General features: G+C 39.1%; 2 protein-coding genes and 1 long non-coding RNA gene across 4 annotated transcripts; 1 reads left to right on the top strand and 2 right to left on the bottom strand.

Annotated features, from left to right (window-relative positions):
• Positions 1 to 2,217: 2,217 nt before the first annotated feature.
• Positions 2,218 to 63,959, bottom strand: sema3bl (sema domain, immunoglobulin domain (Ig), short basic domain, secreted, (semaphorin) 3bl). Of its 2 annotated transcripts, XR_003463818.1 has the most exons (17): positions 63,564 to 63,959; positions 45,163 to 45,323; positions 38,914 to 38,976; positions 30,219 to 30,338; positions 22,536 to 22,626; positions 20,274 to 20,396; positions 19,436 to 19,578; positions 17,531 to 17,645; positions 17,321 to 17,390; positions 17,074 to 17,218; positions 12,204 to 12,435; positions 11,927 to 12,018; positions 11,576 to 11,617; positions 11,241 to 11,466; positions 8,985 to 9,115; positions 4,594 to 6,800; positions 2,218 to 4,563 (listed from the first exon to the last, which is right to left on the bottom strand). XR_003463818.1 is itself a non-coding variant. In XM_010740897.3 (16 exons), the coding sequence occupies exons 1-16, from the start codon at positions 63,667 to 63,669 to the stop codon at positions 6,288 to 6,290; spliced, it is 2,373 nt and encodes a 790-aa protein (XP_010739199.3). In that variant the 5' UTR covers positions 63,670 to 63,959; the 3' UTR covers positions 2,218 to 6,287. The 2 variants fall into 2 exon arrangements, 1 of the variants encoding a protein (XP_010739199.3); XM_010740897.3 differs by having other exon boundaries at positions 2,218 to 6,800.
• Positions 63,960 to 100,563: 36,604 nt separating this feature from the next.
• Positions 100,564 to 107,329, bottom strand: LOC104926941 (NACHT, LRR and PYD domains-containing protein 3). The gene is made up of 7 exons (XM_027288570.1): positions 106,829 to 107,329; positions 105,724 to 106,398; positions 103,062 to 104,862; positions 102,452 to 102,625; positions 101,842 to 102,018; positions 101,323 to 101,369; positions 100,564 to 101,135 (listed from the first exon to the last, which is right to left on the bottom strand). Exons 1-7 carry the CDS (start codon positions 107,283 to 107,285, stop codon positions 100,564 to 100,566), a joined length of 3,903 nt encoding a protein of 1,300 aa, XP_027144371.1. The 5' UTR covers positions 107,286 to 107,329.
• Positions 107,330 to 113,560: 6,231 nt separating this feature from the next.
• Positions 113,561 to 113,898, top strand: LOC113747704 (uncharacterized). The gene is made up of 3 exons (XR_003463820.1): positions 113,561 to 113,586; positions 113,679 to 113,737; positions 113,870 to 113,898. It is a non-coding gene; the product is annotated as an uncharacterized LOC113747704 (long non-coding RNA).
• Positions 113,899 to 121,896: the final 7,998 nt, after the last annotated feature.

Below are 121,896 nucleotides of genomic sequence, written 5' to 3'. Positions count from 1 at the left end.
CAAAATTATGAGCATGAATCTTCTGGATGAATTATTAGACAATCATTGATATTTAGAAAAAAAAAATCATTTTGACAAAGAAAATCTGTGCAGCATGCCTCCGAACACCTGCATAAACCAAGTCCTGCAGCTGCCTAATGAAGTGCGACTAACACACAGAGCACCAATTATTAGAATTAAAGCCACAGGTCGTTCTGCATTAGCACACTTCACTGAGGTGGCTGAGATAAAAGTCTGAACCAGGCTTTGTTTGTCCAGTTCACTTCACTTTGCTTGGAAAGTCATGTTGAGTCTGTTCCGAGTCCAGCTGCTGTTTGTAAAAAGAAAATGATACAGGCACCCTTTTGTGTAAGCTATATTTCAAGATCATGTCCAGCGACAGATCAAAGGAGCGAATAACATACTGAGATAATTGAGGAATTAAAGAAACACAATGTTATAATGTTAAGGTTAGGAGAGCAAGAAGGGAAGGAAGAAAGAATTAATAAATTCTTAAAAAACTACCCTGTTCCACATGATTACACATTTGGTCACACCAGCATTCAAGACAAATGAATTACTGCAGTCAGTAGATTAGTTTGCAGTAAATCCATGACATTTTTTTTTGTGAGCTTCAACTTTGGTGAACTTAGTCATGCAAATCTGTGCCATTGATTAACAACAAGCAGTCTTGTGCTGACTTTTGAGGGAACACAGAATCCAAAATGGAGAAAGATATAAAGAAATTAGTTATGTTTGCTCCTCTTGAGTGTGGACAAATATATGCCAATTATGAGTCTATGGTACAATCAAGTCTTTTGAATAGTGTGAGAAGATAAAAACAGAGAAAATACAAATAACCTTGGTGAGCCTTTCAGTGAGCTTGTTAGTAGCTTGTTAGTAGCTCATGGTACTAGTTTACCAACTAGTACCATGAGCAGTCTGTTATGTAGGTGAAAACTATTTTTGGTCATAATTGTTCCTCATCAAAACCTGCTTTCATTATTTTGTACAAAATGTGTGAATGAGTTCAATCTGAGCTAAGGCGGCTTCAACAATTCCTCTTGTAAAAATGTGTAAAAATCCTCTGACTTTGGAAGACACCACCAGCAGCTTGCATGCAGTGACAATGTAGTGGAAAAATGTAGGCTTTTACCCATAAATTCCTATTTTATATGAGACTAATAATAATAATAGAGACTTGAATAAGGAATATGGCTCCAGTATTATGTCATGCAAGGTAGCTCACAGGTGTATTAATGATAGCTTCATTTTATCTAGGGGAGATCCTGTGATTGAATTATATGAGACACTCAGTGGAGCCTTCATTACTGTGTCTTTTGTGTGTGTCCGTTTTTTCAGCTTTGAGTCAAAATCTCTGCTGTGCAATCAGTACATTAGCATACTAAAGTTTTATACAGGTGTGTTTTCTGGGTCTTTGTGCATGCACATCTTTACATCTGTGTGTGCAAAGCATGTGCACAGATTCATCCTGCCTTTGTGTGCACTTACGTGGTTGCAGTAATTGTCAGGGTGTGAAGTCGTTTAGTGGGTTCAGTTGCAGGTTTATGAGATGGTCTGTTTGCTAAACCTACAAGAAGCCATTGTTACTGCAGTTTTCCACAAGTGTAACAGCCCAATTACCCTCCAATCACATGCATGGTCAGACCCAGTAACCCAGGGTAACATAATGGGCTAACACTAGGTCTGTAAATCTGCACATTCATGCATATAAAAGCCAGTAGTTTTGCACTGAGACACATTTGTGTTGTTATACTTAGAATACAGGGACATTCAGTGTCAGCATTATTTTCTAACACCATGGTTATTACCTGAAACCTAACCTAATCCTAGGTGTAACATTAAAACAGCTCACAAAAGCCAATGAAGGTAAAATGTCTTGATTTTGTAACCTTTAGCCAAAAACATTTGGGATAGTAGGTTTAACAGGAAACAAAAACAGACATAGGACATACAGCCAGTCATTTCCAGCCTGACATTAAAAGCCTTGTTGCAGGTGTGCATTCTTCATGTTGTTGATTCAGTATTAAATAGAGCATGTCTTCGTTCAGTGCCGTAAAAGCTATGGTTTATGAAAGTGGCTCATTTCAGGGCACCACTGTTTATGTCACTGGCGCCATTAGCCTTGTCCTGCCAAAATACTACATAGACTGTCTTCCAAAAAAATCTGAAATTAATCTAAAATTCTTTTAAAACATACAGTCAGGGGTCGCCTCCTTTAAGTTAGAAAATCAACTTTTAATGCTGTTAAATAGCATACAAGTACATAGCATGCATGGTAAAGAGACACTTAAATAAAACATAAATACACATTTAAATTAGGCTCTGTCAGAGATCCCACAGCACAGTAAGGGACAGTTCAACAAGTTAATATTTTTGAATTCAAGGACCCTTACACCGTATAGCCTGAAATCTACACTGAGTGTTGTTGCCTGTATGTTCAGTAAAAAGTGTTTTTTGAATGAAAGTCTTGTTGAGCCCTCAAAGTGCCAAATGTGATGACCATGATGTGTTTGTTGGACTGACCTTCCAAGTCAATGGATGCCCTAGGTAGAGCATTAAAAAATGCTTTCACTGCAGTTACGTTTCTCACTGACTGATCCTGCTTGAGTAGCTGTGGTGATGTGGAGGAGCAGCTAATCAGTGAAACCAACTGGTGTAGTCTGACTCAAGTGCCCTAGTTGTACAAAAGTTATCACAATACATCAACCACATTGATGAATGTCTGAGTCTTTGTTCTCATATAAATACTGTAAAATACAACACAATTGAACATTAAGGCAGGATAAGGGCTGTAAATTCAACATGTGTTTTAGAAAAAGATTAAAAACTACTGTCAAACGCATTAAACTAGCTATAGAGAGTGGACAGCTTATGAGTTAGATTAAAAGATGTAACAAGCAACACTACAGCACAACTTATGTGTATTTGGATGCTTTACAGTGTGTGTTTTGAACATGCACAGATAACTAATATTTAATCAGTGATGCACATATTAAATTAAACAAATTACTGATATCATACTGATTTTTGTAAGCTTCAACACACTGTCTCGTACAAAAAAATTGTCAGGGCATACATCTAATGTAAAATGGAAACTTCTTACATAAGTTTACACACTGTAAGTTTACAATCAATCACAAAAGTCAAACCTCAAACACCTTTTATGTTCTGATGACACAAATTCACTTTTTTCATCTTCATAGACCAGAGAACAGACCAAGTAGATGTGTAGCTGTTTCCACAAAAATATGACAATATTAAAATCTTAAATTGTTACAGACAAAATGAGCTTTTGAGGAAGGTTTATTTCAAGAAAAATCAAGTTTTAAACTCTGTTTTACCTTTCTGACGATCTGTCTCTTCGTTTCATGCATACTGTTCTCTCGTCATTCAATCATTTTCTCTCAGTTTAGATACACATCAGGAGCAATATTTTTAGACAAAACAGCATAAGTGGAGTCTAATGGCCGGTCTCACAATCCTCAAACTAAGAAAATAAACTTTGCTGTGCTTAAGTGTGCTGTGCAAACTGGGGAAAAATGTGTCACCTTTTTAAAATACTTCATGCTGATGAATTGTGGGAAAATGGGTTTTAATAGGGATTAGGATTTTTTTCAACAAATTGCAACTACAACCTTCACAAGATGCTTATAGTACCTTATTGTTTTAAGCTCTCACTCTTCTTCACTCCTCTTCTTTTCATTCATTTCAGCCATTCACACGCCACAAAGGTTACAAAAAGGTCACCAAGTTCACTGGTGTTAGTGTTGCTTCCTGGCTAATTTTAAACAATGAACATAAACCATCTTCCATATGTACAAGTATTACATGGATTTCATCCCCTGGCAACCATACTGGAGATCTTCACTTCTTTGGCAACAACAGGCTATGTATGAATAGCTGTGTCCAAAACAATCCAAAAAGCAGGGTTAACTTTTGTACAGTTTATGATTAGAAACTGTTTTTGTTTTTTTTACAACTTGACTGTTAAAGTGATTGCAGAAAAATGCAGATAATATCATCTTGGATTTCTTACAAATACAAACTTGTACAGGGATGAAGATTAAAGATGTATGATTAAATAAATATCAAATGTTTAATCTGAACATTTTTAACTATAGAGACATTATCGGCACATCTTTTCTGTTGTCTATTAGGTGTACTATGTGTAGTCATGATTTGCACAGTTGGAACCAGAGGATGTAAGTAGATTAGTGATGCAACTTCAAAGCATCTATTAATGTATTCTAATTGTTACACAAGTGATACAGTTGAAAACAACTTTCAAAACTAATTTCAGTAAAAAATAAAAATAAAAATCAGTTTACATATAATTTTTCCTCTTCAGGTTGTGATTTTTAAAATGTGTTATATTATATTACTGAAGGTCCAAAAGATCTCACTCCAATCCACTCACAGCCCATCAAAACTGAAAGTGAAACTTGGCATCCACTCTTGCTTTTCTGTCTCTGCTGACCTCCACTCCACTTTTTCTACATCTGAAGCCAAATTTCATCTTATTAATGAACTCAACCCTCCGTTCTCTTGTTCACCTGTTACCTATAAAAGGAAAACCTTTACTTTTTTCACTAAGTGGCAAAGAGTTATATTTTAACAACAAAACTGAAGACAATAACAATGTGGATTATCATGTGTTTAAACCATGAACCGTCTTAAAACCAGTGTTTACAAAGCAGAAAGCACAAGAGGACTCCATTACATGCTATAAGGTTACAGCTGACCCCTTCTATTGTTCCTTTTATTGTCACTAGAGAGCTACAGCACACACAAAGGAACTGTGGGAAAATGAGTGTAGTTGATGATTTAAGTGTGAGGTGAAGTTACTGCAGAGAGGTCAGGTTATGTAACATGTATGTTTTTGACCAGTTGGAAATAAAAAATCTATTTGAAGATGTCACTTTGGGCTGTGGCAAATTCTGATATTTTACACTAAACAATTAAGTAAATAAAAACAAACGAATGAACAAATTATTTGAAAATGTCATTCTTTGTATGCCTGGATATAGTTTTTCTCAATTTGTGGTACATGAGATCCCCAAGGAAGCAAATATCAGAGCTTGACTGCGGCCATTAGGTACATTCTCAGAGGTGTTACGGTATGTACCCAAAAGCATGGAAATAAGCCTCTGTGAAAAATCCCTTTAAGGGTCGGTGGGGAGTTTGATCTGTAACTGGTGTTTAATGGAACGTTCAACCCACAGCAGTAAAAACAAAGCAATGTGCCTTTAATCTGTTGAACCATCAACAGTCGTCTCACGGTAGCTTCCAGTTTGAGCTAGTTGAACTTTCAGTGTGGTATGTGAGTGAGATTTCAGTTCATGTAAAAGTGTGTGTGTGTGTGTGTCTATGTACACTGATCAGATACAGTGAGTGTTTAAGCTTGTGTGTATGAGCTACATATACCTCTTATAAATATACTGCAAGGTCAGTATCGTCTTAAACTGAAGTCACACATGAATATTTAATTTAAACAAAGTCAAATGCAGAGCGAGGCAAAAGACCATTAAATACCAAGTGATGAATCCAGTGATTGCATTGTGTGAAATATGACATTGCCCAGCTTGGTGAAAAAAAAAGGTAGTGAGAAAAACAAGTGGAAAGTAAGTGTGTTTAAGTGTTTGTCAGAGCGACATTTGGCTAACATACTATTTTGTAGTCCAGAGATGCAAAGCATGTAAAAGTAGCGTTCCTCTCTTTTTAAGCTCCAGTTTGACGGGAGCCGATGCAAACTGTTCATCAAAGAATCCATGATGCAGTCGGTAAAGTTAGTCCACAAGCATGCACATATTTAATAAATCTCAGATTTGTGAAGTTTTGAAGGTTTTCTTTGACTTGATGAAATGGAAGCAGTGTCTCTCGTTTCAATAACAGTGAAAGTATACAAGGGTTAAAGTGTGAGAGGGGGAGGAGTCCTTGATAAGCATCCTTTAGAGTGTATTTGAAAGATTGCCTCTCATATCCTCTTTATCAAACATCATTACCTCAGCAACAACCTGTTCAGTTCAGTAGCAGTCTCCTTTTGTGCTTCCAGACAACCAAACACATTTTGGGCCATATTCAGAACCAACCCCTCGCACCTCACCTACACATACACTGATTCTGCTTGGTTCAACTCTGATCTACCTCATTTTAGGAAGTCCCAAAGTTCAAACTTTTAGGAGATGATGCTTGTCTTGACTAATTCATATTGTCCTATACTGTAGTCTTAATCCCTTTTTCTTCTTTCATTTTCTTCTTCTTTACCTCCTCTCGCCTTCTCTCCATTATTTCTCCCATGCGCTGAGATCCCTCGGCGTCCGGTTACGTTCACCAGAGCTCTTGCTGCGAGCCTTCCTGGCACTCTCCTGAGCTTGCCGGTATTTCTCCAGCATGCTCTTGTGTTTCCTCCTCAGCTTGTCGTTGCACCACATCCTCTCGCAGTACTCCTCCACATGCGGCAGGTTCGACGGCCCAATCAGCTGCATGATATCCTTAAACCACGTACGTGTCTGGCCGATTTGGCTTGATGAGCCTCCCCTGCTGTATGCGCTACAAGGCATCCAAGCCCTGTATCCTCCTGTAGACCGGTCTTTGAACGAGTCAGAGATGCCGGCGCTGTCACGTGCCATGAGCTCGTCCACAGTCTCACCCTGGAGGACTTCGAGGGTGAGGCGAGCCAGGGTCTGTGTGAAGCCGTGCTCTCTGGAGTGGCAGATGTACACGCCTTCATCCTGGCGGAAGAGGCGACGAAACAGAAGGCCTTGCTCTGTAGACATTACACGATCGTCCAGCTTCACCTGAGTGAGGCAGAGAGAGAATATGTGTCTATTCTTAACTTTAATGTATAATAGAGCAAAATTAAGATGCTATGACATGATTCAGAGAAAAAAAGAATTAGTAAAATAATTGCTGACAAAGCCATTGTATGAGATTATGGCATTTTTCCCTGTGAACATTGTGCTGTTTTTTTTCAGCCCATTCATCACACTGATGACACAAAGTATATAAAAGAAACCAGTATTATTTGGGGTCGTCCCTCAGGAGACACCAATAACTAGGCACCAGGCTGAGGCTATAGCATTCTCCACTCTATTGGCTCGACGTCTGATACTCCTTAGTTGGCGTTGGCGCTCTAATAGGCGTTGGGTGGAGGAGGTGATGTGCCATCTCAAACTTGAACAACTTAAATACACTGCACCATAGATATTATAAAGTTTGGCAACCATTTCTTCTATAATATTTCGAGGATGAACTCCCTTCCTCAATATATTGTACCCCCCCTTGTGTTTATATGTAACTATGCAGTTATGTGTGTATGCATATATGTGTTTGTATGTATGTATAGCTACTTTGTGTATACTGAGTAATTTCTCTGTTTTATTCTCTTGATTTTTTTAATTATTTAGTTTTTATTACTATTATTTTCTTTCCCCCTTGTCTGGGGTATTAAGTACTACTGTGAGTGTATAAAAATCAATAAAAATATTTGAATAATAATAAAAGAAATGGAAAATGTGGTCAAAGAACATGTAATCCAAGAGAAAAGAACAAGCAAGAACTGGGGTCTTTGTACTGTTTTCTCAGCTTGGATTGCAACAGCAAGAATGTACTATGAAATCCAGTCACTGTTAGTTTTTACTCTTTCTCTAATTTTTTTTCTTTCCTCTCATTCTCATTTTCTTTCCTTACCTACCTCCACCCCAAGCTTCTCCTTTATTCAATTATACCTCTCTTTTCTCAGTCTACCTTCTGCACCTTCCCCCTCTGCAGATTCTCCCTCTGTTGCCAACACAAACATGGCAGCCTTGTCAGCTGGAGTGGCAGGCAAATGTTTATTTGCAAGGAAATGGAGAGGGTTGGTAATGCTTTAATACTTGCGTAGCTGACCGAGGCACACGGTAAAGCTTGGAGAAAAATACCTTCAAACAAATGAATGATTACCGTGGGTGTGGGCATAATTTTCTAAGTAGCGCTTTAAAAGGACTTTTTCAGCACCGTGTTTCAGTCACAGTTACCAGTAGACATTGAGTGACACTTTAGCTTTCAGAGGCATGCGGTCAAGGTTTACAAAGAATTCAGTGTTTATTCAAGAGAATGAGCAGTTGTACATTTTCCTTTGAAATATAACTGTTTAATTTCAACCATATGTCAAATGGCTGTCAAATGTGTCAACCACGTGCCAAATTCACACGCAAGTCTCACTTTTAAAAGTAGTTACTCAGGCGACTTTTGGCCACGAGTTTCTTTCCTCCCCTCATCTGTCTCCAAAAGCTTACCCACGTTACTACCATCTTAAGCTGCTTTTACACAACCTTATTCTGCCTCGCTGATATTAGTAGAGCCGAGCTGTACCATGTAGAGTTGTCACGATACTAAAATGAGTAACCACGATACTATACCAGACAAAGTATCGCGGTTCCAGGTATTATCGTGATACAGCCTTTTTTTATTCTTATTATTTTTATAAACTGTAATGTATTTGTACAAGTTAGTGTTGCCACTGACGAAGACGCCACGGCAGACTCGCTGCTCGGGCCCGGTGCTTCTGCCATGGTGAGTGTGTTGTCCCGTGTCTGGGCGAGACAGAACTTTAGCTTGTTGTTTGTTTTGAAGCGAGTTTCTATCGAAGCGGAGCTGTCTTCGCGGAGTTCGTTCTTGCCGGCAGAAACACACGAACAGCCGGTTGCGGTTCCATGTTGGTTTGTTTACAAAGGAGTAGCATGCAGTGAGAAGCCGGGAGGAGAGTAGAGGCGGCCACTATGTATCGGAGACTGGCACCAGTAGTATAGTAATCCACGGTAGTAATTTCTAGTATAGTAGCGACGGTTATGATTTGGCACCGCGGGGTACCGTGTATACCGTGGGTATCATGCAACTCTAGTACCATGCAGTGAAAATATGCTGATGCTGCTGTATACAGGTTACACTCATATCATCTTGATGTTGATTTTGATATGATGGCTATTTACTGATCATCTTACCTCTTCCTTGCGGTCGTCACGTTGGACGAGCCAGGTAACGGTAGCTTGCGGAGAGCGAGGAACACACTCCAGGAAGGTGCTGTTGTTCTCAGTCGCATACACCACCTTGTCCTCTGTCACATCAAGCTCTTCTGTTTGAGAGAAATATATTTTGAAAGATTGTGAATTAATGAAAATGAAGACTGTCAGTCTTCATGCAAGACTGCAAAAGTATAGGATGTAACAAGTCTTGAGTTATGAGTAAGATTCTCTTTACACTTTACAGTATCTTTACCAATCTGTAAACAATAAATCCCCCAGCTGAGGGCTAGATGAGAAGATTCCAGTCTTGGTTCACTTTTCAATATGAAGCTGAAGCCAGCAACAAATTAGCTATTCTCGCTGGGAACAGCTAGCCAGGCTGTGTCCGATGGTAAGAAAATACACCTACCAGGAAGTCACTGCTCAGACCAGGGATTAGTTTTAACCACAACTTGCCTTTTTTACAATCCAGTTTTTCTTGACATCTAACTTTCAGCAGGAAAGTTTCAAATAGCAAAACGATTTCTTTAAGGAGGTCAATCTAAAATGCTATCTACTATACACAAGGAAAAGCTGCAATCTGAACTGCAAACCTCAGAAAACAAACAGAGATGATGTCAGGCTGATTATAATGGGGATTTTAGTTTCAAGTAAACCAGGCAGCATCTTTGCCAGTTACTATAGATGAATTGTACTTGACACTTTGGCACAAAGAAACCTCGTAAAGAAAAAAGGCCCTTAGCACCATACCTACATTCAGGTGAGCAAACACACATCTAACACACGGACACACACCCTTTTCTCTGCCTCTCCACGGTCTCATTTTGTTTCTTTGTCTGTCTTCACACTTTTTACTTACTCTCGCCTCGACATCCCCTTTATCCATTTTCTCTTGTTCTCTTGCCATTCTACTTTGTTTGTTCTTGCTTTTCATATGATAGCTGATGACTGATAGTTGAAGCTTATGTGTCAATCTCTCTGTCCCACACACATACGTATATCATCATCTTTCATTCAGTCTTCCTATCCTCTTAGTCAAGATTGGTAAGGGGCAGTGATAGCAAAAATATGGAGCTCTACAGTATTTATAAAAATGGACATGTCTCATCTTCCATTATTACAAATCTCTCTCAAAACCTAACAAGGTGTAAGATTTGATTGGTTGGTTGTGCTCTATGTGCACTGAATGTGTAATCAGACATGTGGTGTTGAGGAGTTAATCTGTCTAATATACTGTACAACATCTGTTTCACACAGCTGTGATGAACCGACAGACTTTGTACAAATTGGACTTGGCTCACATAAACACTCTTAGGCTTCCATCCTGAGAAAGAGGCACAAAGACATACACTGACCCTTACAAACACAAACAGACACATACAGTCTTCATCCGAACACAGGCTGGCACATGTCCAATAGCATCTTCCCCTGGAAGACTCACGTTTAGTATACACAAGAGAAGAGCCTGCTGGTCTTCTTCCTATCTGCAGCTAAATAGTTTAGTGTGTTAGGAGAGCACCACCCTTGTCTAGACCATTGAAGAAGTAATGCTTATCCACAGTATCCTGGGAAGAAGGTGCCAATCTTTGCTAACAGATAGAAGAAAGTTTCAAACATGACCTTGAAACCAGGACAACTCATTGAACAGTTCTAAAAAGTGTTCAATGATTCAATGATTCAGTCAGTCATCTGTTTAACAGTTTTAGTAAAATGTTTATTGTTTGATAACTTGAAAATGGAGCATCATAACCTGAACCTTCCCAGCATAATACAACTACAATGTTTGGTCACTTTCTTGGCTAACCTGGCTTGGTAACAAAATCAGCCTGTCAACACCTCTAAAGCTTAGGGACCAAAGGGACTGATTACACAGCAGACATTTTGACATGTCATAGCAGGAAGCTCAAGGGTGTATTAATGATAGCTGCATACCACTAAGGAGAGGTCTTGCTATTGTATGTGACGGTTCACTGTCCCTGTTACTGGGACACTTATTGGAACTGAACCGTTGTTTCTGTTAAGTCCACCTGTGTTTTGCTTGCTGTGACAAGTTAAAAATGCCTGCTGTGCTATCAGTCCATTAAAAGATTAATTCTTGTTTGTTTAATCTGTACAAAAACTAATATGTAAAATCTAAAAGTTGCAGTTTCAGGAGTCATGTCCCTGTATCTGGCCAAGAAATCTTCTTACATCATGAACAAATAGGGCACAAAAGAAGTAAGAGGTCATGCTTACCACTTAGATTCTGATCCATACACTGCAGCACAGGGTTTCCATGCCTGATGTCTTGTCTGCGGTAGCGGCGTTTGCTATTGGGCACATATCGTGCGCACAGTGATCCATCCCAGGCGCAGTAAGGGTCTCTAGCCAGGCAGCACTCAGCACAGGCTTTCCCATAAGTCTCACAGCGATGCAGTTTCACCTGTGCCACACCTGCTGGAGACCCCACATACAGGGCTTGCTGTTTGAAATGATGAGATAAGAAGAAAGGGAACAAGTCATTATGAGGGGGTTGGTTTAGGTTAATAGAAGTGAGGTTTAAAGTTAGCAATTAAGTCATACCAACTTACCCTTTTTACAGATATGTCCATTGATGTAATTGGAGTGGGAACCTACAATGATGAAAATAATTGATCTCAGATGTTTTACAATGTGCCAAAAAGCTTACAATAAGAAAAGTTGAAGCAAATGTGATAGAGAGGACATTAAAGAAGAAAATGAGTCTTTGAAATGAGGGGGAAAACATTTATTAGGTTTTGAAACAAGTTTCCTTCTTCTTTGTAAGTATTATCTGACAACTGCATCTGACACTGTGAAAGAAATAATATCTGGATAATGGGTAATGGCAGTTTCTTTGTTATGACCTTAAAAAACAGACACACTGAGAGAATTATTGAGACGTTTGATGGAGTAAAACTTACTTTAAAGACTTGTAGCTCCTCCAGTGTGACCTCCTCTGTCTCCAGACTGTTTCCACTGTGCAGAGCAATGACCTTCAACACTGTACCAACATCTGAAAGACAAGTAATCACATACTGTAAGTCAAACGGTTACAGAACAGGAACAGGAAGTCTACATTATTTCATCCTCAGAACCTCAGTTCATAACAGCTAAGTGAACAGATGAAGTCCAACTTGAAAATAGGTGTAGATGATACAGTACTGTACATACAGTATGCCTGATTTTGAAAAGGCTTACCTGTGCCAATGAACATCACATCATACTGCCCGTCCTCTGCCTCGACCCGGTCGACCACGATTTGTTTCAGCTTGTAAGGAATGTTGGCCTTTACAAGCACAGGTTGGCGCAGCGCAGGATACACTGGGCGCCACATCAACGGGTGGTTGCGGGCAAACTGCAACACTGAATCAGGATAGTCTTTTGTGCTTCCAAACTCTCTGCCTGGCTGGTTGGTGATTTTACTAGGGCACTGGAGAGATGGAAGGGAAGGAGGAGAAAGTTGTGAAGAAACAAAGGAAAGAAAGATGGGTCATTAAAAACAGAGCTATTTTGGCATAATCCTTGTCTGACTAACTGATGATGGTGATGATGAACACGGTAATGGCAGAGACAAACAGAGGTAAGCCAGAAGGAAGAGTTTAATGCAAAGTTCTGGCCATTTTCCACTTTGACTCTGCATTCCCACCATTTCCCATGACTGGAGGTGTGCCTTTGGCCTAATTATGGTCTTAAAGTCGTCTTAAAGAACCCTCATTAGAAGTTTTATTGTGCCTGAAAACTTTGGATGAAAGTTCACAACCACTGTTGTAAAGTTCTGTTTGGAAACAGCTCTATAGAAGCAGAATTTGCTGTTAGTTAAAAATCCTCCCATTTGTGTCACTGTAGTAATGAATAAATGAATGTGCTGGTACTTGGCCAAGATACTGTATAACTCAAATAATTAAGAGAGCTGAATATTATCCTATTATATGCAAACCATATGACCTCTGGGTTTGCTCATGATTCAGATAAGCAATGCTTTGCAAAGAATGCAAAGTTTGTGACACACAGCCCTTTTTTGTTAGTTTTCACTGCAACTGTTTTACACATTTTGAACACAAAGAAAATGTTGTTTGTCTGTTCCTCCATTAAAAGCAGATTTAGCCTCAGAAACCTGCCACTTCATCCATCCCCTTCCTGTTACAATTAAAGGATGATGTAAGCCTCAGTTCTGTACAATTAAAATCAATGACTACAGCAATGAAAGAGAGAAGGGCTGACTTTTTCTTTACAGAGCTCCTTCCGGGGTTCACAAGACTCCAATCTCGTCTTATTTGGCCAGAGCACACAAAAAGAACAATATAAAGGGTTCTTCTGAGGTTGAGTGTCTCAGTGGTGAATGATAGTTTTACTCAAAAGACAAGTAAGGAGAGTGCAGAGAAAGGATTTTACTTTAAAATAACCTGTGAAACTAAGAAGCAAGCAAGCTGATCATTTCATGAAGGGGAATCTTGGCAGGCAGAGAGATTTGGAGAAGCTCCATCAGTAAAGTCAAGAAAAGTAAAATTGCAGAAACAAATGATTAAACTGAAAGCATACTTCAAAGTCATGAGGCTGACAACTTCACCAAGTATTATAACTTAAGGCTCAGAAACATTTCAATGAGATCAGGTCTCTTACACATATGAGATTCTTGAGAGAGCATTTGGTCGTTTGACCATTTTGTATTTGTGTAAATCTCATTGCCTGATATTGTTATTCTAGACTCTACGCCCATATGGTAGAAATATTGTTACTCCTGCTTATCACAACAGTAACTGATCCACACACTGGCCCTGTAATGGTCTGGATTCAATTTCAGAGAAGGAATCTGAACAGTGTAGGAACGTTCGACTCAAACTATTGATGTATAATAGAGCATTCCTCTGAGTATGGTTTGCTACATGTTAATGGCATCAATTATAATTTATTCCAGAAGGTGTGGAATGTGTTCGCAAATCCAAGCTCAACTCAGTAACTTCCCAAAAATGTACACTTGTTTACATTTGTTTTGAATTGTGATGTTTTTACACACAAAAACAAAACAACATATTTCCTTTCCTTTTGGAACTATAGGGACTTTTTTTTCAACATGTCTTTAGTTAAGTTCTTCTTCCACATTCATACATGTGCAGCTTCCAATGCACATCCTTGATATGTCAGTTCACTATACTATTCCTCATCTCTTTGTCCAGCCCATAAAACCTAAATTGGAACAGCTTCAAAATCTATTGTCAAGTCATCCAAACTTTGCTGCAGCTTGATGCTTTTAATCTTTAACTAAGAGCCAAGTCAGAATAAATGAGATAGAGAAGAGCTGAGCATATTTGGCACACACCTATTCACGTCAATTATTTGAGAAAAAAAAAATTACTTTCCCTAGTTCTGTATCAGCCTCTCTGGTTTAACTCACAATCTGACAAAAGATACTGAACATCCCCAAATATATGTCAAACATAACATAATGCCTTTTTGGCAACATTTTATAATATGGCCCACGATCCACAGTGTAAGAAAGCATAGAACAGCACAGGAGCTGTTGTTTGAGCATTTAAAGCAGACCTACAGTGTAAAGGTATTATAATGTCAATGTAACAACTTTTTGAAAGAGAAGAAAACATTGTTGCTGAAAAGACACAGGAATGTTACTATAAGTGAGAACAAAAACTCCAACAAACTCAAATGAGATGAGTTAAGTCTTGGGCAACTGGACTTGATTGTAGATTCAAGAGGCTTCTTCAGTTAAGAATTGTTCTTGGATGAGAGGTGATATGTCTTCACTGATCTACAACCAAGTCCAGTTGTCCCAGATTTAACTCTTTTCCCGAAAGATTACCTTGATGACTGAGAACCTTCACAGACATCAAACTTGACAAAGTTATGAAGCTACAAAAACTGGTATTTCGTCAAGTCATTCAGGTGATCTGACACCAGTGACCTGCTGCTGCTGATGTCAAACTATCAAGCCTTAAAACCTTTATGACAAAAGATAAAAAGTCTACTGTATAATCTTATCTGAATTCAAGTTAGCAGAAACCTAAAAACACTAATTATTATTTACTAATTAATCCTGTAATATCCTGTTTCAAACTAAAGTAAACAGTTGACAATCACTAAACAGATGTGGTCTGGAGAAGACTCAAAACCTGACTCAGTCGGGTAAACAAAGGATATTCAAGTACCGTCTTTATGATAAAAGCTGACCTTTCAAATAAATGAACTATCACGTTGAAAACAATCTAGACCGTCCACAAATATGATTTTTATGCTGTATTCTGCATGGATTATCAAGGATAAAATCTGTAGTAGCAACTCAAAAGCTCAATATTTAAGTATCAAACACAAGGCTTTTATTATGACCATGCATGTCAGTGGGGATGGCAGAGACAGGCAAACAAATTTATCACAAAGTAAATGAAATGAAATGCCAAAGTCCAGGTAGGATTACCTCCAAAGCTCTGGTAAATCAGCAATAAAGAGACTGTACCATCCTCCCCTCTATTACAGAATGAGGTCTGACAGGAATTTAAACAATGTACAATAATATTACAATCCAAGATAAATCTCTAGGGAGGGTAAATCCACCAAATCTCTCTCAAATGAACTCTTACACAAGGTGAAACTGAACTTTTATTTTCCATTCCTGTGTGAGTTTTGACAAGCAAGAAAGGAGACACGATGGATACAGAAAAGCTTACATCTTGTTGAAAATGAAATGAAAAACACAAAAAAATGAAATAGAAAATGAAATAGACTTTAATATTCTGATCGGTGCAAGTAAGAAAATCTGGGTCATTTTAAGAAGAGAATATTTTTACTCCTTAAACAGCAGATAGGATAACACCCCCCTCTATTTTCTCACTCCTGTCTCCTTCCCCTCTCCTTCACTTCTTTCCATCTGTGCTCTTTCATCCTGAGTCATCACATTTGTCCCTGTTTCCTCTCTCCCAACATTTCTTTCTTCTCTCTCTCTCTTACACTCTCAGTTACGGGCCAAACATTCCTGTTAATCAGCGAGTCAGTAGAGTGAAACCACAAAGGTGTCCGCTCTGTTCTCACATTATTCATATTCATTTTGCCTCCATACGCTCTCCTGCACTCTGGTAATGAGGTGAAATTACACGTGAGACGGGATCGTGTGTATGTGTGTTGTCTACACGCGTCTCTTTGTGTGTATAACAAGTCTGAATTACAGTGATGTGGTTGAGAGCACATGACAGGGCTCCACTGAGAGTCAGGATGGAAAACAGAAGAAGGGTCTGTACTGTATACAGTAACCACAGCTGAACTACCACATACAGTAGTTTGAGAAAAGTGCTTCCCCTAAGAATTACATTTGTACACAACTGTATTACGTTAGCTAAAGGTGTTTTTGGGGGAGAAATCCAGCTAAGCTCTGAGTAAAATAGTATAGCTAGTTTTCTCTGTGGTCTCCACAACCACCAATCCATCTACAGTACTGTTAAATTCTAATACAATAGCTCCACAATAATGGTTATAGTTATATTGTTCAGTTTTTGTTTAAAATGTTTTAAAGGTCTTCATGAGCATTTTGGAGGCTGGCGTTATGCTGCCACTGCTGTGTTCTAAAACAAGCTCAAGCCTTCCCATTGGTAATAGAACAAATGTAAAATTTTAAACGAATGTATTAATCAATTTCACAGGGTCAGTTTGAGATATGAATTAATATAACTTCATGTTCTTCAAGTAAAAGTAGCCTTTTGGCTAAACCTGACACAAGTAAGTGATTACCAATAAAAACAACTCTGAAGTTCCTGACCTGCTGACTGTGTTTTGGATTTGGTGTCTTTGTTTAATTCCATGTCTCCAGTTTTTAGAACCTTTGGCTTAAGTATCTTAACTTGTTAACTTGTCTTCAATTAATTGCAAAAATAGAAAAATAATTTTAATAAGTCAGTTTACGAGATTGAGATTAGCAGAGGATAGAGGAATATAAAACAGCGTGTCATCTGTATATAAATGATAGGACATCTGTGTTTCTTTATATATTTCCTTATGTTTTATGTTCTAAAAGATTTGAGTAAATTTTGAAATTTAGAGGTAAATTACTTGATGAACAATCACTCACCACGCCTGGTCTTGGATAAGGAACCCTGCCTTCATAGGCCCCCCATTGGTAGTCGGGTCCCTCTTTATGAGCAAATGGTCCGTTGAAGGCTTCTCTGATGTCAGCCATACGGTAAACACACACAGCAAAACCCTGGAACACATTACTGTGGAGGAGAGAGGGGGGATGTATGTTTGAACATGTTTACAAATAATTTCATTAGATTAAATATTTGACGAGAAACAGATCAGGCTTCATGGTTTTTCACCTGATGGTGCTGAAGATCGCATAAACATCAGGGTTCCTCTCATCCTTGGTCCTCAGCAGGAACACATCCTCTGTTTTACGTAAAAGACAATATCATTTAGTACATGTGAATTGATTCTCCTATGAAGTTCGTGTGTTGGAGAATTTATGATTTATGTTAAAGAGGACAACAGTGAGCAGGTGCATAAGCAAAACCTTGTAAAAATCTCACCCAGTTGGTTGAAGTGTGTGTCGATGCCATGAGGTCCTGGTACAGAGCAGACCAGTCTAGCTTTGATGAAGGTACTCCATTTGTTCACAAGCACTCTCTGGCCTCCAACATCATTCTGGCAGGAAAGGCGGAAATACAGTACACACAATCTATAAAACACAGCTGCATATTCATTTCCAAATACTCAGTTTCATTGTGTTGGCTCTGTACCCCAGCACACTGGACTTGGATTCAAACAATCTGAAGTTAAAGCAGTTTGAAGTGGGTGAAACTAAAGAATTTATTTCAAGCTTTACTTAACTTAAACAGAGGTGAAGATGGCTCTTAAATTTAACACACTATGTATAAAAAGTCTGTCTGATATAGACCTTCAAATTAAAGGTCAGCACTTGAACATCATTTCAAATCCAGCATGTTGGAGTACAGACAAAAACTGTATTAAATGACTTTAAACTACTACTACTACTACTATGGTAAATACAGTACATACTCGTAGATATTGAGGGAGTGTGTGCATCTGTGTGTATGTTTGTCCCTTTTACATCAAATTTGAAGAAATGGTCTATGTGTGTCAGTCTATACATAACAGCATGCATGGACATTTCTGTGTGTATGTGTGTGTGGATCAGCAGTGATAATTGGCTTCTTGGCAAGAAGCACCACAGGGGAAGTGATGACAACTATTGAGATTTGCCTGAGGGAGAAAAAGATGGCTGAAGTGAAGATACTCTAATATGTGACAGATGGGGAGAGAGAGGAGTAGGAGATTTGAAGACAAAGAAGACAGCAAATTTAAATTTTAAGGTTTAGGTGGGATTTTGTCTGAGAAGTCTGCAGAAACTTTTCTGGCACAGTTCAACAGTGTCAAAGGAAATTCTGCAGCGGTGTATGTGTGTGTGTATTTGTGTGTATTCTTCTACGCATACCTTTATATTTGTGTGTTGCGCACACAGGCAACATATGGTTTTTAAGACAAATCAATGCGTGAAAGAATGTAAGACAGCGTGCAGAGCACATGGGGATCACAGTTGGGCAATTTGACAGCTGTGTGTGTTTTGGAAGGAGAAAGGATTCATATGATTCTGCATATCATGATGCCTTCACAGTCCTTTGGGGAAATGTAAATATTCGTTTGCCCCAAAAGACATTTGTCTTTTCCACAAGAGGGTTTTTTAACTGCCACAACAGGAGAATAAAACCATAAAACCTCTACCTTCCATCCCGGGAAATTTATCCTGCAGACATTTGTATGTGGCCATGCAGAAAAGGACCTTTAAATCAAATTACTGTCACTTTATATCTCACTTTTTCTCTGTATTCATCTTCTCATATAACCTTTTTCCATGGGGGGGTGAATCTATACATCAGACTGGAAGGCCTGGCGTAGACTCAGAATTTGAGACCCATAACAGATCCTCCAGAAAACAAGAGAGCCCAAATGGACTCCCAGCTCACAACTCCACCACCTCCTGCTCAAATGAAACACCCCTGCAGATGTCTTATTCCTGGGACTGGATATTTATATGGCCATAAGGACGTGCTTTGTGTAGCTCACCTGACCATCTGGCTTCACTCATTCTTCACACTACCTGCCAACAGAAAATCTCTCAAACTTTCTGTGTATATCCGTATCTGACTTATGTTTTGGGATTATCCAGAGTAAGTGGGACATTGTGTCTGGAGCTATTTTCATGCAATTTTTCAATTCTTTGTGCACCATTAACATTCACTTCCACAAAAATTTGGTGACAGCACAAAACTCAATGATAGATATCTCAAAACCTCGGTCAGTAACACAAAGTTGTCCAGTTCCCTAGTGTACTGTAGCCTAAATAGAAATATAATCTTTTACAGTATCCAAAATAAATGTCAAACAACAAACAAATAATTCATAAAGCATCTCACCGCACACACTCGTCCGACACGTGTATGTATGGCCCCCTCCCTGTCACCGGCCTCTGTGGCCTTCTCAGTGAAGAAGAAGTACACTTTATCATTGTCTCTGTCATCATTGTCTGGGATGAGATGGGCAGCGATGAACTTAGGGTCTGCAAAAAAGGATGTAAAGATGCGGATGTAAACATACCATACAACTTACCATCGAAATGCTTAGTAGTCTTTCTCTAGTTGCAGAGCTCTTTTTACTGATAGTGTTTTTAAAATCTAACATAATTCCAACAGATCTGCTTTCTGAAACTAAAACAATATGGCATCTTTCTCTCTTCCTTGCATGACACAGCTTAATGTGCACTTATGATGATAAATATGTTATTATTGCCACCATTTTTTACTCCTTTCAGCAAAGATATAAAAAAAAATCCAAAAAATTCCCTGCCAAATTTTGATCTTGTGACAGATGATGTCAAAATGGTATGTTTGTTTTTCATGATCATACTAATGTCCATTACTTTTTGATATGGCTATCTTGCACTATAACATTCCTATAGCACTTTTAATTTCAGTCTTATCTTATCTTATGTTTAAAGTAAAGATGTATAGAAGTATTATACCATGGCATGGGAAAAACACCATTTTTTTTGTTTTGTTTTCAAAGTCTCATTCATAAAATAGGCCTGACCTGGTCTGAATGCAGCCTTTCTTTTTGCCTGTGATAAGAGACCAGTATAATAATGATAACACACACATCAGGTGTCCTAATATGAAAATAATATTTACTTTATCTCTTATTACCTGTTGCATTCTGTATTGAATGCAACAGGTTAATAAAAGAGTGAAACATTACCATGGAGCAGTTTTTGGTCAGTCTCTGTCCTCATGGTGGAGCGTCCTCCCATACTTCGGAAGATTACGGAGTCTCTACCCAGGAAATCTGCCGTCAGTCCCGTATACAGCTCTCCACCTATAGCTAGCGGGGAGAGAGGTGGCAGGGGGAAGGAGAAAATGTTTAACCGGAAAATGTACAACAGGAAATACTGTGGATAGAAAGGAAGGGGAATGGGAAAAACGTGGAAGGGAAGTTAAGGAACAGCAGTGATAAAGGCAAGGCAAAGAGATTAGGTATAGTAAAAATGTCTGGAATAGGAGAACAATAAGGAAATCATGGATAACAAAGAAAAAAAAAACAGTTCATGCAAATGAGGTGGAGGAAGAGGAAGGAAAGAAGAAATCAAACAAATCCAATAAAGAACACTGGGAGGGTTATCCAAACCCCAAACTCAATTCATACTGTACACCCTCCGCTGAGACTGTAGGTATGGACTCACTTCACATTTCAACAACTCATAAAACTGATTTTCCTGCAAATAGAAATAAAATATTTCCTGTTGCACATTTAGTGCATGAACCTCGAAAAAACCTTTAGCAACCAGGGTTATCTGTCATTTGTCATAACAGAAACCTCAGCAAGCTTGGAATCAGCTCATGACAGAAATCACTACAACAACTTTAAGATAATGAAGAACTATGAGAGGTAGTTTTTCAGAATAATCCTATTTGCTTTTATTAAAGACACAACTGTTTTGAATTTTTCCCAGCGTCCTGACCAATGTAGAAATGGCGTCTAGTCAAAGATTGTTTCAGTGATGTCATGGGTTTAAGTGAATTCTTCTTATCCTATTTTGCTGTAGGAATGGTTAAAAAAACACACACATACACACACACACACACATCATTCTTTACCTGACAAGCAGACGCAAACACACACAGTCAACTCAAATGTCCACATAAGCAAATATTAACGGACACTTGTAGATACAGTAACTGGTGATGACAGAATCTGCTGAGATTTATTTATTTTGGGAAAAGTTGAGATAGGAGATGGGAGAACATTACTGGGTTGATAGCTGATGATTAGAACATTCATCATCTTCTACTGCTTCCTTCTTGGCCTCACTTTTTCTCTCTTTTTATTTTCTCATCATGTTGGTCAAGGTCTATTTATATGCTTGTTACTGAATGTCACTGGGAACGTAGATACAGTATACAACATAGTATAATAGGAACCATTTTGCTTTTTGCACAACACTGATTCCTGATGGGGGAAATCCATGGAGCGGTCAGTGGTCATAATCATAGACAGATCTTGAATATGGCAGTCAGTCAGACTCAGGTACAGTCTTGAAACAGGAGAGTAAACTCCAGCTGTCTGGCCATCTTATGCAACACTGTTGACTTTGAGGAGGTTGACGGATCTGCTGAGTTTTCCACTTTTTCGATGTTGAAACTGCTGCAGGTGTACAAACCGTCAATAAATCACCATCCTCCCCCTATAATGCATTTCTCCAGGCATTCCTCAACAGCTTTGTATTGTACTGTATCTGTGTGTCCACTAATCTCTTCTGAGGTCCTGTCTGGCACTAATTTAATGTTTTCTTGCCAGATACGATGCAATATGGGATAAATTCTGGTGCTGAAAGCACCCAGCTGCAGGGAGAGGAAGGTGGGATAGAGGGATGCAAACACTCACTCACACACACACACCTCTCCACCCTTAGTGGCTCCCAGGATTGTCTGTCACTGGTATAAATCAGCGCTATTCCACAAAGTAAATACCTCATGACATTCAGACAAAAACACCCAGAACTATTTCACCTTGTCAGCACAGAGTGTGTACATGTGTTTATGTGTCAGAGCCAAATAGATTTCCCGGGTTGCTGTTCTTAGAGTTATTATCATTTCAAAACAGAGATCTGTGTTTGGTTTTTTAAGTAGTTAGATTTGGTGGATAATGAATACCGAGCTACAAGGAGGACAATGTTAATTTGACAGATTTGTAACAGCAAGTCAACTTGAAATTGATATTTTGTTTTGAAAGACTTTGTGCAAATTGGACTGGGATAGCACACCCATCTCTTTGGATCGTATATCCTCTGTTTTCTTTTGCTTTTATTTTCAGAGTGATAGTGATAGAGATTTATTTTGACAACGAAAAGTAAGACAGGAAACAAGAGGAGTTACCTGGTGAAACCAGTTCCCTAGTCATATTAGCCCCATAAACCACCTGGGATATTGTTTAGAAATATAGACAAAACAACATGGGACTTACCACTGAAGGTGCTAGCAAAGGGGAGGCTGGGGTCATGTGGAACCTTCCCTCGCCCATTCTCCACATTTGTAGGGTCCATCGTGAAGACATGCTGGGGAAGAAAAAGACACATGGGGGGTTATAAGTCGTTCATTCCAGAAGCATCAACTTGCTTCAGACTATGGACTTGAAATGAAGAACTGAAGTATATTTTCTTCATTAATCCTTCCATGTGGAAAGTCTTCTATGTTAGGAACAGGTCTACTCAGTCTACTGGAGCACCTGACATTAATTATCTTAGCTCAAGAAAAGTCTAGCTCATATAGCCACACAGTGGACCAACCTTTTATGAGGACTTAACCTCAATAACTGAAAGGTACTCATCTGCATTTTTGTCCTATTGTTCACAAAAAAGTCCTGTTAGTAAGTAAAAGAGATGTTTTCAGTTTCAGCCTGTGTTATAGTTTTGTTTGTCCTTCTACTGAACTCTACTGTACATCTGTCTGAGAACTTAGACATTGTCTGAGAAACAAGGAAATGCAGGATCAGTGTAGTTGCCAGAGTTGAGACAAGTTTCCCACACAGGTCAGGTCAACCTTTAGTGCTGACTATTCTGGATGCAGCAAGGCAACGAAGGAAAAGAAAATATAAAACACTGTTATGAAATGAAAGATACAGTTAAAATCCAATACTCATCAACAGAAAAATATATTTGATGGTTTATATGAACAGATTCTTTGGGTCATAACCTCATTCACATGGTGTGCAGTAACTGACCAAGTAAATATAAAAGTAAATATTAGTCCTGGTTGACAGAACCAGTACCCTATTCATTATGACTCATAAAGTTCTCTTTTTTTTGGTACGCAGTGAAATGCCTCCAAACCTAAAAAGGAAAACAAATTACATATTTTATGGATCACAATTCTACATCAAAGTGCACCAAATCCTCTTTCGTGACTCCAGCAGTGAGGAAGCAAGGAATCAATTAAAGTTAAATAGATTGGCTCTTTCTTCGTCATTCACCAGTTAGTCAAGTTCACCTGACAAACACTAACCACATCCTTGGATTGCGTGATTTGTTAGGTCAAAACAGGGTCACCGTGGACAAAAGCCCTTTTGTTTTTAGCCTTCCTACTCCCACATCAGCGACATTGGTGTGCCAGTCTGTCTCTGCCAGAGCAGCCTGGGTGTGATCAATGCGAATTTCCAGGATAAAAAAAGGAATGAAAGTCGACAGGACCTACAGTAAGACCTCATGTTTGATTCAAGTCCATATTACTGATTTAATTGTCCTTACAGTGAACTCAGTGTGCATGAGTGTCTGTTCCTCTCATAGACAATGGGGTATTGTTACTGGGAGGGTGAGTCCTCGACTGAACAGAGATCACAGGGGAGATGATGACATTGAAGTCAGCGGGATAAAAATACCGTAAGAAAGACAGTGGACAATACGCACACCCACGCACATGAAGTTCTGTTTGTGCAGACAAACTCGTGGAAAAGTACGTGCTGAGTAACATGGACACAGCAAATTGGTACTGTCAGAAACACACAGAAAGATTAAATATACATTGACATATCCAACAGGTCTGAGGAAATGAGGAGAGACGGTTCATTTGTTATTTGATCCACATGTAGATTTTTGACTTTTCACAAAAAGGTTTAAATGAGATTTACAGGTGAGGTGAACATATGCACCCCACCAGCACGCTTATACTCACACACTCATGCTACTTTAAATTTGAGATTATGAGGGATATTCAAAAAGTAGCCTATATCTTGTCTTTATTTTTTCCAGTCTTGTATATCAAAAGTATGAGGACTATTTATTTATATACAATTTAAACAGAAGATGATGTTCTCTGTGCAGACAAAAAATTCTATCATAGATATACTGAACTGAATATCATTTTGTAAATATGTTCTTTGGCCCTTTTTTCACCAAGTGAACCCTTTCCCTCTTTTCTCCCATCTAAGTAATCACTTTCATTTTCTCTCTATCTTGAATTTCTGCTTTGTTTCCTACACTCCATCTCTTTTTCTGCCGACCACTTTAGGTTCACTCATTAGTCATCCTTATTCTTTCAGCACCTCTTTGCTCTCTTGTTAACGTCACTGCATCTCTGCATTCTCCAGCAGTGAGTGTGTCTCTGGATTGACACACTCTGACTATCTGTATGCGTGTGTTTATGCACTGCTGTGCCCAGATTTTCACTGCACACTCGTGCGTCTTATATATGAAAGAACCTGTGCAGTTTGGGGGTTATTTGTGTGTGTGTGTGTGTGTGTGTGTGTGTGTGCATGTGTGTGTCTGTGTTATCTCATTATGATCCGGAGGAATGGTACAGCTGCCTGTGCGGCTGATTAGACTGTCAGAGTCACTTTGGCCAAACTCTGCCAAGACAAATACACACAAGTGCTGCGATACAGAGAGCGAGAGACATCCAGGCCACTTTGTACTACGCTGTGCCAAGCAAAATACTTTAGGACCCCCACTACAAAACCATGGAGACAACTGACTACTGACACACATACATGCACCTTTGTATCATTTAACAATGTTGACCCTAAATTAGTCTGTGTACATTCTAAAAGACAAAATATCATTGATTCCTCTCACAAATAAAAAGTTGGACTTCATTAACAATTAAATGCATTTAATACACTCAGCCTTATTTGGCCTGGTAAAACACTACCACTATGGTGGCTAATGTTTTGTAGTTAAGGTTAGCATTTTTGTCCATAGTCGTCACTGCTCTGCAAAGTTAAGTTTAGTTCAAATAAACTCCTAGATTACACTTCACATACCAGATTATAACATTAAAGTGATGCAACTACCCTGATACATGTCAGCTGAGCTACATGTTAAGCTAAGATGCAAGTACATCTTTCATCTCTTCTTTGTCTTTTGATCTTTGTGAGAACATTTGGCCATCATCAGTACAAGAAACAAAGAACACAGTGAGTGTGGCAGGAGAAACAAAGTGAGACTTTCAGTTTTAATGACATCATAACCCAGTTGCAAAACAGCTTCTTGACTTCTGTCACTGTCCCATTGTTCTTCTTCTCTCCTACTGAGTTGAACAAAACAGGCATCCACCTTTTGTACTCCCAGCTCCTTCCAGCCTCTCATCTTCTTTCTTCATCTTCCTCCCCTCTTGTCCTCCACCACTGTTAATGTTTGCATGAAGTAGTACAATTGTACAACTTTGTGCAAAAATTAACCAGGGCAGCCCTTTTAAAGTTGAAGTTTCTGTCAAGGGCCCCACGTTTAAATCCTATCTCTTTATTTTATTATCCAGGCTTTAACATTTGCAGTTCAATACTGCATAAAAGTAAGTTGCACATTTAGTGTAGTAATCTGGTTTTAAAGCATCTTAAATATCTAAAAGTCTACAGTTTGGCCTCACTTCAAGCATCTTAGAGGCAACTTGGCCAACAGACAAACCTCATTTGAAATGATGTTGTACTTGGCTTTTTCCTCAGTGTCCAGTCAAAGGATGGCTGCGCTCCCTCTCTCACCACTCGACTCTCACTGTAGTGAAAGCATGGGAATCTCGCCCTCTCATTTAATCTTTCTTTGCTTTTCATTCTCTTCCGTTAAAAGAAAGTGAAAGACAGTAAAAAGGTATCAACAGAGATGCAGTAGGGAACAAGGGTTGAGACAGAGTGAGGCTGCACAAGAGTTGATTAAGAGTTATGATAATAATTAGATATATAAATTGCAAAGTAAAAGGACGAGAAATTGATCAAAAATGACAGAAAAGCAGAAGCAGTAAAATAAGAGGCTTCATTCATCTCCAGTTTGTAGGGATTTGATCCAAAGGCAACATGCATGGGAATAAATGAGTGATTTATTAGCAATTAATTTTTTATTATGCTTTCAATCTTTTTAGTCCAGTTTTTATCCACATTAATGCTGTTGGCTCTGCTAAAGTGCTTTTTTCCCCACTGGACTTGAAAAGTGTCCCATGTGTAGCACTTACAAAGGTTGTCATGGAAGTCTGCCATCACGGTGAGAGGAAGTGTATTACTCAGCAAGTTACTTTCTAAGAGCCAGAAAGCAGAACTGTGAGGCAAATGTTTTTTTTTTTTTTATTATTGAATAATGGAGCATCTAAACCACTTCAGTCTACAATATAGCTCTGCTGAGGAGGCCCGTTGGCTATTTGTGTCTTCTAATGTGTTCAATCTGTCAGTTGTTGTTGTCAGTTGTTGTGTCGCTGTGCGTATGTCGATCTCTGCCTTTCTACACATTTGTTTCTATATATTTCTATTTATGTTTGAAAGCGCATGTCTTTCATCATGTTTGTGTGTGTTTCTGTCTAAATCGCTGCATATTTATATGTTCAACGTTGTGTCATTTGTTTTGTTTGATTACATGTGTTTGCATGAGTGTGAGTGTGTGTGTGTGTGTGTGTGTGTGGTCCTCTGTATGTCGTCTGTGTGTGTGTGTGTGTGTGTGTGGTCCTCTGTATGTCGTCAGTGTAGTATGGTGGTTTATTTTCACGTGTATGACGCTGCTCAGGCAGCTGTGTCACTCACCATGAGGACTACAGTTTGCCCGTGTGGGTGAGAAAGATGCAGTGAAGCAGAAACACAAAGACACAGATTTTATATTTTAGTAACTGATCTGAGCGTCATGTGGTGAAACATTGTTTTCGCACTCAAAGCAAGAAACTGTTTTTGACAAGAAATAGCGTCATTTTTATTCGAAAAACTATTACAAATTAAATTAAATATCATTGCTCAACAATTTCATAATAGTTTTGGTGATTCAGAAAGCTTTTAATGACCTCCCAGAAATATGAAAACTACTGACTCTTTGTTCCATCCAAAGTGCACGTCATTTGATTGGTGTACTAGAATATTGTTGAAGGCATTTCTTTGTTCTCATCTTTGGATGAAATCATGAAATACAGTTGGGATTAGATGACACTACAGAACAATAGCAGCTTGTCCAGTACTTATAAAATTTCAAAACATTGTTTGGCAGTAAGAGAGCCTATTTTTTCACTTTGACACAGCTGATGTAAGATGGGCCTAAGATGACATTTATTTGCTGCATTTAGATATTTTGGGTAAAATCTGTGTGGCAATACAAGACAGAAAGGTGGCAGGAAAGGTGGCCCCTGACTGAGATGAAACACCTAGAGGGTCAAAGGTCATCCCACCCAGAGACCAGTCCGAAGGCTCGCAGACTTGGTCCCTTCGAGAGGTCAGACAAACAGAAAGGTGTGTGTTCTCTGCCTGGTAACGATTGGTTAAATAAATGGACAGGCTCCCTGTGGTGTCGTACATTCAGACAGACACTCCGACGAGCTGAAAGGACGCGGTTGTGGTGTGAGTGATGGTGGGACACACACACACACACACACACACACACACACACAGTGTGGGAGGACAACTAGTATCTTAACATCAGTCAGGACACTGACACTGACACAACCTGGGAGTCATTTCATACACACCTGCACATCTATCTATCATAAGCACATACACGCATTCTGGGGTAGGTAAAACAAATGCTGCAGTGTTTGTGAGGACAGCTGCGCTATTTTCACCATCATAAAATAGCCAGCAACAGAAGATTTTACACACTTAAGCTCATGGCAGAAATTCCTTAATGTATAAAGATTATGTGTTGCTTCAAACTGTGCATGTTAATCTAGTTTTTCCCTCCTGTACCTGCAGACATCTGCAAGTGTAATGCAACACAGACCTACACTTAAGGCACTGAACCATCACTCTGAAAATCAGCCTTGTTTTGTGGTTGGTTATGGCTGAATAATTGCACCACAATACAGATACACATACGGTTTGACTGGTTGCCAGCAATAGATTAGTTCAAGTGCTTTGCTAAAAAGCAGATCTGAGGATTCAGATTCAGAACAGGTGACCTACTTTTCATACCATGGCTGCTCAGTATCACCCATCAAGGATTTAGCTGACTTGTTTTTGTATCTCCAGTTTTTTGTTTTCCTAGCTCTCATCCATGCAGACCACTGCATATTGTTGTTTATCACTAGCAGAGGAAGACATTTGCTGCTTTTCATGATGTGCCAAACCTGGAATCCAAAAACCACACTGAGACAGATTGAGCGAGAGGCAGCATCACCTAAATCCACAAGACGCAGAAAAATGCTGCAGTGCACCTTCTGTACTCATGCACACATAATCCAGCAAACACACACACTCTTCTGACTAAAAAGCTGGTACTCTCCCACCCCTCTGTCTCCTTTCCTTTCCTTAGCTCTACCAACATCCAGCTTCCCTCTCTCTTCATGCCCAGTTTGACCCCCCCTCCTGCTGGGAAAGGCAAAGCGGCACAGTGGGCTGCGATCTGGAGGACCGCCGTGAAATAGCGAACTACGAGTCTGTCTTAATGGCTCCATTCATTGATTCTTGTCTTTCAAATGGCTCCAAGTGCGAGACTCTGCAGAGGGTCCCACTGAGCTGAGTGGCTGTGTAGAGAGCCAGCCTGTGCAGTTGAAAAGATGTATAGAGGGCCCAACTCTGCGGCTGAGTAGCTCTACAGAAAGACTCATGGCAGAGCTGCCTGCTGAGGCTTAACCTTGAACCCCAGGGATGTGAGCACAGAGCAGGGCCAGTGTGATCTGTGTTTTTCTAAGAAGAAACATCTTGGCACCAACCATATCTGTTCCACTGGCTGGGTTTCCTCCACCGGATTGCTTAGAGGCCACCCATTCATTCCTTATTGTTTCACACTACAATCATTCCTTGTAACTTTACAGAGACTTTTATCGCCTTTGTACTGGTCTGTACTGTTGCAGTAACTTTAAACACCACTGAGCCATATATTTGGCTTAAACAACTAAATCAGAATCATAAAAAGCCTTCTTGTAATGCCAAACCACAGAAAATGATCACCAAACCTTTTAAACTCTTTCAGGCTTTTGTTTGTGCTTTCTGGTCTGCACGTCACTCACAGTCCAGTCTGCCAGCTTTTACCAATTCCCCAATACACCATAAATCTATGTAGACAGCTTTTTCCAACAAACACAAGTTAACTGTGTGCTTTATTTACCCAACACCAACAAGCAGGTCCACAAAGTTAGTGACAGACTGGGGAACATAGTGGAGCATGTAGCTAAACACTGAATATTTCTTTCCTTCTGTCATCTGGTGGATGGAAATGCAATTCTAAATAAATGCTAATGTTGCTCTGGGTGTCTGGGTAAACAGATGTTTAATAACATTAGCCAAAAGTATGCCAGATGCAACTTATTCAGTTCTCTGAATAAATCAGTCTCAAGTTCTTCTCATCTCACTGTCATTTGAGATTTACAGATATTTATTGTTGCCAAAGTTAGTTTGTGACTGATAATGTAAAAGGATAACACTGTTCAGAGTTCAGAGTAATGCAGTAGTAAACCTCAATATCAGTCTTTCTAAAGGCTACACAGTGCATAAAAAGTGAATATAATTTACAGTGCAGCAATACAGTAAAATATGAGTCGGCCTCCAAACACCAACTAATTGTTATTTTTCACATATACTTGCCAACACATAGGAGTTATGTGTTTATATGTCTTCATGGGTGTGTATGTGCATTTGTCTGTGAGTGTTTTTTTGTATGACAGATGTGCTGAGATATTCCTCCTCCCAAGATACTTTGTAGGGCCCCACAGTTTTCATCAACAGGTGCCCCTCCCCTCCAAACTCTTCACCCTGGCTTACCTCTCCTCTGTGCCCCACGTTAATGAAGGCACACATGGGCTGGAAGGCACCGGTGCCACAGGCAAGAAGGTGGGTGCGGTTGTAGGGCTGCAGGAGGCGAACAAAGTTGGCACACTCCGTCTGCAAAACATATACATTACATTAAAACCTTGTATCTTAAAGAAATATGTGAAAAGGTATGATATATTTTTTATGAAATGTTCCGTGATTTAAACAGAAAGTTCACTCAAAGAGTAGCTTCGTAGCTAAGTCCTTGCACCACTTTGTGAATAGACTGCATCATGTTCTCAATTTGGGTACTGACCCTATAGATAAAGAACCGTGTATAACTTCCCATTTCACAGGTGCAGGATGTGAACATTTACTCTTGCACGCATGTTTTATACATATATAATACTGTACAAATGCACACACACACACCAGACAAGGCCTCATAAATAAATCAAATCACACACTGCAACCATAACTGTCATCCAAATGCAGATAAGTTGACTTTCAGGGTATTGAAGAAAACCAAAACGATTTCTTAACAAGGCTTATTGATCCCACATGTTTTTAATGAGGGCCAAGAAAACAGCTTTATTAGATGAAACGTGATAGCCTCAGTGTCCCATATAGGACTTGTATCTCCAACTTTTGGATTTCAGCCAAAGTGACATGTTGATATTGTAGAACAAGTTTCATCAAGTTCGGGTCAAAGGAACTTCAGAACATCAGAAATGCCTGGGTGCCAAAATGAAAATGTGATGATGTGTGAGTTTTATGACGACACCAACGATAATTCTGAGTTTAACTTTGAGCATTAAAAAAGAGGTAATAAAATACTCTTCACTAGGTATTTGTTAAAGCTGAATGTAAACAACAAAGGAGTTCAAGTGGACATTGTTAAAAGGCCAGACACACACACTGATGACATACACATATGAGTGAGAACAAAAGACGTGGTGACTGCGGAAATAAGTATCAAGACATTTCTGTACTACACAGAGGTCCAGAGGAAGCAGAGGGCATGAATAGTTCCTTTTTCCTGTCTGTAACAACAGCAGATGACAAAAAGGGTGTCAGCTGAGAAGGAAGGGGTCGGCTGGGTGTCATTTACTCGAGTTAACAAGGTCAAACTCATATGTGCACAATGAGCATCTGGTGTGTGACTGCACAATGTGTACAGTACTAATGTGTCCAAAATATCAAACACAATGATTTCAGCGTGATCCATACGTATCTGCGCTGTGTCGTGTGTGAAGGTCTTTTTCTGATCACTACACATGAGCGCATGCACGTGCAAATATTTTTGTGTTTTTACAAGTGCGTGTGAGTCTCATGAATGAGTCTAGTAAATCTGTCATTTTGCGTTTGTGTGTGGCCCAGGTCCCTCTCGCAGAAGTCGCAGTGAGACGCTCAAATGTTGTTGATCATTTCCTCGAGTGCTTTGAGGCGCTGTAGACCTGATGTAAACCATGTCACTGCAGTATGAGACATAGTTTACATCATCGTGTTGACCTTCCCCCGTGGCTCATGGCTCTGCGCAAACAAAACCAGACCAGTAAAAAACTAAACGGAAACACATTTGTATTAAGAATGTTTTCAATAAATCCAAATTTGCTGCTAATTATTCAGTCTACACAAAAATGGAGCATCTGGATTTCGCACTTGCTGATATATTTCTGTTGCTTTACTTGTGACAAACCAGTATAAAATTTATCTCCAGCATACTGGAATCATCTTCTGGAGTGAAAGGCTGGGCTTTATTTTATGTCTTTATTCATTACAGAGGATATAGGAGGTCTAGGAAATCTACCAAGTGGACTGAGAATGCATTGAAATCTGTCTCTACAATGTTTCCGCTCTATTACTCAGGGAGTTGTCTTAGAGATCTGTGTGGCCGAGAAAGGCAAAGAGTGGAATGAAATGTTGATAGGAGGAAATATGTCTGTGCGCTCCCACCCTGGGATTTGGGGTTTTACATGTCTGTGTGGTCTTACTGAGATTAAGTGGCAATAAAAGGAGTGGTGTTAAACACAAAATGAAGTGGTTTGATTACTAGACCTGGTTCCTCACGTTGGGAGATTTCAGGGAGTTGTCTTAACATCTCGCCAGAATTGAAAATGGAGATATTTTATCGCTGCGTAAATAGCCAAGGTCAGGGCTTTATTGGTGGAAACAAAAGCTCACAATGTTCATCTATTAACCTTTTGAATATCAAGGGGAGGATGGCTGACCACTAATACGCTTTCCCAGCAATAGCAAGCTGCTCATTCAGTTCAAACCTTAAAACTGCCCACACAAACCACAGTTTTTTTCCTTGGGGGTTAAAATTGGTATGCACAGCATTTTAAACATCCAATTATTACTACATTGGCTCTGGGACATATGTATCATTAACATAAACAAATAAGGACAATGCCAAGACCTCTGGCAGCCTATCCCGGCCTTTAAGATTTGAAATACTAAAACTGATTTCCCATGGAGTATGGTGATTTTATAGCATAAAACAGCAGGATACTGTGCTTCCAAACAAAGATTTCAAAGTTAAACAGCAAAATCACATCCATCATGTCCAACAGCATTCAATAAATTGTACTACTGGATGAAGAACCATATCCAGTCCAATGGATTAATTAAACGTTTATTTGATACGACAACTTGGATAAAGAATGTATAGACTCTTCCAATGTGTTTTTCAGTCCACTGAAAGAGAAAAACTTGGGCTGAACAAGAAGAGAACTAGAGGTAACTCCAGAGAGCGGGAATGGAGACAAATGTCTTTTTTGTCACAGAAAGAAATAGTTTGTGGCTAAATGTGGTCTTTATTTTGAGAAATATGAGCAGTACAAGTACCACAGGCTGCAAATCATTTTAATCACAGTCTGATTTGTTTACGGTTCGTCTAACACAGCATCACAATTTGGCGGTGATACATTAATGTTTAAATATACATACAGTAGATGCATTCAAGAAATTTGTTCAAGGACCAGGAAAATGTTTTTCATAATATTTCTTCTCCAAGTTTGCTCATAGATCCAGCCTTTTTGGCACATTGTGGAATGCATGTTGCTGATATTTTAGAGAATTTAAAGTTTCTTTAATAGTGCATTGATAAATTGCTGTGAGCCAGACCATGTTTACTAGCCAAAAAAAAGACATACGGTAAATAATGCCATTATTATTGACGTGCCAGGTCGGAATTGGACTTTAATTCTGACAGATCAGCATGCCAAGGGTGTGCTATCAGCAAGCTTGTATTAGATTAATTCTAATTATCACTTTGTTTTGAGAGAACACTAGAGATGAATGGTAGACGTTTGGGCCAACAATGACCAGCTGCTTTGTTGATTTTACTTTATAGAAATTCACTTTCGTCATCCTAGACAGTTTATTAGCAATGTCAATGGAGCACAGTGCTAGAGGTATCATTAAGCTAACAATAGAGAAGGCTCCAGCAGCCGAACTTGTTCTATGATGGCTGAGCCGGGCAGGGAGAGGCAAGTTTGGACACGGAGAGCAATTTCCAGTGTAAACAGCCAATGTTCAGTGGAGAGAAGTCAGATTCCGTAATACTAACAGGATATAAGGGCCAGCATATTCATGTACACACACACAAATATGCCCATGCACAAGACTACAGTGAATCGGACATCATAGACAAACATCATAAAGCAGTTCAAAGCTGGACCAACTGGCCTCTCTCAGTCTTTGGTCGCTCGGCAGCTGTTTGATCTCCAAGAAGAAACCAGCTTTCTCTGATTGATTTCCACATAGAACTCAAAACATTCAGTCATGGCAAGAAAGCCTCGCCCAAAGTCCATGAGATGATTTTTCCAAAATATCTACCAAATATCTCCTCCCATCAAGTAACCAATCAAATATTAACTTTAGGACAGAAAACCACAGTCACCTACTTGGCTGCCGGGCAGGCGTGACAGCTGTAACCAACATTTACCAACACTTTGGCAACAAAAAGAGTCCCAGACGGGCAGAGACAGACCGCACTGTGTCTCTGTGTCTCCAGCCTCTGCGGCATCTTTTTCTCATTAATATTAAACAAAAAACATTAGGGACCCATAAAGAGGAGCTGCTGTATTCTCCCAAATCTGGAGCCCACATGTTTTACTGTTTAGCTCTGTACAGTCTAAAAAGTAAAGTTTACTTTCAAACTTAGGAGATTAACAGCCCTTTAGCTTGAAACAAAACATTTACTAATGCGCAAGTTAATGTAGAGAATTAGATTGTATACAGAGTACTTTAGTCCCAAATAATTGGAGGGATTATATTAAGGTAGCATTCTTAAATGGAAAGAGGAAGTTTTCAAATTGTAGTGCTACTGTGTTGTTTAATGATGTTGGAGAGATGTACTGATCTCCAGTATAGACAGTTTAGCCACATTATATTTTCACTCCTGTATTCTTTCCATGAATTCCATCCATCCATTTTCCATAAGTGCTTATCCTTATCAGGGCTGTAGGGGGCTCCCAGCTGACATTGGACAAGAGGTGGGTACACCCTAGGCAAGTTGCCACTTCATCTTAGGGCTGACACATAGAGACAAACAACCATCCAAGCTCACATTAACTCCTAATTTAGAGTCATCAATTAACCTGCATGTCTTTGGACTGTGGGAGGAAGCATTTAGAGAGAAGCCACACAGACACAGGGAGAACACGCAAACTCTACAAACAGAAAGGCTCCAGCCGACTGGATGGTTTTAACCAGGAACATCCACTTTCATAAACTGGGGGTTTAAATTACATCAAAATCACTTTATTTTCAGTTTATTCACCTGTGGTATTAAGAAGTAGTTTGTCAGTGCTTTGTTTCAAATGACTCCAGAAATCCAGACTAAATCTACCTTGTTAAGAATAGGGATAAATCACCTTCATGGTTAAAAGAACCCAACAACAGAGGACACCAACCGCAACCTTCTTAAGACTCTGAGCTTAGCATAAGCTCAGATCATTTTTCTAGACAGGACAGTCTATTACTTTCTTACACTTAGATAGAAAATGTCAAGATTCAAAGTGGAACAGATCACAGCTCTGATAAAGCCATTAGAGAGGCCAGATTACAGAAAGAACAAAGCAGAGAACTGTGCCCACAGGTTTACAGTACAAGTACACATTTTTTGGAGTTCACAGAGATGTAAAAAACAATGCCTCACTTGTTTTCTCAAAGCAAAATTATGCACACATTAAAATGCCCAACTTGCCTACTCTTTCAAAATGTTTGTGCTCAACATGTGTAGCATTATAATGTATAAATGTATGTAATGCACCATTTTTGCATACTAGAGATAGAAGAAGTGACTAGCTGATCAGGCATTCAATCCAACTGTGAGCAGAAGATGCAGATACATAAATCAGAAAAATGTGTTAACAGCCAGAGCAAGACACTGCATGCTTGGCAGAAGTCACAGAGTTCCTCCCCTCAGCCTGTTATTTATTTGTCGAGCTGTAATTAATGATGTTGAAGGTCATGAGGTTGTGACTCTGGGAGGAAACGCTATCAGTAAAAACATGTTTAAGGTGGTATAGACACTTGTCAGAAGAAAGCTGTCTAGGCAGAGGCTTTCATTGTAGAGATAAAAAAGACATGCCCCTGCTTTAGTTATTTTTCACACATTTAATGTCAATGCATGTTTGAGGGCAGCCGTGCAGCAACAGAATAAACTATACATTTTTTTGTCTTTCCATAATTTGCCCAGAACCCTCCATCACTTCACCAAACACACGTGTGTGCTCACACACACACACAAGTCAAAAAACAATGTGAAGACCTCTCACCTTTCAACCTCTACCACTTTTTGTCAAACTCAGTTATGTTTAACAGGCGCAGACAGCAAACATATGAGACAGAACGTGTGTGTGCGTGTGTGTCTTTTGCTTTGTAGCTGGGATGCAGCAGTAATCCATCTAGTTTGACACCAAAAAACGGAGAAACGTCGAGAAACGTGAAGGAATGTGGAAATATTTCTGTGTAGTTTAACATGAGCAGACAAACATCTCTATCTGTTACTCACAGTATTTCACACATAGACACACACACACACATACACACACACACTCTTTATGACTCCTTTGGCACAAGTAAGGTAGACTTACACACATCCTGTTTTAAGACCTATCTAATAATGGATTAAGAGTCCTCCTCTCCACTGTGGACAGTAGCACACACACCCACACACACACACACACACGTAGTGACGTGTGAGCCGTGTGAGCAGCACGCAGAGGAAACACCTAATAAAACTGATATAAGACACCCAAGACACACCTGCCACTTCAAACACAGAAACATACATACACACACATACACCTTCTAAACAGTTCCAGATGGCTGTCCGGCTGTTAGACTTCTTGCAATGAGCACAAGAAGGCACAAAATTTATAGTAGTTTTATGACTTTTGCAGCAGTGTGATCCTTTTGAGTGTGTGTGCTTCTAAATCAGTAATTAGTGTGTATGCTGAGCACCACGTAAACCACTGGGAGCTTCTTCTCCAACTGGGATCAAACTTAATGATGTCTCAGTACTTCAAGGAAAAGAAACTTAATTACTGAATCTCTTCTAATCACAAAGTGCAGCTGAGGTTGATGGATATCAGCAGTTTTGCAGGTATTTGGTGATGAACCGAGTAAAACTTTGACCTGATGATGGCGCTCGCAGAAAAGTTCGGGGATCACAAAACTAATTACAAGTCCCGAGGGGAACATGAATGTCAAAAAACATGACAATCAGTCCAACAGTTGTTGAGACATTTGACGCAAAACCACAAATGTGAACCTGCTGGGGGCAAATTCAAGTCAATGGGTTTCATCTGGTGGGGACAATGAATGTCTGCACAAAAATTTATGGCAATCCATCCAGAAATTGTTTGGGTATCTCAGTTTGGAGCAAAGTGGTGGACTGACCAACAGACTGCCACTGCCATTCCATGACAGCCTCATGGCTAAAGACATTAACTGATTTACTTCTCTTTGCCCCATCCACATCTGTCTCTTTCCTTTTTAGTGCTGTGAAGTTGGCTTTCTAACCTCCTTCAGGCATACAAACTGAGTCAGCTTTCGAGGAGGTAAACAACTTACAGAGCTGGTTCTGTCCAATATAGTAGTATTTTCTGAAACTGGAAATTTATTCTGAAATGGTTTGTTTCTTGACATTCTTGATGTGGTTTCTTCAGAAATTCCCTTACCACATTTCTGTTGTTGTAAACATGGTCATAATTAGATCAACACTGTCTTCCAGTTGTGTTTTTTCGCTGTCTCTCCTCCTGTACATTTGCGTCCCTGTCACCTTCTTTTTTTCCATTATACATTGCATCTTCTCCTTCCCCCCACTGTATTTTGAGCGGCCATTAAGAGATGCAGTCCTGCCTCCCTGTCCTCCTTCACAGAACCAATAAAAGTCTTCATTTACAACTACAATCTTCTAAAAGCCTTCTCTTTCTCTGCACCTCACCTTCTCTTGAGTAAAAAAAAAAATATTTATGCCAACTTTAAAAGTAGTTTTTAAAGTTTTAAATCATCTTGATAGATATTTAAGTCATTTATGGTCTCTAGTTTATAGTTTACTGTAGCTTTTTGATGATATGAGGAAGCAGAGACTAGAGTACCAGTTGCTGCAGGGTAGGAAACTGAAGTGTACTAAACTGTGTAAGTCATTTACAGTATACTTACTTACACTTACTGCTTATACTGCTAGAGGCATATTCTGCACTTCCCAGCACTTGGGGACTGCTGTTAAAAAAAAAGGGCCTTGTAGTGCCACGAGTGCATAAATATTTTGTACCGTGGTTCTCAAGCATCTTTCAATGAATTAGAACTGGAAAAAGTCAAGCAGAGAGTGGGAGATAAAAAGGAAAACCACAGAGAGAAGCCAAAAGTCTCTGAAAGCCCGTACACCAACATGACAAGCCAGGATTTGGAGGACACAAGTGCCATGCTGAGAGCTGCTTCTCTGCTCTTAACAGGAGCCATTTTGGCAAAGAAAAGTGTGGAGCTGCTCAACAGCATAGGTCAAAGCAGTCACCATATTTATGGAAAAAGCAGGGTCTATTGGGTTTATTTTTGACCACGTTCTACTGTCAGAGTAACTGGAAACAGGATTGAGTATTAAACTGCAGGGCTCAGCTGGTAGAATGAAAGGCTTACAAAAAAGACAGGCGGTGAAGCCAGGCAAACAAATTAAAAAATCAGCAAACAGACAGGACATTGGCAACAGAGCTGGTAATAAAACAGGTATTCAGGAAACAGGTTTTGAAGGCTAAAGCAGCAAAGCAACAGAGAAAATCATCCAAAGACAGGCTGGCTAAAAAGTGGCCTATACTGTACATGCTGCTTAAGCTGGGGATCTCTAGAGAATGGAAACTCGAGGACAACTAGAGGGCAGGTGAAGCAGGACAGGATATGGAAACTCCCAGAACAGACAGACTGGGAATGGAAAAAGAAAAAGTGTCTATGTGTGTGTTCAGACTGAATATGAAGCAAACTTTACAAACAGAGTAAAAACATAGTCAATAGAAAGGCACATGTGGATGTATGAGTTGAGTATAGAACAGATTTGAGAGAGTTTCAAATGTTTCGACTTGCTATGAAGAAGTGAAAAAGAATTTTCCATAAGATGAACTAACACCATCTAACAATAACACATTCAGTATTTTAATAAAAGGTGTTAAAAAGGCTGGACTGGAGCTGGCAGTCTTACCTGTGGTTCCTTCCCAGTTTGAATGCATTCCTCTCTTGTGCCGGGTAATGGAGGCCAATAGATCTACGAAGAAAGAGAAAGAGAGAAAGCAGAAAACAAATGAGATGATAAATGACCTCATAACTGTGAAGAAATGCCAACAACTACCTTTTCAGCCATATTACAAAATGCAATCTGGGTTCTATGTACCCACACAGGCTTTGTGTTACTCTGTTAATGCAATCAAAACATGATAATCAGCCTCTGTGTCGTTAAATTAGAATTATTTTTCCTGCAATTACAGGCTAATTGAGCAGAGCAGATCCTCTGCATGTGATGAAACAATAAAGGACAAAGAGCCAAAGTTAACTTTTGACTTGGAAAGCTGAAACCTTGATTGAGACATGACAGACACATTTATCATTCCACTTTTATATTTTAAAACCTTCAGTTGACCCAAATTATGAATAAACATATTGGCAATAATGGCCAATGTCTCGGCCATTCTGGATAATTCATTGTCTTGACCAGTTTTCTTTGGAACTCATTCTGAATAATAAAAAGTTCCCATGAAAGATGTTCTGTGAGTAATCCGGAGTAGTGGGACATTAAGTTTTTGGGAAATCGATGTTGCTGTGGACACCAGAAACAAGATTTCTTTCACTTCTATAGTGTTGGTGTGAAGTTGGATATCTCAGAGACAGATATGTATCTCACAATTTTGGCATATTGAGGTTGACATCTAAAACAAACTTTAAATATGTGAAATAATTTTTTTTTGTTATTTTTACACAGAAGAATAGGCTACATGATTTTGCTGCTCAAATATGTGATTATCAACACCTTTACATTTACAGTAGCCAAGTACATGTAGCCCATAGTAAACAAAGAAAGTCCCTTTCAGTATAGATCTTCTGTTTAGTCTGAAGAAATGAAGTTAGACTTTTTGCTTTAAACAAACGGTAAAGTTGTGTTCAGCTCAACCCTCAGAGTATCCTAACAAGACCATCTGGAGCTTTAAAAAAGAAAAATGTAAATAAATAAATATAAATCTCTTCAATTTTCAGCTCAAGTTCTCACAGTATAAATCCACGAATGCCTGATTAGGAAAGTCCCAAAGTCTTCCTCTCATTCTGGCAATTCATTGAGGAGAAGACCTGAAGCTCTGATAAGCATGAAATAAAATTTGGACCTGAAACAATGGGATTTGTTTTCACTGCTTTCAGCAAATGACAAATGAAATGATATTGCTACTGAAGGGGAAAGTCTGGCTCAGTATTTGGTTAATGACGTATGTAATACTGTAGTTTTCATGCAGTAGTCCGGAGGGTTTCTCTGAGACAATAAGTCTTTGTCTGCTCCAGTAGGAAACTGGCTTTGTTTTGGCTAACAGGGAGAATAGAGACCAGAGAAGAAAACAAGCGGCTCTGACTTGCATTACTACGCCTGATTACGTTTGGTTTATATGGTGAGCATGTGTGTGTGTGTCAAGGGGCAACGGCTATTTAGTGGGTATGAATGGGAAGTGATAAAGTGATATAAACACAGAGATGATGTAAATTGAGTTTAAAGAATGAGTGAATGTTTCTGCCTTTTTGGCTCAAAACTGAACCACGTTCTGCTGTTTCACATCTTAAATCTCATATCAGCAGTAAAAGTTTGAGACAGATTTTATCTCCACTGTCATAAATCCCAGTTCATCACAGCTTGAAATTCTCTGACAAGTCCTGTTTGGATGAAGGATGTGATACTGAAGAGCCTGGAAATACTTAACCTTTCTAATATACTAAAATATGGTGTATTGTGTAATAGTATAAGCAGTGTACATTTGCAAAGAAGAGTGCAAAATATTAATATCTTCATGGTTAGCAAAATGTATTTCATATCAACTCTGTTTTGTTATGTAGGATTCAAACTTCTGTATGTTTTCAAAGAGTTTTTAATATATGTTGAGGTTTTCACATAATTTGCAAATGTCCGTTTTCTATGTATTTCCTTACTTACACTTTAGGTTATTTATTACTACTTTTATTGCATAGTCATCCAAACAACATATGCCCCCTTTAATTTATGTGATTTTTAAAAAAAACATAATTTCAGAAAAAACAACCTGGAAGAGCCACAAAATTGACCAGGTTTCTCAGCATATTATGGACACATTTGATACATAGCTCCACCTTCACACCATCTGATTCGGACCTACTTTTGTCTAAAAGCTGGCTTGCATTTGTGGGAACCCATTAGAAATTATCACTTGTTTCATGCCTGACTAAAATGTATAATACATGGTCTAGATATTTGGCATGATGCTGGACTGATGAATTTGTTTGTCCCTGTCTAAAGGTCGAGCTCATACACAAAGTCTGTGATAAAGCAGCTTGGCTGATACTGATATACTGTGAAATCAGGCCCTTCCTAAAACCTGGCTGGCAGTGTTTTGAGTCAGTGTGCTGCAATATTCCATCCACAGTCCAGGAGTCTCATTACGCATGTTTTAGGAAGTATGGTCGAACAGCCATCAGTGTTCCGCCCTCTGTTTAACTGTTTCTTGACACTTCATCAGTGTCATTCTGCTTCTTCAAAGTCCTCTTTAATTTTTAATCCACCCTCAGACATAATTAATGTTTCTTATGTCTTTGATCTCTGAACTTGGAACAGTGTTTATTTTAACTGTGAAAAAAAATCTATCTAGAGCTGGAAACAAGTGTGACAAGCAGGATGGTCCTTTCCTTTAAGTTTGAAGCTGAAATTGATCATATCTTTTAAATCTAAAGTTAAACAGGAACCTTCAGCAGCGTCAGTACAGTAGCTACAGACACAATACTTTCGAAGTCAGCCAAGATCGTGGAAAGACAGACATCATCAAACAACGTCTTTGTTCACGAGCCAGCTGCCAAGCAACCAGCAATAAATACAAAACCCTGCAGTACCCTGGACACAAATAAATTCACATTATACCAAGTGAGGAAAGAGGCTAAAGAACTGCCTGATGTGATCAATTCAACTATTTTTTTTACAATCTATGCACGTAAAATATATTTCTAATTCCCTGTAAATATTGTACTTTTGTTCATATTATTCATAAGCATTCTACTATAACTCGACTACTTAAAGGCGGTAAAATAGCTGTGACACAAGTTACCATATGAAGCAAACTTTACGCTGCATGCTAATGTAATCAAGTGAGTTTTTTTCTATTTTGGTCAACAAAGATAAGAGATAGAATTTCTGCAAATAATCATCTGTCTTTTTGACAGTTCAATGTTGCTAAGTCAAAGCCAAAATTTGACAGAAGCAGACAGATGGAATCATGGGGAGCTTTGAGTTCATTTTTCACTGAATCACGATACAACAAGTCAAGAATTGTCTGATTTACTGGTCTGAGACATTGTAAGAACCTTTGAACTGTTAAATCTTAAAACTAACTCGGAAAAAAATGTAGTCCCTGAGGAAAAGGTTTAGATTTCAACACAACCTCTGCTTTTATCAACACGACACTTTATACGTTGTATTCTTTTGAGGCCAAAGAGATTAGTCTAGAATTAAATGAACTGGGCTAGAAGCCATTTCCAAAATCACCAAGGGAGCACAGCAACACAACATGCACTGCATATAACAAAGACTGAGTAAAATACACCCTTTGTCTGAACATGTTGAAGCATATGACAAAGCCATGTTTCCAGGCCAAAAAAAACAATAAGAACCTAAATACCAATCATTCCTGTTTACGTTTTAGCCAGGATGAAGTGGAATATTTACTCTATCATATGAAACATTTATATGACCTAAATGCATATTTGTTTTAGTTTTTTCTTGATAGTTATCATTAAACGAACTGTTCCACTTTCCAGATTTGATTCAGAATTCTGGATCCAGTTTGGGCAGAAACATGCTGGGTACACTGATTCACTGCCATCTGACTGGTTTTCAACCAAAGCCTTGTGTTTTTCACCTTACTCCTATTTCAAATTTTACTACACTGTAGGTAAGAGCTTTAGTGGAAAGGGTGGCAAGCTGAGTTTATATGCCAAAGAAATGTTGTAAACTCTGATGGGCAGAGTTTGAACTGGAAAGTTTGATGTGTGTGTTTGATTTCACAGTGGTTTGAATCTTCATTGTACTTTGTTCAAAGCATCAACCCAATCTTTAAATTTAAACCAACCCTCCATTTAAAGGAAAAGTTAAACATTTTGGCATTTGAATGTATTCATTTACTTTCCAAAAGAGATTTGAGAGTATCGATAAACCAAATCTCTGAAGAAGTAAAACATGGTTAGCCGACCTTAACAAAAAGAGTTGAAGAGTTTAATCCATGCCAAAATAAAAATATAAAATATCATCTGTGTTTTTCAAGGAGTTTTGTGCTGTTGGAGGGCGTATGAGAGAGCCAGGCTAGCTGTTTGCTCCTGCTTTCAGTAATTGCTCCTGGCCCTTGAGTTTTTTTAAATCACTAATTGATTCAACAATGTTTTCTTGGAGTGATAATTTCTCTTGTGAAGACAAGCACTTTTATTTTCTTCTTCTGTTTGCACTGGTTTATGGAGTATTTGGCAGATGTGTGACATCTTGTAAACCTTTTTTTAATTGAACTGGCATCTCTGATAGATTTCACAACGGCTGGCTCTGATAGAAGCATGGGGCAAATGGCTTGCAGCTCACTTGAATATCAGCAAGCTTCACGTGTGATCGTCAGCCAAGACAGAGAACAGTGAGAGGAGGCTGTGAGGGGGATGAAGAAGAATTAAAGGGGAGATAAGGTGGACGACATCTGGCTCTCTGTGTACGTAAATTCCCTGTTCACCCATTCACTTTGTGTCCTTGCGGTCTCTTTGACCGTGGCATGAACACATGCACACACACACACACACCGCTGCACTTAACTAAAATGCTGAATCACATCAAGGTTTTCTGTTTTAGAGTTATTTTTGTTCTGCTGACTGGGAACCAGTTTAATGGAACACAGATTCTACTGGGCACCCTACTGAAAGGTATAAATGAAAAAATGCATAAATGTGCTTTTTTCCCCAGAACTATCCGTCTACAGATACACATGGAGATGAAATGAAATCCTGTTTTAATTTAAATCGGCTCATTTCCCTGGTGTCAAAGTGTTCCAAAAAAAACCTCATAAAATCTAACTCAAATAACTCCCTAATTCCAAAAATCTGTATCTTCTGCTCCACCGAATAAATTACAATAATATGAATTCCATTCAAATATGAGATACATTTTTCCATAATATTTAACATACTGTGTCGTGTCTTCTTGACCTAAACAAGACGTTCATTACACTGATGAAGCACTGCATCACAGTGACATAAACCCTGCCATTCTTCCCAAAATTAATAAACCTTATTTAAACAGTGATGTTTCAAAATCAAAAATATTTATGGATGAAAGAAAACATGGCTTTGAATCTGATATGATGATAATTGCACGAGAGCGTTATATCTCTCTCTGTTAGTCAGTGTTTGCTGACAGAGAAAATCTGCAGCACAGTTAACATATCTGACTTCTGGGTCGTAATTCATCTCTCATGTCTCTCTGATGAGCCAAAGAAACTGTAACTCTCATAGCACAACCGTTTGACAAGCCTTAATGACAAATTAATGTACAGATGGTGCAGATGGAAAAACAACGCTTGATTTACGACAAGCTGCACTTTTACTGGTGTTCCTGCTCTGCAGTGGGCATGAGATTGTAGAAAGGTTTTGGCAGAGGAAGCATGTGAATGTTTAGGTGGAAGTAACAAGAGCATGAGGTGCAAACAAACCACACACAAAAAAACACACAGTTGAAATTTATCCCAGAAAACAGGTGTTTTTTCTGACAACTGACCTTTCTTGAAGCTTCATTTCATATTTTCATCACTGTTTTCTGTTACCAAAATGATGATGCAACAGCATTCGTATAAAATAAAATGGCTGCTCAGGTCTGAGTCACCACGTTTATAGCTGATTTATGACAAAAAGTGCTCTAACAGATGTTCTCCAAAGGGGGAATTCTGGAACTACACACAGTCCTACGCCTATCTCTTCAAGTCATATATCACCTTCAACAGATTGAAACCCCTTGCAGAGTCGCTGCAACCTAAATCAAAATGGAATGATGGATGTAGGCTGTACAGTTAACTGACCTTTTACAAAACATATCCATCCACAGAGCGGAGCAGAATACATAGCAGTTCTTTAATAACTCTATAACTTTACCTGGTATTATTTAATGTCTCCAAAAAAAGCAAAACAAAACAGAAAAAAACTAAAAACTCACCTCTTTGGACTCACTGCTGGCAGGTCCCAGCAGGAGAGAATACAAGACATCTTTACCTCCCAGGAAGAGGCGGTCACGGTACTCATCGAGGAAGACAGCAGTAAGAGAGAGCTGGCCATGATGACCGCTGAAGATAGACGACCTGTTGGTGGACAGCAGGTCTGCAGAAAGAGGAGAGAAAGCAGTATGAAATCAGGGTGGAGATGAAGCAAGGAACCAAAGGGATGAATGAGTTTTATGTCTGCAGTATTTTTCAAAGAACTTCCCCCAACAAAGCCTAAAATCAGGTAGAAACAGGAGAAAACACAAATCAAACACATGAAAAAAGAAGAAAAAAGGACACGGATGAAAGAGACAAAACAACAAATATCAGTAAAAGCCATATCATTATGGAAAATTACCCTGAAATGCCTCAGTTTGTCTTAACAAAGAGGTTTATGATCAAAGCTTTCAGCAGTTTACAGTTTCTTAGAAGTTCAGGGAGGTTTGTGAGAGTTCTCCACAAACCAACTAATGATGTTTTCAGATTATAACCGGCCAGGTAAAACTTTCTGGCTTCATCTATCTGTTAAACATCTGGAAGGGGCTTTCGTTGCTTGTTGTGCTGAAAAACAGGCAAGCTGAACGTACACCTTTTGAACCCTTTTACACTTTATTTGTCTTTAGCCTCCATCCCTACACTCACAGCATGTAGCATCCTTCTATTGTGCGTGCTGGATCAATGAGCATGTACCCTGAGTGTCCTACTTTTCCTCTAAATAATTCCTGAATGAGATGTCAGCAGCTTCATTTCCCTTAATATGGTTTACTTTTTATTGAATAAAGTGGGGTCTGTTTGCAAAAATAATTCATAATGTCTGTTTTATTCACCTAATTGGTATTGACATTCTGTGGTAACACCAGGATTACAGCTGATGTTGTAACTTCACGGCCACATGGCAGAGAAACTTGAATATAGTCTGTGATACTGTTAAATTATGTATGTACTCTGTGTCTATGTGTTAAAACAGGAGCACATGTACAACTTCATGATTCCAGTGCAACATAGGCTGCATCACACTTTTGAGATGAATAGGTCCCTAATGATCTCATATACTCATGAGACGATTTTCCAGTACTGCAAAAATTCCATGTCTCCTGTGGGAATCCACATGTAACATCACCTTTTGTTCCACTACATTTGTCTCCAAACCCGCTCCTGTTGCTGCTGTCGACACATCATGTCTGCACATTAAAGGATGTACCGACCCGAACAGGAAATGTCAAGACTGTGATAGACTGCAGCAAAAACAGTCATTCATGCTACTCAAATCAATACGTCTGATCGCAGTAACTACTGAATTTGAATCCAGTGACGCTAAACAAAATGAAAACCACTGCTGTTAAGTTTCTGAAGTGCATGACTTTATGCGGACACACACCCACGCAATACACACTCCCATACAAGTAAACATGTATCAGTGGGAGGTCAGGGGTTTGTCCCTACACACAGCCTGCACCTGGCTGTCCTCCCTGATCTGGCAGCAGCTTCAAAGTCAAAAGGTTGATGCAACGACTCTGCGGGAGTAGTAGAGACTGGGTTGAACTCAAGTTCAGATAGATGCAACTGTTAAAGATGTGTCTTACACAGACACACACACACACACATACACACACACACACACACATACACATAATTCACCAGTACAGAAACAACAACAAACTTGCTGCTTCTCAGCCTCTTAGCTTCCCACAGGTTCAAAATCTTTCACTTTCTCACATAAACACCTCTTACATCTGCTTTACCTACCTTTCCTTTTTTGTCCTGACTCCTCTTCTCTCTCCCTCTCTCTCTCCCTCTCTCTCTTCCTCTATACGGTAACAACACAGTGATGGAAATATGTGTGTGAGAAAACGTCTCCGGTATGCCAAACTCTCGGTGGAGGAGTCTCTCTTGCCTGAATCGGCTTTCCGTCTACCTCTCATCACTCGTCTGTCACACTCATTATTCCTCACTCTCTCTTTTTCACCCGGTCACACACAGACACACACACACAGACACACTAACCTGCACACATACAAACACACACAGTGAGAAAGTGGGCTCAGTCACTCACCACTCAGCAAGGGTATTAACTGAATGAAGCACAGGGGCCCCATGTACCAGTGACACCTTGTCCATCACTGGGCATGCACGCACACACACACACACACACACACACACACACGCATGCATACTGTTTTTATTAGAAAACTCAATTTTTCAAACTCCACACACATCTGCATACAGTAGGTCTCCGTGTAAGAATGCAAACCAGATTTGAAAAGCTGAAAGCGTCATTTTTACTCGATAAATTATTTCAGTGATTAATCAATAATTCATTTTCTCTCCATTGATTCCAATTTCTGTGGCTCATTATTTCAGCACACACACACATAGACATGAATAGATGTAATTCTTCACTCTTTGTTCAGCCTTGCTTTGGCTGCAGGGATACACACACTGAATCACCCTAGATTACCCTCATTACCAGTGCAGAAGAAACTTTTACAGTGAGGGCAGAACACTTTCAACAGTTTAACGCTTTATCATGTTTTCTCTGTATACTGCCTAATAGGGTCTTTGCAGCAGCCAAATCAAAACCAGCATTAAATTGGCAACTCTACTGAAACACTCTCCTCCAGTGAGGCCAACCAACATCGGAGCCTGTTAAATGTTGTTTCACCGAAGACAGTGATGAGGAGAATAGTTTAATAAGGGCTGGATGTAAAACGTTAAGTGCTGCTGGCAAGAGAATAACGAGGAGACACACACATGAGAAGACAACGGAGATATACTGTTGGGAGAGAGGGAGTTTGAAGAAGTCAGAGAAAGAAAGATAAAGTTGGAGATGGAAGAGAGGAGGGGGGCTGAGGGGGTTGTGGCTTTTAGCAGCTGGCAAAAGTCAAAAAATAATGAGTAGGAAGAGAGACAGGCAGAGAAAGCCACAAGACAGACAGAGAGTGTGGTGATGTATGATGGATATACTGGGACTGACAGAGTAAGCCGAAAAAATATGACAAGGAGACAGAAGAAGATAAGCTTTAGAACTGTTTTACATTAGGTACTGGAGATCTGTGCATCATATGATATGCATTTCCAATCCAAATGTTTTATTTTCTCGGTGTTTGAACTGATTCTTTATTGCAACTTCTGTTCAGCACCTCAAACAAATCAAACTTTAACGTTCATACACTAAAACATATATATTTGAGCTGCAGGGAGGAATCTGTGTTATCATGACAGTTTGTCAGCAGAACATGCACACAGGTCTACACATCGTCAGCTGATGACCGCCTGTCTCCACAAGTTCAACTCTTTCCACGTAGCTCTGAGCCCTGAGATGACCTCCGGCTGGAGATCAAGTGATGACTGAAGACTGATAAAGAATGACATGTGGTCTGTGCTGAGAACAGATACTGTAGGTATTAGGGTGAGATTTAATGTTCATGGCACACCTCTTTGTTTTGACAGGAAGAGATTACAGAGGATGGATACTGTCAGGTTACACTGGCATGTTATCAAATTTTATATAATCAAATATGAGGATGCACAATGATTATCTGGCCCCTGTGTCAGCTATATATTTATTTATTTAAATTATTTCCAGAGTAAGGGAAATGTCGAATCAGGTCCTTTTGAATTTTAAAAACTTTGGAGTGTCTGGTGGTGTCAAGGTGCAAACAGCACTGTGGTTAAATTTGATGGTAATACATCCAAGAATTGTCAAGACATTTAGAAGACACTTAGAAGAAAACTCACCAAAGTCAGCAGGTTTCATCATCTGGGGATTATACATATATGTGCCAAGTTTCATTGCAATTGATCAAATATACTGACCGACCGATAGATCAACGCGGCCAACTCGGTAGCATGGCTAAATAGGTCCAGGTCCTCCACATGTACAGTCAGTGTTGGTGTTCATTCTTGCCCTCGAGTCAGAACAGAGGGGTGTTTCTGATTCTGTTTTAAAAGAAGAAACTTTGGCACAAGGATGTGCCCGACTACAATGTAAAATATAGTTCTGAGTCTCTAGACAATGACTGGCTGCTTAACACACAGAATTAGATCACAACTCTGTCAGTATTTGTTTGACAACTCTCAGTCATTTTGATAGATTGTTTGATGCTTGATCTATGTTGCAGGCTTCAACTTGGATCCAACTTTGATCGAGTAATTATCAGTCTCACTGTAAAGCTCAACATTTTTTGTCTTTTATTTAGTTTCCAACTTTATGCTGTATACACCCTCGGGCCTGGAAGCAGATTCCTGTTTGATGTCTCTTTCTCTTCTTTCTTTCTACCTTTATAACTCGTAAATCACTCAGAAGTACACACAAATCTAACTCGAATGACAACAAGAATGTAAGCACATAAATACCACAGCCACACACACACACACACACACACACACATACATACACACACACACACACACACACACACACACACACACACACACACACAGGGGGAAAGGTGAGCTAACAGCTTCCATCTGCAGCTTGTTATCACTCCAGCAGCTCATCGGCTCACTGTGGAAACCACACCACTGTCTCACCTCTCACCAACCTCTCTCCTGTTCTCTATCCATCTTCACATCTCTTCCATCCATCCGTTTAACCTCTCTCCACTCTCCATCATGCTCTGTCTCCTCTGTCTATCAATCTTTAACTCCTTCTGTGGTGCTGTTTTTCCTTTCTCGAAGCCACTTCTAAATATGTCTTCAATTTCATCTCTCATGACTGTCCATCTGTATTCCTGTCTCTTTCTCCTTTTTTGCTCGATCTTTCTCTCTTGTCTCTCATTTTATCCATCGTGTGTCTCGAGACCCTATACATCTACAGACTTCCTCACAGCATCCATAGGGAAAACCTCTACATCTGTCTCCAATGTGTCCTGTTTCCCTGGGGGCAGCCAGCCGACGCTGCATTGACAAACAGCAGCCGTGCCAAACCAAAGCGACACGCAAGAGAGCATCTGGTTTTGCTGCATCGTGTCAAACCTCAGCTATCGCATCTCACGCAGCCTCAACCACATCAAAGATATGTATGCAATAATCTACTGTGAGATTTGTGTACATTGTCAATGGTCCGCTTAGTCAGGATTCCCTGGTGTCAGTCAAATCTGAGACATTCAGACTCTGCAATCCATAGCTGTTATTTCAGTATTTGCATATTTCTGTTTGATTTAGGTTTGATTTTTTTTTCATCACCCAAGGACCGATGAAACATAATCAAAGTTCTGATTAAAGATGAAAAGGAAGATGATGAAGCAGAGGGCAGCATTTTTGTATTTGGTGATAAAATGTACACCAAAGTGGTTAAAAATAAGATTTGCACTGACAGGTCTGGAAATGAGTGAAAGTGGGTTCAAGAGGAGAAAAGGATTTACAAAGAATGAGGCGGAGAATTGAAAAAGTTCGCCTCCAAATCTCATGCTGACATCTCTAATGTACAAATTGGGCAAAGGCAGAGTGTAAGCTATGTTAAGCTGGCTGCAGACACACACATATTTGTGCGCACACGCACACACACACACAATAGTATCAGTGTTACTGTTGGCTCAGTGGGAGAGGGGGACACATCTGAAGCCTATTAGACCCCCTGTGCTATGAAATGCATGCCAGAAACAACACACACACATACACACACACACACACACATCATCGTAAATTCATAAGCCCCTGGTTCAGTCACACCTATTCCCATCTCAGCTGACAAAACTCACTGTCTCCGTCTCTAAATATTTCTCCTTGACATTTTGTTTTTATGAGCTCCGACACACAAACACACACACTCACGCACAAATAAAGACCCATTAGACTCATTACACCTCTGACAGGCTTGCCAGGGTATCATTAGATCTCGGCTGTATATTGTTGCAGTGTGCCAAGTATTTCTGGAATCTGCCGCATGCACAAAAAGTCATCTCACAGTGCGTCTCCTCCTCTCACCATTCCCACCCCTCCTCCTCCTCTCACAGGTCTCTTATTCCCTCTCATCCTCTTCATTTGCCTCCTCGTGTGGTTCTATGGGAGATTTCTATTATGGTTTGACAAATTACCTACAGTATTTTTTCTTTATGACCTTAATTGACTAATTTTTAATGACCAATGGTTCTTACATAATGTAAAAGAAGAAAATTTAAAGAAAAAACATTGTATGTAGTTGCATTCAGTGTTATCAAGGTTAATGTGACAATTTGTCCTTATCTAGGGTTGAGGTCATATCATTCATATCAGAGTAGTAGCAATGTTTTTCTGGATACCAGCAGTACAGAAGTCAGTTGGTCTTCCAGTTGTCAATCAACACTTGGTCTACAAATTGTCAACACTGTTAGATGGATTGCCATAAAATTAGTTACAGATATTCATGCAGCATAAGGTATGAATTTTAATGATTGTGATGTTCACTTGACTGTTTCCTCTAGTGCCTCCAGCAGACCCAATCATCACATATTCATAGAAATATCCCAATATTTGTTGGACGCATTGCCACAGTATTTTCAGACAATGAATCCAAATAACTTGGTCATTCCCTGTAATAGCTTTAGCAATCTCCTGACTTTTCCTCTTGAGCCATCATTAAACCTGTCTCATATTATTGCAATATTTAGATATACAGTAACTATGGCAACAAAAGATACCAAATAAATTGGGACAATTCTGTTTAACAAGCAGCTTCACAGGCATCTCACTGAAAAGGGGTTTTCCCATCCATTTTCTGTAACCGCTTGTTCTTAACAGGGTTGTGGAGGGCTGGAGTCTATCCCAGCTGACTTTGGGCAAGAGACAGAGTACACCCTGGATGAGTCACCAGTTCATCACAGAGCCAACAACCCTTCACACTCACATTCACACCTATAGGCAATTTAGAGTCACCAATTAACCTGCATGTCTTCGTATACCCATGATAACCCACGCGGACACGGAGAGAACATGCAAACTCCACACAAACCAAGAAAGCAGGGACCTTCTTGCTGTGAATGCTACAGTATAGTGCTAATCGTTGCACCGCTGTGCTGCCCTGAAAAGGGGATTTTAACTTTGGAAAATATTTGACAAAAAAAACATTTTTTTTAAATGACCATTAGGAAATATGTCACCAGGGGTGGATTAAATAAACCAGGACAATAAACATCTTGGATTACTTTCAAACTAAAAGCCTTCATTCTCTATCTCTTGTGTAAGAAACAAAACAGCGTCAGATGAAGGAAGGCACAGCTGCAGCCTGTCAGAACAGAGTAACGGTGACAAAATGGCAAAGTTCACAAAGTTCAGGCTTTCACATAAAATTTCAGAATGAATTGGTTATTGTTGTCTTTTCTGCACTGATAATTTGGTGTTTCTTTCTGATGATGTGGTTTTTTTCTTACCATGTTTCTGTATTCAGGTTGCTATATTTGAAAACCTTTTGTAACAGAGAAAAGTCTTGACCACCATCACCATAGTTGTGCATAGGCCTCTATTGTTAGTGTTATTATGCTATCATTATAGACCAAAGTATTCATTCACTGCTATTAGACCTCCAGATATCTGTGATTTCATTGTTTAAACTCACAAGGATTTGTCCTGGCAGAGACAACACAGGCCTTATAACTCACGATAGAGTAAATCCTGGGATTTCCTGTCAACCTGTTACTGCTCCTCACTGAACATGTCATCTTGCCCACGCTGCTCACATTTTTAACACACTTGATCATATGATAAAACCATGCAAAGTGAGTTGAGTGCCAAAGAAAAGCACACACAAAAACTGCTCTCTCTCTCTCTCTCTCTCTCTCTCACACACACACACACACACACTGAGGATGTCTCAGGATGCCTATCAGAGTTTGTGTTACCCGATCTTCCCTGTTGGGCCAATCAAAACACAGCGCAGGGTGTTACCTCATCACCCTCAATTCTCATCAACCCTCACCCTCCATTGCCTCCCCTTTCTCCCTCATTTCATCATCCCTCCCTCCCCTCTTTCTCTCCTTATCTTCCTCCCTCCCTGACGGCCAGTTGCTTTCTCTCTATCCATCTTTCTCCTTCAACCGCTTTCATCTTTTTTTTCCTCCCATTTTTTAATCGACTCTTGCTCCATTACTCACCCATACCACACACCTCTCTCATTTTATCTCTCTCTTCCAAAATGATCCATGACGAACCCAACTTCTCCTAACACAAGCTTTCCTCTGTCCTTTTCCTCATCCCTGCTTCTTTCCTTTCTTAATCTCACCCTTCCTCCCCTTTGACTGAGAAATTTGTCATCCTCCATCCTCGCATCTTCTTCATCCTTCATCCTCTTTCACCACATCAGTCCTTCCCATACTGTATGTTTCATTTTAAAGAAAGACCAATAGACCAATGATTAAACTTTTTTTTTAATCATTTTACTTTCATCCCTCACTCCATCCATGCTTCATCCAGGACCCCCAGCTCTCTATAAAGTTATGTGACTTATGTGGCTGTTGTATGTTTCAGCACAAACGGTTCTCTCTCTGCTTGAGTCACACACACTTTGTGAATACAGCAAAGTACAGACACACAAATCTGTGCAGGACGTTCCAGTTCTTTTTTGTGTTAGTTATAAAGTGTTAGTTCTAAACCAAGAACTACAATAATGAAGATTCTCTATCACAGAGATGAGGACAAGTGGCTAAATTAACATTAAACAAATGCAGTGCCAAAAATCTGTCTCTTCTTTTTTTTTGGTATGTTATTGAAGGGGGGGGTGGGGACAGACTGAACAGACTGAAATGAGTTCAAGATTTCTGGTTAGCTGTATGAAACTGATGTTCTGTGTTCTGCAGCAAATTAAGTGAATGCATCAGAGGCCAATAAGACAAATGGTTACAGAGACAGCAGCACTCTTTTTCAGTTAACATACAAAAACACAGATGCGCCCAAGTATGCACACACTGAACTGAGCTTTTTCTTCTGGTATCAGTTCACTGTGATGTTTGTGTGTCTTTGTGTTTGTCAGCTGCTGTCTAATAGATACATCAGTCCACACTAGAGACCCTTGTGCTCAGCTCTCCTTGTCAGTAGCTCCAGTGGAACTAATTGATTGCTGCAAGAGCGGATGTGTTTGTTTCGGTGGCAAGGGGTGCAGCACCTCAGTGTGTGTGACATGGTATGTCTCCCATCCTGCACTGAAGAGAGTTCCCATCACCTCTGGCCTGTTTCTCTATCACTTTGCATTGGTTCGGAGCCAAAGCGCCAAATGGTAGGACATTGAACTGACATGAAAAGACAAGAGGAACTTCCTTTGTATTTGCACGGTTTGTGTGTGTGTTTAATCATCCTAGTTTTCTTTTTTCTTTCTGTTTTGCTTTCTTTGTGGGCTTGCTGCTCTCTGCAGGAAGGTCCAGCTGGGCTACATGTAATGCTTCATAATCCTTTAATGTGCCCAGTGAAAAAAAAAAAACGAGCAGAGCTGAGGATGTTTATCTATCTCATAGAATGAGGGTGGCGGAGACAGTTTTTTTTTTTTCTCATGTTGGAACAATAAGACTTACTATAAAACACTGGCAAGGCATCTGTCCTTTCAGCACCACGACCCAGCACGCTCTTTGGCCCATGGTGACTTAGAGGAAGACGCCAAGTTCAACATTAGTCCAAGTGAGTACAGAGTTTTCACAAGGTGTTATTATGAAACTGTGATTTGTTGAAAGTATTAAAAGCTTTGGGTGGACATGTACAGCAGACGGCCATGAAAGTTTCATTTTAATACTACATTACGTTTTTAATATCAGCATTTTTTCCTCGTCTAAATGTTTTTTTGGCCCGTTATTTTTCAAATCAGGGGTTCATTTCTCTAAATCAGTTTTCTAGCACTGTTTAAACATGCATGTGTGCTGAGAAGATCATTTGTTCTGATGAATAAAATACATAAAAATGACTCGCAATTCACATGTTTTGGGTGAAACAAATCTCAGTCTCTCATCATTTTGGTGCTGGGATTTCAATTTGGGGAACTGTAATGGTTCAGTGCCAACGTGGTAAGTAGTGCTATGTTCATGTGGAGCAGCAGTGATCGCAGATGGGCCTGTTGCCTGTTTCATGGGCTTTTGTTTCAACATTTGTGGCTCAGTTTGCATCACAGTTTGCAGCATCGGTCTAACAATGGCAATGTCGGTCTATCAGTCTGTCGATCAATCGATTCACCATGTTGGTCCAGAATGAAATACCTTGGCAATTTATCTTCTTCAATGGATTTTCATCAAATTTTGGTTTGGTTTGACTACATTACATAGTTGACAGGGACCCAGGAAACATGGGGAAATGGACGATAAAACAGACACAACAGGTACGTGTTCTGGACTGCAGGTACACCAAGACACCCCAACTAAACTGAAAAGAGTTGACAGCATTCTACATTGTGATGTATATGGCATTAACTTTCCCCAAAACATGACTGCTTAGAATATATAGTTACTTGCAGGCACCTTAGCTAAAACATAGATATACTTTATTTATCCCAAGCTGGGAAATTACAGAACAGGAATAGGAACAGAACAGACCAGAGAGATAACAATATCTCAGATCAGTAAAAGCAGACCCCACGAGGATGTCGGGGACAGCAGGGAGGGAGGCTGCTGTGTATGTTCAGTCTTCAGGGTGTGGCGGAGTGAAGAAAGTTTAGACAAATAGTTTTTCAGGACTTGAACCCCCTTTGGTGAACGTCCACTGCTGTGATTTGTAACACTCATGTTAAAACAACGGCCATTGCTGTGGGCACTGCTGGTTTTGGATTGCCTCTCAACACATACACAGACATACGGTACACGCACATGAATGCATACACACATACACACACATCTATTCTGAATAGACGTAAAGACACAAAGGAAAGAGATACGGGATACTCCTGCTATGTGAGGCACAGAGACACACAACTCCTGTGTGTAATCTACATGACAGACGGTCAAAGCCACATTGTTGGGACTTGAACCCTCAACCTTTGCTTCTCAAAGGGACCAGTGTCTTTGAGCCTTCAGGTTCGCCTCTTTCTTCCTTTAATCAATCTATCTGTCATTCTTCTATCTCCCTCATCTTTCTCTCCACTCTTTCAACCTCCTGTCTTTTTATTTTCATTTTCTTGGCCCCTGTCTGTGTGTTTTTTTTTTCATCCATTTATCTCTCTCCACCATGGTACATGACCTGTCATCTATTATCAGCCTTTCTCTGGTATTTCCATCGCTGTCTAAAGCTCGCCTTTTCCTCTCTTCATTCACTCTCTTCCTCTCTTTCTTTTCCATTTGTGGATCCATCATTTGTTTTCTCTCCACATTCACAGATCTTTCCTTCATTACTTCTCTCTCTTTAACCTCCGTCCTCTCTTTAACGGATATTCCCCTTTTTTCCATTCATCTTTCAGCCAGTTAATTCATGCCAGCGTTAGGGGTACATGTTTTAATTCACAGTGCAGTCCTGGTTCAGGCAGTTGAACCTAGTAAAGGCCTGTGTGCTTTGACCTTTAAGGGGTATCAATGCAGTGTTTATCTTGACATGTTTTGCAGCAAAGTTAAGCCGTTTGAATCCAGCAGGGGTTTATCAGCCTATCCTTGGACCTGGTGGGGTGTTGGTTCCCAATGTTACTGTAGGTCTCCCAGTGGAAGTGAGGTGTTCACTCTTAAAACCTACAATTGACAACTTATACTATTGCAGGGGCTATTTTCTGCTCTGTGTAAAGCAACAATTCAAAAGTATAAGTAGCCATCTCAAGAGTCTAAAATCTAAACTCATACTTTGTTATAATACAAGATAAAATGTTCTGATATATGAAATTAATTAATGATCTGAACAGTTATATCAAGACTGTCTGATATGTACTGACTGTCTGAGGCTTGTTGTAATCACATCATGAGCAAGTTTTAAAAGTTTTTTTTTTACAATGTTTTACCATGATTAGATTAATTTCACTATTGACACTTGACTGTTAATGTACACATTAAAGTAGCATAATTATTGTTGCTATGGTTGCATGTTTAATATATCTTTCCACTAGTATTAGTACTACTACTACTAGTATTACTACTACTAGTAGTAGTAAAGTATTTTCTATGGCAATGGTATAAAATAATTTGTTAACTCAAAAATAACTTTTTGTTACACATTTTCTTTCATATATTAAATAATTGGTCAGGTGTAATGTCCCCACCATCTCCTTGATAATAATAATGATACATTATCCATCAATATTTGTGTTGATGGAGATAAAACACCTGAACTATCAAACTGCTCCAGGTTCATTTCAAATCTGCTCTGCCAACAAATGAGCCTCAACCTCATCTTTAATCCAGTTTCCTTCATAAATGGCTGCATTAAACAGGAGAAACAATAGGCACAGTCAACTGTGGGGTTACTCTTTATTGGCATGACAAGCTGTGGTTCAGTCCCAGCCAACAGAAACAATTTTCATCCACTGTGTTTGGAAAGGATTTATTACGCAAAAATGTTCTTATCTTGGGCCTCCTCATTATTTTCTCTTGCTTTGTTTCTTTATATTTCACACTGTCCTTTCTTTTCCCTCAAACATCCCCATCACCTTTTTTATTCTCACCCTTGCTTCCTCTCCATCTGTGCTCCCTGATCTGATCCCTGTGTTCATCCCAATCCCTTTTCCAGGTTCCCGTCATTCACACTCTGACTGTCAATCCCTCCACCCCTTGTCACTAGTTCTTCCATCTGTGTTGTATGTGATAGCCGGGCTGCCATCTGAGGGTTGTCACATGAGAGATGCTGTTGACACGGTACCAAAGTGACACCTTAAGACACAGATGTCTACATTATATGCCACTGCTCTCTCTCTTTATCAAAAACACATACACATAGCAATGGGTCAGTACTCACAGATGTTAGATCAGAAGCAATACATCTCTTTTTCTTCCACCCACATGCACATTTTTCACGCCTACAGAGACACACACAAAAAAAGCTTTACAGATCAAAACCGCCTACAAGCCAACATTTAAGCACACACAGATATCTACTGTATATCCAACATACTCACTGTGCTCTTTTCTTTCTCACACACAGACTTGTTCTTCACCCCTCACATCATGGTGTCAAAAACATGTAGTGTGTTTCCTCTGTCAGCAGGTCTACATACCAGGCTGGAACCCTCTCTATGGTGTCTCTGTAGCCTCCAAACTAAATATGGGTGATTTTCATGGACTGAACAAAGCACTTTTGTGCCACTTTTGTCTGCTATTATTTATAAAAACACAAATGTTTTAACAAAACATATTCTTTATATATGACCAGTCTTACAATTGTTTTTTAAAGAAATAAATCATCTTTATTTCTTTTATTCCAATCACTGAATTAAGTAAACAAAAGCAAAGGTTTTGGTTGTGTCAATACTGAATTACAGTGACATACACAGCCAGTATGTTTTGTATGTATAGTTGAACTTTGGACACATGTTTAATATACGTTTGATATAAGTATAAATTGAAGTATTTAAGTAGTAATGAGTATCACTGCAATTACCAAATAAAGGCATATTTCTCTCTATATATGAAGTGTTTTTTCTAATAACCACATGGGTTAGAGTGGGTTATCCCTCTTATACCATGCACAATCCACAGCAATCAAAACACAAATATTGTTTTAGAATATTCAAGAAATTCAAAAACAAGACTTATTTAAGGACCAGTGTGTAGGATTTAGTGGCATCTAGCTGTGTAGTTGCTGATTGTAACCGAGTCACCCAGGAGGAGCTAGAATGCACTGAGGGATGTCTGGAACGCCTTGGAAGGAAATGGATTTATGGATGGATGGATAGATTTTCAGGTGATTATACACTAATAAAAACATAGTTATGCATATTTTACTCAATTTCTTCACAGCAAAGAGCACCCTGTGGCCTTCCTGTGTGGAGTTTGAATGTCCTTGCTGTGCCTGTGCAGCATTTCCCACCTCCCGCCTACTGTCAATTGGGATCCTGTCCCCCTTGACCCCCTACAGGTAAAGAAGGTACAATGTATGTATGGATGGTTGGATCAATATATGAGTGACTAAAAAGCAGATATTTTTAATTTGATTACATATTACACATTACGTATAGTGGTTCTTAGCCCGCATGCCATTCATTACAATATGGGAACCTAGAACTTGTCAGTTCTTATCCCTCACATATTACACTCCACCTAGACATGCATATTAAATGTACTGCAAAATGGACACAAACTTGCATGCAAAATAATTCACTCACATTACAGAAAATTACATTATCAACATTAACAAAAATGTCTTTCCATCTTCAGTTGAAATCTTAAATCTTATCAACCTGTTACAACATCTATAAAGTGGATTTTACAGCTGAATTCAATAAAGGATTACAACTTTCACCTGGAGCAGGACGTTATTTTCAGAGTGTTTCTTATGATTTCTACTTTCTTTCTCTTATTGTACTATTTGGACTATTGCTCATGTACTGTAAACTTTAAATATCAGCTATTGAGCCTGCGGGCTAAAGACCCCCTTGACTATATGTTAAGAACTTACATAAACATTTGAAATTTAAACACATGTCAACCATTACTAAAACACTGAAAACCCTAAAACCATCTCTTCTTTCCAATATTTCTTAGACCCAAAGTTATATCCTAGTAAAAAAACATGTGTTTGGCTTGAATGCTAAACCTTCAAGTTTCTCTTTTGTTTCTTTGCTGCCCTTTGCTGGGTTTTAGATTGTTCCCGAGGCCTGGGAGCACTTAAACTGAACTCTGAACAAGCAGGAAAGAGGAAGATTGCAATGTTAGAACTATTACATGGAGCAGGGAGCGAGTGATGGATGCAAAATGGAAAGAAAGATGAAAAAGAATGGACAAAGAAAGGAAAAGAGCTGAAAGATGAAAGGATGGGAGACGCCCTAGATTCGAGTGGCTCCGGAGTCTCCAATAGCCTCCCGGTGACAGATTACTCCGCACCGCCTAAGAACAACTAATGCCGACTGAGAAAACAAACTCATTAATTCACAGGCTGTAAGCGAAAACAAACAGGCCCCTTCACTCCGAGAACTAATGCAATCAGATCAAAATGGGACGCTGATGTGTGCACTGGTGTTTTCAAGTACCCCCCTGCCTTTAGAGAGACAAAGTGAATATTGTATCATGACATTGTGTGAGTGTCTTAAGTCAGTGTGTGTTGCACACAAGCAGGCACAAGGAATTCAAATGAATAAATGAAGCGGGCAGACTCAAAATAGAAAGACAAATGAAAGACATACAGAGACAGAAAGAGAAAGGCTGAGAGAGATGCATGATGGGAGGTTGGTATAGATGCTTGGCAGAGGGCTGGGAGTCCAGCCAACCACACACACACACACACACACAAACGCACATCACATACCTCAACGCCTCAATGTCACCTCGTAAAACGGGCACGCAGACATTCTCACTTTGTTGTTGAGAGTTTGAATAACAAATTAGGTATTTAAAAAATGAAAATGAAAGTACAATCCCAGAAAGGACTGATTTGTAAAAGTGGTCTAAATTTGATGGAAAAGACATTTACGCTATATATAACAATTTCAACAGCATTAAACAAGAACAGATAGCTAGGACTTACTTTAGGACCTGCAAATCTCTAAATCATTTCTGGCTAGTACACAGAGGACAGAAGAGCAGAGAAGTACACATGCTTTAATAGTTAAGAGGTAGAAGTGGCCTTCTTCCTGTTTGAACTTCTACCCACTAATTGATTGAAATGAGATAATGACAGCTTTTCCTGTCACTAAATTACCTCTACATCCTCCCGGGAATACAAACACCCTCTGGGCTTCTCCGGGTTATAATGAGAAAGAGGGTGATAGAGGAAGAGACACACAAACAGAGGGAAACGAAAGAACACTGAGGTGAGACAGCTAAGTGAGAAATGAGACTGAAGAGTAAGAAGATGAAACATATGGAGACGTATGGAACGATTTACTGTTGGAAGTCAAAGAAGAAAAAGAGACTTGAGTCAAGGAGGGAAATTATGTAAAAGAGGGCAAAATGTGGGGTCAAATGTGAGGTCACCTAGACAGGAAGCGAGAAACTGCTTGGTCACTAATGAGAATCTTATAGGCAGAGTTTCTTCCCACACTGTGGATAATGCTCGCAAAATCAGAGTTGAGTGTTTTTGGCAAGGGGCAACATGGCAAATAATGAAAAGAAACGGTTTTATGTGGTGCTGTTTATTGCTCGACCAAAGTGAAAATGGATCTATGTAATACTGAAAAGGGGGCAAACAGTGACTCACTATTTTGGGCACTGTTTTTTCCACTTCTAGTGTTTGCCCAGGGCATGACTGTATGTGCTCAATGAGTTTCCCTGCACTCTGCATCTACTACTCAATAGTGTTGCGGATATTATCTCGTGAAGGCGATGTTCCTACAGTCATAGTTTCACTTCCACCTTTCTGAAATAAAGTGGAACAATGAACATTGTCTCTGAAGATATTACACGTTTATATGTAAATAAAAAGTTTGTCACACCCAACTAACTGTGTTGGAAATGCATTAATGTAACTGATGTGCACCTCACGACAGGCCACCATGTTTATTAAATTGCATCCCACATAGCAAAAGTGTTACAAATTAATGAATTAAATGTTACAAACAAATATGAAAACAATTTTGCTATTCAGCCACAAAGGTGGGGCTTAAAATGACCCAAGAAGGTCAGTCATATTAAAAGGGTTAATCACATGGCAGCATAAACACGCTCAGGAAATTTCATGGTAATCTACTAATTATGAGGTATATACTGTGCAAAGTTTACATTTCAGCTGGAAGGAGAAAAGCTTTGAGTGTTAAACAAAAGGAACATGGCTATCCTCTGGGGAGCATGAATGTGCTCATATTTCATTGTGATTTATGGTTTAGATTTACATATTCTTGTACTCAAGTGGAAATTTTGGCCTGATGGTATCAATAGAGAAAAGGTCAGGGGTTACCTAAAGCACTAGGGTTCATCCTCTGCAGGACCATGAATATAATAAGCAACTTTCAAGATATCATGTTGTAGGCAGACCAACAGACAAATCACCAAGCAACATTTCCATTCACAGGCCTTAAGCAAAACACAAGGGCACAAACATATATCAATATAAAATGAATAATCTAGTTGTTAAATTACCAAATGACCAGAAACAAGTATGTAAAAGTTCAGATTCCTCTGTTGCCACATACGCATTCAAAAATCCCTTCAGTTATTCTCTCTCATTTCATTATCAGTCTCTCTCTATCCCCTAATGAACAGAGTATTTCCAGTCCAGCCAACAGGAAGAGCCGTAAACTCAGATGGTGACTTTTCTCCTGAAAACATGGAGCTGAACAGGAGGAAATCCTGTGCGATATCAATCGCTGATGATGATTGCAGACCCACTTCGGCCTGAGTGAAACGAAACAATGAGCCGGGTCTGGCAACAGCACTTAAACACACACACACACACATACACACACTGGGTCTTTTACTGCCTTATTATCATTAAACCTGAATGAGTCATTGCCAACAACAGTGCTCAGATTAGAGAGGGTGTGTGCATTGTTGGGAAGGTGAGGTTATAGTGTGTCAACTGGTCAAAGAGATACTGTGTATGGAAATGTTTCTACACTGACAATGTGAGCAGGCTATTGTGTAAATGCAAAAACTACTGAGAGGTCATTTTTAAGGTCTGTACAATCTGAACCTTGTGTAACTGACAAAATTTCAGTTAATACATGCAATAAAATATGACCTTTGTTGTACTTTAAAATAACCTGTGCTGTTTTTTTAAGTCTTTTAGACCCAATGACATAATGCTAATAACTATGCTTCAGTATAAAAGATAATTATGTAACATCCTTCCTGTTTATTTCATTGCTGGTGCCGTTTCTAATAAACTAATAATGAGACCATCGCACCCCGGTGTATCCCACCACAAAACCATGAACCTCAGCCAAAACCTCCTCTGGCTGGACACCCCGCCTGCACTGCGGTGCGGTTCCAACCTGGAAGCCAGCAACTGAAACGTCTGTGTGCCCTCTAAAACACATAAACCCTAAAAAACAGTAGCCAAAAACATCGGTCCGGATTTAACGCTTCCAGCTCAGACCACCGCGAAGAAAATACGTGGTTTGAGATAAATGTACAAATAAAAAAAAAAGACTTTGAGCTGCGTTAACAGGAGTGAAAAGAACAGAATTATTAATATTGTAGTCATACAGAAAACATATATCTGTCGAAAAGAGGAGGGAAGAGTCCAAACACTAAGCACGAGGCGGTCAAGATCACCAAATGCCACCTGTGGGGCACGCGCGCGCATGAAAAGGGGTAATAGAGCATTTGCGTGAAGATAGATAGATAGATAGATAGATAGATAGATAGATAGATAGATAGATAGATAGATAGATAGACTTGATTACCTTTGTATGGCAGTTTCAGTCGCGGTACATTTAACTTGGTCGCTGAAACGGTGGCGACAAGTAGCGCAACAAGAATCATGTTGAAGAAAGGTTTAAATCCCTTCATTCTGCTCAGGAGCTCTGCTCCGGCTTTGAACTGATAATTTCAGAATTTGTCACTAACAATCAACCAGAATATTCCAGGTGAATTTAGGGGAATTAAACTGCTGGGTCCTTCTTGTTTTTTAAGATGCCAACATGTATGTTTTCAAGAAGATTCCCCCCAATGCGTAAAATTGTCTCTGTCCGAGCAGCTGGGTGTCCTCTCTGCAGAGTGACTGCCGCTCTGCCCGGGCTGATGAGGTGATTCACTGACTCCGCTGTAAAGGCTGAGACGCTCCTTCGGTTCAGCTCCAACAGCTGCCAACAGAAGTCTGAGAGAGAGAGAGAGAGAGAGAGAGAGAGAGAGAGAGAGAGAGAGAGAGAGAGCAGTAGCGCTCCAAGTGGCCTGACCCTCCTTTACGCACAACAGATTCTCTCCAAATAGGCGCACTTGGAGGTACGCTCCTACAGTCGATTCATAACACAAACACAGCGTCAAGCAAAGTGCATTTAGGAAGTGTTAGGGACTTTTATAGAGGCAGTACAGTGTTCTGATAAGCAGATATAAGGACATTGTAAATGTTTGTTTATCAGCTCCTCTCATCACAAAATACATTAAAACAATTACATGTTGAAGGCTGAATTTTAAAGGGGTTTAAGACAAACTAAAAGACTCCTTGGTCAAAAAGAAATTTAAGGTTTTATAATGTAGCACAATGCACAGTTTACCTAAATTATATTGTATTTCTGGGTGAACTGACCCTTTAAGCAATCCTGTAAGAGTAAGACTTCCCTCCAGCTGACTTCTTTTAAAATAATGGAAACACAATAATCTCTATGGCTTATGCACTCTAAATGAATACAGACTAAAAAAACCCCAAACTACATTCCCATCTCCACATTTCTCTCTGCTGCTGAGCTATGTGCATACTTGGCCTTGCTTAGCCCCTTCACTGCCAATGGGACATTCAGTAGTTTAATTAAGTTGTGGGTTATCCTCTAAAACACCCCCTCCTGTGTGTATATACTCAAAAGCAAGCCTACACATGAACACAGGGACCACAGCAGGGTCATGGAGAGCCATTCAAGGTGTCAGTGTTACTGCAACCCCTAGACTTTGGGGAACACTTCTTTGTTCCAGGGAAGAGGTTGTGCTGAAGGGACTCCTGTGTGCAAGTCCCGGTTTCATTGAAGAATTTCATGTCATGTCCAGATCAGTCCATCATTTGATTCCTCTTAGCTTTAGTCACATCATGGTGATAAGATTTTATTGTGATTTAATCTTTTGGTACATAGTTTCTAGTATCTTGGAGACATCCAACCTAGTAAACAAAGACATACTTTTTAAACAGCAAGATATCAAATGTCTTATTCATGGACATATACTAAAAGTGCATATTTTGGCTATATACGGCATATACTAACAAAACCTCAAATATGCAGTTGGAAATGCATGTTTTCACTCTAGAATAACAGAGATATCTAATGCCTACCATGACTGAAATGTTTTTGAGCTCTTATCAGCCTCCACTATTTAATAGAGAGTGACTTCAAAATGCTACATGAAGTATTTAAAACATTAATATGTAAAAAATACCCATGTATAATTACTGTAGACAAACAAGACCACAGCGCTGACAATGGGTAGCCTCCATCTCATTTCAGTGGTATTGTACTTCTTGAAATGGAGATTGTGTTTCAAGTAAACACTGATGCTGACTGATGAAATAAAGATGTTGCTACTTGTCCCTGTCTTCGGGCACATGTTTTTTTGTATCCTTTAGACGACAAACATGTTTAAAAAGGATTTTTCCATCTGCTATTCTCTGGTTTCATGATATGCCATTGCCAGAAACTCTGAAATACAATCTGTGTTTACTCTTGCCCTTTTTCTTGCCATAGACCAGTACAGCAGATTTCTAACAAAATCAGATACAGTGATACATAATGTAAAACATTGTGCAGAGACCGGTAGAGGCTGTCAGTGATGGTGTTGTGACTGTTTGTTTTTTCTTGTCATTTGTCACAGTTCATTTGTCATAATTTGTCAGATAACTGGTTAGAAATGCAGCCTTCAAGTTTAATTGCATGACATCGCATAACAAATGTTGTCTGTGTTTACATGTTGATTATACATTCATAAACCACACCACATGTGGCTTTTTGCTGTCTCTCTGTTATAAAAAGCATTGATCAAAACTATGTGGTTACAATAAAACCACAATTGGCCATTTTTCTCATTAATTTGAACCATGGGATCAATTTAAAAAAAACATTGCACGTGCAACACCAAGAAAACATTGCAAATCAAGTGTGCAACTGCATTTATTACAAATAACAGCATTTGTTATACTAATAAATTCAAAAGACAAAATGTATTAAATTTCCTTTATCAAAAGCAAACAACATACCAACTGATTTTACAAGTTCGTGACCAGTACCACCCTGGTTGGTGTTTTTGTTGGAGTGAAGTGCTCTCAGCTTTCAGTGGCTTACAATTGGACAACACTTGTCCAATGGCAGAATCTTTTTGAAGGACAAACAGACGTGGGAAAGCAGGAGAAAAGGCCACAGGCAGTATTCAAGAGCGGAGTTAATTAATCTGTACCATCCTTGTGAATGAGTGTTCCCTGTATTGTACTGGTAATTGGAAATGGCCAGGGAGAAGAAAGATTGTAAGAGGAACATGAGGAGCTGGGCTGATTAAACAAAATGAATTTCCTCTGTTTCACTTGTCCTTCCTCTAACTAAATTCCTCAATGTCATTGCCAATCACAGACAACTCATATGGGTTTCAAATATGGTGGTTGCTCTTAAAATCCCACAAAGGATTTTTATTCAGCCTCGCCATCCAAACTCTTAAACAATGTAATTCACTCTGTGAGGAACACAATACTTCTCAGAATTTCCTATGTTTAAGAATTACGGTCAATTGTCTGATTGAATTGTTCTGTGTGAGTGAAGGACCATCTTTGCGCCTCACAAGATCCTCCAGGGACCGAGTTATGCTCTTCAAACTGTCAGTGGAGATGAAATGTAAGACCACTTACCGGCATCTTGACATTGCGTCACTTTGACAAATCAGACTGGCGCTCTTTGAGTGGTGATTGGGAATGGCAGGGCAGAAGTTCATGAATTCACAATGTGGGAGGTATGGCAGAAATAGCGTCTGGAGAACAATTTTGCGGCACAAGGCAAGGAGGCAGCTGGTGTTTGTGTATGTGCCTGTGGGTTCATGAATGTTTCATCCTTCCTGGCAATAAGAGTAGAAACTCAGATAATGGAGTTGACATCAGTAGAGACACAAGGACAAAGCGAAGAAAGGAAATTCAGAATGAGTTGAGAGAGCAAGGAAGGAATACTGAGCATGTACGGGAAGCTGCATTTTGTTTTGAAAATTGTATAATGGGATTGTAACACAGTAAAGGTTTCATTGTGTTACAGCTGTGTCCCTGATACCTTTATCCTAATTGTTCCTTTTGACTGAAGATCCAGTATGTAACAAGCTTAAAGAGAATGGACGGTACAAATTATCATCATTATTTTGGGAGGTCACTACATCAGATGCTGAACTATGAGATTCTATAGGCAACAGTTTTCAGTGGTCATTATTCTAACCATTTTCTAACCGCAACCCATAACTTTCCCAAGATTCTCCTGAGCTCACTGTTACATAGACCTTTTGGCTCTGTTCTATTCAAGTGTTCCAGTACATCATGACAATGTGACAGTGAGCCAACATGCATAGTACCAAGAGACTGAAATTTAAGCAGCTAAATAGAATTAAGCCATCATTCCCTTTATTTACAACTGCAATGTGGCAAAATGTCTGGTTAGCTGATTAACCTGTTTTCTAGCATCGTACAGCAAAGTTTAGTTCTTGCACAAAGAAATGATTGAAATATTTATCTAAAATGTGGCAAAGCAGTAGCACAAGAGTTAACATTAGCCAACTTTCACACTACCAAGTAAAAGTGTACACCAACATTTTTAAATAAACTTGTATAAATCCAAACCAAGGTCATATCACATTGGTTTGGTCCTTTTTCAGGTTCCAGTCAGATGTTTTGTAAAGCTGACTTAGAAGAAGTTGCATACAAGCTTTGCTTAAGAGGCATTTTAGCAAGAAGGAACAGCAATCTGAAAAAAATAAATCAATCAGTTGAGATACTTTTGCAACAGCTGCTGCCTCTGTGAGCGGGACTGACCCAGTTTCCACACAGCCGAACATGTTTGGCTATATACTCAGCAATCTATCTTTGACTGTGTTAGAGTGCTTGTTGTTATTTTTATGGTTTTCATTTGTTTGTTTCTGATTTTTTTCAAACTTGTTTTAAAGATTCAGTGGTATCATTTCCACTCTAATACCAAATGCATGCAGATAACTTTTCTCACACCATTTCACTAAAGGTCTTGGGCCAAGCCTCTGTGATGATAATGATAATTTTAAGCATAATTCACTTTGTGTTCTGGTTTATTATTTTCCTAATTTCATTTGGCCCAAAGGGCTGGAAAACGTAATCTGGAAATTATGCTTTCCTTTAGCAAGCCAGCCAGCTGAGTGGACAGCTATTTGGAAGTGATGGAATAGACAAGCTAACAAGCCAACAATGATTCCTTTTTTAAATATTTCGCCAGAGTTTATGTTAACAGTGCACATACGTAAAGTTACACACCAGCAGGACCAACAACCTCCTGGATTATTTGGCTTTTCAGAAACTTTATATGCTGTTAGGGATAGGTCATAAAATTTAAGAAATCCCACCACAAACACAGCTGTAATAATTCTCTCCTCCATCTTCCAAGTTGAGGAAATACAACAAAAATTCATAACACGACTGTAAACTTAAACTCTGCAGTGGGGCTATAGGCTGTCAGCTGCCTCAGCTGATTGGTCCACCATTTTGTTCCAGAGTTAAACATCTCCAGTGGGTTGAAATTCAATTTGAAATCCATGGTCCATACAAGATCAATCCTAAACATTGAAGTGATCCCCTGACTTTAGCTCTAGTGTTATCATATGGTAAAACATTTTGAGGTTGTTCAGTGTTTATGACCAAATACCTGCCAAACTAATGACATTTCCATCTGTCATGTCATCCCATCCCTAGCTCTGCTTTCTGTAAACTATTTATACTATTTCACCAGACGTTATAACAAAACAGCTTGAAACGACACTAGAGGGGTACCTACAGTGTCGTAGTTTGTCGTAGTTAGCATGTAGTAGTCATGACCTACGCTTCAAACTACAAAGCTGCTAGTAAGGGGAATGGAAAGTACTCAGAAAGGAGTACACACACAGACATTTGGTTTTTAACACATGCTCCCTGTACAGTAAAAGGGGAAACATTTTAATTTGGTTTGAGACCTTTCTGGAAACACACACACAAACACAAACATGCACACACACACAAAACACAGGTCCATTGTAGTCCTTTATGTGCCCTGAGTCTCAGTTTAGACTGATTAGAGCGTGACCTTAGCTGTGAACTCCCACACACACACACTTGCACACACAGGTCTCCTGCCTTTCCTGATTAAGCTGTGACCCTCCTGCCACTGACCACTGGACACTAAACACTCCCAGACCAGGATAAAACACAGCTGACCTACTGGAGAGACCACATGGGGACTTCCATTATGCAGAAAAAAAGAAAAAACCTAAGCTGTGGAACTGCATGAGGAAGTCATTTAAAGCTCCTTGTTCTGCTTAAACTGGGCGTAATTTCAATTCACTACAGCAGGATTCAGAAGTTTCCTACTATGATGACACGTTGACTGTCATCAGTTTCACATTCAGAACATTCCTTTTTTGTTACAACATAGTATTGTTCGATAATACACACTATTTTATTGTTTTCAAAGTTTTTTTCAACCTCAGGGTTTTGCTATGTTAGATCTGAATATATTCAAAATTAAATAAAAGACAATTCATTAAATAAATATGAAACACTTTTCAGTTTTTCTTGAAAAGCTTTGGTATCATTTTCATGCAGATTGTTGTCGTTCTTCTGTTGCTCAACATCTGATGAAAGTATATTTTATTTAACAAATATCCTATTAAGTGACGTTTTCATTTAGTGAGCAACAACCTTGATAAAGATAATAAATAAATTAAAGAAAGATCATTTAAAGCATACAACTTTTTTTTCAGAGGTCTCACTTATATTATATATATAAATTATAAACATCAGATTGATTGTATATTTTTCTTCTCTGCTCTTTTTTGGCTCTTGCACTCTCTCTCCACATTGTAAAACTGAAAGAAATGTTAAATCCACAGAGATAATTACCTCTATTTAATTTATAATTTACTACAGGCTTTCCTAGAATACCTCTATTTAATTTATAATTTACTACAGGCTTTCCTAGAATCCAAATGGGTTGTATCCTGTGGTGGGAGGTCAAAAACGTCTTTATTCTGCTGCCAAACACCTATACACTTTACAAAGACACAGGAACACACTAATATGTCAGGAGAGAGTCACTTTACAAAGACACAGGAACACACTAATATGTCAGGAGAGAGTCCTGTCCCTAACGTATACCTCATTTATTTAATTCTCATGTTGAATACCACCTTTAAAATAACCTCCTAAAGTGAGAACCAACAAAAATGGTTTCACTTAATATGCGTGTTTCACTATCTTCCTGTGGAAACCAGGTTCTTCTAAGGACACATATCCAAAAATAAATGCACACATGCTCACACAGATAGCTTTATCGTGGGTTAAATCCCAACAGAGCAACCTCTCCTGTCTTCACTCTCCTCTCCCTCTTCTAAATCATCCTCCTCTCTCTCCTCTCCCCTACAGTGAGTTGGTTTCCATTCGAATGTATAAAACAGCCTGTGAGGAGAAAAACGACTTCATTATCAGCAGAAATGCCAACATAAATTGTATGAAAATCTTGTTGGCATGGGTTTTCCTGTACCTAGCATTCCTCACTGTACTGTAGCAACTTAGTATTTAAAACCCAGATTCCCAGAGTGCACTGTAGATGTACATGCATTATGACAGTATTGATAACAGAGGTATTGCAGGAAAGTGATAATGTAGTTCCTTATAAAATGTTGTGTTGTAATAATTAATGAGCCAACCAGTATTTCATAAGTCTTCAATTAGAGAAAAAGCAGGAAAGTAAAACATACTTTCTGGGCCGCAGGAGGTTTTGTACTAATGCATGGTTTTACTGCTCAACCCAACTAGTTTCCTAGTAACATACATGTATTTTCCTATATACAATCGCTTTAATCTCTCCCCCAGTGGTTCCAGTCACTCATCACCCTTTACCATCTACTAAGGATGAATAGACTTAACCAATAATCATTAAATTAAAACAAACAGCGCGGTCGTGTGCGTCCACTCTGTGAGGACAAAGTGATGACTGTTGTGTGGTTCCTACAGCACGCGCAGGTCATGACCTGGCACTAAAGGTTACGATCTCTTAATGTGGTTAATCAGTATGATGTAGTCATTAACACTCACACTCTTTCTCATGCCCACACACACACACACACACACACACACGCACACACGCATACACAAACATACAGACATTGACCATGGTCTATAACCCCTTGACCCATAGATCATGGTGCCAGATGTTTATTTGTTGATTCCCTCCATGCTTAAAGACATCCATCATCACTGTCAGAGTGGAGGAGGAGAGTGTGTGTTTGTGTGTGTGAGAGAGTGTGACTGTAGCATTATGGGTGCTGAGTGATATGCTGTGTGTCAATATTTAGCTCTAATAAAATCTAAGAGATGACATGGGTGGTCGTGGTGTGTGCATGTGCTCTTGGACTTGACTCATGAGGATATCTCTGCACTGCTGAAGGGTCAAGATTTAGGATTAAGATTCAAATTATTTTTAGGGAAGTGTTAGGGATTAAATTAGCAGTTTAAAAAAATGCATTATGTTAACAGAGGTTGAAGTACAGATGTGTGTATAAAATAATTTCACATATGTCTTAATCTCATTTAGCAGTGTCACCTTTACAACTCCCCTGCTGACAGCGAACACTCATACACACCCCCAAAAAACTAAACACATGCCCCTCACAAAATGTTAATACTCCCTGATGATTAGTGAAAAACTGAAACATGCTAGAACGACAAAAAAATAAAAAGAAACACGATGTCATGTGTATTTATGTCATGTTTAAAGAAAACAGCACTTTTGTCCACTCTTAAAACTGCTGCACTCTTTTGTGTTCACTTTTTAATTTTAAGTCTGTTTATGCTGTACCTATACAGTATATTTCATTAGTTGGACTTTAATCAGTGAAAGATGAAAATCAAGTATTAACTACCTAAATGTTTTTGACCACACAATGCCTTTCTCTGCGTGGTATCTGATGTTGGTTATAATATACCACCTACTGTTGTTATCAATTCAATAATTAAAGATAAAACCATACAAAAAATATTGCATTATTTCAAAGCACAAAGCAAAACACACCTTTTTCTGTTCTCAGTATTTTTTACCCAACAAGAATTAGTAAATGTCCTTTGTAACTCTTCTGTGGCTATCTTCACATGTCCTCAGTTTGTCAAAGATTTGTAGCCATCATAAATAGTTCAAGCTACATCACCAGCAGCTGTTTTTAACAGCATCCATTTTGAGTGAATTTGTCCTTTACCAAGCATACTTGAACATTACCCTTATGTCCCCACCAGACCAGAACTATTATGTCTCTGTTATTAAACGATTGTTTCATTTGGGTGTTTTAAGTAATGGTGTTTTATGTGATTTGTCAGTGTGCTACCAACACTGGCTTTGTTGTTAATGAGCAGTGATGTCACCGGCTAGCTTTTTTGGTATATGGAAGTATACTGGAAGTCATACATATCCAAAACCAACAACTAAAGTGGATTGACTGAAATAATATTTTTCCGGGTTGCATATCACATTTTTCAAGACTCGCCGCGCAAACAGTGAACACACACACCAGATGCAACTTCACCGCCAGAGGTTACTGGCCAACAAAATCAAACTGGCTGATTGTATTGACAAATGAAAACATTCAATTTAGAACAAACATTTCACTTTCGATTAAAAGGAAAATCTCGAGCCAAATTTCTAACATTTCTTTTCAAATTTATTATTTTGCCATGAGATGATAAACACCAGCCCTGCTGCTGCTGCGGTCCTACTCCAGGCTTTAAAGGTGGGCTGTTTAATGTCCCGTAACCCTCACAGCATAATGGTTTTCAAACTTCTGAAACGAGGAAAAACAAGGTGCCACCTTAAAATTTATGAGACATTAAATTTCTTTCCATTAAATCTCAGTCAATCCATCATCATTAAGGCTTATCAAAATAATCACTAAGCCTGTAAAACAACTTAACTAGTGTTTCTGTTCTGCTGAAGCGCAAGGAAAAGGTGTGTGTGTGAGTGTGTGTGTGTGTGCGTGTGTGTGTGTGAGAGAGAGAGAGAGAGAGAGAGAGAGAGAGAGAGAGAGAGATTTTGGGAAGGAATAAAATGTTATGCTGTTTTTCCGTGTGTCTGGGTTAGATGTCTTGTTCTTATCTTCATGTATTTCTCTTTGTTCTCCACTTGTTTCAATCGTCACTAGCTTTAATAGATCTCTAATCTCCCTTTGTGTGTGTGCGTGTGCATGTGTGGATCAATAGCATATGTAAAATGTGATGATATGATGATGATATCTTATTTGTCTTTAATTCTTACATTCCTCCACATAATTAGATACATTTATATCCCCCCCAGTCCAGCCAGATTTCTTAAAGGAATCACTGTTTCAAATTAGATGTAATATTTCCCATAGGGAGTCTGGACTGCTGCTGCAGCGGGTAATAACAGACAGAAGCAGCATATTAATGAGAACAGATAAAATGCAGGGTTTCTTACTTCAGACATAAAACGTGAAATGTGCATAAAAATTATGTTAAGTATAGGATCAGAAGCAATGTTAACTTCTGAAACACAGATATTAAAAATTGGTATGCAAATACGATCCATGAAAATCTATCTATGAAAAAACAATATTACTGCAGAATATAACAGGATGTACCCTCATAGTGAGATTAGTGGATATTCCTGGGTGGTGTGCATTTTTAATAAGGCTACACATCTCAGATGGTGATAATAACTTATCACATGAAGCACATTTCATACAATGGAATGTGAATGTTTTGATGTGAAGTTAGATGCTAAAAATACATCTTGTTACAGCAAAGCTGTGACTTGGTGGTCGGAGGCGGTCAAGGGAACTACCTCTACATAACTCGACAGGACTGGACCACTCGCCGACGCAAATTCAAAATTTACCACAAATCACTCACATGTGTCATTTAAGAATGAATTGTTTGTACGAGCGGTTCTTGCAGGACCAATGTGCTTCACAGCAGATGAAAATGCAGATGTAAAAAGTAGAGGCATTTGTTTGACAGCAACACTAGATTAAAAAACACTGTAATGATTATAGTTTTCATCTCTTCTTCTGTTGTGCAGGATGTTTGTTCAGTGGTTGGAACAATAGGAAACACATGGGAGAGAGTGGAGGTTGAATTAAACAGCAGTAACAGTCCAAAGACATGCTCTTTGGAGGGCTTGGATATTTTGGTTATTGATGGTGATCTAATGAAGAAATAAAGTTCCTTCTCTTCGTGTTCCCACCCTCCTCTGACTCTCCTCTTTTTCCAGTTCAGAACACATTATATGAAAGTCTCTATGCTTCGCTGACGCTCAGTCGAGCGCTCCAGCCTTTCCTCTCCTCTTTAAAGCATACACCACCTTTCCCTGTCGACAAACTGAGCCAGTGGATGCTACAGAGCGTGCCCAGTGGAATCTGATTACAGCCTCCAATGGTTTCCAATGCCTTGCAGATCACAGCTTCACTAAGACGTTAAAACAGTTTCTAAAAATCCAGCTCATTGTAGGTCTGCTTAGAAGTCGTCATCTCTACATTTCCTGCCAAGATTTACTCAACACTTTTTTTTCTGCATTTTATGACACCATTACACTGCTCTGTTTCCAAAAGTACAGGGGCAAGCAACAGTCAGAACCCTGATCAGAAACATGTTTATGTTAATAATGTGTAAATGCTCAAAGTGCAACTTGTTTCCTCTTTCTCTGACAACAAAATAAATCTCTGGCAATATTCTCCAATGACTCCAAGACCAATTCTGACCCAAAAGAAGCAACGCATTTAGCTTTGATCACAACTCACGATCTTATTTGACAGCCAAGTTCTCCATAGGCCAAAGTGAACATTACTTTTAGTTTATTTTACTAGTCTTATATAACTTTGTGTACTTGTATGTCTGCTCCTACCACAACTGGCAGCGTCCTCGCGTGACTTGGACCCAGATCTGGACTCACAGTGAGTATTGGGACATTCTCTTGCAGAGCTGTTCTCAGCGTTGACATTATTTGTCAGTGTGTGGGGGCATAAACGTCAAGCGAATATTTCAAAAGCTAATGAGATGCAGGATTCTCTTTGGATATTAAACACAAGCAGCACCCTACAATAACCCTAACCCTAACCCTTGCAGCAATTATATCAATAACAGAACGACAATCTCATTAATACCAGCCAACCTGCAGACATGCCTGAAGGCATCACAATATTTACCCCATGCTGTATGAATGGTATGTCTTTGTCTTTCATGATGTTTCTATGACTTATCACCATAACATTTAACTCAATTTATATGTTGAATTTGGCACTGAATCTCTCAACATTATTCAGTATGATTCAGATAATCAACAGGTAGTGTGTGAGATGATTTTTTAAAATTTGGGCTTTGATTGTTTTCTTCTCCCTCTGTCTGTCTGACTGTCTCTTTTTTTCTCTGATCAAACACAATAACAATCTGTGTCAACCCCATACAATGAACATCATGGTTTCAACCTAAACAAAAATCAGGGAGTGTGAACATTAGTATGTGTCTTTGAAAATGCACGTGAAAGTGTTGGCAGTAGCGGACAGAAGGAGCAAAGAGCTGATGAAAAAAATCCTCGTCAGAAAAAGCCAAAGACAGGAATGATGAAGTTCATGTAACCACGTTAACATGAGGCAACAAAGTTTGAAGAAATGTGGTCTTAATTTTGGTCTTATCCACTGCTGGGGCTTAAAGGCTGACAAATTGTATCATTGGCACTTTTAGCTCTTTTTCACTCAGTCAGTTTTTCTTCTTTTTGGGGCTGAAAGTTTATCTTCTTTATCTCCCGCTGTCTCCTTTTAGTTTTCTAAAGCAATCTTTCTTTCATTCTTTGTCACTGCCAGCCTCTCTATGACCCCATTCATCTCCCACGTCCCACTTTCCTTTCATCACTGTTTTCTTCAGTATTTCCTTCCTACCTCTGTCTGTTCTCCTTTTTTCTTTTATCTCCACACTTTCCTTTTTTCTGTTCTTATTAGTCTGTCTTAATGTATTCCTCTTCACCTGTCTAACATCCACCAGGTCTGTCTGTCTGTTTGAATACACACATACATACACACATGCACACACACACACACACACATTTCTGTTTCTCTTGACGTTTTTGTCATATCTAGTTTTTCTTTTCTTTCTCTCTGTGTCTTGCTGTCTCTTCTGACCATCTGAACTAATTATTCGCTCTGCATGGTACCAACGTGCTAAACATTACACCACTTTGTGTGTGCACGTGTTCTCACACATACAGACTCTGAAAGTGAGATGGTAAAAAAGAAATATACTCCCATTATGAGAGCCTAAACTCTCAGTGATTTACAACAGGTGTCTAGTCCAATTACCTCTTCCATATCCTCAACTTTACTGCAACTCTCACTACACCTGAGAGACCTGGGTCACAAGGTTTACAGCTTGAGGTAAAGAAGGGCGGCGAGAGGAATGGCACAACAGAAGAACGGAGAAGAAAAAAAGGTGAGTGGAAGTAAAAAATGAGAACTGAGAAGTGATGTAAAAAGACAGATGGAGGAGCAGGGAAATGGAGCCAGAGAGGAGACATGAAAATGGAACAGGAGAGAAGGGGGAGGGAGGAAGGTGTAGAAGAAAGACAAGTGAGGTAAGGAACTGAAGAAATGAGAAAAGAGAGGAAGGAAATACTGAAGAGATGAAGGCAGGAATAACAAAGGGATGTATGGAGGTGGGATGTGCGTAACTAGCGGCATGTCATTTTTCTTCTCCTGTCAAATGGAAACACCGTTAGTAGCAAAGCTGCTGCTGAATTGGCTGTTCACTCTCTTTGCACTCTGAGACTCTTTTAATGACTCTGCATTTAGTTGAATATTTAAAAATACTGCAAAGGTGTGAAATAGAAGCACAAGTTGAGTTAAAACTTTAATCCTCATTAAGTAGCTCTGTTTCTGCAGAACTGAGAACATTAAAATGTATGAAAATTTGGACTTTTATCCTGTGCAGCAGTTTATTATAAGTCACGTTTGGATGCTCATTCCAACTTCACTTCAAATTCCAGTAACTTCAGACTCAGACATTTAGATCTTGGGAGTCATTTGTTCCCAGAGATGGCGTTTCCCCACCTGCACCTTTCTCTTGCTGCTTCACAGGTTTCAACTTTCTGTATCCCTAGTAAGTTTGGCAGCAGGATGGCAACATAAATCAAGCAATGCTGAATTATATATTTATTTCGATTTTAAACATTTTTTTCTAATATAACATGATGATATAATATAATAACGTGACTGGAGCTATAATCTATACTATTTGAACAAAAACCTGAACAAAAAAACAACAACAACAGAGACAAAAATGTGGAGTACTCGTCCTTTTGGTGGTAAGCTCTGATAACTGGCTTTTAAACCTTAAGTGGTAATTATAAACTCCCATAAACACAAATGAACGTTCTTTAATGGCTGATTTACCAAAATAAGCTGGACTGTTATATTTAATGATGATGTTTTTTCATCCAAACACCCAAACAGTATGTGATTTAATGAGCAGCTTTACCCACATAAACATACAGTAAATGTGTTTTTAATGCCAAGCTTTGATTGCATAAATATGGCTTTGTTTTTTCTGCGGTTCTGACACTTCGTCTGATCCTGCCACTCTTGATGAAGCACAGGCCATCCCTTTAATCCCTCACAGCACCCCCACCTCACCTTTAAGTCTGGCTTTTATTGTACGGCAAACATAACTCACAGCCCGGACACTTAGTATTTCATGTGATAAAGTGAACGTTGTGAAGCTCAAGCTGAAGTTTATAGTCTACATGCACTAACACAAACATCAAACATGAATGCAAACCCAAAGCTCTCACCATATGCACAACGAAAACACCCTGCAGCTAACGCTGCCTGCTACAAATTATGTTTATATGCATGTATTCTGCATAGGTGATTTAGGTTAGAAGTGGTCTGATATTATGGAGAAGTTAAAAAAGGTGGCAGATGAATGTGTAAGAGATTACCTTTGGCACAAATGTTTAGTGTTTAGTGTGTTTTAGTGTCTACTCTTCCAGTAGGTTAAAAGGTTTTAGCCCATGAACTATAAATCATGTCTTTGTTTGGCCATTTTTCAAATGTATATATTACTCTCTATATTTTAGTTTTTATTAGGTAGCTATTAGTTTCTTTTCATTTCTCTGTGGAATGAATATTCTGTATATTTCTATCGATATTATGTTGCATAGTAGGCCGTTTAAAGGCAGGCACAGCTTCATGGTTTGCCAAATGAACAGCTGTGATTTAAAATGTATGGAATTTGTGAAAAAATATACAAAGGGATAAAATATGCAAGGGTTAAAGGAGCTTCCTACTAAAATTTCAAGTTCATAAATTGGTAAATGAATACACTTTTTGCCCTATGAACAAATTGCTAGATAATTTTGTTATTCTTGACACCTGTCATGAAAAAATGCAATTGGTCAGCTACAATTTGTGGCAGCAGAAGCAAGTTATGAATGCTACATTGACCTTTGACCTCTTATGTTGACATGGCAAACTTGTTTGCAATATGGGTTTATTATTTACACATCGAGCTCTTACTGTGCAACATTATTATATATTTGGAGTTGTATTTCTGGCCTCCTGATGGCTGTAAATCGAATATTCACTTTCTTTAAGCTGTTTTTGGCCTCTCCCAACTCCTGAGAAAAATATCTGGGTCTTTATCTGTTAAATGTTCCTATATGTCAACCAGCTAGTCACTATCTGTCAGTCTGTCTGTCATTTGGCACTGAGCAGGTAGTGGGTTTTTTACCTGCTGTGGCAGAAAACAAAACTATAAGAGCAGTAAGAGTGAGCTGTGACAATTTGTGATGACGACAATAATTCTCTGCAGATTCATCATTATCAGTGACCTCTTCACATTTTCATGTTATTTTCACATTCTATTTTTATACAAAGTATATTATACTATAATATATATATTATAGCTACTTCAAGTTTAGCTTGATCCTTTGCTACGTCCTGTAACTAATACTGGTAAAATCTTTCATGCATGAAACCGTCTGATGTGAAAAAGTGAACATGCTGGATGTTTGTTCTGTATTAATATTCTAGTCTGAAGAAAAATGTAATCCTGTTGGTGATGAATTTTGATAATACATAATAACTGCACTCCCTGTACATCTTATTCTTCTGATTCTTAATCACAACTCTGGAGCCAATGTACTGCATGATTCGACAATGTCTGTGGAGTAGGACCTCCACACTGAAATGGCTGAAAACATGCTGACTCACATTTGAGAAGAGCAAGCAGCAGTGCTTCTTGAAGATAAATCAGATGCAGAACACTACAGCTGTAAAACTGGCTCCAGGTCTGTTTGTGATGCAGAACAAACAGTAATCATTGACATTTGACAAACATCAGCAGTGTCAGAGGTCTGGAGCCCCTCATTAAAACCTATGTGAGGTGATTTACATCCACGGTCTTCAACAGTTTTGTATTTTTATTTTTTAGGAGGAAACATACACTTTGACTTCTGCTAACACACATGCACTTACACACACACACACACACACACACACACACACACACACACACACATTTCAGCCCACACATCATTTTTCATTCATCTGCACGCACACACACACACATACAAACCCCTCTTCAGCCCTCAGGCTAATTTCCTATTTCCACGCGGCGCCTTGTCCCTAATCCTTGGTTTGAAATGACTCCTGAAGCTAAACCATACACACATAAACACACTCTTACACACACAAACACACACACAAAGACTGCAACCTTCCCACCAGCAGCCCTGAGGAAGCCCTGAAGGCCTGTTCAACCTCCACTCACAGATTCAGATGTGTTCAGGTCTGTGAGGTCATTGTAAGTATATATATTATCATGGACTTTGCTTTGACGGTTACTGACATGTTGATTAATGATAATTTACTTTTTTTTATTTGTTTTTATATCATTTAGAAGACACACTGTATCATTTTTAGCACACAGTGATACCACACGAAATTAGCTTGTGTGTGAGATTTTAAAGTTGTTGTAACAAACTCCTGAGACGAAACGCCTAAAATTAGTAGTAGCATATGCACAAAAACAGAAATATGCATACACAATATTGGCATCAGATTTATAAACTCCTTGACATGTGTAATTCCATATAAGACATCTCTGTCATCATTGAGAGTGCACACATGTCTTGTGGCCTGCTCACAATTATCCATAGATGTTGACATGCTTTTGTTTGGATATAAACCAGGCTCTATCTGCCTGTCCTTGATCAAAGCAGCACTGTGTACCAGAAGATGGTGAAGACGTCTTTTGATTGGTGGACGAGGAAGCCAGATTTAGAGTTTATTATTACATTGATTAAATTGTATTTTTACCATGAAAAAATAATAACATTTATAAACACAGTGCAAGTGTTAATTTGTGTTACATTATTGAGATCTATAACATCCTGAAATTATGACAGTTCCAAACTTTTTGTTGTCACCTAGAATCTTTGTTTTGATTCTCTATAACCTCAGCTCACAAACAAAAGTTTGTGCAGAAGGGGTTACAAGGAGACAACCATTGTTTTTTTTTGTTTCTGTTCGGAAAGCAGCACGTTTAATCTTTATGTGTAGACTAAACATCTTTGCACCGACTGGTATTTTTGTTATTTTCTGGTGATCCCAATGAACAAAAACTTCATGTAAAAAGAAGACACCATCCCAAGAGTGCTTAACTGACAGTATGACTCTACAGAACCTTGTGGACTGCCTTTAAAAGCACTACATGCACTAACACAAACATCAAACATGAATGCAAACCCAAAGCTCTCACCATATGCACAACAAAAATACCCTGCAGCTAACGCTGCCTGCTACAAATTATGCTTATATGCAGGTATTCTGCATAGGTGATTTAGGCTAGAAGTGGTCTGATATTATGGAGAAGTTAAAAAAGGTGGCAGATGAATGTGTAAGAGATTACCTTTGACACAAATGTTTAGTGTTTAGTGTGTTTTAGTGTCTATTCTTCCAGTAGGTTAAAAGGTTTTAGCCCATGAACTATAAATCATGTTTTTGTTTGGCCATTTTTCAAATGTATATATTACTCTCTATATTTTTTTGTTTCTATTAGGCAGCTATTAGTTTCTTTTCATTTATCTGTGGAATGAATATTCTGTATATTTAAATCGATATTATGTTGCATAGTAGGCCGACTGACAGTATGACTCTACAGAACCTTGTGGACTGCCTTTGAATGCAATACTATAACCTCTTCATTTCTCCCTTTCATCTGTGTCTCTACAGAAATGAAATGTTTTAGTAGCTGAAGTGTGAGCAGCTCCTCAGTGTGACATCTCGCCCACTTTGCACATTCAACAGATAGACAGAAATAAAATTTTAAAAAAGAAATTCCACCATTTATGAAACAAATTCAAATTGATTTGATTCAGTCCAACATCAGAGAGGAAAATGCTGTCTGTTGCAAGGCAAAGACCCTGGTGATGACTGCAAAATAGAGATATAGAAACTAACACACACATACTGTGTGCATAGATTTGGTATTTCACTTCCTGATGTGATAAGTCTTAATCACAACTCAATGGAGCAGTCAGGGTGAGGGAGGCACCTTGGTGTGCACAGTAGTTGGTCTGACACACACACATATATAATTCATACAATTCATTCCACAAACTCAGTTCAGTGGTGGGCCCTGCAGACTCCCTGGGGACACGCAGATTAGCCTTGGCCAAAGCCACTAATCCCTTCACATACCTAGACACACACACAAAGTGAACCAAGCCCAGCCTCAGTCAGTACCTCTGCCCTGTGCTGGCCACATGCAGTCTCATTCAAATGAGTCACTGAAAGGTGAGTGGGATCTACTTCAGAGTGGTCTTCTACACACACACACACACACACACACACACACACACACTCACACATACAGAAGAAATAAGGGATGGAAACGGAGACAGAGGTGAGGGGGTTTGTCTCTAGAGGATTTACTGAAACCACCCTTTAACCTTTCTGTTCTTTCTGTCATGATAGAACCAATATGAAGAAAAAAAGAAAATGTTTTCTGAATTTTGTTCATCAGCAAAATCAATCCCTCAAGTCTCTGTACGAATGCATGGGAGGGGCAAGATTATGCCCAGTGTAAGATTTTAAATCCAAACTGATGTCCTATTTGGCAGAACAGCATGCATTCTGGGGTATTCACAACTTGCAGATGTAAAGTTATTGATAAAAATTTCCCACATCTTGATTTGTCAGTATGTCTCTCCTCACCCAAAACATAAATCAAGCGTTTGCCCGTTTGTCAAGGTGTTGTTTTAATGGGTGGATGCATGTCATGCACATGCAATGCACCACATAAAATGAACAACGGAGCCATTCAACAGCACTAAATTCAGGTAGGCGATTAAACAACATATAATCACTCGCTGGGTAAAACCATTCGACAAGTATCTGATGGTTTCACAGCTGCTAAGCTAACCGCCCAGTAACTAAGATGAGGTCATGAGGTCAAAGGTTAAACCCACACTGGCTTCTACTGGGAGATTTAGTTTCCTAATGTGTGTCTGTGTGTGTGTGTGTGTGTCTGTGCACGTCTTGTTTAGCCACTTCAACACACCGTAACAATCACTCTCCTCCTGCTGACCACCAACTCAATATCCTGTGTGGTTCGGTATGTTGGTTCAGAGATGTTTGCTTCTTTTCTTCTGCGTCTTTATACCGATAAACATTTTTTTCTTATTTACTCTTTCCTTAACTCGTATCTTATTACTTTCAATCTATTCCTCATTATTCCTTTCTATGCTCAGTTTTTTTTGTGAGACGTTTCATTAAAAGTATCCACAGTCTCTCTCTCGCTTTCTATTTTGTTTCACTTTTATTGTGTTTGTTTCTTTCTTGCTCTCTCCTTCTCTCTGCCGCTTTCTTTTCTTTACAATAGGCTTTTTAAATTTGTCTACTTATGCACTCAATCCATCATCTAGACCAGCTCTCAGATCCTCAGATGCCTGTTATGGGATAAATCCAGCACCAAACTAAAAGCAGATTACGCTTCCTTCTTAAAACTGAAAGATGAAGAGAGAGAGAACAAGAGCTGGTCCACTTTTAAAGGATTATTGGTTTTAGCCCCTAAGAAAGAAAGGGATACCCTTCCAATTTTAAAGGATTTACCTTCATGCCCTGAAAAATGGATAATGCCCATGAAGAAGAAGAAAAAAAACACCCTGTGGGTTAGAGTTTACTAACGAGAATCTGTGCACTTTGCTTCAGGATTATCATTGCATTACACCTCTTCAGCAGCCTGTTGATGGTCTGTTATAAAAGCTGATCCTGACAAAAGGACATCAGAGGGAAAACCAGAAAACCATTTTCTCATGATAAAGTTTTATTAAAATCAGTGACATATTGGTGGCGTGTCACTTACTTCTGCAAAGCATTATGCATTTCTTATAGAAGATTGTACCCGGATCAACCAAGTTACATAGTACAAGAACATGCACATGGGGTGCAGAGTGGGAATGACAGTGCTACTATTCACCTGATTAGAATGTGTAGCATCAAAATTATTGTTCCACTCTTATTTTAAAGGTAGAAAGGTTACATAATGTTGCTTTAATCCTGTAATTTTTCTATCTTTAAGCCTGATTAAAAATCAGGAACCTTTCTTTGTAAAGAAAATGACCAAAAGTCCAAAAGTCAAACATGCTCTGCCACTGTATCTCATTCACAGACAGAATTGTTGTGGCATAAATGAACAAGCTGAAAAACAAGCTAAACTGGTCTCAGTCTGAGGTGAAGCATTTACAACAAGTCAGCTGAGCAGAAGACGATTTTATTAACCATCACCTACAAAGACAGTAATAAGCACAACTTTTTGTAACCAAACAGCATAACTGGACATCTATGATGCTGTATGATAAATATAAAACTACAGCTAGCCAATGAGCCTATCTCAGCATAACAAAACCACTGTAAACAGCTAACATCACCACTCTTTGTAATGACTTATTACCATTCTGTTTTGATCATAGTAGAATCCACTGGAGAGACAAATAGGGAAAAGGGAGGAGAGCGGAAAATAAAAATCACCAAGAAGAAAAATGTCACGTAACAGAGAATGAAACAGTGAAAAAGAAAGAAGAGATTAAGAACAGTGAATCTGTAGAGGGAATGGAGGCACACACGAAAGAGGAGAATATAGTCAAAAGAGTGAAAAAAGAAGAATAATGGCAGAGGAGAAAAGAAGGATGAGAAAGGAGAATATAAAGACAGTGGGAGGGCTCTTGGTATCCATGGAGGTAAATAATGAGAATCTCATGACATGGGGCCTCCAGGAGAGTGTCCCACTTTTCTTTATCCTCCTCCCTCTCTCTTCCTCCTTTTCTCTCATTCCACCCCTCCTCTTCTTCTCCTCTCCCCGTTGTTTTCATCCGCGCCCCTCTTAACCGACTCCCTTTTCTTTTCTAAAATCCTTCCTGCCTTTCTCTCGAGCAGCAGCACACATGTATGAATTAATCTCAGCTTGATTTGCATAAGAAGAGGAAAGACTTTTTTTTAAATTTTTATTATTCCTCATGGAGCAGATCCGAGACGGTCATTAATGATTAAACAGTGATTACTGATGTGTCTGTCTTTTGACTTTCCCCAGTCTGGAATGTCATGAATAAAAAGCTAATCTGTGACACAAATTAGCTCTGTTGATATCCGTGCCTCTCTGGAGGAATGTAAATGCTGCTGCTTTTCCCCTTGTGTAACCTTTATATCTTTACTTATTACTTTTAAATTAAATCAATGATGAATCAATGATTCTCTGCAGTCAAATTATTACAAAGAATGGATCTTATTTATGTACTTGCATATTTGCTGCAAGCATATCTAAAAGTTTACAGCTGCACACACAACAATGTCCGCAAACTATAAAACTGTGACCTGTGTTTGATTTCAGATTTTACAGATATTAAGACCTTATCGGACACAAACTCGTGGAATGCACCAGAGAAGGAAGAAGAAAAGGAGAACAGGAAGAATCAAACAATTTGATTTCAATGAAAATTAAATATTTTTGACCACTAGGGGGCAGAAAGTCTTCATAGCAGTAAACAGATTTTATGGTTTTATTGTGACACAAACACCTGCTTAACATTTAATCAATCAAAGGTTCAAACAACAATTTGGACATTTCTATGGACTTCATAAACCTTTATAGCTCTGGTTTGATCTACCAAACTGGGAGTGGCTGCCTAGTTTTAACTCGTGTTAGTGCAGTTTTGTTGCTTCAGATAATAAAACTGTTGATCTGAAAGTAGGCTGTGAAATCTCTGCAATTGTGTTAGTGGGTGTGTGAGAGAGAGGACAATCTTTCATCCTGCTGGACGGAGCAGAAACAAGAATTCACTGGCCGGCTCTCCTATGTTCATTTCCATGTTCTATGAATTCAGGTCAGAAAGAGGAACATCAGTCGTATGGTAAATCGATAAAGCTGAGGTCTTTGTTTACAACCGCCCTAACCAGCTCTCAATCCCATCTGTACAGTGTCCCCCCAAGCTTTATTTCCTTCCCTCTCATCTCCACATATGTTGCATGAACCCTTTCTTCTTTGGGGACCCCTCTTCTCTAAACCTCCTCACCCCATCACCTCCTCCTCCCCAATATCCCTCTCTATTATAAAATTCCTTTGGGCTGCTTGGGTGATAATCAGACCGAGGACGCTCACTCTCTGTGTGTGGTTGTGTATATTTCTTCATGTTTCTGTGTCCATGTGTGCTGATGAGATCATGTGATGATTGAGTGTTTATACTGTTGGATTGACTTCAGAGTCAAACCATGGGTTGACTCACCATAAACCTTTCGGAAACATCCCCAGACCTTACAAATATGTATGTGTGTGTTGTCACTGCACATAAATCCATACACATGTTTATTGTTAAAGGTTTTCTGCTGTGTTGAGGAACATTATCCTTATTTTTCTCACTTGCTTGTGTTCATTCAAAATGGTTTGGGGTGATTAACCTTCCTTTATCACTCAGTTATCTAAACTTAGCCTGGTGTAAGTTACACTGTAGATGTTACATCAGAGATGTGTACGACTCAGTCCATGGGGAACTTTTCAAAAATTACAATGTTGCTTTAAAATCTGCTTTCCCTGTGCTTCAGAAACTCCTGCCTTTCATTCCCCTGCCACATCCTGAAAACTCCTGCCACCACCACCGTTCTGGATCTTCTGCCTTCAAGACCTCTGCCACCACCACCGTTCTGGATCTTCTGCCTTCAAGACCTCAATTAGTCACCAGGTTCCTGAGCTTTACCTTTGGTTTCATCTGATTCTGGACTCCACAGTGGGTGTTTATATCTTGGGTACCACTCATTGTAACAAAGGCCTACGCTCATGTGTGGGTGGGTGTGTTTGTGCATAAAGAGGATTCCCCTTACATGTCCATGCACTACTGTCACTACACATTACAAGTCACACACTGACACACATGCACATACATACTGTATATGCACAGTATTCTCATATGCAAAAACAAGCATTCACACTTTTAGTGAATACATTAACATACCGACACCCATTCTTTCATGTCATGTTACTAAGAGAGTATCTCATCACCTGCAGTACACACACTCTTTATTCCCCCCTCTCTCTCATCACCTCCAGAACTGAACGCAACTTTGTTGCGTGTGTGTGTGTGTGTGTCTGTGTGTGTTTCTGTGTGTCTGTGTGTGTGTGTGTGTGTTTTAACCGTGGTCTCCCCTGCTGAGTGACAATTCTCTCTGCCAAAGAGGCAATCCGTCAAGCCTACACAAACACACATACTGTGTGTTAGAAAGATTGAATATCACAGTAGCCCCAGATGATCCAAACCAATACTCATCCTGAATTCTTGTACGAACCTGCAGCTGATGCACAGATCACAGCAGGAATGCGTGTTAAAAATGATCCAGACCAGAGCCAAGTTGATGTGTGTGTCTGAAATGTGCACAAACACAGTACAACACACATGCTCTTGCACATGCTAACACACATAGTTGGACGAGAGCTCTCTGATTTGGTCCGCTCAGCATGGAGTCTATTGTCACAGTAAGGTTTCCCATGGCTGGAGTTTAAAGCTACTATTACGTTCACATCCTCTAGCACAGGGACAAACACTGAGCCTCACACACTGCCTGGCATCGACAGGGAAACAACATACATTTTATGCCAAAACCCTACAGCTACGGGTCAGGATTGGGGAATTTCTCATGTAAATGGTCGATTTCTTTCGGTAAATCCAATTTACATGCATTTTTATTTTGGGCTGATACGCTGTAGGGGATATAAATATTACATACTTTCACACATACAGTGAACACATTCTCCAGATTATGATGCTGCTATATATGTCTTTCTGTGGAACTCAAACTGGTACTTCTTAAAAAAGTGATAGATGTTGCTTTTTTATAATAAATCATAGCTGAGAGTCACTCAGAGTGAGTCCTGGTAATTTAAATGTATTCTGTGAGTCCAAAGTGACAAAGTGTTCTGTTTACTTGTGTTGTTTAGTTGGGGAATACAGAACAGAGAAACCAAACACTGATTCCAGATAGGGCCTTTCATGGTTTTCACAAGTTTCACAGCCACCATTTCCTTCACGCTTGGAAGGGGAGGGTGAGGCAAGGGTTATTCAGTTGCAATTTGAAGCTTCCCCGCTAGTTGACACTAAATCCTACAAAATGGATAATCAATAAATTAAGCTAAATCAGCCAACTCAAATCTGGGGTGTAAATGCTGGCCGCAGTGAAGGAGTGAAAAAAAGTCTATAAGTGGACGTGATCTGAAGCGATATTGCTGATGTGCTCATTAGGAGGACTCGGTGAAAAGCTGTTTCTGATGAAAACTGGAGGTACATGTGGAGGAGTTGGAGGGCATAGACTGCTGAGAGCTGCAGAGAAACAGCTGACACCAACAAGACGATAGGCTCGCAGAGAGTGTGGTGAAATCTGAAGTGAAAAATGTGAGCACCCTCAAGTCAGCTGATTTATTCTCTGACAGACTACCGGATGATTCTCTGAGGATCAATCCAAGAGCTAAAAGTACAGCTGCAGTCAGAAGCCCCACTGAATGTTAAGTTTAGACAAGCATTTCCCACAGGATCAGTCTGCCATTTAGTATTGGCAGAACAGCTCCAGGTTAAGACATCTTAATGACATTACATTTTTCCACTCGTCCCCTCTGGCTTGTGGCTTTGGACGAGAGACATTCATGTTCACAGAGGCTAAACGGTCTGTCCCAAAGACCCAGAAATAACAAATTTCAAAGCTGGTATGTGCCTTTCTAAGTTCAGCTGCTATTTTCCTTTAAGCTCTTACCAACATTTATATATACAAAACACTGCAGAAGGGCAGAAACCTCCCCAAGAGTTTATTTGTCTATAAGAGGCGCGGCATGGTCTCACAGCTCACTTTATAAGGCTCGTAGATTCTGTAATCTTTCCATCACTGTCCAGCACAGAGGAATCAGTCTGTGTGTTTTTTCTCTCTTCAGACATAAATGAAAATACCTGACCTGCACCTTCAGTAGGCATATTTTGTTTATACACTCCAGATACACACTGACTCAGTTATAACTCAACCATCTACAGCACCACTGCTGCATTAAGCCTGCGGGTATGTCAGAATCAGAGTGATTTGCAGTGTATGTTTGAACATTTTTAACATTAATCACACTTTTAGAAACATGATAATCCTTCCCTGGGTATGTTGGTCTGTTCTGCAGGGAAATTTGTAAAGGGTTTGGGAAACGTTTTGTGGGATTTTAGTCCTGCATACCGAATCAATGATTAGTGTAGCTGATTTACATCCCAAGAGTCAGAAAACTTATGTTGGACATATGAACTTAGTGCTGATCCATATATCTTTTGTTTCCAAGGGTTTTATGCCGGTCAACTTTGATTTAAATCTCCACATTTATTGTGAACTTTTTTTTGCATTGTGTTTTATTCAGTAATTTATTACATCAATAAAAGGTTGTATAGCCAGAATATATTGGCGACAAAGTGACTGGTGGAAGTGAAGTGATTTGTCTTCTCTCAGTGAGTTCAGTTCTTGTTCACCACTTCAAACACATTTAAATAACAGCCAGTTTTTGATGCATTGCTTTAAACATCTTGTATGCTGAGTGTCTAAAAAATGTCTTTTTGAAGTTCTTTTATATGTATCATGACATTTTTATGATGAAGATGACCTGATTTCTATTCTTCCTTTACAATATACATATTTTCATGTTTTTTTCCCTGCTCTTTTCACTGCATATGTTATGCAGGACTAAAAGAATAAACCCAAACGCAGGACAGAGACACAAGAAACTGGGAGGCGGAGCCAGAGTCCATTAGGGGCCAATTTTAGGCAGGTGGAGGAAATGGGCAGAGAGTTTCTAGAGATCTAGGGAAAGTGAGTTCAGGTCCAGGAGAACAATGGAGGCAGGTCAGGATGGTCAGGAGAAGAAAAGTCAGTGACAAAGCTTAACAAAAAGGCTGGATGAGACTGAGTGGATAGCAGAGTCTACGATTTGGCAGTGTGCTGGAGTTGAACCCAGTTCCAGCTTGATGCCTGCCACCCACACACCTGACTCCACTCCTGCAATCAAGCACACACACACACACAAAGAAAAAAAAGTTCATAAGGAACAAAGTGTGTGACGGTCATAGTCTAAAATCATCAAGCTATACTAATTTTGAAGTAAGGGTTGAGACAGGCATTAACTGGTTCATTTCCTGCAACTGTTTGTGGTCGCTTTATTCCCACAGCACTGTTTCCCCAACTTTTCAATTTAGGTTTCTACTTTCACTTCAGACTTTCAGTTCAGACAGCAGTGTGTTTGGCTTTTCTTCATCTGTCTGCTTTTTTTTTTTTTTAAGTAAATCAAGAAGTTACTCAGCCACTAAAAAACTATTCTGACACTGATTTATTGCTTTAAAACTCTGATGATGTGATGATCAACATTACCTTTGAAAATGAAAAAAAAAACAAAAAAAAACAATTAAAGTTGACAGGATGCTCTTGATATTTTGTGTTTTGATGTGTTGATTTTGGCTTTCTTTTTCACTTCACTGTCAAATCCGTGCAGGAATGAACTGAGCCTGAATAAAATCTTTATCCTACAATAATTTAACTAAACCATCCGTGGTCTTCAGCTGACTTTGCAGCTGTCATGTCTCTGCACTAACCCATTAAATATAAAACATAAAACCAGCTGAAGAGAGAAAAATGGGGGAAATAGCTGAAAAGATGTGAGACTAAGAGACAAAAAAAAGAGACAGATGGAGAGAATGAGACAGAATACTGTCGGTGGTATATTGAATCTGGAGGTCCCAATGGGAGTAACAGAGAAGAGGGTTCCCAGGGCGCTGACCCTCAACACTGTTCTTCCACACCGCTTCACTTCTTCTGATTTATCACCCCATCATCCATCTTTCCACAGCAGAGGAGGAGAAGAAGGGAGGGAACTGTGAAACAAAACAGAAGAGGAAGGAGAATATTATGCAAAAGAAGGAAACATTAAAGGTAAAACACAAAGGCAAAGAGGTTTGTTGGGAAAAGTGAGAAGGAAGACAAGGAGAAGAAGAAGAAGGAGAGCGTATCCACAGAAATCAAGTATTTTCTTTGGAAATGAAGTTTGAATTGATGTGGGTCGCGGTCATCACTGCTAACTACGCAGCTCTTCTAAACAAACAGCGGCTGATGCAGTAAGATACATTCCTCCAGACCACCAAAAGATTTGAGGGGAAACTCCCAGAAAATGAGTAGCTACAGAGTTTGCATAGAGAACAGCAAAACAGATGTTTATTTTGAAAAGAAATGCAGAATCTGACAACAGTAAGAAAAGTGACATCACTAAATGAGCAACACATTAGACTAGCGAATGACAAGACTAACATGGGGGTGAAGATAGGAAAAATGGGCAAAAAAAGCAAAAGAAAATCCACAGGGGAAGATATGAAGGCAGGAGGGAGGGATGAAAAGAAATGAGGATGGCGCTAGGGGAACAGCAACTGTTTCAGAGGTGATAAATGTTGTTTTGACACGTGTGTATCCACAGGCCCGAAGGTCACGGTTTAACAGAAGGAACTAAGGTCAGTTTAAAGTCTGGGTCAAGTCAAATATGATTCCCTAACTGACATGGCTTAGGGAGTGTAGCTCCATAGGTGAAGCATGGCATGAGAGCTCAGGTTTTTCGGTTTAGGTTTGGGATTACCTAAAAGGTCAAAATGAAATAATGACTGATAATGTGGTTAAACTGTATGTAGATACAGGGAAAGAAAGGATTTTAAAAAGGTATCTGTTGTTTTTGTGTATTTGAAATTGTGAGCTTCTCAGGCGTGAATGTACACAATGTAGGAAATATGTGAAACTGTGCTATCTAAATGCTAATTGCACTTTTGACCGGCTGACACAGATGTCAACATACACACGCACACACACACACGCACAATCTGGAACCAATTACTGTTTACCTGCAGGCTGCAGGCGAACCTCATCGGACATGTTGTGTTTGGACACGGGTAATCAACACTACCCTGTGTATGTAGTCTGTATGTGTGTGTGTGTGTGTGTGTGTGTGTGTGTGTGTGTGAGGAAGAAAGACAGGAAAAGAGTTTCCACGATGCAGAGCAGTTGCCATGGAAAGACATGTAATTGTTAAATCTGATGTAAGCTACCTGCAGGGAACAGACACACGCAATGTGGAAAGTACTGATGGCCCACAAACACAAAAGGTGACTGTACAACACATGGCAGTACTAATGTAAATACGTTGATATCATGTCTGACCGCGGGGGAGATGAAACAGATTACTGAGACTCAACACATGCTACAATACTCTGACATGAGTCCAACATGTCAAGACCACATAGATGTAGTTGATTATTCTTTGTCTCCAACTAAATTTATTTTGGTCTGGACTCTGATATTTTTTGTGTTTTTGTTTTTGTATTTCAGCCAAAGACTAACACAGATAAGCTCAAAGAATTGCATCGGATTCACAACATTCACTGTTTCCATTTTGTTGAAAATTTATTGTCAGATATCAGGTTTAAAACCACTTTTGAAGTACTTTGGTTTTGCTGTTGAGACTGACTAAAGTATGCCCTGTCTCCATCTTGACTTGGCCTTGGATCTTAGTTTTGGCAGCAACTCAGCTGCACAAATGAAACTGGCTCATCTTGAAATCAGCAGCAGGTGATTACAGTTCAAGATCACACACATCACGTCTGTCTCCAGCGGAGAGGGCATGAAGCTCTTGAGGGGAAAAAAAACAATTACACATCTTCTGTTTTCAACACATATAAAAAAAAGAGAAGAGTTTGAAAGTATGTACTGAAAATCAGCACCAACTTATCCCCTCTTAATGAGTACATGTAGCACTCCAACAGCCCCGTCCTTACTGCAGCACTGCTATGTTTGAATTACCAGGATGCATATTCATCTTTTGGCGTATACTAACCCATGTGGGGAATAGCTCCATTTTGTGAGAAGTCAAATATAATGTATGTAATATAAACCTTTGGCACTACAATTGAAACACTGTTTCGAAATATTGTTTTGTTAACAAGGACTTTAGAGCAAAATGTCACTTCAAAATGTTCTTATTTTAGTCTAATCTGACCTCTAAACTGTTCATCCAAGGATTTATTGCTCTTAATATAAAGTGTTTGCTGCGGCAATACATCCTGGACCGAGTGTCTACCACGTGTGTATTAGATAACATTTAATTTGACTACGTGAGCCAAATGCCTAATCCACCATATCCAGAGCGGCTGCGTTGCTCACATCCTCTGATCTTACAGAAAGGATGAAATAAATGTTCCTAAAGGATCAAGTGTATCATATTATTATTAATCTTGACATCCTTTCAAGACTATTGTGGTTTAAAAACTTCACACGCAAATGTATGACTCAATATTCACATCAGGTTTCATCTGAATATGTTCACAACAACGTAATTGGGGCTAAACTTCACCCAAAGTTTTCACTGTACATTTGTGTTGTTTAGGAAATTAATGCAGCATATGTCTTTCTTCACTTTTCTCCTCAGTGTCAGAGACATAACTGTACAATAAACTCCTCCAGGGTTTCCTGTCTTTGGCAAGACTGTAAGCTTCATCTCTCCCCAGGAGACACTCATGTGGGTCAGTTTGTCAGCGACAGATCTTGGCCATGTGTGATATCTGAATGGATGAACTGAACTCAGTCACAACAAAGAGAATCAGATGAGCTAAGCACACAATTTATGCATAAATACTGTATGATACTGCAGCACACATATGAGGCTTTAGAATATCCCTGCTCCCAAAATACAACCTCCCTAAGAGTCATCATTGTTTTTTGTATTTTTATGTATGCTGAAGATCTCATCATGACATATTTGTCATGATAAATAAAAATAATAAAACTGTTTTACTTCACCTGTTCTCTGCTGTTCTCTACCTTGACGTTAACCCTTCTTTTATTCCACAGCCTGCCACTCCCACACCTGTCCTCCAGTCCCCTCATCACCCCTGCAGCCTGCCATTCGGACTCTGCCAACCTGTTATTTTCTGTGTATTTGGTCTGCTGTCAATAATCACGATCTGTCTCTGAGTCTGATCAACCCAAAAAAAATTTTAATTTTAGATTTATTTGTAACTGATTGTGACTGGTCAAGTGTAATATAATTATTATTATTATTATTATTTATTATTATTTAGTTTGTGTGTGTTTTGTTTTTTTTTTTTGTTACATTTTTGTGATTTCTGGGTTGTGTTAACACACACACATATTTTACATTTTGTCCTTACCCAAAAGGACATGGATTAGTGTGTGTGTTTGTAACAATGAGTTTGTGTAGATTTTCTGTAACAGGACTGGTCATATATCCTTCACCACTCCTCCTCGTTCTCGTCTCTCTCTCGACTGTCTGCACTCTGTCTCTCAGCAAGTGTGTATGTGTGTATGCATGGAGAGAGAGAGAAAACAGGCCGATGGTGGATCATAAATAAAGGGTCACTGCTGTATGCTCTTAGCGTGTGCTTAACATGAAAGGGGGAGCCGATACACGGAAACACATGTTGGCACTGTGATAACCTCTGTCATAAATTTACAGAGAAAACAAGAAAACCGGGACGGAGAGTGAGCGAGACAATGAGATGAGAGAAGCAGATGCACTTAATGCATTATGAATCAATCATAATTTAGATCTTTCCAGACATTAAATATGTGTGATGAGCCTATAAAAACCCACCGGTGCAAGAAATAAAGTGGGTCATATAACAAAAAGACACAGGCGGGCTTCCCCATCCATGTGTCAGGAGATAAATGAGGAAATAGAGATATATTAGATTAGAAGCTTTCAGTAGAATAAAACACAATAGATTGTAACAGAATGAGGAGAGCAGAGACAGAAAAAGATTTACATGCTCTTTATCTCTCAACTCTTTTCTGATTTTGACCCTCCTAAGTGCTTCTCTGGCTACAACCCAAATTCAAAACCACAAGTGCATAGTTCTTCCCATTTTATGTCTATAAGGATCTACTGGTGTTACGTATTATCATTTATGTTCCAGATACTCTTGGATAAATGATACGTAGTCAGCAGTGGCATATCAGATTTAGCTCATTTAAGTGGATCTTAAAGTTTCAATATTCCAAAATAGTTCACAATGTTAAATGACAGAGGAGAGTAGAAGTGCTGCTCCTTTGCATTAAAAAAAGTCAGTTGAGTTCAGTATCTGATCATGATGCCTCCATGTCTCCCTGTGGCAGTAAAGAGGAGGCCCTGGGGGCCGCTGAGGACATGCTGGAGGGACTACATGGACAGGATTCATCAGACAGACATGCAGAATGCAGATGAGGAGAAGGACGTCAGGGCTCTCTTGCTTGCATTGATCAGTTGGCTATATTTCAAAGTTTTTACTTATATAGTAAAATAACTCATCATGTGTTTGTTTTTTACGTTTTCTATTTAAAAGATACTACTCCTTCTAGTACTGTATACTGGATACTATCTATACTGTTTTGTAGTGTGTGAAAATTGTCTTAGCTTGTTTATGTTGTTTGGAGAGTATTACACACACCTGGATCAGGTGAATCTCAGTGAAGCACTTTAGGGTAAAGTTAGGGTTGGGGGGAAATATTTTCCATTTGCATCTCTTATTCACAGTAAGTTTAATTTTGTAATCAAAGGCCATAGTCATTAATCATCTGTTCCACTACAGCTTCAACAGGACATTGAAAACATGGTGGCAGTGATATAGATCTTCTTTAGTGACACTGTGAATAACACAGTGTTTCCCTTGAGGTACAATGATGAACTAAACCATGCCATGAATGGATAGCTGCTAGTGGTAAAGCGGGAGCATGTCCGCTGAATTTGCTGAAGCCATGCCCACTCGTGGGAGCAGTCAAACAGCAATTTTGAAGTGACTGCAACGTGTCAGATGAGTTCAGAAAATGACATGACTAACTAACTCTGAGAGACATGAATTAATCTCTGTTTCTCTGCTAGGGGTGCAGGATTATGCTCAGGGTGGCCTCAGTGTGTCATCAAGACACCCTTTAGGACCGCCCAAAAAATCCTGGACTGAAAACTGGTGAAAAACTGTTTTAACCTCTAACTCCACATTTCAGTAATATATTGTTCAAAGTCTTTCCACTTGTTTTCAGCAACTATTTTCCAACATATTTAATGAATCTTGAAAGAAATTGCTTTTATATCGACTTTATGGGTTAAAGTTCAGGCTTAATGGTTGGTGTCAGGCATTATGTTGGCAAATTGATTCTGACAAGGAGAGTTCTCAAAGTCATTGATGTATAAAAGCATGTGTGTGTGTGTGTGTGTGCGCACACACTCAAAAAGCATACAAATGTTTTAATGGAGGGTGTTCCTCCACCCTCCCCTCTCTTTCTCTCTTTATCCTTTCCTATCTAACCCCATCAGCTCTCATCTAATCACTGAAGTACCAAAGGGGGGTGACCTCATCACCCCAGCACCATGGTAACGCCCTGCAGCCGTGCACCCTGGGTCCCTGGGATCCTGGGAAGGTGGAGGAATGTGGAATGTGATTGGTCTGTGAGACGTGCAGGGTGAGAGTGGAGCAACCTGAGGATGGATGGATTAAATGACAGCTACACACACACACAATAACACAACTCACAAACAGTGCTAATACAATAGGACAGGAAAACACACAATACGTTACCTCTGTTGGATAAAGTATTAAATGACATAACACTTTGGACCCTTGAGCTACACACACTCATGCGCACATTATTACACAAATGTGATACCTGCGAAGCAGCAGCTATCAGAGACTAATTCACTTTGTCTGTCCAGGCTGCAGGGCAGAGGTATGGAGAGGTGGAAATGAAGGGTGGTGAAAGCCCTTATTTTCCTTCATTCACACAATGTCAGAGTTGAAATATTTTAAATACTTGAGTTGCACTTGCTTGGCTGCAGCACAGCACAATTACAGCTTCCTTTTGAACTGTTAAAGCAGCTCTGATGTGCCTGACAATGTAAATCAAGCGCACCTCACATGGCTGACCCTGCCGGTGAATGGTGTTTACGTCGGAGAACAAAACAGCCGGGTATAAGGAGACACACGGCACAGAGTCACAAATCACTGTTCTGAATGAATGTTCAGGTTAATATTTAGAGATACTTTAAAGTTTAAATACATAGTTTTGACTCAAACAGATAAAGAAGAGAGAAGTCACAAACAGAAAGTCGGCTGTGGAGAACAGTAAATCACTACTTTGTCTATTTTTTTGTGTAGTGTTCTTCCACTTTGAACTATGTGAAGTTTTTGTCTTTAAATTAAAGACATTTTAGAAAAATGAGGACATTTTGCACTACGTCTCAAAACCTTTTTAGGGTTAAAACTTGGTTTCAGTGTTAAACTAAAGATTAGATTAAGGGTGTAAAATTATGATTTATGTTGACGGTCAAGTTGAAGGTTGGGGTTTGACACAGAGCTGGAGATCTCATAAACTAGAAAACTGTGACTTTCTGGTGCATCTTTTAAAAAAAACTTTCTTTCAGGTTCTCCCAGGTGTATTTTAACAAACCTGTGGTTTCAATATATATTTTAGATATGATGCTGATATACTGTAAACTACTCAACAGTATGCAGAATAGCACATTGAACAACTACATTAAAATCCTACTTACACATTAATGCATATATATAATTTTCTAAATTTACTGTACAAAAAATAACCAAATTTTTAATAATAACCTAAGTGGCATTTGTAATGCAGGACCTTCTCTTATAATATGTATTTTTATTTGCAGCTTTGGTGAGCTGAACACTTGAACACAGAACCTGAAAAATTAAGCAATACAGCCTGGTAACTGAAGAGGTACCAGTTTGTTCTGATGATTCTGATTTCACTGATCCCCTCACTGCTCATGCTATTCTATGTAGCAGCCCCATCACTCTGTCATTTCTCCACGACAATGAATGATTGTCTGAAATGATTGACATAGAGCCTATGTGTGTGTGAGAGTAAATGAAAAATAACAATGTGAATTTTTCCATCATTTAAAATTTGATTAACTTGATTGAGTCTCTGCTGGATTAGATAATTGTGTCATTCTTACCAATAATAGCATCCTCAATTGCTAAATTTCTGTTGTTGCTGTTGTTGTTGTATATCAGATGTCTATCCATAATGAGGGAACTCATATTCTCATATTTGTGTGTCTTTCGAATGGTTGTTTTCAGAGGCACCATTCTGTACAACCTTCTGACTCATCAAAATGTCTGATGGTACAAGAAATAATAGATGAAAGTACAAATTCTTACTAAGAGCCAATTGGATTTTCCCAGCTGGTTCAACAATCGATATTGGCACCAATCAGCCAGTCAAATAATCTGTGATCTGTCTGATTGAAGGCTCTATTAGCTGACAGTCATCTAAATTACTAAAAATAACAGCTACAAAAAGCATTTAACATATTTTTAAAAGCACACGAGGTGTTGCAATAGATTTTAAAACATTTATTTATGACTGAAGGAGAAAAACTTTTTTCATTTCTAAGCAGTGACATTCACCCACCCATGTACACACACACACACACAAACACACACACAGTCCCTTGTCTCCATTCAGCATACCCACACAAACACTTATTCATTCAACTCAAGGCCTGCAAAGGCAGCTCTCTAATCAAAACAAATCCTCAGGGACAGAGGTGGAGTGAGACAGAGGTAGAGTGAGACAGAAAGAGCGTGAGGCGCTCTGAATGTGTTGTCAATTAGCAGCAGCTGATCAATGGTACGGAGTGAAAGAAGCCTGAAACAGGAAAGATCCTGAATGAATCAAACAGCTCTGTCGTTTTTATGAGGTCTCTGATGTTGACCCAGAACTAAATGTTCAATTGTTGAGTTTTTCTGCCTCTTCAAAGTTTTGGTCAAGAATTAGACTAATAGAAACAATGAGGCAGCTTGTGCAAAATCGCCTTCAGTGTGTTGGTTGCTACATTGTCCCTGGACATTTCCTTTCAGTACTCATTTTCCCCTCCTTGTGCTCCAGCTTTCATTCCAGCCTGTCGTTCACTGGTGTAATTCATTACCGCCTACATTCAGACACTCACAAACATGCCAGCATACACATACATTTGGCTGTGAGAGAGATACAAGTCTGTGCGTGCGTGTGTTTTAGAGGAATCATGTATAGTTATGACTGCTTGTGTATGTGTGTATGTCTATAATGTGAAAATGTGTGTTGGTCCTGTGCACTACCATGTTCAGGGCAGTATGTGAATTGGCCCCAAGACGACAACCAGAGTTTCTGATTTGAGTTGATAAATTGGAATGATTGAATAATGTATTTCACATGTTGTCTCTCAAAGTTTGGTTTGGAGAAAGAAGGGTTAGATGTGGGAAGGTTAAAATTGCCAAATTATTCAGAGGAAACTGGTGTCAAAATCTAAGAGGTAAAATATGAGGGGCCTCTGTTCTGTTCTGTTCTCCTTAAAATGTGAAAGACTAATGGAAATAATGTCTTCAATCAGGATCAATAACCATAACTGTACTGTATCAGTCAATTCAAATGTGTTTTTTTTTTCTTGGATCAGAAGAATAAACACTGTGTTCATTCGCTGCGTTCCATAAATTTCTCTCCACTGACCGGGATTCCCCACTACGTAACATGGTACAACAAAACTCAAAGCACTCTTTCATTTAGGTCCAAATGTAGGGAAAGGTAAATCTGTCGTGTCTGACAGCTGCTCACTGTTCACAAAGTGAGGAAGAGAGAGAGAGTTAGAGGAAGACCAACATGAGGAGAGAATGTAGAAAAGAGGAGACTGAACAAAGGAAGACTAAAGGTGACACCTTTACAACATCAGAAATAGGGTTTTAATGTGTAACGATCACTGGAAGGGGTGTCAGTTAGCTCAGTTGGTAGAGCATCTGCCCCACGTACAAAGGCTCAGTCCTTGCCGCAGCGGCGCAAGGTTCAAATCTAACCGGCGGCCCTTTGCTGCATGTCATTCCCCATCTCTCTCTCCCCACATTTCTGTCGCTTATCAGCTGTCTCTGTACAATAAAAGCTTCAAAAATATATTTAAAAAAAGACCAAACGATCTCTGGAACTTTCCAACACTAGCAATTCTACATTCATGCCCACTTCATGCAGTGATTGGCCAGCTGTACCTGGATGAGAAATTGAGCAGGATTTTGACTAACTTTCAAATCTCAACCTGTCTTACCAGTTCTTTTCATCTGTCACTTGTGACATGGACAAACAAGTGAATTTTTTCCATTATGCCTATTATTGTATTATTGAAATATTATTATTTTTATAAAATATAAACTGTACATTTATGTGTATATCTTTATAGATGTTCTAAATACTGTACATACACAAATATAGGTCAGTTTAGTTCAATAGAAGATTTTTGTTCATTTTACTGGCACAACACAAATGACAGAAGGCAACAAATTTTCCAGACACTGGCATCACAATCGTTAGTTAGCATATTTCATATAAGTAAAAAAAAAATAAAAAATGCATTCAACACATTAAAACGAATTGTAAAAACAGCAAATTAATTAATCAGTGGAACAAAAATGATCCAGGAGACAAATGTAAAGCTGACCAAATGATTCACATTTACTCTTCTCTGTTTATGTGGTTATATATCTGGAGTATGTTTGTCACTGCTCTGATATGTTTACAGTATTCCTTAATAAATTCATTAATTTAATAATCAAAATATTTATTAATTATTATTCACCAATCATTATCTTTACTGTTTATCAGCTCACAAATACTGTTTAAGCAGTTGTCCTCTGCTCTATCATAATCACTTCATCAGTGTATACAAAAGATATGTTATAAGTAAACATCAACAACAACGTAGAAAACTAAATGTTGACTAGGATTAAAATCTCTTGGACCCAAAAACAGTTTGACAGTCTGGTATTGAAATTACACAACTAGGTTTTGATAATCTATCTAAAGTAGAGCATCAGGTGATCACTTCGTCACATTTTTCCACATAGTAGAGCATCAGGTGATCACTTCGTCACATTTTTCCACATCACATAAAGTCACACAGCCCTTCTGAAACCAGAAGCCTGGAAAGAGGGGCTCTGTGAATGTGGCATGAAAGGTGTGTATGAGGCTCAGTTTTCCTGATGTGACACTGTAATACGTCAGAGTGCCACCTTCCCAATCCAGAAACACTGCTATTTTTTGGCAAGGGTGCACTTCCCATTTAAAACTTTCGGACATCTTGTCATGCATCACAGTGTATCCCTTCTTTGAGCAGATCAGACTCCAGGACTTCTCATTGGAGCCAAAGCCACCCTCTCTGTCCCATTTTCTACCCACCCCTTTATATGCCACTGCGATGCCAACCTTTCCTTTCCACTCCACCTCCCAGTAGCAGGGACCTTTCTGGCCCTCCTCACAAAGGACCTGAGACCTACTGAACCTCTCCTCATTTTTAGGTTGTTCAGGTTGTTCAGGTTGTTTAAGTTGCTCCTCCACCTTCTCTACAGTTTTTACTTTCCTGTTTCTGTCAAACAGAACAAGCCGCCTGCTTGCTGTGCTTGTATCAAGCTTCAGATCCACACCATCTGATAGAGAAAATAACACACATAATTCAGTGTGTGTCACTGTGTGTGTGAACTACTGCCACTACAGTTGCACTAAGACTATAGTAAGCATGTAACAAATGTCTCATGGTAAATAGTGTTTTTATAGTGTTTAAAGGCTATACTGAAGTGATAAAATATTGAAAATAACATCCAGAAAAAGACTTACACTTCTTCAGTCCTGGCTTTAAACGATGTTCTCCACCATGGTCCAGACTGTACAAATGGATAATAAAATTTCAATTTACAGGGCAATACATTTTGCATGTTAAAACACCTAAAATAACAATGAAATGTTCTTTGGAACATCGAACGATAATTGTAACCTGTGACAAGTGGTCAAATACAAGCAAAAAAAAGTTGTGAGGCACTGCAATAGTTAGTTGCAAAGGCATTGCAGCTGTCACCATTTTGAGCATGTTAGGTAACTGTAAGCCCTGCAAGTGAGAAGAGGTACGACTGCTGCTTAAGTGTTTAGAAGCAGTGTAGAGCTCTTCTCTCATTAACACCAATGAGATGTTGGTGTTACTAATGTTGCTAATTACATAAATGATTTAGTTAAGATTAGTCTATTTAGTGTAAATGTAGTTGCATTATAACTCAAACTCACATTAATTACTCACAATATAACCTGCTATACTACTACAAATATACACACTTAAATACATATCTTGACAGCTGAACATACCACAGTGTCTTCAGGCTCATATTTGGATCTGCAGCTATAGCAGAGAGCATCGCCACCCCTTTGTCTCCTGGGTGATTGTAACTCAGATCCAGATATTTCAGGAAGGACATTTTTTTGGACCTGAGAGCTGAGGCCAGGTATGAGCAGCCTTCCTCTGTCACCTGACAACCTGACAACCTGCAGAACAGAATATTTTAATGGACATTTGTCAGCCAATCAAACATTTCTGAAATCAACAAAGGAGGCAAGTTTTCAGCTTCTAATAATAAGTTATGTAATATAAACCAGTTTATCCAAGAATATCTCCAAAACTCCAGCAAAGCATTTTTTTTTTTTTAAAAGACAGATTTTAGCAAGATTGAGATTGAATTAGAGAAGTTAGTTGAATGGAGTTGAGGTCAGGACTTTGGGTCTCTATAGTAATTCTTCTTGTGTATCCTGCTTTTCACTTGAGTACGTTAACTCCATAGGATGTTACTTAAAAAGCTGATACAAGGACAAGCATTCACAAGCATTCAGTTTTTTTTGTGATATAAATTTACTTAACCCCCCCCCCCCATTCCTGTAAATGATTTTCTGTTGCAAACTATAAAATGTAATGTACACTTACTTGAGAATCTCCAGTTTGCAGTGTATACTCTTTAGGCCATCAGCAAGTTCCTGCACACCTGAATCCTTCAGGTCATTGTGACTCAGGTCCAGCTCTGTGAGATTACAGGATGCAGAGCTGAGGACTGAGGACAAACCTTTGCAGGATTCTTCAGAGAGCTCACACCAACTCAGCCTGTGAAGATATTTGCATTGTATTTATATCAAAAATTTGAAATATTTTAAAATCTGTAGTGGCAAAGTCAGAGTCATGAGTGGAGCAGTAAAATTAATCCTGATACTAATACTGCAACTGAAACACCACAGATGTTTACTCAGTCTGATTCTCATTCTGCATATTTACGTACTTATTCATATCCATCCCCCAACTGCTGCTTGTTTTGGCAATTCTCGCTCTTATGAGCTCTCACAAAATTATTAGCTAGAGAAGGATTACAAGGATTTCACAACACTAATCAGAAGGACAATGCTTTCTATCTATACAACCCACCCAACAATTGGACATCCTGAAAGGAGGTGATCATAATGTCCTAAATCTATTCAGTACCTGTACTTTAAATGCAGTGTATAGCACACTTAAAACTGTTAAATAGATTTTTGAAAGTACTTACAGAGCAGTTTTGGAGACTTTGACCACTGGCAGCATTCCTAGAAGAACTTTCTCTGATTTCAGGTACTTTTTCAGATCAAACACGTCAAGTTCCTCGTCTGATGTCAGCAGTACAAAAGTCAGAGCTGACCACTGGGAGGCAGAGAAGTTTTCAAATGTGAGTGTATCCGAGTTCAGGTATATTTTGACTTCTTCCATGAGAGAGTGGTCATTCAGTTCATTCAGACAGTAGAAAAGATTTATTTTTTTATCAGCATCACTGTTCTCTTCCCTAATCTTTTCTTTGATGTACTCAGTTGTTGCCTTGTTGATCTCCTCGTTATTGTCTTTCTTGTTAAGCAGGTCTCGCAGTAGTTCCTGATTAGTCTCCAGAGAGAGGCCTAGCAAGAAGCGAAGAAACAGATCCCAGTCTCCAGTTTTGCTATCTAAAGCCTTGTCCACTGCTATCTTGAAGAAGTCTGATGCAGGTAAGTCTGCAACTGTGCAGACAGGTTTCGTAAGAAGATTTTCACCTTTGTTGTTGAATGTGTGGAAGACATAAAAAGCTGCCAGGAACTCTTGAATGCTGAGATGGACAAAGCAGAACAATTTCTGGCCGTGCACCCCATGGCCTTCTCGTTTAATCTGAGTGAATAATCCAGAGAAGATAGCAGTCTCTGTGATGTGAACACCACGCTCTGTCAAGTAATCTTCAGTGAAGAGAAGGTTGCCTTCCTCTAGGCCTTTGAAGGCCAGTTTCCCCAGAGACATGATTGTTTCTTCATTCCTTGTATTCCAACATGAATCTGTCTCAGAACTCTCACCTGTCTCATTTCCACCATACTTCACATTAGCCTGTCTGCACTGTAACAAAAGGAAGTGTATGTACATGTCAGTCAGAGTCTTGGGCATCCTGTCTTCCTGGTTTCTGGTCACAACATCTTCTAGAACCTTTGACGTGATCCAACAAAAGACAGGGACGTGACACATGATATAAAGGCTCCTTGATTTCTTGACATGTGACAAGATTTTTTCAGCCAAATCCTTGTCGCTGAATCTCCTTTTAAAGTACTCCTCCTTCTGCTCATCATTGAATCCTCGCACCTCCGTAACTCGGTCAACTTTACCAGCAGGGATATGATTGGATGCTGCAGGTCGGGAGGTGATCCAGATTTGAGCTTTAGAAAGCAGATTTCCTTGGATGATGTTTGTCAGCAGATAATTCACTGTGTTCTTCTCTCTCACATCTGTGCATTTGTTACTTTCACTGAAGTCAAGGTCAAGGCGACTTTCATCAAAACCATCCAGGACAATCAGAATTTTGTACTTGTCATAGTCTTCTATTTCTGATGTCTTCATACTCGGAAAAAAAGAATGAATGAGCTCCTCCAAGCTGTTACTTTCGTCTTTTCTCAAATTCAGCTCCCGGAATGAAAGTGGAAACATGTAAAATATGTCCTTGTTGTCCGTACCCTCAGCCCAGTCCAGCATGTACTTCATTGTAGCAAAAGACTTTCCAGTGCCTGCCACTCCGATTGTTAGCACGGTTCTAATGGGTTTATTTTCTCCAGATGTTTGTTTGAAGATGTCGTGATATTTAATCAATGTTTCTTGTGTCACTGTTTTGAACTTTGCATCATGAACCAGTTTGGTCTCATGGTGATAGTTGACTTCTCCCCTCTCACCCTCTACAATGTAGAGATCAGTGTAGATGTCATTCAGAAGAGCAGAGGTTTTCTGCATATCCACCCCCTCAGATACAAGGGTGAACTGCTGCTTCAGCTGAGTTTTGAGTTTCTGTTGACTTGCAATATCAGGCTTACCTGTGGAGAAATCAATAAGTTTTAAATTATGGTGGACAGTAGTTGTGATTAAATGTTGAGGTACAGTCACAGTGCAGTTTGTTAAATTCAAATGTAAAAACATTGAAGTTGTTTTTGTCACTTTCAGTGGTATGTTGAATTGAATTACGAAATAGCAGGAGGAACAGATCATATCAGCTGTCGCATTAATACTAATTCAATGATAAACTTGTTTACAGTCCAATATCAAACTTGTAAGTTGTCTAGTTAAGTGATGGTGCAGCTGGTGTCTGTACTTCTCAGATTGTTTGTGAGGAAAGAAGCTCCACTGTTATACCACTGTATAATAACGTTTTGTCTTTAAGTGATGGTCTTTTCTCTAGCATATTGTATCAAATAAACTTCAAAGATCATTATTATTAAAATTCAGTATTTGGATTAAGAAGTTCATAAAATGAGGTGTGTCAGATTTACTGGCTGCAGCTAAATTATTTAGTGGGTTCTTCCTAACAATAAGTATTAGTCAGGTTGGTAGTAGGTTTATTTGAAAATTTATTTCAAAAGTACCATTATTCATTATAATTATTCTGTTGTGAATTTGCATTAGATGTGGTAAGAAGTGCCTAATGATTAACAATTTGGATATGACTTGATAAACCTTGACTATGATAGATTTGTCTCTTTCATGTATCTAAAAGGAGATGACCAAATCTCCTTTGACATAGTGTCTGTGTTATAAGCTTCACTAAGAAAGCATTTTTTTCAGGGTTATCAATATAACAGTTTTGAGCAATTTTGCTTGTGACTTCAAACATGCTTGGTTTGATTGCACTTATTCATACAGATTCCCCTTACAGCCTTCATTCACACCCATAAGCTTACATCGTATTTCTGTCGTCCTGTTGACAAAGGTGTCGGGCAGCTTCAGTCGGGAAGTTATCCAGAGCCTGGCAGAAGGAAGAAGGTTTCCTCTGATGAGGTTTGTCAGTAGCACATCCACTGATGCTGAATCTGTGACATCAGTCAAGGTGTCGCTGCTGCCGAAGTCAAGTGGAGGTTGATAAGCTTCCAATCCGTCCAAGACAAATAAAACTTTGAATTTTTCAAAGTCAGAGATCACAAGTTTCTTTGCTCCCTCAAAGAAATGATTAAGAAGTTCAACCGAACTGACTTTTTCTCCTTTTATCAACTTAAGTTTTGAGACGTTAAGTGGAAATACAATTTGAAATGACTTCTTGTCCTTTTCTTCAGCCCACTCTTTTTTAAATTTCTGCACATGGAAGGATTTTCCAATCCCGGCTTCTCCAATAGTCAGCACAATTCTGATTTGTTTTCCTTTTGGCTCTTTGAAAATATCAGATATTGCATTCACTCGTGTCACTGATTTGGCCGCAGTACATCCATTTTTCTCTTCATCATTGTCCTCAGTGCTGCTGTCTTCTCTCATGATGTGTTCAGTGTTTTTCTGGTTAGGATGATTTTTGTCTTCATCTTGAGTGTTTTCTTGAAGAAATGTGTTTCTCAGAGTTGATACCAGTTTCTCCATTTGTGAGGTCTCTGAATAAACAGATAAGATAAGATAAGATAAGATAAGATAAGATAAGATAAGATAAGATAAGATAAGATAGACTTTAATGATCCCACTTGTCACAGTAGCTTATATACACAAGGTTGATAAGAAATTACTCACAGGTAAGAAATATATCGAAAAAAGTAATGAAGTCATGCTGAAGAAACTAAATCCATTTCCATTAAGTCAGTTATTTATAATTCAGTGAGTAGGAAACTCAAGATTTTAAGTTACTAGTTTCTGTTGAAACATAATGGTTTCCAGTTGAATGAAACTTGGTAATGTTTGTAAACTATTTCCCATAACTGTCATCTATGCAGCATTTGCAGTATACCCTAATCAATATTTCCCATTCGAACTCTGATACATGATACAGAATATAATCTATGAAAATATGTTAATGTCATTGTTTCATACCTCGACATTCTGTCACTTTCTTGATATATTGTCGGGGAATCTTATCGACTCCTGAAGGTTGAGAAATGATCCAGAGGAGAGCTGAGGGAAGCAGATTTCCCTTGATGAGGTTTGTTAGCAGCACATCCATGGAGGCTGGCTCTTCCAAATCACTTAGCTTTTTGTTATTTTCAAAATCCAGAGGAAGTTCACATTTTTCCAAACCATCAAGGACAAAAGTTACCTTACAGTCATCATAATTACAAACTCCTTTGTGTTCATTATCATTGAGGGAGTGACAAAGCAGATCCTTCATGCTCTCTTCATGATCTCTTTTTGAATTCAGTTCACTGAAATTAAATGACACTATAAAGTCTATCTCTTTGTTGGACTTTCCTTTTGCCCAATCTGCCATAAATCTCTTTGCTTGAAATGTTTTACCAGTACCAGCAACTCCCTTCATTAGCACTGTTCGCATCTTCTTCTTTGACTTCAGAAATAACTTATCATAAGTTTGTTTTTTATCTTGCTTGTTTCCTTCTCTTATCTCATAGAGTTCTGTATCAGTTTCATGTTTTCTCAGCTCCTCTTCATGTTGACTGAGGATTCTCCTCTTCAGGTCTGCTGTGAGTTTTCTTTTGACATCTCCGCTGGACATAGTTGGGTTTGGACTGTACACAGACAAAACATTTCTTACATAAATGTGTCAATAAAGAAAGACACATTTACTGTGACAACGATGGGTATGATTGTTCGTGTATGAGGTGAAATACATCTCTTAGGCTTCACTACTCTGTTTTGTCATTTTCTCATATTGCTACTTAGTCTTTTTCTCTGCTAGAGCTCTAAAAGTATGCAAAGACTTTTTCCTACCTTAGCTCAGACGTTCAGTGAAAAACAGTTAACAGTTTTAAAATCTGACATAACTTTTTAGCTTCATGCTGGGAATTGCAGTATTAGTCCTACTGTTAACTAGTTATTCTTTTCAGTTTGTTTCTTGGGACTCAAGCCATCTTTAACACAGATTATAATTACAATCTTTAAGACTTTTTACATCTTTCATATAATTCTCTTCAAACAGTAACTTGTCTCAGTTTTTTCTGTGATTTGCTTCATTTTTTCTCTCTGTTTTAAAGCACCAACACAACCAAAATATCTTACACTGATTCTTCATTATTGAAGCCGATTGGTAGATTCATGGACCAGTCACTCTTCAGGGAAACATTGCTAGGTGTGGGAGAGTCTGGTCTTTCAGCCTTAAGACATCTTTAACACAGATAATAATTACAATTTTCAAGATTTTTTACATCTTTGATATGAGTGTTGAACTTTGAATCGGGCTTACAATATGTCTCCTTTTTATCTTTGAATTGCTTTAATTTAATTTCTCTTCAATTAATTTTCTCTCTGTCTCAAAGCACCAACACAACCAAAATATCTTACCCTGATTCTTCATTATTGAAGCCGATTGGTAGATTCATGGACCAGTCACTCTTCAGGGAAACATTGCTAGGTGTGGGAGAGTCTGGTCTTTCAGCCCCAGGCCATCTTTAACACAGATTACAATAAGCTTTTATGGTCCAATCACACCAGCCTTTAAACATCAAAATTCAAATGTCATCAATTAATTTTAAAAGAATATATAAAATATATTACTGAGCCACCTGAAAAAACACATCTACTTACTTGTGTGTTGATGTGGACTCAGCCTGTTCCTCATACATGTTGGTTGTATAGTAGTTTGACTTTTATGGGATACAATGGTTGCATGTCGTTCCTTTACAGAATTACATTATTTCCAGCTCCTTGACTTCAGCAGAATATCGCCTTCTCCATAACACACAGTAGGTTTTAAGGTAGTCTGTCTCCACACAGACTTATATCTAGATCCTCTCCGTCCCCATTGGATGAGATTTTTGTTGAGTTCAGTTTAATGGCACCTAGTTGTCTGACAGGGGCTGTGGATAAATAACAATCAGATCAGACCTGAAAATAATAATTTTGTTATTTCAAGATAACAGCATGTGGAAACATATTTTCATCAGGAGGGTTTCTTGCCCTAGTTTATTTACTATATTAAATCTTAAAATTACCATGCTATGTCATTAGTGATTAATAAAACATGCTAAATTCTATGCATTCGACAAGCCCCTTCACTGTCCATTTTTAAAACACGTCTTAAGACCCATTTTTATTCCTTGGCTTTTAACCCAGCATGAGACTCTGTTTCTGTTTTTGCTATTATTTTAACATTGTTTTATCGTTTATTATTGTTTTTATATTGTTCTTTGTTTTATATGTCTTATTTCATGTTCTATTTTATGTACAGCACTTTGTGTCAGCTGCAGCTGTTTTTAAAGGGCTTTATAAATAAAGTTGAGTTGAGTTGAGTTGAGTTGAGTAAATTGGAATACAAGTTTCTTAATAACAATACTACAGCCAGTATGTGTATGTATCCTTTAGAGATTTTCATTCCGGTCCAGAATGTCTGTTTGTGTTTTGTCCTGTGCAGTCCCACACACTTCCTATGTCAACACCCCAGGTTGCCAGATATGAAACAAATTTGGTGCAAACACAGCATGCTACAGTCATGGAACCAAGCAAATGAAGTGGATCAACTAATGTTCAATTCGCCCCAACCAAAAAAAGTCCATGACCATAAACATGGTAAAGCATGGTTAAATGTTGGTTCAAAGCAACAGTTTAGAGCCCAGAAGGACCCAGAGTTGCCATTCTATATTTCACTATATTTCATTTTAAAATCTAAATCAAAACACAGTTTTATGGAATTTTCTATCCTTAGGTTACACAGGGTCATGTGAGGTCATCGGCAGTACTTAGCAATTGTTTGGCTTTGGTTGTGGATAGCATGTGTCAACCTATCTCAACATTGTGGTGTCCAGGGTCAAAGGAACTAAATATTACCTTCCTAGACATTATAGATAGCTTGCCGTTGACGTTTAAACAGACAACAGTGGCTCCAGACTAGAATGAGCTGACGGGTACATACATTCTCTTTGACTATTTCAAGGCATATATTTCCAATGTTATATGTAGGGTTTAAAATCTGACCACCAGCATAGCAGAGTTTGGCAGAATGTGAGACCAACTTTGAGAGTGTCTTTATTTCTCCTTGGCCAAGCTTCAATAAATATTATAGCATAAGACATCCAAGGGTCCAAAACACTTTCTTCCCTCCTGACCTCACCATTGGCTAGTGATTTCAGCAATTTCTCCGCAACACACAAAATATAAAGTCATAAACTTTGCATTTTAGATCATTCAAGTTGTCATCAATAACCTGAAGTATACATCTCAATGTTGAGATCTGTAATTTTTTTCAGCAGGTTTCCTCTTGTAAATCAAAAGATATCTCCACCATAATCATCTCTGTTTTTGGAGAGGGTCTTTTTATCTTATGAGTGCTATTTGTTGTGAGAGAGATCCTGACCCACAGTACATCATGTAAAGTGACAAAGACATTGTAAAAGTTATTGTCCCTTCTCATCTCTCACTGCGGGAGGTGGGGGCTGTTTTCCAGAAGGGAAGGTGCTGTGTTAGGGAAGACTGGCTACATTGTGGTGACTCTTCTTCTACATATTAAATTAATTGATTTTTCATATTGACACTCCCTACAACACCACTGTAGGAAGCTACAAAGACAACAAAATCACATTTCATAATCATTGTCAGTAAACAGTTGGGCCTTCTAGACTCTTACTGCCAGAGATAGCTGATTTTTTGGAGGAAGTGAGCCATAAAGTCTGTAGGGAGGCCTGACCAGGTCAAGGCAGATTATAGCTCTACATTAGCTAATATTTTTCTAAACTCAAATTGTCAAAAACATGATCTACTACAACAATAATACTGTGTGTGATGTTTCTTCTACTAAGCGAGGTTCAATTGTGCTGAATGTAACCACAGTGAAACAATCAGAAAATCGGAAAAAGGAAAAAAAACATGTTTTAACTCTTAGATAAGTTACTAGATCAGTGTTACACATAAAGTTACATATTGTCCCTTCAAATGTGAAACTTGTAATAATATTACAACACTGTAGCATAGTGGCTCTAAGGGAATGTAGGTCAGCATGACTGCAACAACTGACCACAAAAGATTACAGTACTAATAAATGCAGATTTTATTACCATGCTATTCTGTCCCTCAGTTTTGTGTTATTATTTTACTCCTTTTCTGGAGGTTCATTTTCTAACAGATTCAAGCTTTCAGTCTACAGCTAATCTGGTTACTGTGCCTTTAAGAGAATCTAGTGATTTTAAGTTCGTTGTTAATTGTACACTGCCATCTAGTGGCATATGTTGGAAGCAGGAAGTGCGTTTGGCGGGAGGTAAAAGTGCAGCAGAGTACGAAAACATGTCGCTCCTTGGTCGAGTCTGTCTACTTCCGCAACTTTTGCGCTTGTCAAAGGCATAGTCTGTAAGTTAAATCAAATATGCTCAATTAGGAATGTTTACTAGTGCTTTCATTTTGCGTTTCGTGTTATTGAAGGCGGTACGCCATTCACTCAGTATAGCTGATGTTATCATTTAGCATTGTGGTAGCTATTCAAAATACTATGTATTGCTAATGTTAAGACCTCAGGTTGGCTATTCTACACACAGAAATAAGTGTGAATGTATGTTTTTACATGGAAACTGAATGTTGTGTATTGTGATTCTTTTCTCACAGTTTTACAAAGTAAAATGGTTCAGTAAACTGAAGAACGCCTCACGAGTGCAATATGTTTAGCTCGCTGCATAGGCTAAAGCTCTTAGCCGAGGGCAGAAGACATGCTTTATACAAAACTATACTTATTGCATGACAAGATAAGATACCTCAGTGGTCTGTGTACATATGAAGCTACCAGTCTGCGTAACAGTAAAAACAGCTTTTGCAGTTTTGTTACAGCTGAAGATATCCCCACATTCATTTAAATAAAAATCACTAGCTCTTGAAAACCATCTATATTTCTATATTTATGTAAGTTTTGTAATCTCGTGATCACATAACATAACATGACGCTAAAATCATTCAGTCGTTTGTAATCCACACAGCTGCTCTCTCTCTCTCCCTCCCATCGATAGCAGTAATATGGTTAATGAATAAAGTGGGTCATAAAGTTGGCACTTAGCAGGAAGGTTAGACTCTTGCTGCAAGCATAAATCTAAGAATCAGAATGTTGGTCTATTGTCCATTTGGACCATTTTGAACCAGAATGTTGGATGGATTGCAGTAAAACTACATATAGACATTTATGCTTCCCAAGGATGAAATGATTTTGGTGGTCCCGTGACTATTCCTCACCAGTGCATCACCATCGGGTCAAAGGTTTTCCAGATTAAATTTAAATTCCACAGTTTAGTGTCAATTAGCAAATGTTAGCTAAATTAAGACTATGAACACCTAACACATTAAAGTACAGGATTAAGAACAGAGTCTGCATCAATCTTACCTAATTTGACGTTAAAATCCTTCAGTCGAATGTAATTCACACAGCTGCTGTCTGTCCTTCATTTGTTTTCATTTTAAGTCAACAGAAAGTGGCATTTACCTCCCCCTTGAGGGTTAGCGAGGTTTATCCACTGATTATCGAGCAAATATTTTCAATGTCGATCAGATAAGCATGACGAAATAAATGTTTAACACATAAGATAATTACAGGCGATGTATATTGGCATATGTAACTTCTGTTTCGTTTATTATTGTCTTGCTGCTCATATTCTCTGTGAAGCTATTTGTGACTTGTCTGTCCATTCAATTAGATAAGTTGTCTGAAATGTGGAGAGAATGTTTGTTTTTGTTTTTTCTTTCTCCCTGGCCCAGTGGAAACCATTGCTGAGTTACATTTGTCCAAATTGATATGGCGGTGCCGTCTTCACTGATTTGAGGTCTATGTGGGGCCTTGTTAATATATTTAGAATTTTTTTTAAGTTGATGTATTGCGGATTTGTGCAATTATCAGTTGCTCTCTTACTCGGTTTTCTTGTTTATCATGACACAAGTTCAGTCATCTATGATGTTACCATTTGCGTTTTTGTATGATATTTCTGGAAAAATATTAAACGGACTATGCTTCACTATGTGAATTGTGATAACTTAAATTACAGACTATAACATAAATTGTATATGTTTAGCACTTTGGTTTAGGTATTACTAAATACATCTTAAAACTAGCGCCATGTCCATCAGCTTGAGTGCTAATTAGCAAATAGCATGCTAAAATGCTATATTGGTTACCCACCAAAATAATTACGTTAAAGAACCTTCGACACATAAATGTGTACATGAACATATCAAGCTATAAAAATCTTATAAATTATTTTTTTTTTTAGACCAGCATCAGTCCTAATCATACATATCAAATATTCATGACTTTCTTTTATTTTTAACCATTAAATGGCTAAGTGTTTGTCATGATACAGTACACCTCCATTTTTTTGGTCTAAAAAAACAAAAAAATGACTTATTTTCAATATACTTTATGCAAACTGGATTATTAATGTTTTGATTATTGCATCTTGGTGTATGTCAAAGATGAGCAGCAATATTTATTTATATGCATTATTTATTTTTTTAGTGTCATATTTCATAAAATAATTACGTTAAAGACCCTTCCACACATAAATGTGTGTGTAACGGAGTTAAGGTGAAGATGATTCCACTTGCCATAAAAAACTCACACACACTTAATTGTCCTATTGACCTTGAAGGCAGCACCCCTGTAGTTTAGGGTCGTACATCCCGGTTGAGAGCAGCAGTCGGACCTTGCTGTCTCCCCGGTAGGTGCATGAGTTGTGAGCTCCGCTATTGTTTCAGATTAATTGCACATGGTTAGCTAACCTGTACTTTCTTTTCATTTTATATTTTTCAGACGTGTGTTGTGTGTGTGAGGGAAATGGGACTGACGTTATGTGTTGATCCTTCTGCCAGGTATATTACATTTTGTTCTTTATGTATGTTAATTTTAATACTAATTGGGCAGTCGGACCTTGCTGTCTCCCCGACGTGTGTTGTGTGTGTGAGGGAAATGGGACTGACGTTATGTGTTGATCCTTCTGCCAGATGTCCGAAATAAACGACAAGTTTGCCAAAAGTGACGGCCTTCTTCTGTGAAATACACAACGCAACGAGAGAGAGTACAAAGCCGCTACATGTGCATGAACATATCAAGCTATAAAAATCTTATAAATTATTATTTTTTTGAAAATTTTAAAATATTTTTTTAAACCAGCATCAGTCCTAATCATATATCAAATATTAATGATTTTTTTAACCTTTTTTGTGCTGTAACAAAGAACCTCACGTATTGACATTTCCACTATTTATTATAACATAAAACATCAAACGGATCAAGAAAAATATGAATAACAATAATAAACAACAACAATACAGTACACAACATTTCATGGGAGGCAGGAGCTGCAGATTGTGCAGTAATGCTCCTTGCACAGTGGTTGAGCACATTTTATGCATGTGGACAATACAACCCTTCTGACTTTGCAGAGTGCATACTGCCTCCTTGCCCTGGAGGTGCGGGGGGTTGTTCCTGTGTTGCGCTGACTTGGGCCAGCCTGAGCCTGTAAGACGAGGCTGGCCAGACCTGCTTTAGGGAGGCGCTGTCTCTTTGCAATCTGTGGGACTATCAGTGCCTTCCCCAGCTCCTCAAGGAAGACCCTACATTTGAATAACTTTCCCTGATTCCACGTGGGATTGATGGCTTTCCATATGATGTACCCGTTCAGGGCACTGATGTCTACTACACTGAAGAAGAACGCCAAGGGCCACCGTCTGGTCTTCCTTCTGCATAAGTATGTTGCAATCATCTACAAAACAAAAAAAGAAAATAAGGAAAAAAGGAACAGAATCAGAACAAAGATAATGAAACATGTTTTATACATAAGAAATGCTGAATAGTACAACATTTCAGACATATAACATAGCACATAAATTCCAAAAAATAATAAAAATAAAATAATAATATATAAACACGTGTGTGTGTTTATGGATTGCGTAAACATACCTCATCCATCGTGTCCACTCCCCCCTTGCAGCGGTTATAATCGAGGATCATGGTCGGCTTCCTTTTCTCCCCGCTGGAGATTTCTGGGACTTGGTGCTTTGTGCTCATCAGAAGCACATTTTTTCCCCGCTTTGGGCAGTACGACAACACGGTGTGTGTCGCTGTGAATCCAAATGTGTGAAAAAAAATTGTCACATATGACAGTCGCGCCACTCAGGCCCTCCGTCATCTCTAAAATAACCCTCCTGCCTTGGTGGCGCACCAGCTGATCTCCCGGTGTAGACTGCAATCCTCCAGGCGTAGGATGTCTCCATGTCACATGTTACCCACATTTTCAGGCCATACCGGCCCAGCTTCTTGGGCATGTACTGCCTAAAGTTACACCGTCCCCGGTATGGCATCAGTTGCTCATCAGTTCCAGGGTTGAACATGAGCGGAAGCTGGGCTATCCACAGGTCCCAGAACTCCCTAACCGCGTCGAGCTTGTCATTTGCCCGTTGCCGCGGTCTGGACAGGTGGTCATCAAAACGCAGGACCCTGCTGATCATTACGAACATTTTCCGTGACATGGCCGCCTGGAAAATGTGCTGTCCGGACTCGGTATCCCAGAGGCTGAGGGTGGCTTCACCACGGGACCTGTACACGCCGCCAAAAGAAGGAGCCTGATGTATGCCCAAATTGTGGTGGCATCAAGGTCCGTCCATCCATGGATCATTCTTCTCCCATGTAAGTTCGTGTAGCGCACGACAAGATTCATCATCTCCGTGGTACAAAATAAATCAAAGCTTTGACCCGGTACTGGAGCGTCCTGGCATTCGTGGATGCCCATTGGATGTCACCATTTCTGGACCTACACGACTCGTCGGCTGGGGCTGGTGTATCCGCTTCCCCACTGTCCGTTGAGTCGGTGGAGCTGGTGTCAGATAAGGAATTCCTGATTTTCAAGTATCGGCATCACTCTCCGAGGTTACGGATGCATCCAATTCGTGATCCATGGGATCCATTATCGCTGCGAGCGCTTCTGCTGTGTTATAATGTTTCGCCATCGTGCCAAACGAGAAATGAGAAGCTCTGCTCCTCTGTAACGTGCAGCAGGTGTGTAAACAAAATCACGACCTGTTTTGGTACTCTTACTTTCATGCACTGGGAAAGGTGCTGTGTTTTGTTAATTTCAAAGTTGTGCAGGACCCCTTGGTAGATGTGTGTTTTACGTATTTATTAACAAAAAATGTCGTGGTGCTTTGAACATTTGCATAAAAAATACACATGAAACAGAGGCTATGGAAAAGTAATGAAAAATGCCACTTCAAAGCTTGCTGCGCTTTGGGTCCTAAGGTAAAGTAACGTGTATGCTGTGGACACGTGCACACACACGCACACTCACGTGCATACATTCCCACACACACCTGCTCACACACCCACACAAACTTAATGCCTCAAAAACCGTAATAATTTTTACAATTATTGTAAATGTTTTTAGGCCGTAAAACCCCTAACCACACACTTTTATACACTTTTCTCAGACAGACATTAACATTTTCTTACATTTCTCTCTTATTTAAACACTCTCAAAGTTCAAACTTTCCCAGATTTAACAAAAATAGAATAGAATAGTAGTAGTATATATATATAATATAATATAGTAGAATACTGTATTAGTAAATGAAAGCAAGGATCAAAACCTGTTTTCAAGCCCAAACGTTTTTAACTTTAATTTTAATGCTCAATCTATGAGGTTTGACACATAAGAAATTATTATCAGTAACTCACGCGTATTTCACAGTTCCTCTGACTGCAAACATACAGCACTTCAGAGTCACACTGCTAGCGATTAAAGATTTATGTAAATCTGGCTAGTGGAATGCATTTTGTGCAGTACTCCCTTAGCTAATCAGGACGCTAAACACAATGCACGTTCATACTGTACAGTACGCTGTAAAAAAAAAAAAAGCATGCAAAATGACACTAAATAAATCTGCGAAACAGCAAGACCGCGAAAGGTGAACAACGTTATAGTGAGGGACAACTGTATAGCAAAAATGACGTCACCGCCAAGGAAACCGCTCAGACCACACACTTAAAGCCCCTAGGCCACAAATGAAGCGGAGAATGAGAGATATGTATGTTTTATACTTTGTATTTGAGCAGGATCAAAAAGTGGTTTGAATGGGTTTCAATGCACACATTTATGTGTGTAGGGTCTACACACATAAAGCATTTTACTTCACGTTGTTTACATTAGGCTAAAAATAAAAAATATATAAAAAAATTCAAGAACACGCAAAAATACACAACCTGGCAGATTTTCAACATTATGCATGCAGAAATGATAAAAAAATATGGTAAGATGGTAAACATGATAGACACACATAAAGCAGCAACATAGAAACTGGTCTTTTAGAGGTTTAGTACCACCAGTTTCAGAGTGCAATGCCACATTGACAAGTGCACATATGATTTACATTACTTATGATCCAAAAACTAGTGAGTCAACAACATTAGGAACAGCCAAACAAGCAAGTGCAACAGCACAAGACATAGCAGACAGTAACAATAGACATAGCAGTATAACACTTACTTGTCCAGCAGCAAGAAGTTCGGCACCTGTCTTTCAGACTTTTTTTTTTTTTAAACAAAGCTCTCACCTGCAAGCGTTCTGTGGTTCTGTCACTTTCTCTTTGTTATGTTGAGGCTGTCTGCCTCCTAGCTTCCAGTGTTTTCCCCTTATCTTCTCTTTCCTTGTGTTTCTCTCTGGCATGTCTGTCTCCCTGTGTTGTGTGTGTCACAGGGCCAACTCTTTGCAGTTAGTTAGTTTTTAACCTTGTTCTCCCTGTACTTCAGAATATCTGCATGCCATCCACCAGCCACGTCCAGCCCTGTCTCACTGGAGTACTGCCAAACTGATTTTTTTTTATGTGTGAACTTTAAACTGTGTGTGGAACGTTCTGTCATGTGATGCAGCTTTGTTCGTAAATGTCATATAACTTAACTGTCACATCGATAGCAGTAACATGGTTAATGAAAAAACTGGGTGATAAAGTTGGCACTTGGCAGGAAAGTTATTTTGTAAATCAGCATTTTGCTGCAAGCATGAATCTAAGTATCACAATGTTGACCTCTATACCTTTTTCACAGTGGTCATTTGGCCATGAAATAGTAGGGTCAACAGGTGTTTCCAGTGATACTAATTAAGGTTCTGTTCCATTTAGCGCAGCCGAGCCTTTCCAACAAGCACCACAGCAGCACCCTGACTATCTTTGACCTGAATAGAACAGAACCTTAAGTGGTATCATTGGTAACACCTGTGTTTACCTGCTATTTTATGTCAAAATGGTTGCCATAAAAAAGGTCTTTTGGTCGATTGGCCACTTGGTTAATCAAATGGTCAATTAGTCCTGACTGTTGGATGAAGAGCAGTGAAACTGTGCATAGACATCCATGCTTCCCAGAGGATGAAATCATTTTGATGATCACTTGACTATTCCTCTAGTGCCAACATGAGGTTGACATGTGACCGATATTTTGAGTAAATCAACTACTGAATGTCCCTCAGGATGAATTGTGATAACTTTGATTATTCTAACTTTTCATCTGGTTTTCAGTCTTGTTTTAGCATTACTTGTCGAGAGAGAGTGTTTTCTCAGGAACACATGTACCACTTCAGCAGCTCAAAAGTCTTGGTGCCACTGAAGGGTTAAGTATCACCGGAAATGGTCACAAGTTTAAACTCTAAACATAAAAATATTTCTATAACTCAACATGCTACTCAACTCCTCACACAAGCTGTGGTCATCTCAAGACTAGATTACTGTAACGCTCTCCTGGTCTACAGCCAACCCAAAAGGTCACATGTCACCCTGCTGCTCATTGAGATCTACTGGTTACCTGTTGCAGCCCTCATTAAATTCCAATCACTAATGCTTGCCTACAAAGTTATCTCCGGTACTGCACCCACCTATTTGAACGCCCTTATACAGGCATGTGTTACATCATGACCATTGCGCTCCTCTAGTGAACGACACCTGGCTCTCTCACCTGTTCGTTCAAGGCAATCCAGACTTTTGTTGTTCCCCGGTTGGTGGAACCAGTTCCTACCAGAGCAGGGGCGTCTTTCTCTACCTTTAAAAAACTCCTGAAGACCGAGCTCTTCAGAGAGTACCTCCTCTACTAGCACTACCAACAACTAGACACGCTAAATCTACCCCTTTAAGAATTGCTCTTCCTTTCACTGTAAGTCATTTTGGATAAAGGTGTCAGCTAAATCACTAAATGTAAATGTAATGCTATGCCAGTTAAGAGGACTGAAGGATAGTTTGACAAAGAACTGTTACTATTCTACATCTATCTCTATGTCTAAGCCTATTAATGTGTCCATGTCCTGTATATAAAGTGAAAAATGTAATCTTTCTAATGGGACACAGGTACATGGTTGGGCCTGACCCAAGAGCTCTTGATCTTATCAAAACACCTGCAGGTATGGAGGGTAAAGATGAAAATGTTCATTGTCAGTGCTCCAGAACGTTAATCAGTGTCATTTTTAAATTTGGAGTTTTCACAAACCCAACCTGCCCATTCAGACAGAGGTATCCTCCCCTTTCTCTCATCTAACATTTTGTCTTTGTTCTTTTTCAATCTCTGTGACTTCCTTTTCTGCCACACTGCGTTTACTTTCTTTATTCTTTTATTAAATACTCCTTCTCATAGGTAAAGTTTAGTTAATGAGGCAGTTGGGTCTCACATCCTGCAACACAAAGAAACATATAACACACAATATGGCTCTCTCTGAGGCTAAAACACAAACACATGCACCAAGGCCAGGGTTGATCTATGATAGAAGACCACAGTATTTAAGCGAAACAGCAATCAGATTACATTGTTGAGAATTCTCGGTAATGTTCCTGAAATTTAATGCGACTGGAAAACTGGCGCCATTGAAGTATTATAGTGGAGTAAAAATAGTCAATCATCTATTTTTATCCAAGAATATAGACGCTACTGGACCTTTGCTGGACAAAGTCTAAAAGAAGAGCAGGAAATGAAACAAAGAAAAATAAAACTGAGTTCATTATGTGTGTATTTTGAACTGTGGATGGAAGATTATATCTTGTGATTCAGCTTTAACTGTCAGTGTCATATAACTTAACTGTTGCGTCGATTGCAGTAATATAGTTAATAAATAAACTAGGTCATACATTTTGGATTTGAGTGGAAGGTCATTTTGTAAATCAAGACTCTTGCTGCTAGCATGAATCTAAAAATCAGCGTTGGCCTATTGGTCGATTGACTACTACTACTGGTCTGCCTGACTGTTGGATGGATTTTAGTAAAACTACGTATAGACATTCATGCTTCCCATGATTAAATGATTTTGGTGGTCCCATGACTATTCCTCTAGTGTCAACATGAGGTTGACATTTGAGTGAGCTTTGGAGTGAAACAACTATTGAATGAATTGCCATGAAATTTAGTACACACACTAAGGTCCCCCTGCTTAACATCATAATATACGCATCGTCATATTAGCATGTTTCCATGCTACCATTAGTATTTAGTGCAAGTACAGCCTCACAGAGCTGCTAGCATGATTGAAGATTTTTAGCTTTGTTTTAACAAAACTTATTAAGAAAGGGAGTTTTCTCTGCAACACATGTACCACCTCAGCAGAGCAAAGTAAAGGAATGTGTTGGTGGCACTGAAAGGCTAAGCAGCACTGCCGATGGTTTAAACTCTAAACATAAAGATACTGCTATGCCTGTTCAGAGGGCTGAAGGAGAATTTTCAGATGCCAAACTGCTACTGTTCTACATTTGTCTCCATATTTAAACCTATTACGTTGGCTATGTACAGTATAATAAAGTGATACAAGTACATAGTTGGGCCAGACACAAGAGCTCCTCACATTTTATCAAAGCATCTGTTGATATGGAGGGTATATGTGGACAATGGAAATTGTTTCCGCTCCTGGCCATATTCATATTAATACTGTATGTGCTCACGTGACACACACAAGAGCCATGAGAGCACCATAATAGTTACAGTTGTCTTATAGTGATACTTATTATGTATCACTAATTTCAAAATTGATTGTAGTCAACTCACACCAGGCGCGTGTTGGCCGCGTAACGGCAGCATAGCGAGCCAGCCGTATTCATGTGAGATCACGGGATCACGCGAGAATCCTGGACGTAGGCGAGACCCCGCGATAAACTGTGTATAAAGAAAACAACAACAACAAACAGCTGACTTTGCTTCTCCGACATGGAGGAGATTAAAAAAGCATCTGTTGTGTCATAAATGACTGTGCGGAGAGACGCTTCTGGGACGCTCCGCGGCGCGCCCTGTGTGAGTTTTTCTACTTTTAGTTGTTTTTCTACTTTTATTATTATTTTATTATTAAATCAGCTGTATCATCATGTGCTAAAAGATGACAAAAAAAACATTTAGTGGAGTTCCTTTCTCATGTCCTTTCCACTCAGCATGCTTTGTGGTGATGAAGCTGCAACCAGTGAGAACTCAAGGTTACCTGATGAGTCATTTCTGGGTTTCACAACAGGAAATTGTGTATCATTAAAAAAATAACACCTCACACACATAGTGTAGAGACAACACCATCGACACCAGGTTTCTGTATGTAGTGCTGAATTACTGTTGGACAGATCATCTTCCCCGAACAGGTGTTCAGAGTTTTTTTGCTGTCAGGAATTACTAAAGAATTAAGAGACAAAAGCTACAGGACTGGATATGCAGTCACCTGATGATGCTTTTTGAGACTGTGGTATCATTAGGTATACAGACTGGTGTCTAAAGTTTTGTGATATCTTTCAAACACAAGCAATACATATATTATATATAACTAAAACTGTTCACATTGTTTCTAATGTGACCGTTTCTGCTCTCCAGATCTATCATCAGAACTTCCTGTCTTTTTATTATCCTGATCACATCACTGGAGCAGCATACCTGTCAGATTCAGCCTGTGTCCCTGGACACTTACTATGGTGAACTGCAAGGCGATTAGTGGATCATCAACCACCTGTACTCCCATTCTATGACGGGTGGAGCAGCTCTG

This window comes from Larimichthys crocea, chromosome XV (assembly GCF_000972845.2).
Source record: "Larimichthys crocea isolate SSNF chromosome XV, L_crocea_2.0, whole genome shotgun sequence".
NCBI classification, from domain to species: Eukaryota; Metazoa; Chordata; class Actinopteri; family Sciaenidae; genus Larimichthys; species Larimichthys crocea.
The sequence above is the reverse complement of the archived record's forward strand: the minus strand, read 5'-3'. Positions and strand labels throughout refer to the sequence as shown.

Bases quoted from the DNA above. Each gene is read 5' to 3' on its own strand.
- sema3bl (XM_010740897.3), bottom strand. From the start codon at position 63,669: ATGAAGGGATTTAAACCTTTCTTCAACATGATTCTTGTTGCGCTACTT. The intron at 12,019-12,203 runs GTAAGCCTTTTC...CTTGTCTTTCAG, and splicing joins TGTGATGTTCATTGGCACAG to ATGTTGGTACAGTGTTGAAG. The intron at 9,116-11,240 runs GTAAGCATGACC...TCTCTCAAACAG, and splicing joins TATGGATCAGAATCTAAGTG to AAGAGCTTGATGTGACAGAG.
- LOC104926941 (XM_027288570.1), bottom strand. From the start codon at position 107,285: ATGCGAACAGTGCTAATGAAGGGAGTTGCTGGTACTGGTAAAACATTT. The intron at 104,863-105,723 runs GTAAGCTTATGG...ATTTCTCCACAG, and splicing joins CAGGACGACAGAAATACGAT to GTAAGCCTGATATTGCAAGT. The intron at 101,136-101,322 runs GTAAGTCTTTTT...TTTCTCTATCAG, and splicing joins AAAGCCAGGACTGAAGAAGT to ATGGTGTGGATCTGAAGCTT.